Source organism: Cavia porcellus, unplaced genomic scaffold, assembly GCF_034190915.1.
Source record: "Cavia porcellus strain 051 isolate PalLab524CR breed Dunkin Hartley unplaced genomic scaffold, mCavPor4.1 scaffold_4, whole genome shotgun sequence".
Taxonomy (NCBI): domain Eukaryota; kingdom Metazoa; phylum Chordata; class Mammalia; order Rodentia; family Caviidae; genus Cavia; species Cavia porcellus.
In genome coordinates, this window is record NW_026947487.1 from 118108715 (window position 1) to 118245020 (window position 136306).

Genomic DNA, 136306 nt, shown 5'->3' on the forward strand with positions numbered 1-136306 from the left:
CATCTCCTCCTCCTCCATCTCCTCTTCTTCCATCTCCTCCTCCATCTCCTCCTCTCCATCTCCTCCTCCTCCATCTCCTCCTCCTCCATCTCCTCCATCTCCCCCTCCTCCATCTCCTCCTCCTCCATCTCCCCCTCCTCCACCTCCTCCTCCATCTCCTCCTCCTCCATCTCCTCCTCCATCTCCTCCTCCTCCATCTGCCCCTCCATCTCCTCCTCCACCATCTCCTCCTCTTCTATCTTCTCCTCCATCTCCCCCTTCTCCATCTCCCCCTCCTCCATCTCCTCCTCGTCCTCCTCCATCTCCTCCTCCATCTCCTCCTCTTCCATCTCCTCCTCCATCTCCTCCTCCTCCATCTCCTCCTCCTCCATCTCCTCCTCCATCTCCTCCTCCTCCATCTCCTCCTCCTCTATTTCGTCCTCCTCCATCTCCTCCATCTCTTCCTCCCCACTCCGGAACATGGAACCCAGAGCTCGACTCAGGGCTGAGCACCATCTCCACCATGGCTACACCCTCAGGCCTGCAGCAGGTGCTTCTTGACCCCACTACACCAGGGGCGACACAGGCCTGAGGGGGTGAGCTGCCAGCTGGGGCTGAGGACACTGGACACAGACAGCAGCCCTCCTGGGACCTGGGCACCTGGATCTGCCGAGGCCTGCAGTAGAGGCAGAGCAGGCTGCTGTCATCTGAAGGCAGCCTGTGACACTTGTGTCGCAGCACCACAGCAGCCCTGCCGCATGCAGAGAGAATCCCGGGGCTCCGGTCGGCCTGGGCCTCGACACCCCAGTGCCCTGCACGTGGCCCTGGAAGGCCTTTCTTTGGCAGGCACTGGTTTAATCAGTGTGTTTCATTAAGGTAGTTTCTAGAATCCACTGCCTCTGAGGGCAAACTCCAGGTGGACCAGGATCTATAAATAGCGGCTGGAACCCTGGACTGATTCCTTTACAACCTGGGTGCAGGGAAAGGTTACCCAACCAAGGTCACGATCCAGAAAAGTAACATAAAAGATCATTTTGTTTGTTTGCTTTAATCCTTTTAGGACAGGGTCCTGCTACGCAGTTCAGGATGGCCTTGAGCTCACTTTGTAGCCCAGGCTGGTCTTGAATCTGCAACGATCCTCCTGCCTCAGCCTCCGGAGTGCTGGGATTACAGGAGTGAGTCACCATGCCTGGCAAAATTCGTATATTTAAACACATAAAATAACAGTACAAATACCATCAACAAGTTCCAAAGGCAATGAGCAAATGGAAAAATCACTGATAAAGAGCTAATATCCCTAACGTAGGATGAACTCATTAGCATCGAGGGAAATAAAGACAAAAAAATCACCGACAGAAAGCAAGAGCAGGCCAAGGGGCACGTGCCTGCGATCCCTAGAAGCTGCGTCAGGAAGATGCCACGGTTGAAGCCAGCCTCAGCAATTTAGTGAGACAGTTGCAAAATAAAAATAAGAAAGAGAAATGGAGTTCGGAGCTGGAGGTCCAGCTTAGTGAGTGGCAGGGTGCTTGCCTGGCCTAGGTTCAAGCCTCATTCCCACCCCCACCCCCCACAAAAAAGCTACAACAAAAAACCAGGCAGCTTACAGAGAAAGACACAAAACTGCGCCCGCCCGTCTGCTTCCTCAGCCAGACTGACACCCTGTGACCGGGTAAGAACTCGGCGTCAGCTCAGTGCAGATGCCGCAGAATCTGTTGTTGGCAGCTTGCATGGTGGACACGGGTTCCTTCCGGATGCTGACCCCCCAGAAGCCTGCAGACTTCCCAGCCTGCGGGACACACACAGCCGGACCCTCAGCTGGTGCTCGGCTGGCTGTCTGGCAGCCATCAGGGTTTATTGCAGTGGTACCGGCTTCCGGGTGCTGGGCTCAGCTCCGCGGTGTTTGTTTAAAGCGAGACCTTCCGGATTCTGGGTTACCCTTCACCCCAACACCACGACCTGCCTCTGGCCCCCTCCTCGGGTCTGGGTGCGCCACTCGGGCGCAGCTTCCCACACTCGCCGGCCAGCGGCGGCCCGGGAGGCCGGCCAGCTCCTCCATCTTTCCGGGCTCTGAAACTCGATCCTTCTCCGAACCGCAGTAAGACCCAGAGGGGTGGATCCGGTCTCTGCGTGGCACACAGCGCAGGGCGACAGGACCGTCCTTCGGGAGAGTCCCAGGGCAGGGACGGTGTGCGTGTCCACCGCTGGGGACTGGGAAGTAGGTCTTGGCCAATGCCAGCCACCCTTGCCAACCGTGAAGGGAGCCACCGACACGGGATGACAGCCAGGGTGCCTGGGGAGATCCGAGTGGCAGCCGGAAGTGGTGGTGGCGTCTGTAATCCCGGCGCTTGGAGGCTGACTTCCAAGAGCAGAAGGCCAGCCTGGGTCACACCGTGAGTTCAAGACCAGCCTGAACCGCACGGAGAGCCCCTGTCTCCAGGAAAAGCACGGGCACAAAGAAGTGTCTGAAAAAAATGCATCTGAAGGGACAGTTCTGCGACACTTTATTTTCAGTGAAATACAATCTCTTCCCAGGTAGCACACATATCTGCAGTCAGAACTGCCCAGTAGTTTACACATGCGTGCCTGTTCATTTTCTTAATGTCCAACTTATTTAGTTGAAAACACTCCCCCCTCCACTCTCTGTATGTGTGTCTGCCATTGCTAAAGAGGATAAAATAGAAACAGGGAAAAGAAATGGCCAGATGTCATTTGCCAGGCACAGCAGGGCTAGGAGGCAGGAGCAGGGCACTGGACGACGAGCCCGAGGTTCAAGGCCAGCCTGGGCCACATAGCAAGACCCACTTCTGAAGCAGGTCACGGCTGCTGATGCCAGCCCATGAGGTGTCGGGCTGTACGAAGGATCAGGGTCCATGGCCTCTCCATGTGGGAGCAAAGCCTGGGGGTGTCCACTGGGAGGTGCTGCGTCTGTCCGATGCCTGCACCCCAGCAGCAGTCTGGGGGGATGAGACCGCTTGCCTGTGTGGGGACCAGAGCTGGGCATCCCTCAGGGCTGACTGCTTCTTTATGACCTTCGGTGGACTTTGTCAGGAGCAGGAAAAGCCAGCACCGAGAGTCACCTGTGGAGCAGCCGATAAACGATACGTCATGCTTGTGATTTCATCCTGGGAGGGGCAGAGTTGGGGGGCAATTGACTTAGGTCAAACTCCAGTTCCAAGAGAGCGGTGGGGTCACAAGGGCTGGGACAGGATGGGAGGCCCGTCCTGGGGTCCAGGGGTCCATCTGATGGACAGCCCTCGCATTAGAGGCTGGCACCAGGGAGGGAGCAGGGTCAGGCAGGGGGAGTCCCACCTGGAGACCACGCGCGCCCTGCAGCCCTGTGTCTGAGGATTCTCATGTTAACTGCTAAGGGATGTCCACACTCCTCCTCTTGGGCCGGGTTCTGAATGAGAACAAAGTGAGGTGCTGGTGTTGGTAGGGGGACAGGGGCTGGCCATCACCCCGTGACCCAGTGAGCAGGTCACTGATTCAGACACAGAACGCCCAGGCCTGTTCATATCTTTGTTGTGGAATCGACTGAGGGGTTTGTGGTAACCCACACTTTTTGAGAACAAAGATGCCCCGTGCGGCCCTACAGAAGGCACGTTGTCTGCACATCACACACCCCGGGTCCTTCTCACGGAAGCCACCCTCATCTGACCCAGCCTCCTCCTGCGGACCCCCAAGCCCTTCACAGCCAGGCAGGCCCCGTGCCTGGCACGGGGAGAGGGTTCACCCTGCTTGCGCCTCCCTCAGAGGCAAGGGGAGGTGGGGGTACCAGGTCCTCTCAGAGGACGCAGGGACTGGCTGGAGCAGCAACGTGTCCACCCTCCTCCTGAGGACAGACGGAGACAGAGCCGCAGCTGTCAGCTCCTTCCAGAGGGCCTGGGTCTTACGGGTCTGGTCAGGCAGGGATTTGCAATCTGTGAGAAGTCCGTCAAGCACAGCCTCGCTCTGAGGCAGGGAAAGCGACATTGCCTTGGTTTCCTGTGATTGCCCTGCCCGGTGACCGCAAAGGCAGTCCTCTCCTCTCCTGCAGGCCAAGCCCAACTGTGGTAGGCCAGGCTCCCGTGAAAGCCAAGGGGAGGGCCCTCCTGCCGCCCGGCTCTGCAGGGTCCCAGGCGCCCCTTGGCTCCACTCTCTGCCTCTGAATTCACAGGACCTTCTCCCCAGATCTCCGTGGGCTCTTTCTGTCTCATCGCGTGGGGTCTATCCTCATCAGATATGAGCTTATCTTGCTTCTTACCTATGGAGACCCTACTTCCCCAAAAGGCCATGTCCAGAGGCTCCAGTGAACACGAAATTTGAGGGGACACTCCATCCCCTGATGATCGATACTAAAGCAAGCCGTGGTAAGGGGGTCATGGGGAACCTGGGCCCTGACCCTTAGCTCTGTCTGCAGTGCAGACCTCTGTTGTCCCATATCGAGGGTGTCCAGGTAGCATCTCTGACCACCACCGTCAACTTGCAGTCTGGGCTCCTGGCTCCCTTTTACAGATTTGGAAACTGGGGGCCCCCCCGGGTTAAGCGAATGGCCCAGATGGGACAGCTGAAAGGATAGCCCAGAATCCAGACTTGCCAGTAGGCTCTAAGATCCTCCCACTCCTCGGACTGGAGCCGCTGTCAAACGGCAGAGGGCTTCAAAAAAAAAAAAGGCAGAGGGCTTCACCTTGTCACTGCGCTCCTGGGCGGCCTGGGAGCTCAGATTTTGGAGGGTGCCCCCTCCATTCTGGGATCACTCAAGGGAATGAGGGAGCCTCCAGGACTGATGCAAAACAGCCTGCACTGGGGGGTCAGGGCGGACACGGGCCCAGCAGCGACCTGACCTCTCCTGAGCTCCTGCTGCTCCTGAGGCGACCAAGAGCCCTGGGGGTCCTGGGGAAATGCGTCCCGCGGTGGAGGCAGGGCTGCCAGAACCTCTGCTGCCCAGAGCCTTGTGTCGTGGTGCCTGCTCCACGCGGGGTCCAGGGATTCCTGGACTGTCTCCTGGAGGACCCATGGCTCCTGACCCATCCCAGAGCCAGCGAGGGCGAGGCTCCCCGGGGAAGGCGGGGCTCAGGACCGGCTCATTTGGGCAGGCCAGGGAGACACAGGAGGTCTAGCCCCGGGACACCAAGTAACGCCTTCTGGGAAGAGAAGAGGCAAGTTGCTCGCCCCTGCGCCTCAGTTTCCCCACCTCTGAGCGGAGGGTCCGAGTGGTGGCATTTGGAGGTGCGCGGCTCCCTTCCCCCGCCCGCAGCCGGGCGCCAATGCCAGGCCCTCTGTGAGCTCACTTCTCGCAGCCCGGCGCTCATTATTACCCTCAGTTTCCCCAGGAGGAGCCCCTCCTCAGAGAGGCCAAGTGACTGGCCCAAGGTCACACAGCCCAGTGGGGCACGGAGCAAGGGCGAGGACCCGGGGCTGTGGAACCCCGCTCCGGCAGCTCTCCCCAGCCCGCCATCGCCCCTCTGGCAGCGCGCTGGGGCATAAAGCAGCGAGGCCGGGCCCCTAGCTTCGCCCTGAAAACAAGGATCCGTGTACATCTGCGGGAACAAAAGCGATCAGAAATCCGCCCCGGGTTTTCCGCCTCGCCGACCTGCGCCGACCAATCCGAGCGCGTCGGGCCCCGGGGGCTGGGACGGGGCGGGTCCCGCGTGATCGACAGTCCCCGGCGGAGGCGTGGCCGCGGCTCGGGCGAATCGGCTGGCGGGGTCCGAACAATCCCCGGCCGCCGACAGGGCGCCCGGCCAATCATCGCGGGGGGCGGGCCCGATCCGCCGGGGCTGTCGCGAGAGGCGGCCGCCCCGCCCACTTGTGCTGGCCGCGGCCACCCTTGCGCGCGGGGGAGCGATCAAGCTGCTCCTGGGCTCCGGACGCCGGCGTCGGCGCTCGGCCCGATCCGTCCGCGGCAGCGCCGGGGCGGGCGTCCGCTGGATCCTTCCGCCGCCCCGCGAGGCCCGAGCGGCGGGCGCCGCGCCCAGTGCTCCCGGCGGCTCCGCTGCGCCCCGCGGCCCGGGGCTAACGGCCGGCCTGGGCGCAGGCGCGGACGGCGCATGGCCGGCGCGGCCCCGGCGGGGGGCGGCCCGCAGTGACAGACCCTGCGGCGCGGGGGGAGATGGGGGCGGCCGCCTCCCGGGCGGAGACGACGACGACAAGGAGCGGCCGCCGCGCCACGGCCGCCGCTGGGCACGGGCACGGGCACGGGCGCGGGCCGGGAGCCTCCCGGTGAGCGGGGGCCCCGAGGCCGCTCGCCGCCGCCCCCGGCCGCCCCCGGCGCGCGCCCCCGCCCCGGCCCAGGCCCAGGCCCCGGCTCCGGCTCCGGCTCCGGCTCCGGCGCGCGCGTTCCCGGTCCCGGCCCGCGCGCCCCCGGTCTCGGCGCGCCCGGGCCGCGGCCCGCCGCGCCCCCCGGCCGCCCCCGCGCGGCCCCAGGCCCCGGGTCGCGGCGCGGCGCGGGCGGCAGCATGGTGGAGAAGCGCTGCCCGCTGCAGAGGGACAGCGTGTACCGCTGGTTTTCGGAGCTGCCGTCGCCGCAGCGTGTGGAGTTCCTGTGCGGCCTGCTGGACCTGTGCATCCCGCTGGAGCTGCGTTTCCTCGGCTCGTGCCTCGAGGACCTGGCGCGCAAGGACTATCACTCGCTGCGCGACTCGGAAATCAAGGCCAACAACCCCGCCGACCTGGGCAGCCTCACCAACCTGACGGACGAGGTGGTGCGCAGCAAGCTGCTAGTGTCGCTGGCACTGCTGGGCTCGGAGCAGCGCGAAGCGGCGGGCGTGCTCTACCGCACGCTCACGCACATCGACTCCATCATCCACAACTACGGGCTGCAGCTCAACGAGGGCCGCACGGGCGATGAGTTCCTGCTGCTCTTCACCATGGCCTCCAACCACCCGGCCTTCAGCTTCCACCAGAAGCAGGTGCTGCGCCAGGAGCTCACACAGATCCAGAGCAGCCTGAGCGGTGGTGGCGGGGGCCCCGGGGGCAAGGGCGCGCCTGGATCCACCTGCCCTGCCTGCCACAAGGTGGGTGCGCCTGTGTGTGCATGCCAGCAGCGTGAAGGAGGAGGGTGGGTGCCCGAGGATGCACCCCTCGCTCCAGTCCCCATCCCGTGTCCATACTCCAGCCTACACTCCAAGCCCATCCCTGGAAACTCCAAATCTGCACACCAGACCAGTGTCACACCCTTGTTTGCACCCCGGCTGCACCTGGAACCCACCAAGTCTGCACCTGCAGCCATGTGTACATCCCGAGCCTCCACTGCTCCCCAGACTCACACCTATAACACCTGTGTGTGCTCCAGACTGCACTGTGCCCCATTTCTGCAACTCAGATCTGCACCCATGACCTCAAGTCTGGTCCAGGCCACCAGTCTAAATCCATATCCCCAAGCCCCACCCCAAACACCCCCCCTCCTGCATCAGGAGCCCCAAAGCAGTCCCCTAATCCCCTACCTTGGATTTCCCTCCGAGGCCCGTGCCCCAAGACTACACACTGGCTCCTATCCCTAGTCCTAAACCATAGCAGGGTAAGGGCATCTGGGGTCAGAGGTTGGGGCTCCTTTGTTTCCTGTTTCTCCCGGGAAGATGATAAGACCTTTGTCCATGTCCTCATGCTCTGGGTGACAGATAACAGTTAAACGTTGTGTCCCCTTGGTTTCTGCAAATCTGGAGCTTATTACTCGGGCTCTGCAAGGTGGACCGGGGCGCTGGAGCTTGGGCCTCGGTAGCTGCCTGTGCAGGTATAGCCAGAGGGCCAGCGAGCGCGCGCATGCATGCTCAGAGTACGATGTGCACGCGGACGTGTGTGCGTGTGTGCGTACGTGTGTACACGGGAGCGCTGCGAATGTGTGTCCGATTGTCTTAGGAAGCCGGCGTCCGTGCCTGGCCAAGCAACAGTTAGTGCAGCTGCCCTGAGGATGGTGGTTCACTCTGGCAGCTCCATTTCACACATGGCCATGCGTTAGCCCCATCAGGATTCAGGCTTTGTCCAGAACCCGGGAGAACTGCGTCACTCAGAGTGACCACAGCCCAGTCGTGTAGTAGTGGAGCCGGCTAGTAAAATCCTGCAAGCTAAAGGGCTCCTCTGACCGGCCATGTGCACTGACGTAGGTCCCACTTGGGATTTCTTTGGAAAGTGGGGGCAGGCGGGGAGGCAGGGGGTCCCTCTGGCAAGGTCCTCTTTGCAGTGCCTTTGAGCTCTTTGAAGTTAAAATTCTTTAACGGACTTCACCTTGCCAGAGTGGCTGAGAAAGCTGTCTGCTTGGCTAGTGGTTGAGTCGTGTTTCTGTTTTAAAAATTTTTTTCCGGCTCTCTTTGAACCCCAGGCTGTGGCTTTTTCCTCCGTAGCGCCTCCCTCTAAGAAGTGGTTGTGGCATGCAGGTTGGTTATTGTTGATGCCTTATCTCTCTGGTGACATTTTCCTCTGTGGCCGGAGCTTTCTCTATGAGTTCTGTTCCCATCTGAGATTCCCTGTTGCATGTGTCCCTGCTCTAAGCAGAAGAGACAGGACCCAGGAAACGCCTTTACTGGCAGTCAATGGTGTTGGGCCATGTGCCGGGCACTGTCACCTGTCTGGGGCCTCGGGCTTGACGGCCAGCTCAGTCCCTGCGGTGGGTCCTGCCTCAGAGCTGCAGCCTGATCGTGCCCTGGCTGTGCACTGTGTCACTGTAAAGGGATGCTTGTGGGGTGTGCAGATGCCTTTCTATGCAGAAGGTGGTGGTTATCATTTTGGAAGGGAGTGAAGGAAATCTGGGGCAAAAGTATCTTTTACAAGAGAGCTATCTGTCAAACGGAAATCCCTTGATAAGGTAAAGGTGCTAATCTATGCCTCTTCCCCGCCTGGTGCCCTGCACTGAATTCACCAGCATGTGACCCTGGCCAGGCCGGTCCTGCTGCCCGCTGTCTCCCTGCTGCAAGGGACGGACGCTTTTCCTGAAGGTGAAAGTGGGGCCCGTGCTCCCTGAGCCCGGCTTCCTCCTCCCCGGCTGCCCTGGCGCTCACGGTTTGTTCTTACGAGGCGCGCGTTGTGTACACGTGCACTGTTGTGTGTGGCAGAGGGGTTTGTGCTTCCTGTGCTGGTTTTTGAGCTGCTGCCTGGGCCTGGCATGGTTTGGGAGCTTTGGAGACTCTGGGAGGCTCCATTAACCCTTCGTGCCGAGGGCTGTGGTAAGCGACCAGGGCCAGGTCCTCGGTGTCACAGTGCCAGGGTTTCATCAAACTCTGTTCCCACTGAGTATGTGTCACTCACAGTCCCAACGCCTTCCCAGCCTTGTGCTCAGGCCTGGCGCTGCTGAACCTCGGCTGGGGACCAGGGCGGGAGCTCGGGACCTCGGGACCTCGGGACCTCAGCCTTGCAGCCTGCTGTCGGGGCGACCCTGAGAAGCCCATCCCTTGGACGGCACGCGTGGCTTTGTCTTGAGCTCCCTGACCTCACTGACAGTTTTGTTTAGAGATAAAGGTGGGGGCTGCTTTTTAGATTCTTTGTCCCCAGTGAAGCTTTCAGTTTTTATTTAAACCTTTACCGTTCTGAGGACCCCAAGAAGTTTAAAAATGTGGGGTGTGATACACAGCATGTGATGGCAAGGCTGGTGACAGGCAGGGTCACCCGAGGTGCCCAATGCCCCGCAGAGTAGGGGCCCTGAGCCTCGGCCTGTGAGGGAGAAGCCGGCCCCCCCATGGCTCGGGTCAGCCTTTTCAGAGGTTTCGGGGCGTCGTTGGTAAGTGTCACCTTTGCTTCTTTTCATGTCACTGTCTCACCCCAAACCCCGTGTTCCTCGCTCGGCCTCCAGCCTGGCTTTCTGTCTCTGGGTTCTCTGCTGATCACCTCACAGGACTCTGCCCTGTGCGACCCAGGCTCCTGCCTGTCGCCTGCACCCTGCTGTGGTGGAGTGGCTGGACCGGGCATGGCGTGCCGGGGTGCAGCTGGTGGTTTCCAGTGCATGGTTCCGTCCTTCACCCCGAGCAGTCCACTGAGCATCCTTGCGGCTGTCCTGAGGGGGTGTCCTCTGGCCTGCCCTGGCCAGACGCAGCCCTCAGGCAGGTGTCAGGCAGCCTGGTGTGGGGAACAGTGGCTTGATTTTATCTTTTTGTTTTTTGTGGTCCTGAGGCTTGAGCCAGGGCCTCGTGCATGCTTTGCAAGCCCTTAGCACTGAGCTACATCCGTGGTCCATTTCACTTTGAGCCAGGGCCTCGCTGAGTTGCCCAGCCTGGCCCAGGTCCTCCGCCTTCTGCCTTGGCCTCCTAGTGGCTGGATGAAGGGCATGGGCCCGCACATCCAGGTTGAGTGTTTCTCAGAGTGCTGGCCGGGCTCACCAGTGCTGCTGAGGGCCGTGATGGGCGGTGGTCTTCCCGGGGGAGGAGTTCCTGCGCTGTCCTGGTGGCCTCTGGCATGGGGCATGCTGAGCATGGAGCTGCTGACTCCCACAGGTGCTAAGGAGGAGCCCGAGGCCTCTGTTACCTACACACACACACACACACACACACACACTCACACTCACACCCCTGGCCCCATGGCTGTGTTCAGAGTGACATGCGGCTGACCCGAGGCTATCACATGAGGGGCTCTGCCAGGCTCTGCCTGGTTTCTCCCTTAACCCTGCCCATGCCAGCTGACAGCCACCTGACCCAGCAGCATCCCTGGGGCAGACTTTGCCTGCCTGCTGTGGCTGCGGAGCGGGGGGACCCCACCAGAGGTATTGCTGATGCGTGCTGGATGGGGCAGCTTTGGGAGTCAGGATACCATTCCTGCAGCCCTGGTGAAGTCCCCAGCACAGGTCCCGGCATCCTCCGTGCAGCTGTGAGGGCTGGCAGAAGCCTCGTGAGGGCAGGACGGAGTGGCACTTCAGGTATCGTCTGCCCTCGTGTAGAAGACGGCCCACAGGGCGTCGTGTGCTCTGGAGACCTGGGGTCTGTGTCACATGGGGTGTGGCTGTCACGTGTGTGCATGGTCTGTGGCCTTGAGCACCCGCAGGAGCAGCCGAGCCGCAGCGTCAGCCCCTGGGTGTCGAGGCTTCGTCCTTCCCGCTTGCTCTGCCTGTGGACGGAGGGTGTTCTCGGGCAGCGGTTTTGTAGTGTGTCTCCATGAGCACCTTGGGCTGCGGAGGGAGCCTGCAGGGAGGTCTGTGCTGGTGCGTGGGTACGTGTGCAGAGCTGGCAGCTGTACCTCCTGAGAACCTGCGGAGCCCCCGAAACGAAAAATGACTCCCGCTTTCGTCCCGCTGCGGGTCAGGTCTTAGGAAAAGGCCCTCTCCGTGGGCTCCAGAATGGCCTGGCTTGGCTGCTTCTGACAGCCGGTCGCTTCCCTGGGCTGGGATGTGCCGATCGAGGTGCCAGCTTGGCACACAGGAAACATTGCCCAGCTGTAGTCGGGTTGATTGTGGACCGATCGAGCAGGAGAGCTCTGGACAGCTCTGCCCTGTGCTGGACTGGAAAGCCCGAAGTTAGCTAGAGGGAGGGAACCGTGCAGGAGAGACGGGCTCTGCCTGAGTCTGTGTCCTGGTGGCTGTGGGCAGGGTCTCTGACCAGCTGCGGGGCCGGGTCTTAAGCAGGTGCCCCACAGGCTCCCCGAAAACCCCCTCCCGCCCAGAGCGCCTTCCTGGGCCTGGATCCCATCCTTGACCTCTGTGCAGCTCCCTCAGAGCCGGGGTCAGGAGCCTGCCTGCCATTTCCTGTCTCTGTCCTCCCCCCCCTCGCCGACCTTTGACCACCACTGGTTTCCTGCTTGGCCTGGAGTTGGTGATTCTCGGACTGACTTTTTAAACAAAACAGAGCTTTCACTGCACTCTGCAGCTCCTCTTCCTCCTCTTCCTCTTATTTTTTTAGAATTTTGGTGCTGGATTTGGAACCCACAGGGGCCCTACCATTGCATTATACCCAGACACTGTTTCCTTCGTATTTTGAGACGGGATCTTGCAAAGTTTCCCGGCCTTTGCCTCCAAGTAGCTGGGACTGCAGGCTTGGGCCCTGGCCCTACCCCGGCGGCCAAGCTGCTCTTGTGCCCTGGGGACCTGAGGTCGCTGTGCCTCGCCTGGACATTTGGACACGGGGTGGGAATCCTGGTGTCAGTGCCTCTCGTTGCCTTCACGGTAGGAACGGCAAACCGGACCCCTCATGCGCCCTGGCTCGTGCCCTTCCCAGTGTTGGTGCCCGCTCCTGATTCTCCCCATCCCCTGCCCACCTCTTGTGTGCTATCTTTGGTCTCTAATCTTTGATTAAAATGCTTTTTATTAAAATGCAGTAACGTCTTAAGTCAAGAAAACCTCAAAGTAGGTAAGTGTAATCAGAGCCATGAGATTGAAGAGGTGACCCCAGAATAAAGCACCCCTGCCCTAAGGTCAGACGGGGAGGACTCAGGGTGCTGCGGGGCCAGGTGGCTGCTGTGATGTGCACTTAAAAGCCAAGGCCTTTGCCCTCTCACTAGCCAGCCGTTGAGGTCCTGTGTGTGTAACCGTGTGGAACGGTTCTTGGTAGAACTTTCCAGAGCCCTCATACTTGCAGATAGGAGACAGGGCCACCCCGCCTGTTGGGGTCCCGTGGGCTCCTGACCCAGCGTGGAGGATGCCCCTGCCCTGCACTCAGCTGCCTGTCCCGGGTGTGCGGTGGTCGGTCACATCAGTGACACCCTTCTTCCCTTTCCTGTTTTGTTGTTTTTTGGTCCCAGGGATGGAACTCAGGACCTCGCCCTTGCAAGGCGGGTGCTGTGTTGCTGAGCTGCGTCCCCAGCCACGGCTTCTTCCCGTTTCACAGTGGCTGTCGCTCACCTGTCACCAGCCTGTCCCCGACATGTTACAGATGGCGGGCGTGGCCTTTCCCCTTTGGCCAAACACCCGAGATATCTGCGGAACAGAAGTCAGGGTTGGCTTGGGTCACGCGGCCTGTGCTCTCATCCCGTTGCCTTGCTGTCCCTGCCACCCCCGCGTACCCGGGAGACCCCGCCTCAGTCCTGGGAGCAGTATCCCGCTTTCCCAGGGGACCCTTGCACCGGGCCTCGGGAGCTTTTACGTCACCTGCAGCCCTGCTGAGCCGCTCTCTCCTTCCCGTCTTGGGAGCTGTTTACGTTTCCAGGAATTTTCTCTTGCTGGAGACAGGAGCACTCGCTCCCCTGTGGTTAAAATCTTAGCTTTGGGTGGGCGATACAGTGATTCTTTTTAAAATCTGACATTCCTCAGTCTTCTTTTGGTGTGGCTTCTGGGTTTGGGCCTCAGCAGACGTTCATGGTACGCTGCGTGTGTCCCTATCACCCTCCAACGGCACGCGTGTGTGTTGCGTGTGTGTCCTGTGAGTGTCCTGTGTCTGCCGTGCAGCGTGCGCGCCGACGCACTCTGCAGTGTCCTCGGGCTGGCCTGAGCCATTTCCTGTTTTACGTTAACCGGATCATCTGGAACTGATTTGGAGCCAGGCACAAAGCTGGCTGGATGCTTCCCAGACCACAGTGCAGCCGTCCGTGCCATCTGCTGAGTGACCCGTCCCCCCAGCTCTGAGTCCCGTCTCTCCCTGTGTGTCTGGCCGAGCCGTCCTGGCCAGAGCGTTCTCCCTGGGCCGCCCTCCCCTGTGTGTCCCCGAGACCCCTGGGTTTGTCCTGCAGAGTGGAGCCCGCTGGCTCCTGGGCGGCGAGGGGTCCTGGAGCTGCCGGCCCCCCGGGGCCCGGCTCCCCGGACTTCTCTACGTGCCTGCTTTCATTCACGAGGTTTTCAGCCGCGTTTCTGCATCTCTCCGAAGTGCCCTCTCGTGTGCCCGGCCAGGCCTCAAGCCCAGGCGAGCTCCAGCTGTGTGGTGCATATGAGGGCAGTGTCTGGGCCCTGGGCCCCTGGATCAGGTGCGCACACACACACACACACACACACACACACACACACACGTGCGCGCGCGCGCACTGTACACATTGTGCACACGCGCACACTCACGACTCCCCGCGCCCAGGAGCCGACCTCACAGGGTGGTGCCCACTGACCCGAGCGCCCCGCCAGCGCTCCCACTACGCGTCCTCCCTGCCACAGGGACACTGTGGTCACCCCGGGCCGTGCTTCTCTGGAGACATTTAGCTTTGGAGTGATTCTCCAGGGGGTCAGGGCCCGGTCTGAGCCTCACAGCGAGCCCCTTCCCCGGGGGCCCCCAAGGCCAGTGGGCTCCCCCACTCTAGCCGAGCCCCGTCCCACCTTACAGCTTCTCCGCTGGTCTGAGCTGCGTCCTCGGCTCCTTCCTCCTTTTCGGTGGTGTCATTTTTAAAGAAGTTTTTTATTTTGAGACAGGGTCCCCCTAAGTCCAAGTCTCCCAGGCTGGACTCCAGTTGGGGATCCTCCTGCCTCAGCCCCGCAGTCACCCAGAAACCTCGCCGCATCCCTCGAGGTCCTTGGATGACAGGCCCACCACACTCCTGTGCTCCTGTCCCCCACTTGCCGGCCTGCTGACCCCTGGCCCCCTTGGCCCTGAGCCTTGCACACACTGTGCCCCCTGCTCATGCCCGCAGGTCTGTGGTATCTGCAGCCTGCACCTTGGGTGCTGGGTGCTCTGTGTCTGTGGCCCTGAGTTGGGGGAGCTCGGGGTACTCTTGATCCTGTCCAGTTCACTGGTGTGTATTTGTTTGATTTTGAGGCAGGGTCTCGAAACGCAGGCTTTGAGCTCGCTGTGGAGTCCAGGCTGGCCTTGAACTCACAGTGATCCTCCTGCCTCAGTCTCCTGAGTGCTGGGGTCACAGGGAGGCACCACCACGCCCAGCCTTAGCTTCCTCTATAAGAGCTGCCCTCACTGGCTAGGTGCGAGGAGCTGATGGGAGAGGTCCAGGGCCTGGGCCCAGGTCGAGCCACGTGGGCGTTGCTCAGGGGACCTGTTCCCGTCCTCCTCTCCCTGCTGCAGCTCAGCAGCGCCTTCCCCGGGTCTCCTAGGGCCCGGGCTGTGGCTGCATGTGTTGACCTGACAGTGCTGGTCGCCCTGGTGGCCGCAGCATGCTAGGCAGGCCATTGACAGGAGGAGCCCTGTGTCCTGGTCCCTGCAGTCCCCACAGGGCGACTCCCGATGGGCTCGGGGCTCGGTGCACCTCCTGCTCAGACCCGGTCTTGGCGCCACGTCCTGGTGTGGTGCGTCCTGGGGCTGGGCCACCCGAGGTGGCCGCTGGGAGAGGCCTCCTCCCCCTGCCGCAGTGTCCTGCATCTGCCTCCACCGAGATTCTGAGCATTCATCGATTTTTACTTTCTTTTTTCTTCTCTCCCTCTGATTTTTTAATGGGCAGAGCTGTAGGGTAAGGAATAATAAGAGGAATGTATTTATGTGGAAAATGTTTTTTTGGTTAGTGTTGGCTTTTGCTTGGTCTAAGTCAGCAAATAGCTTTCACTATTAAACTATCTATTTTCTTGTTCTGGTTTTTAGAGACGCATAATGACTGTTTTAGTAAAATGCTTGCAAATCAGTTTTCTTTTTTAATTTTACGGCTTCTTTCTATTTTTTTTAATGTGCTCTTAAATGTCTCTAGCAGATGCTGGCCCTTCCTGTCTGGAGTTGGGCGCTTGGAGGGCCGACAGAAGCGCGTGGCCACATGGTGGGTGGGGCTGTGTGGTAGGCACTGCCCAGGGGCCTGCCCGCCGGGTCCTCTGTCTCCGGGCTCTGTGTCCCTGTCCTTCCTGCCACGTGGCCCGGAGCCAGGGCCTAAGCGCTCCTGCTCCCCAAGGGCAGAGCCTGTAGATCGAGTAGGAGCCCGTCCCACCGCCCTGACCACTCGGGCACCTGTGGTGCGCAGAGGTGGAGACGTGCGAGGGGAGGGCTCTCAGGACCTTTCCTCGCTTGTACGAAGGCCTTCATGTTGAGACTTAATCTTTAGCTTGTTTTCTAATTATAAATGTACTGACTGTTCTCCATAGAAAAACCGGGAAACAAAGGTATAAAATAAGAGTTGCCCGGAGAGCCGGGCGTGGTGGTGCGGGCCTGCCACCCCAGCTCAGGAGGCTGAGGCAGGAGGGTCTCGGTGAGTTTGAGGCCAGCCGGCTGCATAGTCAGATGCTGTCTCAACCTCTTCTCCAAAAACGTCACCTGGAGATGAGTGCTGTCAGCTCGCTGCGGCGTGGCTGTGGTCTCTCTTGTCCCTCTGCGTGTCTGCTCGCACACACATAGCCGCTGTTCCTTCTCCTTCTTTGTGAATGTTCTGGGACCTTTCATTGTCTGACATTCCTTTGGAAGGCTTCGGAGCACTTACATGTTTGTAAATTTACACATTCAACTGTCAGTCTTTCTCCAGAAGTTTGTGTTTGTTTTCACCCCTGTGGAGGGAGGGCATGGGGCAGGAGCACAGCTGGGCGCCAGGCTCTCACCTAACTTGCAGGAGACTCTTGGTGGCAGGGGCAGCGGCCCAGAAGGGGGAGGAGGGGGGAGGGGAGGGCAGGGGAGTCGCTTGCTCACGCTCACAGCTGCACTGGGCTCTCCTGTGTTGAAGCCTGCAGGTGGTGCAGAGGGGCAGAGGTGTGTGAGCGTGAGCTCGGCGTGGCCTACGCTGCGGTTGGCCTTGACTGGCACCGAGCAGGCCGCTGTGTCGCTCCCTCCCGAGCGCCGGCTCCAGGGAGGGCTGTGGGTAGCCACAGTTCGGATCCTGCCGGTTCACCAAGCCGCCTCACACTGATCGCAGTAGGAGAGCTGGTGGCTTGTCATGTGGACTGTCTTCTGTCTTTCCGTTTATCCGAGAGCTGCATCTCCAGTACTCACTTGGTTTAAGTTTGAGTCAGGGCCTTACTGCGTGGCCCAGACGTGCCCTCCTGCCTCATGTGGCCGTGACCGCAGGTGCACCGTCAGGAGCCCGTGTTAAGTGCGGTCCTTTGCAAGAGGAGCGGGCTCCCTGCACCCCAGGGCGGGACCACAGGAGCCTGGCAGTGTTTGGAGCTCTGGCCATCCCCGCTGTGCCCGAGTGGGCAGGAGCTGCAGGGTCCTCCAGAGCCGGTCCCCAGAGCGCACTGAATTAACTGAGCCACCTGCCTGGCATGCTGGGAGCGGCATGCTGTTACCGATAGGCAGCAGCTCTCTAGGCACAGAGGTTTCTCCAGTTCTGCGGTACCGAGTGCATCCGGTTAACCCTGTTGAAAGCCCTGTGTGGCCGGGGCCCTCGCTTTCACCGGAGGTGAGGCGGGCTGCCCAAGCCTGGGGTCCCTGGGGTCTAGTCTGAGGGGACTCCCGCACCTATGGCCAGAGGAGGCTGGCTTCAGCTCCTTGGCTGTGCAGAGAGCATTTGGAGGGCTTTCGGTTCTTCATGTGGAGGTGACTTGATCTGTGTGTTGTGGACAGCGGGTGCTGCAAAGGTCACAGAGACCTATGCCCGCTGCACGTGCTGTTGACGGTGAGGACAGCCCAAGCGTGGTCCTGTGCTGGTCCCTCCCGCCCGCTCCTCCGGGGCTGCTTCCCCTGTGCCACTTGTCACAGGCTTTGGCTACACCTGGCTTTTTCCCTGGCTTTTTGACACAGGGTCTCCCTGTGCAATTCAGGCTGGCCTTGAGCTCACCTTGTAGCCCAGGCTGATCTTTGAATTTGCAATGATCCTCCTGCCTCAGCCTCCCAAGTGCCAGGATGACAGGTGTGTGGCACCATGCCCTGCTGTACGCTGACTTTTTAAGCGTGTACCTCGCAGTCGCTTAGCAGCGAAGCCTGGCTCTGGCCCTGCCCTGGTGCTGTGTGTGTGTGTTTGGTTCTGTTGGACCCGTCGCAGGCATTGTGCAGCTGTGGACAGTGTGGGCTGGCTGCCTTGTCCATAGCAGGCTGGGAGGGGCCTGATGTGTCCGAAGGTCGAATCTTTGGATGTGGTAGGCTGCTAGACTTCGGAAGCTTCCCCCTGGCTATCGGGAGCCTTGTGGTGGACACCGTGTCCGATTCCATTCCTTAGCTTCTGTCCAGGTGGCCCAGGTGCGCTGCAGCAGAGCCAGCCTTGGCCTGTGAAGAGTCTGACGGTGGCCTCCCTGGGCTGCGGTCACCACGAGACACCAGGAGACACCACGCTCCTGCTACTTGCTACCCCTGTCTGGGTGCTGTGCCATGCTGGGGCCGTGGGGCTCTCTGGGTGCGTTTGCGTGCAGGACCATCGGTGGGCTCGTCATGGCCTGGTGAGGGAGGCTCCAGGGGGTGCTTGTGCCCGCTGGTCACGGGCTGCAGGTGACAAGCAGAGGTCACCCTGCCCACATGGGAGGCATCATTGTCCCTGGCCTTGATGTGGGATGCCAGCAGGACCCTCACCCATTAGGATAAGTGCCATTAGGATAAGTGCCCTCCTGATACGGCCAGCAGGGAGCCCTCAGCAAACAAAACCTAGAGGTCCCTCGAGGTGACAGCTGTGGGCGGGGAGGGCAGCGGAGGCCTTCTGAGCAGGCACTGCCCCCTGCGAGCAGCAGGCGGGGCCGTGCTGCCAGGCTTGGACTCGGGAGGCGACATGACATGTGCAGTCCGGCTGCCCGCTGCGTCCGGCTACTGACTGGAGCCCCGCGGCTGTGTGAGTCAGGAGCGTCTGAGTTGAGCTGCCGAGGTCACATGAGCAAATTAACCTCACCAAAAATAACCCCAAAAACAACATTTCTGGGAAACAAAAGTGAAGGCAGCTTTCATTGTAAACAGAGGCGAAAGGAGACAGAGGGGGCTGGAAGAAGTGAGCAGCTGGGGACTGGGAAGAAGGTGCTCCGGGAAGGACACGGAGGGGGAACACTTCCCTGCAGCGCTGCGGTGCGAGGTGTTTCCTGCCCAGTCCTCACGGCCGCAGTGACGTGTGTGCACGTGTGTGTGCGTGTGTGCGTGTGTGCGTGTGTGTGTGTGTGCGCAGTCCTCGGTCCTCCTGTTGATCCACAGGAAATGCTTCCCTGGGAATGGGCAGTGGGACCCCGTTAGTGCCTGGGCAGCCTTGGGCCACCCTGTTACCATGGGCCTCACACACAGATCACAGACAGCGGGCATGGAGGGGCACGCCTGTAACCCCAGCAGTCCGGAGGCTGAGGCAGGAGGGTCACCATGAGTTCGAAGCTGGTCTGGGCTCCATAGTGAGACACTGATTTGTCTCAAAAATCAGTCAAACCACAACAAAAAAGCTCCTCCAGAGCTCCTGACCAAGTGTGCCTTTGGGGTCTGGGGACATCCTCTGTGCCCCAGGGCTGCAGCGTGCAGTGTGGCTAATGTCAGAGTCCCCTCTGCCCTGGCCCCACGGCCGCTGTTGGCCACTGGCCCTCGTGCATGGTGGCGGGGGGTGGCCCGGCACTTCCCGCTCACCTGCCTCCTCGTTCCAGGCCAGGATGGAGAACTCCAGTCCGCAGGGCCCGAAGGTCTGGGGTGGTGAGAGCGCCAGCTGGGCCCTGCGGCCACAGAGTCACCTCTGCAGCTGGGAGTGATCAGCTGCTTCTCCGAGGTCTTGCCTGGTGGGGGAGACGCACGCCAGGGAGCACCATGGCCGTGGGTCCCAGCCCTCGGGTTTGCCAGGCCTTTCAGGGCACAATCAGAGCCACAGACAAGACAGGAGGTGCAGTCAGTGCACGTAACCGGACTTCCTTTAAACACCACACCCCAGGGTTATATGGGAAAACTTGGTGTCTGATTTAAATACTCCCTGAGGGCACACGTGCGTGGATTGAATACTCAGGTGATACTCGCTGTGTTTCCCCCGAAGGCCAGCAGGGCTGATCACGTGGGTGAAGGGCTGTGTGTGGCGGGCACGGGGGCTGGGGACCAGTGACTGGGGACGGAGACCGGGGACCCCATCCACCCTGCGCCGGCCCCCCATGCGGTATCTGCTGCAGAACCAGCACCAGCACTGGTCCTGAGGGTGGCACTGCCACTGAGGCGGTCCTGCCGACAGCGTGGTCCTGTGGGGCCGCCTGGGGCCCAGGCTGGACACTCCTGCGTGGCCATTGAGTGATGAAAGCAGCTTTTGGAAATTAAAGGGAAATGGCTTATGGTTGAGTTACAGATGTTAAGCAGTCTAGGTGCTTTGCCTTTTCTCAGAATGGCTTGGTGGTCTTATTCCAGGGAGCGGCCTCCTGGAGGAGTCTGGAGTGGGCAGGTGCGTCTTCTCGGGTGCCCACCCTGTGATGGGCCTCGTGGGCCGTGGCTACCCAAGACCAATGGCTGCTCGCCTTGTAGCCCAGCGAGGCTTCCTGCTGGGGGGCTCTGGCAGGCGGGTGTGTCAGGTCCAGGCCCATCAGAGGCCCGTGGAGTGCGGTCGGCACCCTCCTCCTGTCCCTGCCCCTGCCTACCCCAAGCCAGCTCTGCTGGGCCAGCTCCCGCCTGCTGCCCAGCATGCACATGTCGGAACAGCTGCGCCCGAGGGGGACCAGCGTGGGCGCCTCGGCCTAAGCAGCTCCGCAGGGAACAGCAGTGTGGGGTGTCCCTGAGAGGTGACCGCTCTCGGCGTCTGTTAGAACGAGACTGTGCAGAGGGGAAGGCCCTGCTGGCTTTTACTCCGTGTCCAGAACTTCTGGGGCGGGAGTGATGCTGCCCCACGGAGCTGGGGTCCAGCTCTGCCCAGGGCCTGCGCTGCCTGTGAAGAGGCAGGCGGGGGTCCTGTGCTCGGGACTCGCCCCCACACATGGGGTGTGCTGGGGAGTGTCGTTCTTTGGAGCCTGTCCTTGCACCCCCAGGGGCGCCCCAGGCTGTATTATCAGGGTGCTCCGTACCCAGGACTGCGGTCCCCTCTGCCTGAGCGCCCTGGAAGTGGTGCTGGTGCCTGCTAGGGCTGTTCTGCCCTGTCACACTGCTGTCCCCGTGGTTTTTAGAGCATCCAGACGGGTTCACTAGGTGCACGAGGGTGGTGCTAAGTCCTGCTCTGTAACCTGTCTTTAGGGGAACGGACCCACTTGAAAAAGAAGGTCTTCTCAAGTCAGGTGTGCGAGTTGTGCCAAGGTGACCTCTGTCCAGGCACTGAGCGCCTGCCGCCAGGCGGGGTCTGCCTTTGGCTGACGTCACAGGGGCCCCCACTTCTCACTGCAGGAGCGGTTCCGAGGGTGGTGGCAGAGCAGTGCCAGCCTGCTCGAAAGCGTGAAGCAAACAGCGGCCCTCAGGACAGACAGACGCTTGTCACTGAGGAGCCAGCGCCGTCCTGTCCGCGCGACAGAGAGTGAGTCAGGTGTGTTTTGTCTCCCCAGATGGCCCCCCGGGCCGAGCCCCCCGTGAACAGCGTGGGGAACAACAGCCTGGAGAAGGCACTGCACACGTCCGCACATTCCACGGAGGAGCCCAGGAGGCCGCTGGGGAAGCTCGGCAAAGGTGGGTCACGGCCGCCCGGCGGTCGTGGAGCGGGAGCCGGCAGGGCAGACGCGTGCCCCCGGGGCTCTGTGGGGCTCTCGCTCTTCCGACCCTGCAGGTGCCGCCCGGGCGTGTTTGGCAGGAAGAACCACGTGCGGGGGTGTCACTAAGGGACGCAGTTGTCAAACACCCTGTGTTCCCCACACTAGAACACGGGCGTCCTCAGGCTGGATGCCACCTGGGCGGCCCCGTCCCTGAGCCCCTCACTGTGGCTCTGCAGGGCTCTGTCCACACAGCCCTGATGCCCCAGCCGTGAGCCCCCGAGGGCAGCTGTGCTCCCAAGGACCATGCACATGTGTGCTCCTGTGATCTGGGTCTGTGGCTGGCGCAGGGTGGCCGCCTTGGCTCGGAGGTTGGATCTGCACCGCTTGTCTGTCCTTTGTCCTCCTGTGTCCCCCGTATCTCCTGAGGGTGGTGAGTGCCGAGTCTCACCAGCAAAGTCCCACCTGACACGGCCACCGGAAACATTGGCCTCTGGCTGGGGCTGGGGCTCAGGACCCTCTGGCCTCTCCCTTTTTGCCACGTTTGAGTCACATGGGTGCATGGTAGCCTGAAAGTCCTGGTCCCTGCAGCCTTTCCAGGTGCTGGCCATGACCACCGTGGAGTCCTGCAAGGTCACACCTTCCCCTGAGGCCCCTTCCTCCCGGGGCCATGACCTGGTTTGAACGTCCCTTCTGCCCGGTCATCCTGGGGACGCAGAGAGTGGGCAGGACCCATGTCACCCAGTGCACTGCCTTTCCCTTTCGGCACGGTGTCTCCAGAGAGACGCCACTGGAGCCTGCGCCCTGCAGGCCAGGAGACCTGGAGACAAGCCCCGTTCTTGGTTTCTGCTGGGTGCCCGGGGGTCGCCCACCGTTATCTGGTCTGTGTACTTTGGTGCCCAGAGAGGCAGGTTGCCTGGTTCTGATGCTTGCTGAGGCAGGGTGCTTGGCTGTGAGTGTCCTGTGTCATCCACGGTGACCGTGTCCCTGTCACCCGCTGTGTCTTGTGCATGTGCAGGGATGAAAGCACATGGCGCAGGACGTCTATGTGCAATACCCAGCGGCCACCCCACGGAACCATGTGTGACTACAACTCCTTGCGTCCCTGGGGGATGTGGCCAGGGACAGTTGTGCAGGTGGGGCCCCTGGGCGGGAGCTCAGGAAGCAGGCTGGATGTGGGCTGGAGTGGTGGGGGAGACGGTTCTGGCACCCGGGTCTTTGGACCTCGGTACCCGTTGTGCCTTTGGCGGTGCTGAAAGCCAGCATCTCGGGGCCCTGCTGGCTTCTCCAAGACACGGATGACGAAGCCTCCACGTTGTGTGTGTGGCACCTGTGGGTATGCTGCGATTAATCTGCGCTTTGGGGCAGGGGAGGTCACTGCCGGGCTGCCAAGGGCTGCGTGTATCACGGCAGTGTGACAGCGCCCACAGGCCGGAGAGCGGGTTCCTGCAGGATGAGGCGGTGTCAGCCGCCCGGTGTCCCAGTGCGGTGTTCTCTGCTATCCCGTGCTCGATGGCAAGGACTTGGCACACAAACCCGGTGCGTTCCCACTGCGCGGCCCACTCGGGCACTTTGTTTGCCCTTCGGTCATTTTTGTTTTGTTTACTTCAGTGCCGGGGTCGGCCGGGCCTCACACCTGCTGCGTGTGCACATGTGTGTGTGCGCGTACACACGTGTCTTCCTCAGTCGTGGTCTCTGAGGAGGGGGCTGGAGCTGGGAGGAGGCCGCCGTCCCCAGGCCTCCCTCTGGGCAGGCGTGAGGCTCCTCCTGGGCCCGGTCAGCCCACTTGTGCAGCGCGGTTGAAGCAAAGCGTCTCGCACCGGAAGTGGCTGTGCCTGGGTCTCGAAGCCAGTGCCCTGGACACCCCGCATTGTTGGCGAGCTCCCCACCTTGTCCTGGGGTGTCACCGTGCCTTCTCCGTGTCAGGTTTGTGTGCGTGCTCACGCAGCATCAGGGCCCGGCCCTGGGCTCTGATCCCTGCGTGGACCACCTGGCGCCTTCGTCCTGGCCGTCCCCACACTCCTGCTGGCCTCTGGGGTGTCCTCGCATGCTTGGTGATGCACAGCTCCACTCGCTGGGTCTCCCCTCCATCCATGCATCTGAAGTGTTTCTTCCGAGCTCCACGGTGAGCCTGGTCTGGAGAGGTTTCCGGAGAGGTTTGTGTTTCCCTTTGGGCTCGGGCGGCAAATGGGAGCAGAGCCCGCAGCCCGGGGCCTCAGTGACGCCGCCGTGCGTAGAGCAGCTCCCGTCCTCTTCCTCGTCCTCACACACCTGGGCCGTGGAGATTGCTGTGCTGCCCACGAGGTGGAGCCCACACGGACGTGCCATTTGATTGAGGTTTCGTGGAGAGTCCTGTGTTGAGTGAATATTGTCAGGGTCCTGGCGTCCTCATGCTCTCTCCCAGATGTGTGGCACTCGAGTGGCACCAGGCTGTGCCGCTTCCCGATGAGTGACGTTGGGATTGAGGTCTGGATTTAAAACACCTTCTGTTCCTGCGCACGCGTGGACGGGAAATCAGAGTGGGTAGGACACGCGTTGGCACAGTCTGTCCCTGAGTGCCCTCCAGGCCGGGGGATGCGGGGACAGCATGGACACAGGCTTTGGCGTGGCCTGGGGTCCTCTGTGGAACAGCGGTGGGTACACGGCACTGGAAATCACTTTCCGAGGCTTCGGGACGTTGCCTGCAGGGTAAGGCGCAGACAGGGAACCTGGTGCTCTGCGGAGCCTGCGGCTCTGGGGTCCGCAGTGCTGGGGTTGTGGCGGGGTGTGGGCTTGCCCTCCTTTCCCGTCTCGGGAGGGCGTGGCCCTGCCATGCCTGCTGCCCTGTCCCTGCCCGTCTGTCCCCTGCTTGGACCTGGCTGTGTGTGACACCCATCTCTCCACCAGCTTCCCGGCCCTGGGTGCCAACTGCACAGCCCTGGCTCTCCTGCCAGGTGACAGGAACCCGGCCCCTGTGGCAGGCGCAAGCTTCCCGTTTCCTCCAGACAGTTGGGGTCACTGTGTCACAGTGTGGAGAGGACCCAGGCCATGCAGCCTGAGGACTGGAGGGGCAGTCGTGTGTCCAGGAGGAGGCCGCAGCTGAGCGCAGTGACAGCTGCGTGCACCTAGAAACACTCACTGGAAAACCATGACGTGGTGCAGAAATTTGTGGGGAAGCTCCCTGTGATTTCAGAGCTAGACTTCTCTGTTATTTGCAGTCATTTCTGTTTATTGTTTCTCATTTGCCTTTTTGTTTTCTTCTGAGACAGGGTCTCACTGTGCAGTTCGCGCTGGCCTTGAACTAACTAAGCGTCCCAGGCTGGCCTCGAGCTCCTGATCCTCCTGCCTCAGCCTCCTGAGTGCGGGCTTACAGATGTGAGCCACTACGCCCAGCTTTCGTTTGTCTTCTACACAGAATTACGTTCATGTCACTCCAATAATTTGTAATTTTTCAGTTACAATAACAAGCATTTCTTAGTATTGTTTTTATTTTTGTTACTGTGATGCTTTCCTGTGCGCTGGGCAAGGGCTCCACCCCAGCCACACCCCGACCCTACAATCAGGGTCTCTGCAGGCTCCAGAGTGGAGCCCATTCAGCAGGGCCCAGGGCCCTGCTCCCCCAGCATCCCTCCTGGCCCTGGACTGGGGCTGGGCAGGCGCAGAGCTGGGGGTGTACAGGGGGTCGGTCGTGGTCGGTCTGGCATCTGGAACTGGCTGAGGGACACTGCCTGCTTTTCTGTCTTCCGCCCGGCTCTGAGTCACTTCCCCTGGTCCAGGAGGTTTTCCTGTCCTTCCCCTTCGGCCTGCTGTTGTGTCGCCCGGGACCTGCGGGAGCAGGGCAGGCCCAGGGGCCTCCGTGGATACTCGGGCATTGAGCTTTTGTTGCTCCAGGAGGGAAGAGTTGTGGACCAAACGAGCCACCGGGCACGGTTTTAAACGGCACGGTTTTAAAAGCACCCTGCTGGGAAAACAGAAAAGCTGTTTATTTGCTGACAGTTGGACAGACGAGGTTGTTAAGAGTTTTCTGGTGCAGTAGAGAAGCAGAAGGAAAGAGAAAGTGAGGTGGCCTTTATTGAGGACACGGAGAGGAGCCCGTAACCTGGGGGTTTGGCTTCTCCTCCTGCCAGACCCAGGGGGCAGAGGGTTACCTGACCTCTGATCGGAAGTGGCCCGTGGGGCGGGCATTGATGGCATGCGAGGAACTGATTGGAATTCTCTTCCAGTGCAAATGGGAAAGGAAGTTGCAGTTAGGGCTGAGGGGGAGAAAGGAGGAAGTGGCCATGGGGTAAGCGTCCCCCCTGTGGCCTTCCGCCACGTTAGACCACGCCATGGTGTGCAGTAATCTGCACAGGGCAAGGACCTTGCAGTCCTGCCTCTGGTATGTTAGGAAAGGGTCAAATCCCCCTGACTCCGTCCAGCAGGACGGGGGCTGTGTGGGGTCTACGAGGGTTGACGGGACGAGGCTTGATGCCCACGGAGGAGCCGGTGCCAGGTGTTCCAGCCAGGACAAGGAGTTTTTTGTCGGTGAGTGCTTACATCCTGGATTGGAGAAATAAAAGACAGGGTGCCATGGGACTTAGGCCACCATCGTGATTAAAGGACCAGGAGAGGTAGAAGGCAAGGTGCCTTCTCCGAATGTGTCCATCCATCGGGGCCCTGGTGAGGAAGAATCTGGAAAACGAGCGTGGGCTTGGGAGGGCTGGGTTACGGAGGCCAGTGACCCCGGGCTGAAGGACAGGAGGAGGAGTGCAGTGGGCCTGTCCCTGGTCTGGGGGGCTGAGCTGGAGAGAACGGGACGCACGAGAAACTCAAGGCCTGGCGGATGAATGGTGTTTGGGGAGTCACCCGGGAAGGGAGGGAGGGCTGTGGCTGTGGCTGTGGCTGTGAGTGAGGGGCGCCCAGCCCCGGGGGGCTCCTGTTTAACTAAGCAGCTGAGGGCGGAGAGACCAGGGTGCTGTCAGGGAGAGGAGCTGGCGAGCGCTCTTGGTGTGCCCTGGGAGTGTCTAGGAGAGACGGCCCAGAATGCTGCCGTGAACAAGCAGGGGACTGTGAGGCTCAGGAACCAGATGGGGCCAGAGACACCGCTTGGTCTGACGGTGTAGCCGTGGGTCCTGGCTAAGACACAGATGGTGGGAGACAGGAGATGCGGTGACCGCTCAGGATGTGTAGGGTCAGGGGAGGGAGGGCGAGGGGGCCACCGCTTCGCTTGACTGAGGTGGAACCAGTGACCTTGGCTGCCATTGGAGACGGGAGGAGGACCGCGTGGGGGCCACTCTGCTTTGGTTGTGGGCTCAGAAGACTAAGATACATTAGGTCTCCTGGGGTATGGAGGATCTGGTTTGGTCCCATCAGGAGGTTGGGGAAGGCGAGATCAGCATGTTTTCATAGCAGGTGTGGAGGCAGGAGAGGACCGGGATGCAGGCAGCAGAGGAGGAGGCTTTGGGGGGCAGGAAGATTGGGGAGTAGGAAGGGTCAGCCACACATGAGTTCAAAGGGCTTAAAAATGCAGGAGCCCAGGGAAGTGCCCCGAGCTTGGCTAAGGCTAAGGGCAGGAGTGGAGGCCAGGATGGTGCAGCCCTAAAATGCGCTTTGAAGGTGTGTTTTTATGAGGCCATTTGCCTTTTCTACTTTCCCTGAGGATTGTGGATGGTATGGGATGTGAAGGCCCCGGGTGATGTGTAAGCTTGAGGATCCCTGTTGAGTGATCTGAGAAATAAAGGTGGGACCGATATCTGACTGAATGCCCTGAGGTAGAACAAACCTTGGGATGATTTCCTGTAACAGGACCTTAGTAACTATATCAGCGGTCTCCCTGGCTGTGGGGAAGGCTTCTGTCCATCCTAAAAAAATACAAACAAAGGTGAGAAGATATTTGAGAGCTTTGTGGTGGGGCATGTGTGTCAAATCTACCTGCCAGCCCCGACCAGGGGTGTGTCCTTGAAGCTGATGAGTAGGAAAGGAAGGGGGTCCGTGTGTCCCTGAGGAGAGGTCCTAGCACAGAGATGACGGTGAGAGTAACCTGAGGAATGATAGCTCTTAGAGAAGGGTGTGGGCTGCCGGGGCTAAGAGCGTATAGGGCCTGCGATCCTACAGGGAAACAGTTGTGTAAGTCAGGGATGCTGTCTAAGGCCTGCTGATCTGGGAGAACAAGTTTTGATCCCTGGAAAATCTGTCCCTGAGTGTTCTGTGTATAACCTGGTTTATGAAGTAGCTGTAGCTGCTTTGGTGAATAATTAGACTGAGGTAGACTGTTTGGGACTAACGGGAGAAGATGAGAAGGACAGGGCCTTTGTGGCTAAGGTGGCCTGTGAATCTGCAAAGGCATTGCCTTGAGCAATGGGATCTGCAGAAGTCTGGTGTCCCCTACAATGAGTAAGTGCTGCCTGCTTTGGGAGTAGCTGCCTCTAGGAGTTTAGAGGTGCATTAATGATGGGGGTTCCCTGAGAGTTGATATAACCACATTCTCGCCACATAGAGGCATGAGAGTATAAAATGCTAAATGTATATTTTGAATCAGTGTATATATTTCTGACTTTGTCCTTTGCTAGTGTAAGAGCCCTTGTAAGGGCAGTAAGTTCTGCCCTGGGGGAAGAGACCCCAGGTGGCAGTGGATTTGCCTCTGTAACTTCTAACTGGTTAACTATTGCGTATCCTGCCTTTTTTGGCTGTCTGTGTTTGTTGAACTGCCATCTATGAACCGTGTGTCAAAGGCTAGAGAGAGAGGTGTGTTACTGATGTGAGGGAAAGGGGTGGGAGTCATCTGTAAAATCTCCATACAGTCATGATGAGGATGGCCCTCTGAGGTGGGAAGCAAACCTGCCGCGTTACGAGGACCACTAGTTGCCATGGACACAAGGGTCCTGAGAGAGGACTAGGCGCACCCTTTGGAGGTCAGCAGGGGTCATCAGAGCAGGGAGCACCTTGTGTGAGATGAGCTCACGTAGGTGATGAGGTGAGTGCACTGGAATAGACTGCCCTAACGTGAACTCCTTAGCTTCCTGTGTCAGGAGGGCTGCAGCCGCAGGGGCTCAGACAAGGAGCCCATCCTCACGCTGTTGTCTAACTGCTTTGACAAGTAGGCTGCTGCTTGAAAAGACGGCCCCTTCTTGTGTCCTAGCACACCCACAGCGCTGTGGCCCTGAGAAGTCATGCACAGAGTGAAGGGTGAGGGCTGGGCCCTGAGGAGAGCCTCCTTCAGGTTATGGGAGGAGGCCTGTGTGGGCGTCTTGGGGCCTCGGGGTTCTGATAAGGGGCCCTTGGAAGCTCTGTAGAGGGTTTGGGCTGGAGCTGCAAAGTTAGGGATCCAGAGGCAAAAGAAGTTAGCTAAACCTGGAAAAGACAGACCCTGTTGTTTGGTTGTGGGCACCTGTGATCTGTGGTGATGGAACGAGTGATGGGGACCACAGACCAGATACGTGACCTTTGGGGAAGCTACTCGGGCTTTAGCAGGACAAACCCTGTGCCCACATTTAGAGCAAATTGAGGAGACTGCTGTGAGCTGTATGGCTGAAGTGTGGGATGGAGAATGCGGGGGAAGGTCATCAGCGTATTGAAGCAGGGTGCTGGGCTTGAGGTCAGGAGCTGTAAGGTCAGCAGCAAGAGCTTGGCTAAGGAAATGAGGGCCCTTCCCAAGCCCCTGGGGAAGCACTGCCCGGAAAGTTGTTGAAATCTGAGGGTGTCTGTGTCAGTCCACAAAAATGCAAATAAATCTTGACAGTAAGGGTGTAGGGGATGGCTGGTAAGGACAGTGTCTTTCAGGCCTAGGCCTGTAAGGTGTGGTGGAGGGAGGGATATGGAGAGCATGGTCTAGGGCCTGGTACCACTGGGTGAACTGGGGTCACGGCGTTGTTGATCACACTAAGGTCTTTTACCAGAAGATAGGACCCCGTAGGCGTGAGTACTGGGGGAACAGGAGTATTGTAGGGTGAATGGGTAGGTTTGAGAAAACCGTTGTCTAAAAGACACTTGATGATAGGTTTGAGCCCTCGTAGGTGTTTGGGAGCTAAAGGATATTGGGGAACGCGAGGAAAGATGGAAGGATCTCTGAGATGAATTAAAACAGACAGCATGGGTGACGCGGGTGGCGCTGGCAGTGTCCCAGACTATCAGATCAGCAAGGGAAGAAGGGAGAGGAGGGGACGGGCTTGCTGTGCACTGTGGGGTGTTTGGAGCATGGGAGCTGTGGGAGGGAGAAGGTAAGGGAGAAGTGAAGCTTTTGGGGGAGATCCCTGCCTAAAAGGGGTGTGGGGCAGGCTGATATTACCAGAAAGCCGTGGGGGCAGAGGAGAGTTTGGAGCCTGCATGGGATGGCCCTGTGTGAAGAGGCTGTGTGTGTTGGCCGTCAACACCCGGCACAGAGACTGAGGACTTAGTACAATGGCCTGAAAACTCAGGAAGAAGCCTATAGGATGCCCCATGTCTGTCAGAGTGATAGTGTTTTACCTGACACCTCCAGTGGGACCTGGGGCTCTGAGAAGGACACCTTAATGGGGGCCGTGGGCCCCGAGCCCCGTCAGTCTTCAGCAGCAGGTCCAAGCAGATCAGCCAGTGATGAATCTAGTGGTGACGAGCTCTCCTGGGCGGGCAGGGAGTTGGAGGATGGCTTACCCGCTCTCTGGCGGCCAGGACAGTCGCTCTTCCAGGGGGCAGAGGAACTTGGGGGTTGGGGCCTCCCCCGCCCGGTGTCACACCTGAAGCATGGTCCGGGAGGGGCTCCGGCAGCTCCACCTTGTTTTGTTTCCCTGAGTTGGGAGCCCCAAGCGCCACTGCTAAAAGATCAGATTGATGTTTAGCAAGTGTCTTTTTTGTGCCTCTTTTTCCTCCTTTTGAGTTTTATCTCTGTTGTTGAAAACATGAAAAGCCAAAGGTCTCCCCGAGGGGTTCACGTTTAGCTTTTTGTAGTTTTGCACGAATGTCAGGAGTAGACTGAGAAATAAAATAAGAGTTAATAACAGTTGTCTCTTCATGAGAGTCTGGGTTTACATTAATACACTTAATTAAGGTGTCCCCAAGTAAGAGGTGTCAGGAACGTAGCCGAGTTGTCATCAGCCTCTTGGACTTGGTCTAAAAGCGTGTTATGGTTAGTATAACTTGTGAGCTGTTTTATTAAGGCCCACCTTGTACATTCAGTCGTCTCATGTACTTTATAAGAACCTTCTCCACCTGGGTAATCCCAGCTCAGGTCCTGTTCAGCACCACCGCAGGCCCGGAGTCGTTCTCAGCAGTTATGTGCCTTATATCTAGATTGACTTCCTCTGGAGCTGCTGGCCCAGCTGAGCCTGCTCTCGTGAGCTGAGGGCGGTGTTCAGAGTCACATAAACATCCTTGAAATATAAGCCATAACAATTATAACAGTTATGAATTCAGGCTCTCTAATATAATTTTGAGGGTCAACCAACAAGGACCCTAATTCATGGTTGACCTGAGACAGGTCAGCGAGGGGAAGAGGACCGTGAATATGAACTTGTCCCTCAGGCCCGGCCGTTCCTGAAGGGGGAGAGGGACTGGGAAGACTGGAGTGGGAGGCGTAGATGGCCACCGAGCAGCTGACCACCCAGCAGGTGTCTGTGGGCAGTTACACATGTGGCAGGGACGCACGAGATGGCGACTGCTTACCATGAGACCCGCAGCAAGATGGCTGCTGCCAGTTACATGGCGAGAGAGCACAGGACGGCGCCTGGTCACCGTGTGACCTGCAACAAGATGGCAGCTGAGGACCGCGTGGTGTGAGACTGCAAGAGGGCAGCCAAGTACCGTGTGGTCTGCCAGGTGGCTGGCACAGGAGACGGAGTGTGGTGGGCCCGTGGGAGGATGGCACCCAGGAGTAGGGGCACAGAAGAAGGCGGCCGTCCAGTGGGACAGGTGGCTCAGGTGGAGGGGACTGAGGGTTAGGGACAGCTGGGTGAGGGCGGGCCGGGTGAAGCGGGGCTCAGAGCCCCGGCGAGAAGGCGCAGAGTTGGGTCTTGGGGAACAAAAACAAGAGGCCGTTGTCTGGGGGTCCTGGCGGAGCAGAGTGAGCCAGGGATGATACTGGGCTCTGCCCGGGACTGGACGAGAGAAGAGCGCGTCCCCAGAGTGGGAACGGCCAGGACGCAAGGGGTTCTGCCAGCTGGCCGCTGTGGTGACAAGAGTTACGCGTCCTGCAGGGCCGGGGGACAGACGTTCTCCCCTCGGGCCGCTGTGAGGCCGGTGGCTTGGCCAAGCCCCTTGAAAGATCAGTTTTGGGGTGTCTGTAGTCTTCTTTAGGCCAAGAGCACTAAGGCTGTGAACCAGGCACCCCAGAGGTGTTTTGGGGGACAGGAAGTGACACTCCCACAGTGACTAAAGTGGAGGTGAGCCCAGGGAACAGCTCTGCCTCCGGATGTAGGGGCTGTAGCTGCCGAGGAACCCGGAAGCTGTCCTGGGTCACACTCACCCAAAGAAGCCGTCACCTGTTTGCAGGTGTGACAGGGAAGGTCCCCAAGGACAGGAGGGACAGCTCTGCTCGGGCTGTCCCGCCCAGGGAGCGTGAGAACTGGCTCTGTCCAGGGACACAGCTTAGGAATTCCTAAGGCGCCTCGGTTGCCCCCGGAGTGTGAGAACCCCGGAGCGCGGTGGCTCTCCTGTGACAGTGAGGTGGCTCGGTGCTGGATGCAGGCTGGCAGCGGCAAGTAAGTGGGTCCTGGAGGAAGGAATAGTGGCCCATAGGCAGGGGAGCCCCAAACCGGGGTGACCCCCGCGGCCAGCACACTCTGCCGATTTCCTGGGTTTGGCACCAAAGTGTGAGCAGGGGGAAGGAGAAGATGGCTTCGCGGAAGATGCGGGGGGAACCTCTCCGAGGGCTTTGGCCTCCTCCTCCCCGGACACGGAGGGCCGAGGTTATGTGACCTCGGATCAGGAGGGGCGCCCGGGCAGGCGGTGCTGAAGTGCGGAGGAACTGATTGCAATTCTCTTCGTGCCCAAATGGGAAAGGAAGTTGTAATTGGGGCTGAAGGGGAGGGAGGAGGAAGTGGCCGTCGGGGCACGCGTCCCCCCTGTGGCCTTCGCCGTGTTAGACCACCGCCAGGGTGTGTAGTAACCTGTACAGGGCAGGAACCTTAGAGGTGACCCGAGCGGTGACCGGTGGCCGCTCCCGCACACCGCGTCCTTCCCGGTGTCAGAGGAAGGGAACGGTCCTCTCCTATGGGACTCCTTCCGGTCAGGCGTGTTTGAGGTCTTCGACTCCCAGTCTGGTGGGCCCTCGTCTGGTGCACCCCAGGGTGCACCCTCGGCCGCAGACTGTTCTCGGTCTGGGCCCCACTGGCGGGTGGGATGGCGAGGCACAGGCCACCTGCCTGGCTGCTGGCCAGTCCCGAGCGGTGCCCGGCGGTGTCTGAGCGAGCTCTGTGCTCTGTGGTGTGGTGGTGACCCGGGAAAGAGTTTCCAGCAGAACTGTCCTGGGCCGGAGACCAGGCCTGGGCCGTGGCTGCTGAGGATTTAGGCCGAGTTTAGCGCTGCCAAGGAAGGGCGCTTCACTGTTGGTGTGTGTAGCGGTGCGGGGGATCGAACCCAGGGCCTGTGCTTGCCGGCAGGAGCTCTACCACTGAGCTGCATCCCCAGCCCCGTGTTAGTCAGTTTGAGCTTAGAGGCTTGCGTGTGGCCGTGGCTGCCTGCCACTGGGCCGGCAGCCCACGGGACAGTGTGGCCCCCAGGCACAGTCGCAGATGTTGTTTGAACTCTAACACCTGTCAGGCAGGACTTCACAGGGCTGCACAGGTTTCTGGGAGCCCCCACATCTTTGGTCCCCGCAGCTTCTGGGGAGCCCTGCATCCATCTCCCAGACACAGCCTCCAGCTGCAGAAGAAGGTGTCCTGGGGGCCAGTCATGCTGGAGCCACGTCCACTGCCGCACGAGGGCAAAGGCTTCGGGCAGGGAGGGAGGTGGCGCGTCCCCCTGACGGTGTCACTCTGTGGGGGGATGGACACACAGCCGGGACGTGCAGGAGGCCGGGGGCTGGAGGGTGGCTGCGGGCCAACCCAGGGAGAGCGGGAGCCCTCCGACTCCTGGTCACCCCGAGAGGCTGCGTGGAGGCCTGCTCCTGTCAGGGTCTCAGGTCAAGTGGGCCCTCCTCTCCCCGTCCCCTGATGTCTTCTGTGGGTGCCTGGGCAGGGTCCCTGGCCGGCCGGCCCAGGTATTGAGGGCCTCGCTGTGGAATCACTGAGCCCCTACGCCGAGTTCCCAGGAATGAACCGACACCTCACCTCGTGGTGTAATCTTGTTCTTGTTTTTGTTTACTGACAGTGAGCGTTGAAAAGATAGACCTGAAGGGACTGTCACACACAAAAAGCGACAGGAACGTCGAGTGCGCCTTCGAGGTAAGACGCTGCTGTCCCTCTGCCGCAGCTGCTGTTCCCTGAGCGGGGTGGACACAGTGTCCAGTCCCTGCTGGCGCAGGGCCGAGACCACTCCTGGGAGGGCCGGTCAGGTGCATCTCTGTCGCGTGTCCCCAGGACGGTGGCTGAAGCCAAGGGTCCTGGGTGGGGAGGACGTTCTCAGCACACCTGGGGGTCTGGGGAGTGTTGATTCACTCTGTGCCCTGTGCGTGGCAGTTCCAGGGACCAAAGGTGCCCGTGAGGACCAGCAGTGGGCACGGAAGAGGTCTCCAAGGGGACCTGCACCCCGGGTAGGCGGTCCCCGTGTTGCCCCAGTGGAACCGTTCCCTAGAAATCAGATGTACCAATGTGGGATAGGAGTCCACATCCACGCTGGTGTGGGGTGTCGGTGCCCATCCGAGCTCACGTCCTGGCTCAGTCCCAGTTCTGCGTGGACCTTGACCTTGCTCAGTCTCGTGGTCCCAGAGCGGGGCCAGCGCCTCTTCCTCCTGGGCAGCAAGATGTCCGGGAGAAAAGACCATTCCCGAAGCCTCCATGTGTGTTCTGTCCCCGTAGCTCAGTCGAGGCAGGGAGCTGTGCTTGGCTCGCCGTGTCCCTCCACAGTCTGGCTGTCACCTGCCCGCGCGCAGTGTCCGGGCTCCGGTGACTGTGTGCGTCTCTGGCCGCTGACTGGTCGTGATGTGTGCCCAGTAGCAAAGGCATCTGGGAAGTGCCCTGCGTGCCCGCCTTGAGCAGGGGCCAGGCTCCCGTGGGCTGTGGCAGCAGGCTGCTCCTGCTCCAGGATGGTCCTGTGTGACCGGGGAGGTGCTGATCACGAAGAGTGGTGACGAACCGTCACGTGTGGGGCTCACGGGAGAGGAGGCCGCTGGAGCCTTGGCACAGTAGGGTCCCTAGGTGCCAGCGTCCCCAGAGCATAGGAGTGGCAGGCTGCACGGGGTCAGGGGGTTTCCTGGTGGCCTCTGTGTTCCCTGGGCTCCTGGATGTACGCTGTTGGTGCCCGTGGACCTGGCTGCTCTTCACACCTTCCCCTGCCTCTGCATCCTGCCCTCCTGCCTCCCTGAGAGGGATGTTGCTGTCACCGTCAGCCTCAGCGGGGCCGCATTGCAGGAGTGTGCTGTGCAGGAAGTCACCTCACAGTGGATCCTGCTTCCGCTGGGTCACAGTGGGCCTCAGCTTCCCGTCCCTGGGATGACCGGGCTGTGTCCACAGCACTTGCCGAGATGACGTCACAGCCAGGGCGGCTGCAGCCTGTTGTAAGGTGTGAGCTTCTGAGGGCAGACCTGGTACACAGAGCTCTAACCAGGACAGGGAGAAGCCACTGGCGCTGTCACCAAAGGACTCGGACGCAAGCAGGTGTGAGGAGCTGCTTCGAGGCCAGGTTGCTGGAGAGTGGGAGCCCATTCCTGAGAGGTGCCGGGGCCCAGGCAGGCTGTGTCTGCCCCTGTGGTGCCATTGTGTGCAGGTTTGCGCTGTGCCTTCTCTCTGTGAGTGGCCGGCTGGAGGGCATTGATGGTGTTGCTGTGTATGTGTCGGTCACATGCCACATGGCAGCTGTGCCTCTGCCGCATCTCCCTGAGCCTGGGGCTGCTCATTGGAGACCACAGGAAGGGTGCGCAGTGCACCCTCGGTGTCCTGACTCTGGCCAGTGCCCCAGGCCCCAGTTACACTGCTTCAGCCCACACCGGGCCAGTGGCCAGCAGCCAGAGAGCCCTGGCGCCCGTGTCCTGCATTCTGGCTTCTTGGAGTCCCCAGAGAGAAGAGGAATTGTCCTGGGCCACGTGTGAAGTACACAGTGTAGTGGACACGTAGAAACGGTAAGACTCCTTTAGCTTTTAAATGTTTTGACATCACACTGAAAAGAAGGCCGTGGAAACTGGGCTAGCGGGGCCTGCGAGCTGGTTCTGGGAAGCCGATGGGCCGGTGTCTAGCTTCCTAAGTGTGGCCACGATTCCCAGTGAGGTCTTGGGTGCTGTCCAGCCCACTGCCCCCTGCCCACACCCCACAGTGTTCTGCCATCGCCTGCAATGTGTGGGGCTGCGGGTGTAGGCACTGTCCCCGGGGAAAGGTGCCCTCCATGCCACAGTGAGGGAGCCCTTCACACCTGCTGGGTGTGCCAGCCCCCAGCTGCAGCACACCTCCCGCTGGTAGAGTGTGGCACAGTGGAGAAGTTACGACAGCGCTCTGGGGTGACCGGCAGGTCCACTCTCTGCACGAGCTGCACAGAACATTCGCCACAGCCTTCTGTCCCCAGAGGATGGAGGCACAGCAGCTCCCAGGGGTAGGAAGGAGTGGGCAGTGGCCCGTGCTGGACCTGGTTCCTAAAGGTGCTGGCTGTCCGAGTCCTCTGACGTCGGTGGGCGTGGATCCCTAGTGTATGGGCTACTTTCCTCCCATTGCTGAGGCAAAATACCCAACACTAAAAAAAGTAAGACAAGGTTTATTCAGTTCAGTTTGTGGAGTTTAGTCAGCTGACTCCAAGGCAGGGTGGTGTGGCGCAGGATTGCGTTCAAGGTGCTAGAGGGCAGCAGGAGCAACCAGAGCCGCAGCAGGCAAGCAGGCCCTGCCCCTTACAGCGTGCCCAGGCCCCCCAGGGGCACGGCGCTCCCTCCCTCCGTCCCTCCCTGGGGATCTAGCTCAGTGGTGTAAGCGCCTGCCTGGCAAGTGCAAGGCTATGAGTTCAATTCCCAGTAACCCAAAAAGAAATGCTCACCACCAGCATTGTCTATCAACATGAGAACCATAACATTTCCTCCACTGGCCCCAGAAGAGCCACACACAGCCCTTTATGCAAAAGGCATTTAGTCCATTTGTGGGAGTTGCCGAAGCCCGAACAGTGTCAGCACTGCTGAAAAGTCCAAGTCCCAGGTCTCCCCTGAGATGGAAGGCAAACTGGTCGCTACAGCCCCCTGTACAAATGAAAAGTTAGACACTTCCAGTGTTCCATGGCATACGATAAAAACATTTTCATTCCAGAGTTACAGATGGGGATACAAAGGATTGAAACCCATCAATTCCCAAGTCCAGTGGAGCACACATGAAGTCCTGTGCTTCCACGTTCAGTGTCTGAAGCAGTCTGTGGCGGAGGCTGGAGAGACTCTGCCCTCATGGCATCCTGGGGGTTGCAGGCCCACAGCTTTCTCTGAGGCCCGCTCTGCTCTCGGGCGCTCCCTGTTCCTGGAGTTTCCAGACTCCTGGGGTCTCCACTGCACCTTCACCCTCACCCTCCCCGCTTCACACACTGCCCCTCGGCACACTGCCGGGCCTCCCGGGCCTTCTGAAATCAGGGTGCAGAAGCCTTCTTAGCCCCACAGCTCTTGCATTCTACATGCATCTGACCTCAGCATCACACGAATTCCGCCAGGCTCTGCCGCCAGCTGGGGCAGGACCCAGGCTCTCCCTCCTTGGCTGTAGGTGTCCGGGGCCTGGCCGCTGAGCACTCGGAACAGACGGTGCTGCTGCCGCTCTGGAGCCTGGTGCTCTGCAGCTCTCCTCAAAGCAAAGGCTTTCGCTTTTGCAGTTTTGAGGTTGGAGAATTGCTGCTCTCTGTGATGCTCTCGGCTGTCTTTATATTTTCCTGTTTCTTTGTAGCAACCAAGATCTCCTCAGCTCTATCTTTGCAGGCCATGGTTTTTTTGTTTTTAATTTTTAAAAAATTATTTTAGGGCTGGAGATTTAGTTCAGCAGCGTACAAGGTGCCTTGCAAGCGTGCCGTCGTGAGTTCGATCCCTGTTACCGAAAAAGAAATTATTTTAAAGAGAATAAAATCAAACAAAATTAGAACAGTGAAAGTGGTACAGGACCTCAAAACAAGATAATAGGAAATCAACAATAGCTACCATAATGCCTCTTATTATCTGCAAAATAGTTATCCATACCATCAGACACAATAAAATCAAACAAAACAGAACGAATAAAACCAATCAAAACAATGAAAGTGATACTACTTCAAAAGATAATAGGAAATCAACTGGCTACCATAGTGTGTCTTGTTATCTACAAAATAGCTGCCTTTCCCATTAGATATAATAAAGTCAAAACAAAATAGAATAAAACCAAACCAAACAAAACAGTGAAAATGATGCAGGGCTTTAATAATAGAGGATTAACAATGGCTACCCCCTTCAGAAGGAGACAGATCGCCTATTGTTATCCCCTAAATAGATGCTCAGGCTACCGGCTTTAGGTCTGCAGTCAAGCCCTACCAGCATCGAGCTGTCCTTGGATTCCGCAGCTGCCGTCTCAGTCTGTGCTCCTCTGAGGCAGCCGGGCAGTAGCGCTGCTTGTCTCCCCGCCCACCCCTGGCCGGCTCACAGGAAGGCATTAGCCTCTGTTTGGTTCTCTTCCTGGCTCACCTGGCTGCTGCCGGCTTACAGTGAGCTGTGCAGTGACGGGACGCCAGCCCTGGGTCTCCTGGGAGAGGGATGGGGAGGGCGATGTGTTTATGCTGAAGAGGGGTGGCTTTGTTGAACCGTGGTGGAGGGCTACACACCACGCGTGTGTGTGGTTTGTGGTCAGCGTGACTTGGAGCTCTTTAAAAGTTATTTGAAGATGCCAGGTGCAGTAGGGCGTTTTTGTAGTCACAGCTACTCAGGAGGCTGAGGCAGGAGGATAGCAAGTTCGAAGTCACTTAGTAAAACCCTGTTTTATACTTCAAAAGGGCAGTGGGTGTAGCTCTGGTGGAGCCTCAGCAGGCCTGAGGCTTTGCCTTCAGTCTGCAGTACCAGGAAAGGGAAAAACAGAACCCCAGAAAACCTTCCTTTAGCCTCCTGAACTGGGAAACTGAGGTAAAGGTCCTTTCAGTCAGCGACACAGACAGCGAGGCTGCGCTCCCGGAGACACAGCTGGCAGAAGCGTGTCTCTCGGGGACCAGGAGCTCGGTCCCCAGGCTGGCCCCGGCCACAGGGCTTCGCGGGAGAAACTTCCCGCGGGAGCCGGGTTTCCTCTCTCCTCCAGGAGTCGGCTTGGTTTTCGCTGAAATCGTAATTGCCGGTTACCAGTTACTGAGGAAGCCAAATGAGTGTGGGAAGCAAATGATAGAATATTTTTGAGTGTAAGATTAGTGTGCATGCATGTGAGGTGTCAGTATTGTATCAGCTTTTCCACTTGCTGGAAAGCAGGACTGAAAGAACTAAATGTTTCCAAAGAAATTTCCTTGTGACACGTGATGAACAGGAAATGAATCACACAAAAGATCCCCAACTTCCTCTGAGGACTGCAGAGTCGTCGTAACTCGGCAGCCAGCCAGTGGGTTGCCAGGGCAGTCGGGTATCGCAGGACATTAGGTTGCTAAAGTGCATAAATAAACACCCCTGCCATGGAGGGCCGGTTCCTTTCCTCCCATCAAAAAAAAAATAAAGCTGGTCTGGTCCATCTCAGAGCAGAGTTAGCCGCGCTGGGTGTTGGGTTCTGCTGGCCAGGATGAGTCTCAGGAACCGCAGAGGTGAGTTTTCACTGCTGTCAATTTGAACGTGCGTCATCAGAGAGCCCAGGGACCCTACAAGATGTGACCAGGAGTCACAGGGGCCCCAGGTGTCTGGGGCTCCCCCCTCGATGTGCTGGGGCCCTCAGGTCACCTGAGTCATGTGGCCGTTTGCTGCTGGGCTTCGGGTCTCCGTGGGGCTGTGTGAACTGCGGGCTGGAGAGGCGTGCGAGGTGTGTGGGTGCTGTGCAGGACGCGCTGTGCTTTGGGGGCGAGGCTGCTGCTGTGCCTGGAGCCGGAGCCTTCGGGCTCAGAACGGGCTTGTGGTGTCTGCTCAGCAGGGGACAGAATGCCGTGAGGGCGCGCGCCTGCCGCAGCAGAGGGGTACGGGGTGCAGGTGTGGGGAGTTCAGCACGGAGGTGCCTCCGTGTTACCTGGACTTGGAGAGCTTGGTGAACAGTGGACCTGGCACCTGTCGAGGGGACAGCTGGCCACAGCAGTGTGTGCTGCCAGGCAGCGGGGGTGGCTCTGGGTCTCAGCTCCTGTGCCCTAAGCCAGGCTTCGGGTGAGGAAACACTCGGGGCCTCGAAACCTCTGGCAGCTCCTGGCTTTTAGGTCGAGTTAGCATTTCACGCTTCTCAGCCAGCCCCTTCCTGTCCCTGGGGCCACCCACCCTGGCATCGCATCTGTGCACAGGAGCTGCCCCACACGTGCAGGGCCCATGCTCAGGCTTGGTGGCATCTCTGCATCTCCATGGGATCTGAGGTGACCACACGGGGTGGAGATGGCAGAGACGCAGCTGTGCCTGGGCCCTGCGAAATATTCTGCAGCCCCTCTGTCTGAGGCCCCCCGGGCTCACTGCTGGCTGGTGTCTTGCCTCCTCGGAGGCCTGCTTCCCTCTGGGGCTGTCCCTGTGGTCCTCAGGGCAGGTCCCAGGGCAGAGGCGCCCCCTGGGGTGCTCCTGACTGCCCCCTGGGTCGCATGGTCGTGGTCAGGAGGAGGTTTGCTGGAGGAAGCAGGCCTGTGCACACGTCAGGGTGTTGTGAGGTTCTAGAAGTTGCAGGAGTAAGCTTTGCACCCCACGCTCTGTTAACTTGAACAGTGGCAAGTTGGGCTTTAATGGACCCGAGTTCTGTGACTTCCCTTGGGAACAAGTCCCAGGGTCACTGCGTGCCCCGTGCCCACAGGTCCTGCCCTGCAGTCCAGCCTGGCCACGGTGCTGAGGCTCAGGGTCAGGGTCTGAGTCCCAGACTCGCTTGTTTCTTCCCAAGGTGCTGTGGTCTGATTCATCAGTGACGTCTGTGACCAAGTCGTCCTCAGAAGTGACCGAGTTCATCTCCAAGGTAAGGCCGGGTGCTCACGCTGGCTAATGTTTACCCTGCTGGCCCTTGGCCTTCTTGGGCCTCCCGTTCGCCTTCCCCGTTCTGGAGAGTTCTCGGGCGGGGTCTCCCTGAGTCTCCCTTCCCCTGGCCCCGGCTCTCGGAGGCCCCCGGCCCCGGCCGTTGGGCAGCCACTCGCACCCTCCGTGGCGGCTGCTGCGCCTCCCGCTCTGCCCAGAGGCTCCCCTGGTGTCTGGCTCTGCCCTGATGTTCTGCTCCCGCTTCCCCATTTCACGTCTCACAGTGAAAGCCTGTCACGCCGAGACTCCCCCATCCCTCTGCCCCTGTGTCCCTTGCTGGGCCTTCGGCTCAGTCCCTGCGTGAGGTTCCAGCGGCTGGCTGACTCCTGAGTCTCCTAATTGACGATCCTTCCAGCCTCTCTTACTTTCTGCTCATCTCACAAAGTTTGGTTGGCTGTCAGGTGTCACGTCAGTAAGACGGGGACGGAGGAAGGAAGCAGCACTTACACTCCCAAGGAGCGCACTGTCCTGGACAGGGCCTCGGCGGGGTCTCAGGTTGTCCCAGCAGGAGTGGCCGGCGGGGCCCCTGTTGCCCCTGTCCGCCTCGGGGTGGAAGGGGACCGCAGCCTGGGTCTTGTTCTCCCGGGGTGCGGAAGGCTCCTCCCCTGCCCCATGCCCAGGGGCGCTGTGGTGCTGAGCCTGGGGGGAGAGGAGCCTGCACTCCGCCCGCCCAGCCTCCTGCCAGGCGCAGGGCCTGTGTCGCTGCCCTGGCCCCTCCCCGCAGCATCTGCCCTCCACTCTGGGCCTGGGCGGGGCCTGGGGCCTGGGCATCTGTGCCTCTCCTTTGGAGTCTTCGCTGTGGTCTGCTGGCCCAGGCACGGAGCTGCTGCCCTCCACTCCAGGGCCAGAAACAGTTCTGGGCCTCTACCCTGCGCCCCAAGGGCTTTGGCCTTGATGGAAGGGGCGGGGCCTGAGGAAGAGTGGGCACTGTGGTTTGTGCCTGTCCCCCTGGGGTGCGCTCCTGTGCAGCTGCGGCACGCTATGGGCATCGCCCATTCCACCCGTCCCTGGCGACCACTGGCCTGTGGTCGCAGGTGACGTAGTGTGTTGGTCCCCTTGACATGCAGCTCCCCAGGTGGCCTGCAGCTGAGCCTCCGATGGACCGACCGGTGAAGCTGGGGCTGGGCGGTCCCTGAGCGCACCTTGCTGCAGTGGGACTAAGCGGACGGGAGCCAAGCGTAGCGAGGGTGGACAGCTGATGGCCTGGCCGGTCCCCACGGCCTCGCAGCGCCGAGGGCTCGCTCAGTGCCCGCCCTCGAGAGCTTCCTGACTCGTCTGCTCTTTCAGTTGTCCCAGCTCTGCCCCGAAGAGAACCTGGACAAGCTCATTCCTTGCCTGGCCGGCCCAGACCCCTTCTACGTGGAGCGGAGCCACGTGGACCTGGAGGCCGGCCTGAGGTGGGCAGGGCCTCCGGCTGCGGGTCTCCGTCCTCCGAGTGCCGGGGGACGGCGTTGGGGGAACCGGAAGTGCTGAGGCCGCAGCGGGGCTGGCCCAGGGTGGGGTGGCCCTGCCAGCAGCCCTCAGGCCACGCTGCTGTCGGTGCCCTGTGACGCCGTGGCCACGAATCACCTTCAGGAGCTGCACGTTTGTGGCACTAGTGGCCACAGCATAAGGGGAGGAAGGCGGTGAGACGGTGGGCGCTAAATCAAAGCAGGGGCCCAGGCCTTGTGCTGCCCACCCGCGCTCCGGGAGGCTGAGGCGGGAAGGTTGCGAGCTGCAGCCCCGCCCAGGCGACCTAGTGGCTTTCCCAGGCTTGTCTCAAGATTAAAAAATTACAGTCAGTAAACATGGGCTGGGGAACGTAGCTCGATACGCAGGGGCCTGGGCTTCTTTCAATACTACAAAAATATTAAAGCCGGCACTTTAATGAAGCGAATGGTTCTTGTAGCTATTTTTCCCTAATAATCTTTTTCTCTTAATTAAAAACTAAAATTCCTCCCCTAATTGGTTTCATTAGTGCCTGGTTCATGCTGACAGAACTTTAATTTTCAGGTATTTGGCTTCATTGCCATCTCATGTCTTGAAAAACGACCACGTGAAGAAGTTTTTCAGCACCTCGTGTCCCCCACAGCAGCTGCAAAGCCCAGGTGCGTCTGTCCCCCACCTCGCAGGCAGCATGACTCTGGCCTACCCGGGCTGCCACACGCTGTGTTTTCTGACTTCTAGGTCCTGGCAACCCTCCCCTGCCCAAGGTGGGCACCGTGATGGGCACGTCTGGAAGGTGAGCCCGCAGCCGCCGTTTCCAGTGAACCCAGCTGTGGTGGCGCTCAGGGGACTTGGGCAGCTCCGGCCCAGCTTGAGGCGTCCCTGGCGTCCGAGCCGTGGGTTTTGCTTTTTGACTCTTCTGAATCGCCGTGTTATGTAGCAATAACACAAGCATCTCAGTCTGGTGGTGACAGACACCTGCCCGTGTGCACAGGGATGCTCACACGCATGCGCTGTGCCTGCCCGCAGCTGCCATGGGCGGGGCTTGGGGTGAATATGGGCGGGGCTTGGGTGGGATGGAGGGTGTGGGAGGGGCCTGGTGTTCCTGAGCTGGTGGTGGGCTGGGTGCCCAGTGCCCTGCAGGAAGCGGAGCTACCTGAGCACCCTTCGGCGCAGGCATTGCCTGAATTTGGTCCCCTTGCCCGCCTGTCTGGTCCCGCAGGCCCGTGTGCGGCGTGGCCGGTATCCCCTCCTCCCAGAGCAGTACCCAGCACCACCTGCCCCACGTGGCCGGCCCAGGCTCAGCGCTGGCCTACCGCGCCCAGGTGGACCCGGCGCCCGCCATCCTCATGCCCCCCGGCCTGCAGGCCCCTCAGCCACAGGAGCAGAACGGCATCTTGGACTGGCTGCGGAAGCTGCGGCTGCACAAGTACTACCCGGTCTTCAAGCAGCTCACCATGGAGAAGGTATGCGGCCGAGGCCTGTGCCAGCCTCCTCCCTGGGCAAAGATCCCGACCCGGTGTGGGGCGCTCCAGGGGCCTGGGCCGGGCGCGCCCTGCAGCCGGCTGCCCAGGAAGGCGTTTTTACAGTGAAGATCTGACCGCTGTTTTGGTGTTGCTGCTGGTGCTGTTGCTGTTGGGAAAACCCGAAGCAGCCTTCAGTCTTGGAGTCAAACACCCTGCTGGGCAAGACGGCTGGGGGCTGTTAGCAGTGAAATCCTCGTGTGTGCAAAACTCTGTTGAGCCTAGAAGTGAAGCTTTTAAGAATATTTATAATGACCTCAGTCTGGGTTGTTTGTTTGTTTTGATCCAGGCTGTTGCAGTATCGCAGTCAGGCTGGCCTTGAACTCACTGTGTATCAGCCTGGCTTCAAACTCATGGCCATCTTCCTGCCTCAGCCTCCCAACTTGGGTCAGCCTGGGCTGCCTAGTGAGTTCAAGGCCAGCCTGAGCCATACAGACCTATTTCAACTAAATAAAAGGAGGAAAAGACTTATAAATCTTAAAAACAAGGTTTAGCTAGCTGTGGCAGTGGACACCTGTAATCCCATCTACCGGGGAGCCAGAAGCCAGAGGATGGGGAGTTTGAGGCCAGTCTGGGGGACTTACCAAGACCCTGTCTCAAAAGTAAAATGGACTGGCAGGGTAGCTCAGTGGGAGAGCACTTGCCTGGCATGGCTGAGGTCCCTGGTTCCTACTACTCACTCACTCACACACACACACACACACACACACACACACACACACACACACACGGAAACAAAGGAGCTCAGTACTCGTGGTCATAATCAGTGGATGTGCTCTGATTGAATGTACCAGAGGAGGTGGCTAAATTGCAAAGCCCGTCCTGGAGGATGTGACCCCGGTCAGACTGGAGGGTAGCGGTGTTCCACCTGGACACAGGCTTTGTCCTGGGCGGTTTGCTCCCTGCTCATGTGGCTGCGTGTTCGGAAGGAAGGGTGACTGGCTGGCACCCCCAGCAGGGTCTCTTTTGCATGGGGCCCCCCTAGGGATGGCGGGGCTGCTGCCACCTGAGCATCTCTGGGCGGTTGGAACTGTGACTTCTCGAGTCACCTGTGCACGGAGCGCATCCCGGCAGGTGGCCAGCCTGCGTGGAGCAGAGGGCTGCCCAGTGCTGGCCCCGTGGCACCTGTGCATGCATCATGCCCCCATGGCGTGGGGCGTTGAGACGGTGCTGCGTTCCGTGTGTGCCACCTGGTTGGGCTTGCCCTGCTGCTGAGTCGCAGAGGCAGAGGCGGCACCTCCCGGCGGCGCTGAGCTCTGTCCCCAAGGCCGTGTGGAGTGGTGGTAGCTTTGCCATTTGTTTTTCTCTGCAAGTTTTTGAGCCTTACCGAGGAAGATCTGAACAAGTTTGAGTCCCTCACCATGGGAGCCAAGAAGAAACTCAAGACGCAGCTGGAGCTGGAGAAGTAAGTGTGCTGCCTCCGGGGGGCGCAGGAGACCCCGTGTCTGGGCGTCTTTCTGGCCTCCTGCCTCCCCGGGGCTGGAACTTGTGCGCAGGTGTGGCTGGCTGGGCAAGCGTAGGCCGAGGCAGGCTCCTCAAACGGGAAGTGCTGCCCGACCCCTTGCTCTCGGTTCTCGCAGGGAGAAGTCCGAGAGACGGTGCCTGAACTCCACAGCCCCGTCCTTGGTCACCAGCAGTGGAGTGGCCCGAGTCCCCCCCACCAGCCATGTGGGGCCCGTGCAGGCTGGACGCAGCAGCCATGCGGCAGGTGCGTGGGGCCCGGTGAAACACGCAGCCCGGTGGTCCTCGGGGAGAGCTGGGTCTCCGGTCCCTGGGTGCCGTTTGCGTGTCCCAGTCACCGTGCTTGTCTTCATTCTAACTGTGGAGTTGCTGGTGCAGGAGGGGGCGGGACAGTGGGACAGGAGAGGACCCTGGCGACTTAGCGGCACTCGAGTGGAGAAAGTGTTAGGTGCAGAGCCAGCCTGCTGAGCTTGAGCGGTTGGAAGTGACAGGGCTGGGGACCCAGGCTCCTGTCCAAGGAGTCCAGAGGCCCTGGGTCTTGCTTCGCGCTGGTGGCCAGTACAGCTCACTCTCAGCCTCCTGTTCTGAGTCCCGAAGCCACGTGACTCAGTTTCTCAGCTACCGTCCGGCCCCCTCTTGGGAGGTGGGGGCACTTTGCAATAGTCACTTGTTTCTGGATGGAGTGGACCCAGCAGGAGCGATGTGGTATAGACCAGGAGGACACCAGTGGCTGTCTGTCCTGGGAGGTTATTGAGCTCTCAGGATCTCATGTCGCCGGCGCAGATGGCTGTGTGTGCGAGTGACCGTGAGGACTTCAGGGATGACAGTGTGGCGCATCCTGGGAATCGGTGCTGCTGGGGAGGTGGGGTGGGGGCTCCTGCAGTGGAGCAGAACCGCTGGACTCCGAGCTCCTCATGCAGCCTGGGGCTGTGCTGCTGTGCGGACGCTGACTGCACCTTCTCCACAGAGCTGCGGGTGGAGGTGGAGCAGCCCCCTCACCAGGTGCCCCGGGAAGGCGGCAGCTCCTCTGAGTACTCCAGCTCCTCCTCCAGCCCCATGGGCGTGCAGGCGCGCGAGGAGAGCTCAGACAGCGCCGAGGAGAGCGACAGACGTAAGCCCCCCGCTCCTGCCACGCTGGCCCGGCCCGGGCGGGTGAGGCACTGACCAGTCTTCTCTGTCCCCAGGCGTGGATGTGCACCTGGAAGGTGCTGACAAGGAGAAGCCTGTGATGCTGCTCAGCCACTTCCCCTCGAGCTCTGCCAGACCCACGGCCCAGGTCCTGCCCGTGCAGAACGAGGCTGGCTCCAGCCCAGCCAGCCACCACCCCCTGGCCCCGCAGCTGCTGCCCGCCACTCCACACCTGGCCCCCATGCGGATGCTGAGCTCCGTGCACAAAGGGGAACGTGCGAGTTCGGACGTGAAGCTCCTCTCCTCATCTGTGCACTCGATCCTGTCTCTGGAGGAGAGGGGCAAAGGGCCTGCGGCCAGGAGCGGTGTGAAGGTGGACAAGGGCTTCGGCAGCGCCGTGCTGGACTCGCTCCCCGCAGCGGTGCCACACCCACCCGTGCAGGTCCTCTCGGGACTTTCTGAGAGCAGCGCTGTGTCCCCTGCGGTCTCCTTCGGTCCCCGGGCCAAGGTAGTGCACGCGGCCACACTGGACAGGGTGCTGAAGACCGCGCAGCAGCCGGCCCTGGCGGTGGAGTCCAGCACGGCGGCCGCAGGGACACCAAGCACTGTGCTGCATGTGGCCAGGCCGCCCATCAAGCTGCTCCTGTCCGCCTCTGTACCCGCTGACGCTGCCAGCTCTGGGCAGACCACCTGCCCCAACAGCGTGCAGATCAGCGTGGCGCCTGCAATAATCAACCCCCGGACCGCTCTGTACACAGCCAACACCAAAGTTGCCTTCTCCGCCGTGAGCAGCGTGCCCGTGGGGCCCCTGCAGGGCAGCTTCTGCGCCAACAGCAACACTGCCTCCTCCAGCAGCCACCCCGCGCCCTCCTTCGCCAGCATGGCCACGCCGCCCAGCTACCCGGCCCCCAGCTCCAGCCCCGCGCTCTCCTCCATCCCCGAAAGCAGCTTCTACAGCGGCAGCGGTGGCGGCGGCTCCGCCGGGAACCTGCCCGCCCAGAGCCAGGGCCACCACCACCACCACCACCATCAGCAGCCCCCGGCGCCCCCGCAGCCCGCGCCACCGCCGCCCGGCTGCATTGTGTGCACCTCGTGCGGGTGCAGCGGCAGCTGCGGCTCGGGCGGCCTGACCGTGAGCTACACCAACTACTTCCAGCACCCGTTCTCGGGGCCGTCGGTGTTCACCTTCCCCTTCCTGCCCTTCAGCCCCGTGTGCAGCAACGGCTACGTGAGCGCGCAGCAGTACGGCGGCGGCTCCGCCTTCCCCGTGGTGCACGCGCCCTACAGCGGCAGCGTCACCCCCGACCCGGTCCTGGGCGGCCAGTCTTCCTTCGCCGTGCCACCCATGCAGAACTTCGTGGCCGGGACGGCGGGCGTGTACCAGACCCAGGGGCTGGTGGGCAGCAGCAACGGTTCTAGTCACAAAAAGAGCGGGAACCTGTCCTGTTACAACTGCGGGGCCACCGGGCACCGCGCCCAGGACTGCAAGCAGCCGTCCATGGACTTCAACCGGCAAGGTAAACGCTGGGTGCGGCCGCCGGCCAGCCCGGGGCGTGTGGACGCGGTGGTCCCTGCTCTTGTTTTTCAAGCTCTCTGAAACACACGGAATCTCGGTCACCTGTGAAGCCCCTGGAAGGCTCACTGCGGGTCCGGGACTGATCGCGGGGTTTGTCACTGGGAGCCGCCTGGGGCTGGGCAGGGGCCCCGGGCGCTGAGTCTCCCCAGGTAGGAGGGGGGGTGCTGCCCCCTGGTGGATACCGGAGAGCGCCGTGGAGCAGGGGAGCCGCCGCCACCTGGGGTGCAGCCTGCGGGGTCGGCTCCTGCCCCCTGGTCCCACTTTCCCGCTCCCCCTTAGCCACAGTCAGGAGTGTGGGACGAAGACTCGCACCAGGTTTATTCTGATTGTCTAGGGAAAGTCACCCGGGTAGGGAGAGGCTCGGCCAGGCCAGCCCTGGACCCCGGCGCCCTCCGAGAGCTTGGACGCAGAGCTGCCTGTCCACCTCGGCACTCGCGGAGCCTTTAGAAGCAGCACCTGCCGCTCGGTCGGTCCGGTGCGGGCCAGCCAGTGGCCGGAGGCTCTGCGTGGGCCCCGGGGTGCCTCCCTTCTCGAGGCCCTGTCCCGACCCTGCCGGGGGCCGCCTTGTGCAGTCCACTTCCAGGGTGGGGGTGCTCTTTGCGAGGAGGGCTGGGAGAGTTGTGCCCAGCGCCAGCCGGGCCGGGCAGGCCGCTGGCCTGTCCTGTGCGGTGACTCACTTGCCTCTTTCCCCTCCAGGTACTTTTAGGTTGAAATACGCCCCTCCAGCCGAAAGTCTGGACTCCACAGACTGACGTTTTTCTCTGGCAGCAGAAATGATTAAGCCATGGAGACATAAGGAAATTAAACGCAGAACTGCAGCGGTAGTTGCTGTTGAGCTTAGTATTTTTAATCCAAAGGTGCTTTACTTTATTAGACTGGATAGAATCTCTAGCGTAGACATGCATCAAACTCCGTTTTATTGCCAAAACCCTAGGTTGGAGCTTGAAGCCAGGACCTGCCGATGGGCCTCCCGCGGTGGGTGACATGGTCACCTGCACCCCGGCGGCAGTGATGAAACTGTTCCCCAGGAGCGTCGCTCGCTGGTCCTCCAGGCTCACACACAATTCCAGGGCAGCTACGCACGGTCTGACCGGCCTGACGGTCGCGTTCTCCCGAGGAGCCGCTGCGTGGACTCTGCACAGCCTGGGTCAGGGAGAATGCCAGCGTCCTCACCTCCTCTCCTGTTTCCCTCAAGTGACTGGGCACTCACCGCCGGGATCTCTAAGCGCCACGGCAGAATGTAACCCCACGTAGGTCTCTGGTGTGGGCCACAGAGTCCTCCGACCCAGCCAGTGCAGGAGGCCGCTCGCGTGGAGTGGGCACCAGCAGGCGACAGCTTCCTCCGTGACAGAGATTTCAGTGCGTCCTTCCCTCCCTCCGACACTTGTAGCACTTCCAGGTTTTTTAAGATTTTTCCTGCAGATAAATGTAGACTCCATTAATAAACAGAAGTAGCTCATCCTCGACAACTTCATTTCTAAGGGTCCAAGTCCCAGGAAATCGAGTCCCCGAAGCTCGAGCCCGTCCTGGCCCGCTCTCGGCACCTCAGCAGACTCCTGCGGGACACAGATGGCCTGGTGGACGCCCTGCCCTCGGGGAAGCTGGCAGGTGTCTCTTCTGTGGGCTCCCTGGGATCCCAGCCGAAGGGCTGACGATGCCGGAGTCACGCCCGGATGACTGCTCCTTCCGGAACACAGCCCTGCAGCGTGGACACGAGCGATCAGGAACTTGTAAAGGAGGCTGTGTTCTGACCACCAATTCCGTTAAAAACCGCCTGGAGGACTTAGCAGGGCGCCAGTCTGAGACCGCTTGGCAGGCACAGCCAGGAGGCACATTGCTAAGCAGGAGGCGGGCGGAGTCTGCTCGGCTGGATTGCCACAGGTCAGCCCGCAGGAGATCGTGTTTGGTCTGACGCTTCGGGACTTCAGTCTTCAAGGTTAAAGGGAATTCTCTCCAAAAAGCAACATTTAAAATGCTAAGCCTTCAATATTAAAATATTGATCGGTAGAGTCTTGCCAGGGGTTTTCCAGTTGAATATTTGTTAACAAGAAAATCACAGTATTTAGACCATTCTTAAAACGGGACAATCAGCCTCATGCAAAATTGTTGTAAATCACACACACACACAAAAGGAACCCTAGAATTTGAGGTGTTGCAATACGAGGCTTTGCATTTTGAGATCAGTTTCCTGACTTCGTGGAAACTAAAGCAGAAAGTTGTTACATTTTTTTATGAAAGGCTTTTAGTAGAGTTTTGTAGTATTATTTTAGTAGGGTTTTATTTCTATGCAATGCAGAATTGACAGACCTCTGTACTCCATCCGTGGTACACAGTGTTACACACGGTTCTGAAGTCATGGCCAGGCTCATCACAGCAGCTGTGGGAGGAGGTTACGCTGATCTCTTAAACACTACAAGATGTCACATAATGAGAACTGATACAACTTTGCCTTAAAGAGTCCCTGACTGGAATTTGTCACATTGTGTTAAAGGAAGACTTGGCGTGTTCATTGATGTTTACGATTTTAATATTTATGAAGGCCGTTACATGGCCTGGATATGTGCTGAAAGCCAAACTTTTAAATTTTTTGGTTTTTTTAAACAAAGAAATATTTTAAATAAATCCTATTTCAACACAGTGAAATTGTTGAAAACTGTCTCATAGCAAAAAGAAAAATAAAACATTTCAGTTTTTTTGTTTTAGTGGTCAGTATAGGAGAATGAAAGTTGTCTGTTACCCTTACAGCTATTTTGATAAGTATTAGCAGTTTAACCTGAAATACCACAAAAATCGGGAGCGGAATCTTCCATCTGAACTGTGACACTCAGAGCTGAGGGCAGAAGTTCTGACACTGTCACGCCGTGTCCCGGTCGCCCGAGGTCCTGAGCAAACCTCCGGCTGGCTTGGAAAGCGGAGCCGGGAGACCGCGGCGCGGTGCGAGGGCAGATGGGCACATCCCCGACGGATTTCTCTGCCGGAGCAGCAGCCCGGCGCCCTGACCCCTCGGGCCGGGAAGGTCTGGGGAGCCGCCTGCCCCTGCGGTCCGCCCCAGCTTGTCTCTAACTGCAGGGCCGGCTCCAGGCAGGGGACGGTGGCGTGTACAGCTCAATACTGGTGAAACACTATTTAGCCTTCTGTTTATTAAGCAAGATATTCCCGTTTTCCACCTTACCCCAGTTTTATTCCGTGGTAATGTCAAAGGCTGGAAAGATGTCTGATGCCAGAGCTCCTGGCTGCTGAGCAGCGCTGAGGAATGGGAGGTGGCGCTTGGCTTCCCCGAGCATACGCGCGGGCTCTGAAGCAGCCTGCACCTGTCCTCCAGGACGGCGGTCAGCTGGGCGGTGCAGTGGTCAGCAGGGTCTGCATTGCAGCTCGCTAGTCAGAGGTCTTGGCCCTTTAGTGCAGACCCACCTCGTTCCCACCATCGCCAGCCCAGGGCAGCACCTTGCCCGACGGTCACCCACTCCGCTTCGAGGGGTGCTGGGGCCGCTGGTGGGAGTGGGGTCACACCCTCCTGCGTCCTCCCGTCCCTTCCTGCCTGCGGGTGACTCTTCCCATGCCTCGCTAGTTCATGTCCGAAGTCTTACAGTCGTAAGGGAAACAGCTGTCTCCTTGCTGGACCTTGTCCCCAGGATGGACTGAGCAGAGTGGGCCATGCCCCTCCCCAGGCCTCAGGGGCCGGACTGTGGCGCGCGGTCCCGAGCGCCTGGCTGCACTGGCGGGGCCGAGCGTCCCGTCCCTCCAGCCTTGGCCGCGGGCACACCCAGGCCGCAGCCCTCTCGGCTTCTGTCGGACATACTTTGTTTTTAGGAATGAAGGAAAATTCTCCCATTTTTTGAGCCATTCTTTTGTCAATTCTACAAAATTGCATGTAACTTTATAAATATTTTTAAAAGATATAGTTTTGTAAATATTTAATATTCTGCTAATTTGATTTTGAATTGTAAATGTCAAGTATTCTGTTTTTGGGGTTTTTATGTTTTATTATACTTTGTTAAAAAGGAAAAATTGTACATTTTTAGAATGTTTTTATGAGTAAATTTAATGTACTGAAAATAAAAAGTTTAAAAAAGCCTCTGTCCCCCAGTCCATCGCAGCTCTTGGTCTCTGGGTGTGGGGTGCAGGAGGCAGCCTCCTGCATGGAGGTCGCCCCCTTCCTGCCAGGATCACCAGGATGCAGTCCCCTGCTTTGGGTGAGGCGCTGGGCGTGGCAGCCAGCATGGGGACAGTGCCAGCCTGGGGCCTCTGGGCAAGGCCTGGCTCCCCCAGGCCTCGTCCCCTTCCTGTGTCCACGCTGGGCCCCACTGAAGTGCATGCTGGCCGCACAGCAAGCCCAGGCTGGCCTCAGCCTCCGGGGGCTGGGATCACAGGTGCAGCCGCCTTGCCTGACCCAGGGTTTTTAAAACACTGGCTGGTGCCGGGTGCCCGGTGTGCGTGCCAGTCACCTTCAGCGCCCGTGGGTGCCACCAATGACACATTCCCAGGGCACCTGGGTCCCGCGTCCTTTTGCCACAGCCTCAGCCAAGGCTCGAGGTGCTGTGGAGGCGAGGCCCGCACGCTGCCCACCCGCAGCCACCACCCAGAGCAGCCCTCAGGCACACAGTCGGCGCACAGTAGGGGATCCCAGACAGGTTCAGCCAATCTTTATTCTTGGTGCGTTAGAAGCATCTGCTTTTAAACGTCCTACAAACGAACATGGCCTCAGCGTGGTACTTGCGTTTTAGAAAGCAGTGTTGCAGGCGTCTACTGCTACAGTGGTTACAAGGATCTCAGTAGTGGTACGCACAGTCCAGAGGAGACAGGCTGAGAATGGACATCACGTGGAATCACACAGGTTAACATTACCGCTGGGCGGCATGCAGGGTGGGGTGGGGGCATCTGGGGACGGAGCCGGGGTCCTGGCGCGGCCTCCAAACTTCTCCCTCTGTGACAGCAAATGGCTCTCCTGTCATCACTGCAGACAGCAAACGAGGCCAAGCATGGCCTGCTCTGGTGGTGGTGTGACTGTGACCCTTCCGTGGCTCTGCCACATGGGTTCCTGCGTAGGTGCCCTGGGTGCACAGTGGGGCAGCCAGCGCCATGAGAACCTGTCCCTAATGCCCTGAGGACCCACTAAAGGAAAAGCACCACCTAGGACCACAGGCAAAGGGCGCTCACTTCCACCACTACCACGACCCCAGGACAGCACTGGACACTGCTGCTGCGCAGGGGCCCGCTGGAGGCCTCAGCCCAGAGATGCCAGCAGAAGACACCCCGCCGCTCCCTGCTGCTTTTAAGGAAGCCACAGGTTACTCGGCTCAAGCGCACCGCTTCCCACCGAGCGGAGCCACTGCAGCAGCTGCGCAGGAGGTGGTGGCAGGCCGGACTCGGGGTGCGGGGCCGCGTGCAGAGGGCGCTGGGGCCTCGGGGGCCCAGTGCCTGAAGTCACCGCTGCTCCAGTGGCCAGTTCCTACCAGGGGGAAGAGCGTTCAAATAACTGACGGGCTGTTCTACTGGCGATTTAGGATGCAAAGTATTTTATTTTTAAACTTCTAAACTTTGAAAACAAGGTAGCTGAGGTTAAATAATAGAGCTTTCCAAAGCTGAATGTGCTCACGGGAACTCAGTTTTTCTGCATGAAATACAAAAACAACTTCCTGAAACTCCTAGGTGGGAACGAGACTGTTCTGACACGCTGTAACTGGACGAGCTGAGCCATCTCAGCTGGTGACATCCCTTTTTCTCCTTGGCAAGGGCCTGCAGGCTCCGCGCTGTTCTAGGCGTGCGCCGACAGCCCCCCGAAGGTCTCCTGGGAGGCGTACACCATGTACAGGAAGCCGTCCTCGTCCTTCTCACTCTCATACACCTCGGAGATGGGCGTGGACACGCTCACCATGCTGTGGCCGTTCACCAGCAGGAAGAAAGCCTGGTTGGCGTTGAGCTGCAGGCGCCGCCTGTGGAAGGGAGTAATGCAAAGAGAAAGGCGCAGACGGGCACCCGGTTCAGAGACGCCTGTGGCCGCCCGCCCCCCGCCCCCCCAGCTGGCACGGGGCTGAGCCGCTTCTAGCAGCACCCCGGGGGAGCCCCCACTCCTCTGCTAAAGTCCCAGGCTTGCTTCCTTGACTGCGCTCCTCCCTGGCAGTGTCAGCAGTGGTTCTGGACCCGCTGCCCAGCCTAAGGCCGTCCCGGGACCGCAGCCGCAGTTGCTCCATTTCAGAGAGCAACATCTACACTAGGTACCGGCCTGCGAGGTCGGGGAAGTGGGAACTGGGAACTGCCATCCTCCCCAGGCTGGGGGAGCTGCCAGCAAGACCACAGGTGGGGAGCAGGGGAGGGGAGAGGCGGCCGAGACCTGATGATCTTGATGAGCTCGCTCATGTTCACGTGGTCAGGGACGAGGAACTTGGTTTTATCCAGGACAGGCAGCTGCTTCTCACCCTTGTATCGTTCTATGATCACCTAGGGAAGCCAGAGTGACTCAGAAACACATGGTGGCACACACCTGCCATCCCAGCACTCTCAGAGGCTGAGGCAGGAGGATCACAAGTTCAGGCCCAGCCTGGGCAACTCAGGGAGTCAGGGAGAGCTTGTCTCAAGACATAAGGAGCTGGGGATGTAGCTCGGCCTGAAGGCCCTGGGCGCAATCTCCAAAACTTCAAAACAAAACAAAACAAAACAGCTCATGTGCCTCCCATGTGGAGCCAATACCTGCCACAGCGGGGCTTAGCGCGCACAGCCCCCGGTTTGCTGGCAGCTTTCCTGTGGTCACTGAGCAGCGGGAGGCCTATTCCTGACAAAATGGAGCAGGTGGGGAAACACTTCACTCTGTGTCATTTCATTCTGTTTGAATCTGGCATCATGACAAATGACTGAGAGGACCCCGAGCCTCACGGGACGGCACTCCGAGCTCCAGCAGTCCTGTGTCACCTCCAGACCACTGTCCATGTCTTGCTTCTAGGGAGAGTCCGAGTTCCTCCTCCTCGGGGTAACAGGCTCTGTTTTTCCACACTAGAGACATTCCCTACGCAGCATGAGGAAAACCCCAAGTAGTCTTTCCAAGACCAGAAGACACCATATTCACTGGTTCTGAAGACCCACTTAATGCAGAGGGACTGTACAGCCCTTGGTTTTTTGAGGTCCTGGGGACTGAACCAGGGCCTGCTCAATGAGCTACACCCCCAGCTTCTTCCTAATGGAGCTCCAGTACTCTCCTGTCAACACAGGGTGACTACCAGGTGCCCTAAATCATGCAAATGTGCACTGACCACTTGCCATCTGACAACTCCTTCCTGCCTGACAGACAAGGATACCAGAACTCCTGGAATTTTAGTGACTAGTCCAACATCACTTAACAACCCTGAAGTTAGGATTGAACGCAGTCTGGTGGAATACAGCGAGGTCCTTGTGTGTATTCTGCTGTAAGAGCCCTGTAAGTGCCCCAGGCACTGGGCAGGTGAGCAGGCAGCTGGGGTCAGCGAGACACTCGGTGAGGGATGAGACAGCCATGTTTTAAGCCGGGAATGGTGGTGCACACCTGTAACACCAGCCCTCCAGAAGCCTGAGGCAGGAGGCTCACAAGCTGCAGCCAGGCTTGAGGATCTCAGCAAGACCCTGCCTCAAAATGAAAACTGAAAAGCACTGGGGACATAGCTCATTGGATGGGATGGGCCTGGACCAATCCCCACTACCACACAAAAAACAAACAAAAAAACCAGGAAGGAAGGAAGGAAGGAAAGAAGCCAGAAAGTCTCGGGGGCACAGTTAAACCCCAGGGCTGCGGAACCCCACAGCAATCACTACCGCTGTGTCCCTCTGAGAGACACTGATTACTTCTTTCCGTAGTGAGAGGGTGAGCTGGGTGGAGCGCACAGTAGAGCACCAGAACCAACCAAGCAGCAGGAGAGACCCCGCCTCACCTCCCTTTCTCCTTAAACAATGACACTTGGCTTGCAAATGCACAACACATGGGCAGCAAATTCAGCTTAGAAGAACGTGGCCAGATGAAACCGTGAGCACGTGACTCTGAGCTGTGACACTGACAGCCAGGCGCCTGCCGGACCTACCGGGATTTTGGTGGGGTGCTGCTCTCGGATGAGCCGCACATCTTCTACTCTTTGTTCTGCAAGGAGAGGAGAGACACAAGTGTCACTGGGACCAGACGGCAGCTTCCCGCGCTTCTGCAGCAGCCGTCCCCTCAGCTGAGGCCCTCTCCTGGGACTCAGAAGACTGAGCACGGTTACCTGGGCCAGAGGCAGCCGCACAGCTCTGCCAGGCAGGATGGGCCGCCAGGCGTGGGGAGCACCAGGCCACGGCTGAGCTCCAGGTGTGGGACAGACGCACTGAGCAGGGGCAGAGGGGGGCCCTGCCACCCAGGATGCCATTGTGCCCCATATGGGGCTCCACCCAGGACACGGGTTTTTGGTGTAATTTTCTCTGGTCACTGCCAACCCCGGCATGTGATGCCGAAGAAGAAATGCGCAGATGAACACGGTGCTGTGTCACACTGCGCCCCATGCCGGAGAAACCAAAGCTTGAATCTCAGAGTTGGCCGCTCAGTACCTCACTGAGACTCTGCTTTCCTTTTCCCTCTAATCCCTGGCCTTCAACAGCTTTGCCTGGCTTCCTGCACAACACAAGAAAAAGAGAAGCCATGTCCCAGTCTCAGGAGCCTGACTCAATGACCGAAGACGCAGTCACTTGTTGAGTGACACGGAGCACAGAACTGACAGTGGTGTTACTAAAAACCTCGGGCTAAGGAACAAAAACCACCCCAGTTTAGATAAATATTCAGCGTCGCAATCTTCCTTTGTTTCATCCAGGGAAAAGGTCACATTCACCTATTACAAACACTATGGAAATAATCTCTGTTCAAGTACAGCCACACAAACTCTATTTCTGTCTTCCCACAGAACATCTTATTTTGCTGCCTCTCAGTTTCTTTCTCAGGGTTTTGTTTTTGAGACAGGGTCTCACTGCATACCCCAGCCTGGCCTCAAACTCACAGGACTTTCCTGCCTCAGCCTGCAGTGCCGGGATTATGGTCTTGTGCTACCACATCTGGCTAATCCCAGTTTCTCTTTAGTTGCAAATTAAAATCCTTCTTGCACTGCATTCATTACTGTTTTATTAGTCAGCTGTTTTATTAGTATGCATTTGCAGTACATGATGACCACACTCCTTGTCCTGCACATTTTAAAATTAAGATGGTGGTGAACCTAACATGGGTTATTGTATTTTTCTTTGAAGGCAAACGATGTTAATACAAAGTTGTGTTTCATTTTGTTTTTATGGTTTTCTGAGACAGGGTCTCACTGTGTAGTCCAGGCAGAGATCCTCCTGCTTCAGCCTGAGTACTGGGATCACAGGCACGTGCTACCGTGCTTGGTTAAGAGCTTTTTTCCCTATACTAACCCCTCTGTGTTCAGGCTTAATTGCAGTGTTGACACTCCACAGTAAGTGGGTTGCAGTTTGGCCCTGGGTCTCTAAAAGGCTCACCATGACGGCTGTGAAACAAATGACTAAACACAAACACTGGTGCTGTAAGCAAAGAGCAGGGTAGGACCCCTGCATCTCTCCAGTGCACGTTGTAAGTCCCCGGCTTACAAACCAGTGAGCCCCACAAAATGTCCTGCACACATGTGACACAAATTTACCTTGTAAAGCACAAAAAAATCCAAACACACAAAAATACAGCAAATCCTGACCGTAGTGCTGTCCACTGTCACACCGTGCAGTGAGCACACAGCAGCACAACTGTGACAATGTCCAGCAGACACCGAGCTCCTCCCTGACCTGTTCACATGACACATGTTCCTCAGTGAGCCCAATGTTTTCTAGTATCTGTGAAAGTTCACAACTCTAGTGTTGTAAATTAGGGACTCACTGGATTCCTATTGAAAAATGTAAGGATAAAGTATATCTAGCACTGTTAACAGTAAACTGGCTGGTGTAGTGGCACACATCTGAAATCCCAGCAATTGTTTGTAATCCCAGCACCAGGGAGGCTGAGGCAGGAGGATCACCAATGCCAGCCTGGACTACCTCAAAAAACAAACAGTAAACTGGCCCCAGCAGCTCTCCACCTCCTGTGGCTTCTGCCCTCCTCCTGCCCATCTCTGAGCTCGCCTAGCCAGAACTGTGCTGTACCATCTAGACTGGCTTCTGTCTCTTTCCCAAAGATGCCCCTATCTTGTCAGTGTGGATCATTTCAGGGGGGAAGGGAAGTTACGATTTCATTAATTTGCTCTAACAAATAAATAGCTCTTTACACACCCTCAAATGTGCTTCACATTTAGAAGCTTATCCTAGGGCCAGGGATACAGCTCCGTGACATAACACATCCCTGGGAAGTGCAAGGTCTTGGGTTCAGTTCCCGGCACCGAAATAAATAAATAAATAAAAGCTTATCCTAGTTGAGTGTGGTGGTCCACAGCTGTAATCCCAGCACTCTGGTGCTGAGACAGGTCTGCCCTGGCCTGCACAAAAAACAAAACCGAACAGACAGCTTACTTTAGTAAATCTAAAAGTAGCAAGTAAATGGAAAGAGATTTTCTGTCACAAAATACATTTATCAGGTTAACTGGAGAAGTAAAAACCAAAGCAAGTTCTAGATGGAAGGCTTCCGAGTCCGAAGCCAGTGAGGAGAAGGATGAAGAGGCAGCATGGAAGGCCCACAGGGCTGCTCACTGCCCGGCCAGCTGCACAGTAGGGACTTCTGGGGGACCTGCAGCTGCGCCCCTGGCTTTCTCTGCAGACAGATGCTGCAGGGCTACCAACCACACGCCAGGGTGCTCAGGCCTCCTTCGCTCCCACCTTTCCCAATGCTGCAGTAACACTCATTTGTTGTCTGCCTCCAGCCCCAGGCCATCAGGGCCCTAGCCCTGTCCCTAAGAGAAGATGGTAGATAGCAGGAGGAGAGCAAAAGGAACTGCCCTCGGGGCTCCTTACTTCTGCCTTCTAAAAATCCTTAGAAAGCTGGGAGTGGTGGTATACTCAGGAGACTGTAGCAAGAGGATCACCAGAGCCTGGCCTACAACAAGACCCGACAGCAAAACAAAAAATCTTTAGGAGCCTCCCAAGCAGACACTCTAAGCTGTGTGTCTCGTTTTGCTAAAGCGTCATCTGCAAAACCACTGGGGTTGGCCTAGGACACTGAAAGTAGGCTCCTGTTTACACACCTCTCCTAGGATTTGCTTCACCGAGTGACTAGGAAGCATTATAAATACACCCGGTCTGTACCTCCTACCTCTACGCTGTAAAGGGACACCCAGCCGTCACCCAGTGACAAGGCTGGAGCTGGTGGAGCGCTGCCCGGGCTTCCTCGGGAGCCTGCTCGCCGGCCCACCCAGGACAGCTGCGGCGCTGTGTGCCCCGGAGTGACACAGATGTCCCCGCGGGGCACGCCCGCGCTCCCTCGGCAGCTGGCGACCCACGCCGGCCGCCTCTGTCAAAGCCCAGGCGGGACACAGATCGCCGACCCCCCCTTCGCCCCAGTAGATGCTCTGGGGCCACCGGCAGAAGCTGCGCCTACAATTACTCGCTCGACTGAAGTTTAGTTTGTAGTATTTTCAATCGCGCCCCAAGCAGCCGCGTCAGTCTCGGCCCACTTCACGCACTGGCGCTGACAGGCGGCCCAGGGGACGCCCGGCCACCCGCCGGCCCCGCCCGCCTCCACATGGGACCTGCCGGCCGGAGCTGCGGACCTCGGCCAGGCCCCCGCACGCTCGCTCGGGGCAGGAAAGACCGCCGGGCCGCGGCTCTCCCCGAGGAGCGTGGCGCCCGGGACCCGAGCTCCCCACCCAGCTGCCATCGCGAGGCCTCACGGCCACCGAGGAGGGGACTAAGGGGACCCGGGGGCGCGCGGAGCAGGCCTTCCCTGCCCGACGGCCCCGGACCGCCGACCCCGAGGCAGGCACGGCCTCCCGCCCGTCCGGCCCGGCCCCGCGCAGTGCCGCCCCTCAGGGCCTGGGGCCGGACTGTCCACAGCGCCCAGGCTCCGCGCCCCGCCAGGCCAGCCCGCCCGGGCCTCGGGGTCCGCGCAGGGGGCACGAGGAGGCTGGAGCGCCGTGACAGAGCTCGCGCGGACTCAGGCCCGGCTCCGCCGCCGAGGGTCCGTCCGCGACGCAGGGACGGCGGCGCCCACCGCCCCACACCCGCCCGCCCGGGCCTCCCCGACTCGGCGCCTCCTCCCACCGAAGGTGCGGCGCTGCTTGAAGGTCTTTTCCGACGGCATTGTGCTGAGCTCCCGGGGGCGGCGGCGGCTCCGAATTCGGCGACGGCGACTTCCCTTGTGTCTCCTCACCCCGCAGCCGGGTCAGGTGACCCACGCCGCGTCACGGGGCGGGGCCAGAGCCGGCCGAGGCGGCGGCCACCATGACGGGCGTGGCGGAACCCCCGTGCCGTGCGCAACGCCAGAGGGCGGGGCCGATCCTGCGCGTGCGCAGCAAGAAGGTGCCTGCCGCGCATGCGCAGAGAGGGCAGCGGCATCTCCGGGCGGTGAGGTTTGCGTGGGTCCTGCTTCCTCTGGCGGGGGGCTGCGATTTGCTGTCGCGCGCCCCTGACACCCGCGCTGGGGGCGATCTGGTTCCCACACGGCAGCGGGGCCGGCCCGGGAGCACGTGAGGAGGCGGCGCTGACCCTCGGGCAGGTCCTCTGCTGCAGTCAGCCTGGTGGCCCGGCGGAGGCAGAGGCAGGTGGATCCTTACGATTTTGAGGGCCGCCTTGGTTACCTAGTGAGGTGGTGTCTTAAAAAAAAAAAAAGGTTGAAAGAAAAACTTAAACGTGGTTCAATGGATCACGTGTTGTGTTTTGTGACTGACATGTCTGATTCCAGAATCAGTAAAAAGCCAGTTGCCAGCTTAGACTCATGATGACTTTGTCCACTGGCCTGCGTAGCTGACATTTCTCTCCTGCCATGCCTGGTACCTCACAGGTCCGTGAGTGACTGTGGGTTGATTCCTAGCCCTGGAGGATGACGAAGCCGCAGCCCCACACCCTTCCCAGCCCGTGTTTGATTCCCTCCATTCTTTACCTTGAAAATACGCAGCAGTAACGATCTAGTATGAGTGAGTTTCTATAAGGTCCGTCTGGTTTCCCAAGACCAGAGAGACCGTTTATAAACTCCTAGTGAACCGACGTGTATTCGGATGGAGTTCTCCCGAAGGTGTATATGGCTTGGTTGTTTTGTATTTATTCCACGAAAACTGAAATGGGAAAAATCCAACTCCGTGCAGTGAGGCACATCTGTAATCCCAGAGGCCGAGGCAGAAGGATCTTAAATTCAAAATAGCCTAGAACCTAGCCAGGCTGCGTCTGAAGATATAAGTTGGAAAGGGCTGGGAGTGGGGCAGCGTGCGCAGCCCCACTGGCTTAGCAGGCGCAATGAACGCTCTGGGTTCTGTCTCCGACACCCGAGAGGAAGCAAACAGTCCGCTAAGCATTTCTATGTCCTTCACGTCTGGGCAGACACGGAGCTGGTGCTGCTCTTTTGAGAGACTGTGGCCTGCAAGCTTCTCCCTTTTCCGGATTGCATGATAAATATTGACTGGTGAGTGCTTTCTTGGCTGAAGCGTTACCTGGTAGGAGGTCAGCTTTTTTTCTTCCGCAGCATGATGTTCCAAAGGCAAGAAGAGGGCAGACGTCGATATCCGGCTCATTTTACTCCCGTGGGGCTTTGTCAAATCACCCCAGACCTGCATTCATTGTTACAAGATTGTGGCAGTGTGGGGCCGGGCTCCTGTGTGCCTGTCTCTGTTCTGGGTTATGGTCTCACTAGGTAGCCCAGGCTGGCCTCGAACTCACAGATATCTTCCTGTCTTGACCTCCCAAGTGCTGATATTACAAGTATGCACCACCATGCCCAGCTCTTCTCTGTGTTTTGAAATACTGCAGATGTTTTATTTCTGCCCCAAACTTCTCATCACCACCTGAATCAAAAGCCACATGGTGGTGACACCTGTGATCTCAACAGTCTGGAAGGCTGAGGCAGGAAGACTGCAAATGCAAGGCCCAGACTAGCATCTAGCAAGGAGACTGTTGCATTATAAAAAAGGGCTGGGGATGTAGCTCAGAGCAAAGGCCTTGCGTCCAATCCCCAGTTCTTCAGAAAACGAAACACCAGACCACAACAGCCCCCTGGCAGCAGCTGCAGTCTCCGATGGCGAGGTGCCACTTCTGCATTAAGAGCTGCCCATTTACATCAGGGACACGTGGGTTATATTTTGTTTATTTTGGTTTATATACAAATATAAATTAGGCCTTCGTGGACACAGCCAACAGAATCTCACGGAGGAGGTGTGAACCATCCCACGTGGGCACAAGGGGACTGCTGAGTGCAAGCCAAGCGTGGTGGCTGCTGTGACCCAGGTGAGTGAGCAGTGCTCCTGAGGTATGGCACACCATCGTCCGCGTGTGCAACCAGTGAGCCCGGCCGCACGAGAAAGGCAAAAACCCATCCCCCCACCCCGCGTTGGCAGCACCTGTCTTGCTGAGGCAGGGGGATCTCGTAGTTCAAAGCCAACCTGGGCTACAGAGTGAAACTGTCTCTGAAACAAAACCACGAAACGGCTTTCACGTAAACATATGCGATGTTTTCCTTAGGAACTTCCTGTATCGCAAGTTCCCACGAAACCCTCCACCCTGTGGGCAGCGGGTGGGGCCCTGGAGACGCCCCATCCCCCACAGGATTCTGCCACACTCAAGATGGAGGGCTGCGGTTTGGCTGTACGCCGCGGGGCTGCCGGCTCGGCCCGCCCCTGCCTCTCTGTGATTGGCTAGGCTTTGTTGTCGGGGCGGCTATTGGTCTGCAGCCCAGTCAGTTGCGGTACCAGCCCTGCTCGCCTGAAGAAGTAAACAAACACTGATTGCTCAAGAGCCGCGGCAGGCTGTTTTCGGAAGGACGCGGCCCGTGGGTGACAGCGGCTCACGTGGCCTCGCGGGCAGCCGGCGCGGCTGTGGACCGCGGCGCCCTCCCGGCGTTAGGGCGCCGCGCCGCGGAGCAGCGTGGGCTTCTCCCAAGCCTCGGGTGCGAGCCCCTTGCCAGCCGGGAAATCACTTCTGCGCCCTGGCGCAGTCGGGGACCAAGCCGCTGATGTCCAAGTCCAGGAAATGCCCTTGCAGTGACTTTTTTTTTCTGGCAAACAATTGAAAAAATGTACCGTGTCGTACATGGTATTGATTTCCTTATAAGTGATCATTTCTAGGAGTTAACTTTTGCAGCCAGGTGCGGGGGGGGGGTGCACTGCTGAACGTCCAGCACCCTGGGAGGCTGAGGCAGTAGGATCCTGAGTGTACCCTGCCTATTCGTTGCTTGTAAAGGTGTAGTTCCTTTTTAGGGGACGCATCTGAAGAGGGCTCCGTTTATAACAGCTGCGTGCTGGCGCCAGCAAAGGCTTCTCCAGCGTCTTTCCTTCCACATGATGCCCACCTTTCCCCCACTCGTCTTCGGGCCATTCACACGTGTACGCCTTTCCACGCCGTCACTACCAGTTTCTGTCCAAATAAATCCTGTACTTGTTAAGGTATTTAAAAATGGTTTTATTAAAGAAAAATCTTTAAAAATAAAACAGATGATGCAAAAGCGATGTTGTCAGCGCAGTAATGCCTGGGAGGTTACATACCTGACGGGCTGCTTGCAATTTCACCTCTGAACAGACAGCAGAGGGCCTGGGCCACATCCAATCAGCTGCCTGCGGTACGTCTACACCCCAAGCTGCCCAGGGAGCTGAGCTGGCTTCCCGGCAGCTGCTTCGGGCTCCGCCAAGTCATCCCTGGCCCTGCCTCGCTGGCCTGGTCCCAGGAGTTTTCAATCTGCTGGTCTCCTCCTTCTCCCCCAAGCTGGCGCCCTCCTGCAGTGCCTCCTGGGCTTTGTCTTGCCTTGTATGCTGGTTTAGCTGGGAAGGAGCAGCAGCCCTTTGGGTTGTCCTCCAAGAACCCTTGCTCTGGCAGCTGGCTTCTTAACGTGCCCTGTGCTGTGTGTGTGCATCTGTGTGACACCGGAGTGGAACTCAGGGCCTCAGGAAGTAAGTCTAGTTTCACCTCAGAGTGGACACATGCAGGTACACTTCAGTCCAGGCATTGTGGCTGGACACTGCAGAATTACACAGCTCACGTGATGACTGTATTATAATAGGATCAGCCTCCTAAAGAGAAAACCTTAGCTAAACTGTCTCACCCGTAATGTACTCTAAGCTCCGCTAGGGAAAATTATGTTTTATCCCCAGCTCGTAATGTGGGGCCTTCTGCAGGTGGGTGGGCTTTCTGTTTGTTTTAATCAGCTGGAATGCATGGCAGGAGGTCATACTTTGTAATTTAGGAATATGGAACATAGCACACAGGCCAGTCATTCCATACACATCTAGACCTGCTCCTGGGCATGGTGCTGCATGTCTGGGATCCCAACACTCGGGAGGCTGAGGCAGAAGAATCCTGTGAGCTGGAGGCCAGCCCGGGCTACATAGTGAGTTCAAGGCCATCGTGGACTACATAGCAAGACCCTGTCTCAGCTAACTAATAACTAACAGACTAATCATGCAGCTCCGTATCTGGCTTCTCTATGGTCACAACCCCACATGCTGCATGTGAGTGGTTCGGGAACCTCGTTTCCAGGCCTTTTAACCTGTTAGTTTAGCCTGCTCTTCTTCATTTAACATTCAGTCAATAAACATTTGTTGGTGACATTGTCTGGGAAGTAAGTCTAGGAAGTCTGCTGGCACACGGGCGGCAGGGATGTGTCCAGAGAGGCTGCTGACAAGCAAGTGCATATAAAAGAGGGGTCCACTGGAGGGACCATTGTCCCCAGTAGATATCCTGGGAGCTCTCTAGAAGGGGCACCTTCCGACGTCCAGGACGCAGTGGTGCCTATGTTAGGATGTTCCTGCCTAGGTGTGGGGACACGCTGGGCACGGCCACTCCTTGAGGAGCCGTGTGACTGGGGGGACTCGCGTGGGCCATGCGAGTGCTTGGTGCTGTTATTTCACAGTGGGTGGACAGTGGCGCCTTGGGCAGGCTCGGCAGGGCTAGTGTCCCCACCGCTGCCCCAGGCACAGGCCAGGCAGAACTAGGCCACCTCGGCAGGGTGGGAAAGGCCCAGCTACAGTCTTCGTTTACAGTCTTCATTTTCTTACAATAAGCAATATGTCCACCCGGAACTGACAGGGGGAAGGGCGCTGGAGAAGCTGGGAACGCCATTCCTGCCTCACCTTCTGAGCCGGGACAGCAGGAGAGCAGGCAGACAGAGCAGGCAGACAGGTGAGCATGTGCGCACGTAAACAAACAGGCTAGTGAGAGCTGTAGGCAAGAGCTCCGCGTCGCGCAAGCCCCAGCGCGCAGGGTGACCGAGGCGGCAGAGCAAGCCCGGGCAGAAGCGCAGCGCCACCCGCCGGCCGCAGTCTGGCTCGACTCTGCAAAGGCCTGGGCGCCACAACACTACCAGGGGCCTCGTTAGCGCAGTAGGTAGCGCGTCAGTCTCATAATCTGAAGGTCGTGAGTTCGATCCTCACACGGGGCATCCGCATTCCTTTTGCACCTGGCGGCGCGACTTTTTTCCCAGGCTGCAGAGTTCTTGAGGGCGTTGACAGAGGTTCGCCGAGGCCGAGGCCTGAGAAGCCAGGGACCCCGAGACCCTGAAACCCCGCAGGCTTTGCTCGCGCGGGCGTGGCCGGGGGCGTGGCTGGACGTGGGGCGGGGCTCTGCGCGCGCGTGCGCAGAGCGGCGCGGGGACGTGCGTGCGCCGGCCTCCCGGCGGGCATGGCGGTGTGCGCTCGGCTCTGCGGCGTGGGCCCGGCGCGCGGGTGTCGGCGACGCCAGCAACGCGGGGGCCCTGCCGAGACGGCGGCGGCCGACAGCGAGCCGGACACGGACCCGGAGGAGGAGCGCATCGAGGCGGGGCCCTCGCCGCCGCCGCCGCGCTGCTCGCTGCTGGACCTGCCGCCCGAGCTGCTGGTGGAGATCTTCGGCTCACTGCCCGGCACCGACCTGCCCAGCCTGGCGCAGGTCTGCAGCAAGTTCCGCCGCGTGCTGCACACCGACACCATCTGGCGGCGGCGCTGCCGCGAGGGTGAGCGGAGCCCAGTCGGGTGGGGGTGTGTCGGGCCCGGGGCGGCTTCGCGGCGAGGGATGGGGCGCCCGGGCTGCGGGCCAGTCCGCGCACCCAGGTGGGCGCCGGCGCGCCGGGCTCGGGTGCCGGCGAACCAGGCCCTCGGGGTTCCGAGGAACCGAGCTGCCCCCGCTCCCACCCGTCTTTGGGTCCCGGACCTGGGAGCTCGAGAGCCGAGAAGCGCCCGAGAAAGAGGGGTCCAGCTCCTGGTGAGCTGCATTTGCAGCGGGGTTGGGACGCGCCCTCGGGAAGGTCGAGTGGTTTTTCTCGGGGTTTAGGAGCGGGAGTGAGGGCAGGGAGCAGCTGCTCCAGGTGACCCAGGGTCCACGGTTCTCAGTAACTGCTGTGCGTCTACGTCGTATTTCGGTAAAAAGGATAGGTAAACAACTCCCGAACAAAGGAAGAAAGTGTGGCTCGGTAGAGACCGTGCAACCGGAGATAAAGCACTGCGAACCTTTCTGGGGACCCCTCTCTTCCCGTGCACGCTCCCCGGTGCCGTCACGCTGCGTGTCCACCTGCGGAGCGGGCGCACCAAGCTTCGCGCGTTGCGCGGCCTGCAGACCGCGCACACTCAGCCCTGGCCGGCTTTGAAGCTTCCCCGTCACTCCTCGCACACGCAGTGCTTTCCAGGCTGCTGTGCGCGTCGTGCAGAATACCGGCGGGGTGGGGGGTGACCTGTATGCTTTAGGACGCGGAAGATTGCCTTAGGGCACACTTCTCACGGCTGGGTCGGGGGCTGGCGCTGAGGAAGCTCTGCCAGCAATCGTCCAGCTGTTGAGCTCACACCCCAGGAAGGCCGCACCGCAGGCCTCTTTCCACAAGTCCTCCGGGGCTCATTGCATTGCCTTTGTGGCCAAGGCCCAGAGTGGCAAGTGCTGCTCCCGTGGGTGGCTTTAGTGGTAAGTGAGATGAAGCCTGAAGCCGTGGAGCCCACACCCTGAAGCCGTGGTGGTTTGATGATTCTGCTGCTCGGCTGGTTTTATTGCACCTTTTAAAATCTGCTTTGTTGTTTGACTTGTTTCCTCTTAGAGCATCTGTCTTTGTGTTACGGATTTGTGAGGACATTTCATATTAATCCTTCCTACTGGGTGGGCCGATTGGCTTTTATATTTTAAAATCAGGACAAAGAAAAATTCAACTTTCTTTTACCCTGTGATCTGTACCTTTTCGTTTTCCAATTCATACACCTGTCACACTCAGAGCTGTCTCAGGGTCCTCTGGGGTCCTTGTCCTTCAGGAACTGTGAGGAGTGTCCTGCTGAGCTTAAGAGTAGGATAATGGATTTTTATGTGTGTGTGATCAAAATTCAGAGGTTTGCCACAGAGTCCCTTTAACTGACTTGTAACTCAGGATAAAGTCTAAGAATTCAGGAGGAGATAACTATAGGAGGTCCTATCAGGATGCAGAAAGACGTTGGGGACCTGGTGGGGGGACTCTTCCTGCGCCCTTCTCTCTGTAGCCCCCAGTGGCTTTCCTGGGACTCCAGAGGCCCTGATCCGAGAGTTAGTATCTCATTTACTGAGGTGACCTGGTGACACTAGAGTTCGAGAATTACAGAAACAATAAAGCTACCTCCCTCCTGTGTGGAACCTTTAACTCTTCGTTATTTGGCTGATCTACTTTTTTTTTTCAGTGCGTTTTATCTGAGCCACAGCAGCCCCCCTGCCTCAAGCTCTTTTTAGTTTTATAGTATGTGACAGGGTCTTGTTAACTCGCCCAGGCTGCCTTCTGCCTCAGCCTCCCAAGTATCTGGGATTACAGGTGTGCATTACCGCACCTGGCGCCTCTACATTTTAAAAAAATCATCTCTGCTAATGTTGAGGACACTTTTGATCGCCTTCTCTTTCCCATTCAAGCAGCTTCTCTTCATAGTGTGCATTTTCCAGGCTTTTAAAAACTACCTGTCTGTGTGTTTACTGGTTTAATGGCCAATCTGACATCCCCGGGGGAGAGGGGGTCTCAGTGTTTAGAGCTCACACTGTGTCTTTTGGAGAACGGGACTCCTGTGTTGCCAGGGGTGGCCTCAGACTCCTGGGCCTAAGTGGTCCTTCTGCCTCTGCCTCCGGAGTCCCTGGCGCACAGCACTGCTCTTGGCTGGGGTTAGGTTAGCTCAGTGCTTTTAAACGTCGTGTGGTGGTTCAGAGCTGGGCGCCCACTTTCTTTCTTTTCCTGTTCTCATCATGCCCCAGCGGACAGCCTCTTGTATCTTTGGTTGTGTGCACGGTTCAGGATTCCTCTGAGGAATACTGCTAAGTGGTGCGGTGGGGCCCTGGGCCTGGCTGTGGTTGTTTCCGGGCGGTTTCTCCTGTCTCCAAAAGTGGGCTGCAAGTGACAAGGAGCACCGTAGCAAGGAGCACAGTACAGCAGGTGCCCTCCTGGTGCTCCACGACTTGCAAGCTTTCCCATGTGATGCAGCCTTCCCGGCTTGCTCTAGCTTGAATGATCACCTTTATAAGCCAGTGCCAGTCTAGGTGAAAACCAGCACCTCGTTTTCCTTCACCTGGTGGCTCGTGTGTGCGCACATCTCACCACTGGACTGTCATTTCAGAGTCTCCTGTCTGGTTCTACTTAAGCTCTGTCTTGTTTTCTGTTATTTTTCTTCATTTTATGGTCTTTATTCAGTGTAATCCACGTAGATTTCTGCTTAATAGATGGCAAAGTGTTTTTCTTCATGTAGTCCTTTTGTGGTAAGCATTTGGTCTTTACATCATCCACAGTGACTTGTGAAATTCTCAGGAGTCAAACGGAGTCAGAGTTACGGATTTTAAACTTTGCACTGAGGCAATGGTTTTTGATCCCGAGGTTTGGAACACAGCCCACTGCTGAGTTTTCAGAGTTGTTCTCCTTGTCCGGGAGGGGGGCCCATGTGCTACCTCATCTTTGATGGACTTGACACTGGGGACTGTGGTGTGAGTAGGTGGGAACTGTCCTGGTCCCAGCTGCCGGTGTCCTTCCCAGCTCTCTTGGGAAGGACAGGGAAGCTGGTGTGGGAGTCCCATAGACAGTTGGGACCAGTACAGTGAGCAGCTCGGCACCAGGCACCTGAGTGTCCCATGAAGGACAGTAACTCGCCCCACCCTGTGAGGCCCTTGAGTGCTGGGTGACCCAGGGCAGCTGGGAGCAGCCCACCTGAGTGCTTCTGGAGGACTCTTCCCAGGCAGGTGGAAGCGAGTTCCGGCTGTGAAGCCCGGCCTGCCCTGGCCTGACCCTGGGCCAAGGATCTGACAGGCTGGGGACATTGCCCTGTGACTAAGCAAATCAGGTGGCCTGCAGCCAGGGTGTAAACAGCCCTGACGCACTGTGGCCTGGCCTTGGCCCCTGCAGCTGCATGCACAGAGGGCTGTAAATAAGTCATCGCCTCCCCGGGCCAGGGCGGCAGCCCAGCAGGTACCCGCTGTGCCCTGCCAGGTGTCCAGGTGGTGCAGGCGCTGCCCTCCATGGGCTCCCACATGGGAGCTGATGCTAACACATTCTCTAGGGCTTCCATAAGGTCTGCCTAAGGCTAATGAGCTTTGGACATTCAGGCCCTGATCCTACCTCAAAATATTCAGATAATTGCCAGGGATAGAGTCCAAAAAGAGGAAGTACTCATATGTTAACTTCCCCTCCAGGTGGGCGGGACCTGACTATTTGCTATCACTCAGCTTCCAGCTGTGTGGTTGAGGGCTTCTAATTTCCTACTTGCCTGTTTCTTTCCCTGATAATAAATACTTTAATGTCAGCCTGGGGTAAAATTTGTACTACGTCTTGATTAGCTGTAAGTCAAAAGTGGGTGTGACATTCCTCCTAGGTAGAGATACCTTTTTTCTTTAATACTGGGTCTTTTGAGCCAACAGTCGCGGGGGCGTGGGGGTATCGCTCAGTGGCACAGTACCTGCCCAGCGAGCACAAGGTCCTGAGTTTGATTTCTGGTACACATCAGCCACCCGCCAAAAAAAAGATCTTTCCAAAAACCAGTAATGTTACTGGATGCAGCAGAAAGTGCTATTTCTGTTCTTTCTGACTCCCTGATGTGAACTTCAAGCTGTGGCCTTTGCTACGTGGCTGGGGTTGGAGGGATCCTCTTGGGAGGAGGCTTCAGCCCTGCTCTCGGTGGACACTTGTGGAGTCCAGTGTGCCGGCCTGGGAGTCCGGAGCCCTGGGAATAGTGCCGGCTTTTTCTTGTGCTTTGCTCCTTGGAGAAGGAGTACAGAGCTTGGTATTTTTGCAAGTTGAATCTCAGACTTTACTTAATGGGGAAACGCAGTCCTTACTCAGCAAAGTAGCGGTTGGGAGTGGGGGGGGGGTGTTGTGCTGCTCGGGGGAGTTTTTTAAAGCAGCTGTAGGAGGCCAAGGGTATAGCTCAGCAGCACAAGCACCTGCCTGGCAAATGCAAGGTCCTGAGTTCAATCCCCAGTGCAAAAAACAAGAGGATTAGGCAGAATTTTGAAAGTGCACACATAAATAACATGCAGGGCCTCGAGAGACAGGCATGCCAGGCTAGCTGGGTCAGTCTTGTAACCCCAGCTTTTGGGAGGCAGAGGCAGGAGGACTGCCATGAATTCAAGGCCAGCCTTGGCTACTGTGCACAGCAAGACCCTGTCTCAAAACTCAACAAAATTAAACAAGAAAGAAAAAAGGGGGTGGGAGGCTACAGGTTACATTTCTGGGGCTGAAAATGATTATGTGTTGACCTGGCCTAGCCAGGGATCACAGGCGTCACCCTTGTGACCTGAAGATGTGGAAGACGTGTTCTGTTGTGTGATGAAACATCACCCTTGGGAAGGGTGAAAGAGGCCCGGACATTAGTAAGTCCCTAAACTTTATCTTATAATCACGTTAAACAAGAGGGCCCAGAAATGAAAACAGAATCTTGGTGAACAGTGGCTCACAAAGTTACAAGGAGCCAGACAACATTGGGTGGTGTTTGGCTTACGCTTTTTCCTTCTGTTTTCCGAGACGGTGTCTCCCTGCATAGGTCGGGCTGGCCTTGAACTCAGCGATTCCCCCGCCTCGCCTTTGCGAGTGCTGGGAGTACAGGCGTGCACCACTGTAGTTGGCTTCTTTCTTGCTTTCTCTTGACTTGAGTCTCACTATGTTCAGGTTTAATCACACTCTTAGTGGTCTCAACCTTAGTTTTTTTGTCTTTTTCCTTTTTATCGGTACCAGGGATCGAACTCACGACTGCCTGCTGCAAGGCAGGCACTTATGCCACTGAGCTAAATCCCCAGCCCCCAATTTATTTATTTTTATTGGTACTGGGGATCGAACTCACGACCACGCGCTTGCAAGGCAGGCGCTTATGCCACTGAGCTAAATCCCCAGCTCCCCAACCTTAGTTTTAGTGGGTGGAAAAAAATGGCCCACCCCAGTAAGATAATGGGGAAGCCCTAAGGGGTGATACCAAAAATCTCAGGTCGGCTCCCGTTTATCCCTGAGGGACCAGTGTCAGTCTGACCGCTGTGATTCTAACTTCTGTCGGCTGTACCTCCAGCCACAGTCTCTGTTCATTCCTGGCTTTTGTGCTGACTTCCTGGAGGGCCCATCCCTGTCTGACTGCCTACAGCATTTCCCCTTAATAGTTGTACCCTCCTCGTGATTTGCTATGCAAACTTTCTCCCAGAAGTGGGCCCATTGGCAGTCCATTCAGGATCCTGCCTGTGTCCCAGGAGCTATTCCTATTTCCTGATAAATTTTCCTGCTCTTACCTCCATTGTTTCTTAGAATTCATTCTTTGATTTCCGGGAACATGAAATCATCAGTGTGTCTTGGCATCTAACAAGTTCAGAATTACCTTTTTGTCCTGTATCATTTTGGAGGTCCCACCAAGATAATTGCAAGGGGGTGAGTCTGCTTTGTTTCGTGGATTCTGAACTGTGACTGATCTACATAACCAGACACTGACGTTCTTGTAGACCAGCGGTTTATGCTTTGCTTTTCGTCAAGTGATGATAAATTTGAGATCATAGGAAGGTTGTGATGTTTCTTTGCTGGTTTTGTTTTATTTTTAATATATTAAAATTTTTCCCCAGTCAGATTTGATTTGTACATTTTGGATACACGTAATGATCCCATTTATCATAGAGAGTTTGTGTGCCTCTATAGGATATAACTTGTTTTATTTCTTTTTATCTGTTCCCCTCCCTCCCTTCAGTCTCTCCTCCCCTTCCTGTGTACAGAGCTTTGTTTTGATTTTTTCCTTCTTTTGGGACATTTTTAGTTTTGTAGGCAGAGTCCTGTATTTCTGGTTTCTGTGTGGACTTACTGCTTCCTGAATGTGCTGGTTTTCCTTGCTTGCCTGGTTGAGTCTGTTCTACCTCAGTTTCCTTTCCAGTCTGATCTTCTGCATTGAGGAGGTGGTCTTAGTGCTTGAGACCTCCCAGTCTCCCCTTTCCAGGCTGAGCGTGAGACTCAGGCAGCCTGTCTCAGCTACTCACTCTGAGTGTGAGAACACTTTCTTTTCTCTGATCTCCTTTCTGACCATTTTCTGTTACTTTGTACTTTTCCTTTTTTATTTTTATTTTTGGAGGCATTATTTCTTCTAAACAAGAGAGAGAATCAGAGAGACTTTGAAAAGGTTTAGACCCAACCTGACAGCCTCTCTTTCCCATCTAACAACCAAGAACTTTCAGGTTGTGCCCATAAACTGAGAATTCGTTAATGTTAAAGATGGGAAAGTCGTCTTAGACAGGGGACATGTCCCTCATCTCTGGGTCAGATGAGTTTTGCCATCCAGGGGAACACACCTGAGGGTGATGTCCCTGCCTAGTGTTGTGGTCACCGTTTCCTGTCCACCAGGTATGGGGAAGCGAAGCCTGAGACCCAGTGGAAAGAACCAACTTCTGGGTACACCTGAGATTATGTGTACAGGACCAGATCGCATTCAGTGCAGGAGGGAATTGCTAAACTACTCTGAGCTCATTTGTACTCTCAAAAAGGTTCCCATCTCCTGGCTGTGTCCTCGCCAAAGCCTGGGTCCCCTCATTTATGAACGTAAGGGGCAGGAAGTTCATTTGCTGATGTGTTAAGTTCTGGCTGCTGGACAGTGAGTGCAGATTTTAGCCTTCCGGATTCATGAGTTTCAGGAATAGAGAGATAGAAATCTGTAGGGTGGGTTTTGAGTAAAACATAACCTTGTCTTGCTGCTGAGGGAGATTGTCTGGGTGATTAGGTAGACAGCACAAATGTCTCAGTGACTTCCTGGCCTGAGGGCCCAGGGCAGGATTTTTCTGAGCCATTACTTGCCTCTATCTCTGGAGTTAATCTCTTGTAATCTAGGAAGTGCTTCAGCCACTTCCAATCTGCCTTTTCCTTCCCTTTCACTCTCTTTCAAAGGATTGGCCGTCAGGCGTTCAGGTCTCTTGATCATGGGTTTAATTTTGCTATCAATTCTTCCTTTAAACATGGCTGTTATACAGGGAATTGGTTGTAGCTGGTGTTTTTGGAAATACACTTTGAGTTAGGAATTTGAGTTTTTGGAGAAGATATGGGTATTTATCAGTGCAGGTGGGTAGTCCAGCCTGACCTATACTGTGGTCACTCTCCAGCTAGCAGTCCCCTGCCCTGGAACCTTGAGGGCACGTGAGAACAAAGTAGGGATTACAAGGAATGTCTGTTTTTCTCCTTGTTGGTTTTGGGAAACTCACTGTCAAATTCTCTCTCTCCCTTGGAATGTGTACTTTTTTTTTTTTTTCTTCTTTTTCCTTTTTATTGGTACCGAGAAGGATAGAGCTCACGACTGCCTACTTGCAAGGCAGGCACTTATGCCCCTGAGCTAAATCCCCAGCCCCAGGAATGTACTCTTAAGCACAAGAATCAGTTCGACCCTCATGTGTTGAGGAAGTGGATTAGCATACCTTGGACCCACGCTTGACCTGCCTATCCCTAGCAATGAAACAATGCAGAGGGAGCATGGATCGTACTTCCGCTTTGCAACCAGGGTTGTACTGTAAGAGGGGTGGGAAACGGTCAGAATGGCCTTCTGTTCAGACTTTCTCTGGATTAAGAGACAGTCCCCAACTTTTGGACAAGTCCTCTCCCGTGTTTTGGCCATTTTACATTTTCCCAAGTCACAGTCCCGCGATAGGTCGATACTGTACTGTTCCCTCACCATTTTCTCTTCCATGGAGAAAGAGAAAGAGAGCTTGCTATAAGGTGCCACCTCACTGGCTGAGTTTCGGACTCCTCAGAGCTAACAGATAGGTCCCCTCAGTCCCCAGGGGCTGCTCTGTCTTGTCATGATTCGGTCCAGCACGTGGAGATGGTAGAGCAGGGAGGGAGGGAGGGAGAGGAGACAGAGCTCTTCCTTGCCGTGTCCAGCACAGCTCTTAAAACTCTTGGCAGGAGGATGAAGAAATGGCGATGAGAAAGAAAATGCCAAAAGCTGAGGTCCGGTGAGCCCGCTCTTCTATTGGGAGAGAGGAACCACCCAGCCACTGCAGTGTGTCTATTTATACAATAAGCGAGAGGTTGGTAGCAGGTGAAACCCCTCTCCTAATGGGAGGAAGGGCCTGCTGACAACTTGTCTGGTTTGCCTCAGTCTTTGTGTTCTCGGGACTGGCCTTGCTCTACTCCCCGGGTGCGATCGATCTCCAGCACAGCCCTTGTATGGTGACCCTTGCATTGCATCCAGATGACCCACGCTAGAGCATGTGTAACACTCATACCGTTAATCCCAGCATTGGACCTTGAATCAATCACAAATTCTAGAGTCACCCACTTTCAAAAAAACCCTAAGACTACATGAGACTGTGGGGGGATATTTAGGCACAAACCATATGTTCTGTCTCTGACCCCCTCCAAGACATACGTATATTTCTTTATGGAAAAGGTGTTTGGTCCATCTCTAAGAGTTGCCAAAGTTCTAAGTTTCAGCATTGCTGAAAAGTCAAAGTCTCAAGCCTCCTGTGAGATATAAGGCAAACGCTTAGCTGTGAGTTCCTGTACAACTGGAAAGAAAGTTAGACTTCCAGCATTCAGTGGCACAAGATAGACATTTGCATTCCAAAAGTCACCAGTGGGGATACCAAGGAATGGGGGGAAAATGGGACCAAAGCAAGTCCAAAATCCAGCAGGACAAACATTAAGACTTGTAGTTCCGTGTGCAGCATCCCAGGCAATCTGTGGCAAGATGTGAGCTCCAGAGGGCTTGCGTGGCTCCACCTCTGTCGCAGTTCCCGTGGCTGTAGCTCCCGTGGCTTCTCTCTTGCTCTGCTCCCTTCTTGCAGTTTTCCTCAGATGATCCATGTTCCTGGCGTCTCCGCACTTCTGGGTCTCCCCTGCACCTCCGGCTTCACACCGCTTCACACACTGCCCTCAGGGAGATACTCCCTGGGCTCCCAGGCCTTCTGAAATCTGGGTGGAAACCTTCCTGACCCCACAGCTCTTACATTCTGCATGCGTCTAAAACCAGCGCCCTGTGGATGATGCCAGGGTCTGCTGTCGGCTGGAGCCGCAGCCAGGCTTTCCTCTCCCTTGGCTGTAGGGGTCCAGTGCCTGGATTGCTGAGCACTTGAATTCAGTTATGAGGAACAGATACTGTGTGCTGCTGCCAGTCTGGAACATGGTGCGCTGCAGCTTTCCCCTCAAACCCGCCTTTCACTTTTCAGTTTTAAGGCTGCAAAGGGTGGCGACTTGCTGCTTCATCTGATGCTCTCGGGCCATCTTTTCTGTTCTTGTTTTCCTTCTTAGCAGTCAAGCTCTCTGCTCGATCTTTGCAGTCCGCAGCTTTTTTTTTTTTTTTTTTTTTCTTTTTTTGTCTTTTTCATTTTTATCGGTACCAGGGATCGAACTCACGACTGCCTGCTTGCAACGCAGGCGCTTAGGCCGCTGAGCTAAATCCCCAGCCCCCTGCAGTCCGCAGCTTTACTAGAGCTTCCTTTCTGGTCAAGCTCACAACATTTTAAATCATTCTGGAGGGCTCTCTGCTCTTTGACTCTCAACATAGATCTGGCTAAAAGCCCCCAGCAGCAGTGGTGCTTCTGCCTCAACATTGAACTGCCTTGAAATTTCTTTTGCCAGATTAATTAGTCCACCGTCCTTAATCTCAGCCTCAGGCAAAGTCTCTGGATGCAAGCAAAATGCAGACAAACTGTCTACCAAGGCGTAACACACATCATCTGGACTCCAGCACCACTGCAGTGGTTCCCAAACCAGGCCTTTACTGACAGAATCTCCCACACAGAGCAGCCTAAGACATTCCAGCTCTGCTCTTTCTGGCAGCATCTCTGAAGCTTTCCAAACTCTGCCCCAGCCGTTCCCAAGGCTCCTGGACCACGTGGTCAGGTGCAGTCACAACAGCGGCCCTGCTGGTGTCAGACTCTGTCTTGGATACTTTTCTCATTGCTGAGGCAAAATGCCTGACCCCAGAGGTAAGAGAGGGAAGGTGTATTTCACACACAGTTCGTGGAGGTCCTTTTAAATATCCTGCCTCGCCCCTTCCTGGTGCGTGGTGGGCTTGCTCTCTGCCCCTGAGCGGCTCCTCAGCCAGCACCTCTTTGCTCTTGTGTCTTCTTAGGGGTTGCAGTTCTGGTTCTGGGTCACCCCTCGTGTCCTCAGGGCCCAGCCATGTGTAGCCCACCACAGTCTCCTTCCTCTTCAAGGTGGAGTGACAGGGTTTCGCTTCTGTGCTTCAATCCTCCATCCGTCCTCTGTCCATCTGTCCATCTGTCTGTGTTTACCGTGTTGCTGTGGCCACCCCTTAGCCCCCCAGCTCCAGGCCCCAGCTCAGAGGCAGCATGGTGAGCGCCTGAGTCCACCTGGTGACCTCTCAGGTCTGGGTGTCCCCGGTCCTGCACGTCACTGCTCTCCTGCTTAGCTTTCGTGACTCCGCTGCCCTGTCTGGAGCGGGCACTTCCTGGAGAGAATTCCATCGCCCTCTGAGTCGCAGCCTTTTGAATTGGTGGCCTGGGACACTGCAGCCACTGCTCATAAAGCAGCGTTGTCCATGCCCAGCACCTGGTGAGGTGGCGCCCGGTGTGGCTCTGGAGGGGACGGTGCTGTGTGCCCTGGTGGGGACGGTGCTGGGTGTTTCCGGGTGCCTGGTCTGAAACCCTTCGAGGGCTGTTTCCCTGACGGTAGATGGGAAGGTTCGTGGAGCAGTGAGTGGCTGTAGACCCACGTTGTATGCTGCGTACTGAACGCTCCTTGGAGGAGCATTTGGTCAGAACGACATCACACTTCGAGGAGAGTTTATAGTCACCTTGGGAATTGTAGGAAAAATCCGTCAAGGATTGTTTGTACCCCTGGGCCTTTTTATTGTATTTTTTTACTTTGAGACAGTGTCTCACAGTCCTCTTCCTAAGCCTCTGGGGCAGCTGGGATGCAGGCACGTGCCACCTGCAGCGGTGGCCACCATAAACGTGGGCATGGGTGTGAGTACAGGTCTGTGCCCAGAGTCTGAGCAGGCACCTGGCATCCAGAAGTGGCACGTTGGCCTGCAGCAAGCATCGTGTTCCGGTGGCCTTATGGGAGAGCAGGACAGTGTGATTGGGGGACAGAGTAGCGGTGGCTCACAGGGGTCTTCAGAGACCCCTGTCTATGACACCTCAACCGGAAGGTGGCTGAGTGATTTGGTGGGGCCGTTTTGGGGGGTAGGCCGGCCCTTTCCCTCTTGCACCTGGTCAGCCCTCGGGTGGTCTGCATATGAGTGTGTTACACATGTGCCAGCCACCTCGCCAGGTACCATCATGGGCATAACCCCAGCATGGCGCCACCTCCATCTTGGCAGGAGGGAGGGACCTGAATCTTGTTGGGGATCGTCAAGGCGGTGGCTTTGGGTGCTCACTGGTGTCCACACGATCTTCCCTCTCAGCAGCGGAGTGTGCTGGGTGCTCTCCTCCCCGGACCGAGCTTTGGTTGCAGCTGTGAGTGTGGCGAGCGGAAGGGAGAGGCCGAGGGGCTCCCAAGCCCCTGCCCTGGGCTGGGGTGGGCTCCACAGCCTCTGACCCTGCCCACACTGCTGGTCAGGGTCTACTCAGGCCACTGGAGAAGCTGTGCCAGGCGGGCATCCCCACAGAGTTGCCATGTGACACCCTCACGGCCCTGCTGCGACAGTGGAAGCAAACACCTCCATCAGGGTTCTCGGTGCGTTGGAGTTGGTGCCCACTCTGCACTGTGCGATAAAACTGTGCCAGTGCAAATCAGGGTGCAGGCCTTGTGCTTCTGCGAGGGGAGGCTCGAGTCTGGCAGAACCACTTGCGACCACAGGGCACCACGCCTGACTTCCCTGTGTCTTCTCCATGACCACCCAGCGCCACTCCCTGGGGGCAGGTGGGTTAAGGGGCACCAGAGCCCAAGGGCACCCCAGGCCCCACCGTGGCCCCTGATGACGATGATGATGGGGTGTGTGGAGGCCTCTGAGCTGCTGTCCCGGCCCAGTACAGCCTGGGGAGATGAGTATGCTGGGTCCTGGACACAAAGGGAGGCCTGTCCACCCGAGAGGCACGCCGACGTCTCATCCCATCCTGAGCAGGGAGCAGCGGCGCCCCAGGGGCTCAGGGCTCCGACTCCTGCGTGTGTGTGTGTGTGTGTGTGTGTGTGTGTGTGTGTGGTCGTCTCTGTGGAGACGCACCCCTGGGGTCTGGTGCCAGCAGCGGCGTCCCCGTCCAGGCCCCCAGGGGCCTCGCAACCCCAGAGCAGAGCCACGAGCCAGAACAAAGCTTGCTTCTTTATAACTTGCCCAGGCTGTGATCCTGCGTGACTGGCACCAGGACATGAACTAAGACAAAAGGAACACAACAGCACCTTCTGCCTGGGGTCCCAGCACTGTGGTCTAACAAGGGAACTGCAGGTTCCTGCCAGCCTGGGAAATTTAGCAACTCGGTGAGACCCTGTCTCAAAATAAAAAGGCCGGGCACGCAGCTCAGTACAGAGGCCCTGGTTCAGTTCCCAGGACTGCAAAGGGAAATAAAGTAAAAGAAAACCACTAACTCATAAATACAGCATGATTGAAAAGTCCAGTGAATGTGGGCTTATAGATTTATACTTCTGTGGGCATGTATATTTATACAGATAAGACGTCCTTTTTTTTAATTAAAAGCTTTTTCCCACCATCTCACTATGTAGCCCTTGAGCTTCTGTCCTTGAACTGGCAGGCTCTGCCTCTGCCTCCAGAGTGCGGGGCTCACAGGTGTGTGCCACCACGCCTGGCTGTTTTTCTGGTGCTGGGGTTAGAACCTAGGCAGCCTCTACTGTCCAGCCTCTCCCTCAGGCCCCCCGTCCAGTTTTGCCAGGTGACTTGGGGCTCCCGGGGCATCTGAATTAGGTCTGAGATGCGCATTACTTCTGCGGTGAGCTCTGGTCTAGACCTAGGCTCCCTGGTGCCCTCTGCAGGCCCGGGTCTGTCCCTCCACACCCGGGTGTCTGCCAGGGGCTCAGGTGTGCCACTGCCTGGCAGCCCTCTCCGAGCTTCCTGGTCAAGGATGTGCCGCCCAGCTGGGACACTGGCCCAGGGCTGGTGTCTACGAGGCCAGTGGCCGTGTGGGGGACTCAGGATGCTGAGGGCCCCAGGGGGCTTTGTTCAGGAGCAGCCCCTCGTCAGCAGCCTCTGCCCATCTGAGTTCTGCGGATCTTCTGTGCCCAGAGCCTCAGGGCTGTCGGCTTCCACCCAGGCCAGGCTTCTGGGCGGGACTTGGGGTGACACACGAGGGGTGGTGTCTGACTGCACCTTGGGGATGGAGTCCTGGCCGTAGGAGTCACTGTCAGGATTTGCCAGCTGTGCCCTGGTGCCCTGGCCTGGTGCTGCACCTGGTCACCCAGGAGGGGCCACGGGCCCTTTTCCCGTCCCTCGTGCACTCACTGCCCAGGATATGTTGTGACCTGGCTTCCGTTTTGGGTCCTTGGCCAGCTGCCCCCCATGGCCCTCTGTGGGCGTCACCCTCCATCCGCTCTGCTCCTGCCCCGCAGTGTAAGATGTGCTGTCTTCTGGGCCCGTAGCAGTGCAAAGGGGAGCGGTTCCCTGCACCAGGGGTGCTGGTGGTGGCAGTAGGTGGCCAGCAGTGCACACTGTGGGCTGGGATGTCGGGCTTTCTGTCCCCAGCCGAGGTGAGACCTGAGCCAGAGTCAGGGCTTAGTCGGACGTGTGGATGGTGGCTGGGGCTGAGGCAGCGGCGAAGGATCCGTAGAGGCCGCGGCAGGCTGTGCTGCCATGCGCATGGCCAGGTTGGCCCTGGGGCCAGCTGGCCCCCGGTGCTGGCCCGGTTTCCATGGGAACAAGGCACCATCTCCAATCAGCTGAATTTCTGCCCCTCATTCTCAACCCGGGACCGCCAGGTTCCGTGTGTGCAGCGAGGCTGAGGTCAGTGTGGGTCACTGGCTCGGGGAGGGCGGCGCTGCTGGACACGGAGGAGCGGCCGCCTTGCGGCTGTGTGAGGAGCCGTGGGGGAAGCCAGGACCGACCGCCAGTGTCCGGGGCTTGTGTGTGTGTCGCCCTCCCGCTGCCTGTGCCTCCGGCCTCTGTCCCGCCCCTGTGTGATTCTTGACTCTCACACCTGTCTCTGTTGCAGAGTACGGCGTTTGTGAGAACCTGCGGAAGCTGGAGATCACCGGTGTGTCCTGCCGGGACGTCTATGCCAAGCGTGAGTTCCTCTCTGTTGGCTTTGTCTCGGGAGTACGGAGCCTTGTGACGCGTAGGGAGGGCACTGTCACATGTGCTCAGAAGTGCGGGGCCACCCGGGCAGCCCTCACGGGAGGAAGAGCTGTGATCTCCGTCGTGGCTAAACCCGGCCCTGTCTCCGTGTATCCAAATGCACAGAGCTGCCTAGGACTTTTCCGTAGCCTCTCAATTGGCTTTAAGCAATCTAACTCGGTCTGGCCTGGGCTGAAGTGTGGTCTTTGGAGCCCAGGACAGTCAGTGCTGCCCCATCTGCAGCTCCCAAAAACATGTGTGAGTGGGCGGGAGGGCGAGCCAGGCTCCACGCTGTCCACTGGGATTGGCCTTGGGGTGAGTGCTGTGGCTTCCCAGGCATAAAAGAGCGCACCTCAGAGCTGAAGCACCGACCCCAGGACATTGGATGCTGCTGTGAACTGCACCCCTCCTCTCTGCACTGCAGAGGGGCTCTAGGGCCTCCCCCCCAGCCCAGCTCACCATGCTCATGGCCTCCACTGTTACAGTTGCTCACCCCGAGTCACCCCCTCGTGGAGAATTAGTAAGACCTGGGCTCGGCCCTGGGCCGGGGCCTGTGTTCCGGTTAGCCTTCAGCCTCGCTGGACCTGGGACCCCCTTGGCTCCCCACCATCTTGGATGTATATTTGTGTCTTTCTTTATCTGTGGGTTGTGCTGGAAGCGGTAGGGTGGAGTTACCTCGCTAGCGTCCAGGAACCTTCCTTTGGGGTTGCAAACACAGACTTCCCGGGCTGCGGCAGCCACAGGTTGCGGAGGGCCGTCCATGGTCCATGCTGGGGCCGCAGGGCTGCAGGCGAGTGCGGCTCTGCTCTGCCTAACAGCCTCGTTTTCAGCCTGCTTTGCTAAAGGCATTTTTTGTGTGTGGCATCAGGAACCTGCATTTCTATTTATTGAATATTTATACTTAGTTTGTGAAGGTGCTGGGGACCCAGCCCAGGACCTCGTGCTTGCTGGACAAGCACTGACCACTGGTCTACACTTCCAGCCTTTACATTCTGTGTTTTTTGTTTTGTTTTGAGCCAGTTTTGCTCTGCAGTTCATGCTGGCCTTGAACTTGCAGGAACCCTCCTACCTCAGCCTCCCAATTCCTGGACGGCGGGCAGGAGTCACCATGCCCAGTTCACATTCTGTTTTTAACTCACTCATAATAGTCGGGTGTGTGTATGAGGCACACTGTGACCTTTCTGTGCACACCTGCCCTGTGTACCCGGCACCCCGGGCGTTTGGGAGTCTCAAAGCCCTCTCTACTGTTTGGAGACACAGTTACTCGCAGTCAGTTTATTCTCTGGGGCCGCAGCACCCTGGGAGTTGTTAGTGCTGTCCAGCTGCTGCCTGTCCTCACCTTCAAGGGCCTTAGGTCCCAGCCTCTGGGGTGGTGTGGGAGCCCGTGCTGACCATTCTGGAGCCAGCTGTGGACAACTGGCCGAGGAAACCCAGTGCCACCACGGCCTCCCTCAGCCTTCAGAGAGGCGGCCCTGTGCTGTGCCCCACTTCTTCCTGGAGCTCTGTTCCCCCCCCCCCCGTGGTTTCCTTAATCAGGCTGAGCCCCACGCCCCTGCTTCTTGATTCCCCAGTCCCCGGCGTGCACACGCTCAGGCCTCAGGCCACCTCGGCCCCACCGCCCTCCTGGTTGGCCTCCACCGAAGGCCGCTTCTCTCTCCGTGTGGCCTTTGGTCTTCCTCCTCCGGCTCTTCTCGGGGTTGGTTAGGGTTGGTTAGGCGTCTGCTCCGCGTCCCTGTGGGGCGGCACGGGACAGGTCTGAGTTCTGAGCACCACAGTCACTTCCTGGCAGGGACAGCTGGGTGTGCTGGGGTTTGCAGGTCCAGCAGGGAGTGGCGTCATGAGGTGGGTACAGCCTTGTGGAGAGAAAGAGATGCCGTCCTGAGCCCTTCCCACTGTGTCTGTTCAGGTATAAACCCGCGCGTGAAGTCGGGGCGCTTCCTGAGAATCCTCCCTGACTACGAGCACATGGAGTACAGGGACGTGTACACCTGCCGTACGTACCCGCTGCTTTGGCTCCGGGTGGCACGGCTGCGGGTGCATGGGGGCCTGGGCCTCGCTCACTGACTGACGCTTCCACGCCACGGCAGCTGGCCTCGGGGCCCTTGCTGCCCTTCCTGTGCTGCAGTGTGGCTTGCCGTGTGTGGTGACAGTGACTGCCCCGAGGGCAGCCCCGGCAGCCAGCCGGGCAGGCCGGGTTTCCACAGCAGCTCTGAGGTCTTGGGCAGCACTAGTGGTGGCCACGCCCCTGTCCCTTACCGAGGATGTTCCTGGGGAAGGTCAGCAGGCTGGAGAGCAGAGGATGGGAGCCTGAACCCTTTCTGCTGCACACTGGAAGGTGAACTTCTGAGCACATGGGTTTACAGAGAGGTCCTGTCCGTGACTGGCCCTGAGACCGCAGTCCTCTTCTGGTTGAGCTGTAGTATAGGAAATTAGGGTCCTCTCCACCGCTCGTTAGTTCAGTTAGGGGATGGAGAGGTGAGCTGTGGGTGTCGAGGAGGACACGGACAATGCCCAGCTTGCATGAATAGCTGATCGTGGTTTCCATCAGCACACGTGCCTGCCTGCTGGACCCTGCCCACCTAGTGCCCACCATTGGCCATGTTGTCTGGAGCAGGTGCCCTGCTGAGCTTTGGAGACGCCCAGTTTCCTAGCTGGCCATGGCGGCCCACACTTGGAATCTGAGGAGGCTGAGGCAGGAGGGTGGCAGGTTTGACAGGCTGTGGGCAGTTTGAAGGTTGATTGCTACTTTACACACCTGGGAGGAAATAATTTGTCCAGAACTTTCTGGCCCAGCCCACCTGGCCCTCCCTGCTCAGTGCTAAGCCGCTTCCCCCAGTCCTGTGGAAGAGGCCAGGTTGGTGTGAGGGGACCTGAGAGCTGATTGATCCTGCTGTGCTGTGGGCAATGGCCTGGCCTGGGCCGAGAGGTCCAGACAGACAAGCAGTGACCCACCTTCTGTGTGCCCCCTCTGCCTCCAGATGGATGGACGGTTGCTGGTTCCCTTGCGCCCCGCCTCTGTGGAGCTGAAGCGGAATTTTAGCCCATCGCTGGGAGGCCTGGCCACCAGCACCAGGAAGCCCCTGAGTTTGCTGGGCGCATTCTTGTCGCCAAGAATAAGGGACGGGTGGCCGGGCCTTGATGCAGTGCACGAGGGGCTGCCTGCCTGTGGGCTCTCATTGCATTAGCCCCTGGGCATCATATACATGACACGCTGGCTGCCTGGAGACCTGCCGGGACCCGTGGCTCTGGTGCATTATCAGAACACAGTGCAGGACACTTGGGAGAAGGTCTCAGGAATCCCCGGGGGGCTCCATTTCTCTGGACGTAACCAGCTGGGACTGGCCTCCTAGAATATCAGGACCATCTTTGTGGTGTGAGAAAGAGCAGGGCAGCCCCACTGAGACCCAGCTTGCTCCCCGGGACAGTGCCCCTCCGGCCAAGCGTGAGTGTCCCACCTCTGTGAGCAGGGCCGGGAGCCCGGGTCGCCCACCGCTCTCGTGTCTCCCGTGGCTGAGCTGGTGGCTGTTGTCCTGGTGATGGCTTTGATAGGGTGAGGGAGCTCCATGGAGAAGTGGGCTGTCCATGCAGTGACCATCTTATGTGTGTGTACAGTGTCTGCAAAAGCCCAAACTTGGAAATCCCTGGTCTTATGGATGGCACCAGTCTCGAGGGCCCCACCACGGGCTCCATGCCTGGGGTGAGGAGCGGCGGGTCGGGGAGCACAGACAGAGGCTCCTGAGCGGGTGCTCCTGAGCGGGTGCTGGGGTGGGCAGGGCCTCCGCTGGGTCCTGGGGTATCTAAGGTTTCACATCATGTGCCGAGTCACTGGTGGACACCCCGTTCCTTGCAGTCCCACTTGAGCAAAGTGGGAGCCACCCATGGGTGACCTTGGTTGTTGACTGTCGTGGACACACAGACTGGGTTCCACCCAGTGAATGCTTTTGCCAACCTGCTGAAGCGTCTTACAGGCTTACCCAGGTACTGTGTCAGACAGGAGCGAGTGGCAGCCTGGGGCCAGTGTCCTGCTGGCTCTGGTTGGGAGTCCCTGGGGCTGGTTTAAAGGTGGTGCCATCTCGGGAGCCGGGATGGTTTTCCGAACACAGCCCTGCAGTCGTGGTGGTGAGCTAGGTGCCTGCAGGCCAGCTGTTGGGACTGCTCATTGCCACCTTTGGGAACAGTGCCAGGCACCTTGGGAGGCAGCACGCGGGTCCCCTCTGTAGGTGTGCGGCGGGGCTGCAGGGTCCCCCTTCTCGGCTCACTCTTCCTCTCCGAGTGGAGGGGAAGGAGGCAGGTGTCCTGCAGTTTAGTGTCCCCGTGTTTCATTGGTAAATGGCTACAGAGTGCTGCTGTGGTCTTCTTTGTCCTCAGCCACAAACTCCTCTCCCTGCGGTAGTGGGGGGAAGTCTGCCCTCTGGGGAGCCCGCCTGTGGGACCCGGGACATCGGTCCAGCCAGATTCCTGGATTCGGATTGGGACAGCGTTGGCTTCCGAGGGCTCCTTCCTGCTATGCCCGATATTCCTAAAGCAGGCTTCGCACCGGGCACCGTGCGGGCCGGGCAGCTGGGCCCCGGGGTCAGCGTGCTCCCCGCCTCCAGCACTGCACTGTCTGGGTCCTGCCAGCGGCCTGGGGAGGGGCCCGATTCTCAGCGCCTGTGTGGCCGCGACCGGCCTGGCAGCCAGGTGTCTTGGGGCTTGTTCTGAGGCTGAGGTTTTAGTTTTCATGCTGCTTTCCAGCTGAACAGGGACTCTGGTTTTGGGATCAGCAGGAGGGACTGCTGCACCCTTTTCGCCGGCTTCCTAGCGGCCTGACGTCACGATGAGTTCTGCGAAGAACCAGGCGTTGGCGGCCGTGAGGTTGAGAGGCTGGAGGCGGAGGAGAGCCGCGCGGTCTGGTGTTGCTTAGTGTTCGGTGTTGTGTGAAGCCGTACAGGGAAGCTGGAGGAATCTCGCTGTGAACACCCGCTTCCCCGGGTTCTACTGCGGGCACTCTGCCGCACTTCTTGTCATGTGGACGTCTGTCTGTCCGTCTGTCCCACTGCCCGCTGTCCATCCCTCTGTTGACTCAGTTCTGGTGTGTTTCACCCTGGCCGCTTCTGCGAGCACTTCACTGACTCGGTTCGGCGCTGGTGTCTGGCTCGGGAGCCTGCATGCCCGCTCGGCACAGCTGCACACCCCTCGGGCTGGGAGGGAAGGCGACCGCCTTCGCCTTTCATAAATGGATCTCAGGGGTAACCCCGCCCCGTGTGCATTGAGTGGAACCCTCCTGAGTGATGGCGCTGGGCTGGGCCTGGGGATGGTGGGGCCTCTCCCCCAGTTGAGTGCACCCCCAAAGGCTGGGCTCTTTCCCTTCCCACCCCCAGCCAAGGCAGTGACCTTCTGGCTCCTGCCTGTCCTGGGCCCTTCTTGGCCTGCCAAGCGGCCCTCCCCTCCTGCCCTCTGTTGCAGCCAGTGTCTGAAAGCACCTGTGGCTTCAAAGTTTATGGAGACCTCAGCCCTGCAGCCCTGCAGCCCTGCAGCGAGCAGTCAAGCTCCCGGCGAGCACTGTCCCCTGGGGCTGTGGCCTTGCGCCCGCTCACTCCTGCACTCATCCCAGGGTTCACGGGCAGGACACCCAGCACCCTGCAGGGTGATTCACATCACCTTCCCTTCCCCGCAGCAGTGCTCTTGGGGTTAGGGTTCGGGCCGAAGCCGGCACCTGCCTCTCTCGCGGGCTCCTCCCGTGCCCTCGATGGGTCTAAGGAGGTGCTTGGCCCATCTCCCCACAGTGCTTCACCGATACCGACACATCTTGGGATTGTGGCAGCCAGACATCGGGCCGTACGGAGGGCTCCTGAACGTGGTGGTGAGTCGGGGGACCTCCCTGCCCTGCGCTCGTTACGCAGGGCACAACTCTCGATTCCTGCGTGACAGCAGAGAGTTCAGGTGACTTTCCAGTGGCCAGGCTTGGTTTGTACACTCCTCCTCAGCCCTCACCCTGTGTCCCCAGGCCCTGTGAGGCAGGAACAGGCAGTTTGGGGGCCTCACACCTGGCCTCCCTGGGACTCCAGCCGTCACATTCACGCCCGTGGGACCTGTGCTCCAGCTGCTGTCGGCTGTGGCTCTAGCTTGGGGTCAGCGAGCTGAGGGAGGTGGGCGGAGGGTGACGTGTGGCCTTTGCTGTGCTCCCACAGGTAGATGGCCTGTTCATCATTGGCTGGATGTACCTGCCACCCCACGACCCTCACGTGGATGACCCCATGCGATTCAAGCCTTTGTTTCGAATCCACCTGATGGAGAGGAAGTCGGCCACCGTGGAGTGCATGTACGGCCACAAGGGGCCCCACAATGGCCACATCCAGGTGGGTCCCGAGACACCAACCGGGTGTGCAGGGGAGGGGTGGCTCCTGGCCGCCACAGTCCCTTGCTGTCCCGGGCAGGGCTTGTGCAGCTGCTGGGAGGTGTGTGGGCTGTCCGCGGATGCCTGGGGGCGGTTCTGCGCACCCCACAGAGACAGACGGGGACAGATGGGGAGGGACCACGACTAACCTGCTGCTCCTCCTCGGCCTTTTCCTCCCACGGTGACACCGAAGATAGTGAAGAAGGACGAGTTCTCCACCAAATGCAACCAGACCGACCACCACAGGATGTCAGGCGGGCGGCAGGAGGTGAGGCCCCGGTGGGGAGGGCGCAGGGTGGATGCGGGAGGGGGGCGCGGAGGTCCCCACCGCCACCGTGTGACCAGCAAGCACCACTCCTGCATTGTGCAGCCCAGTTCATCCTGTCTCTGCAGATGACACACCCCACAGACCTGCAGACCCGCGTCCTGGGGGACATGCACTCCGGGAGGTCTCTCTGTTTACCCAGCTCTGCTCTGTCCCCATGTGTGGGGTGCATCCGTCCCCCAGGGGCAGCGCTGGCTGCTTCCAAGTGAGGTGTAGGGAGGCCGAGTCCAGGGTCCCCTGTTCTCCCCGCCTCAGTGGACCTTGTGGTCCAGGTTTCTAGGTTGCAGCCGTGCAGTGGAAGCCCAGGTGCTGAGCTTCCTGCAGTGGAAGGAACACTAGGCTGCTTTGTGTTTCAGAATTTAGAGGCTGTGAGTCAGCCTGCCTTTCCCAGCTGTTCAGGGAAAACCCGAACTTGGTGGGTAGAGGCTCACGGTAGCCTGCCTTTCTCACGCTTCTTAGCCAGTAGCTGGGGCTTCTCCTTCAGCCACAGAGCTCAGCGGGAGCTGAGATAAACAGTAGCAGTGCGTGTGCTTCATGGGGTCCTTTGAAGCTAAATGCAGCCCCGGTTTCCTGAGTAGATGGCAGGTGAAGGTGGTCAGGAGCGGGGGTGGTTTCATTGGTAACGTTGTGAGTTTAACTGTGGCTTTATATAGCCGTGTGTAACAGCATATCCATAATTGATGAAATTCACATTTAAATATAAAATGTAAACAAGAAACTCCTCAGCTGTTGAGACGTAAGCTATTTTGTGTTTCTGGTAATGTTGACTGTAGGGTGGGAACAAGTTTTTGTAGGCCAGGCGTGGTAGTAAAGGCTGGCGATCCCAGCTACCCGGGAGCCTGAGGCAGGAGGATCACAAGTTAGAGCCCAGCTTGGGCAACTTTGTGGGACCTTACCTCGAAAAGACAAAATAGAACCCCGCTACAGACGCCGCCTAGCTTTTTGTTCATGGGTGCCCTCGAAGGCAGAGCCGTCATCTTCTGCCCTGGGCCCTGCCCGAGCAGCCCCTTGGGCAGACTGAGCCTTTGGAGGGCCGGGACCTGCAGGGAAGGGCAGACGGGGAGGCTCAGTCACTGTCCCTGCTGAGACGCAGTGCCCAGCACCCGTGATTTAGAGGAGGAGGGTTCGTTTTGGGTCTGTCTGTAGAGATTTTAGTCCATAGTGAGCTGGCTGCGTGGCAGAGGGGCCTGGTGGAGGGAGAGTGCTCACATCATGGTGGGCAGGAAGTGGAGGGCCAAGAGGAGCCAGAGAGGGAGAGAAACACTTTCGGGTCTCGTGACCTCGTGACCACCTCTTCTGACCAGAGCTCACTTTGTGAGGGCAGTAGCACCCCAGGTGCTATAGCACCCCACGATCCAGTCACCTTCCGAGGACCCTCTGTGAGCACATGAGGCTCGGGGTAGTCTGCTCCTGAGCCTAAGGTGGGGGCGGAAGGAGAGGGCAGGGGCCAGGTGCCCCCCACCTCACCGTCTCCTGGGGCCCTGGGAAGAGGAGGTGAGGTGAGGTGAGGGTCACTGAGTGCTGCACAGGGGGCGGCCCTGCGCGCGTGAGAATTACCCCTGCCGAAGGGGCGGGCACGTGTCCTCCCAGCACTCGAGGGCTGAGGCAGAAGGCTGACACGTTTAATTCCAGCCCGGGCAGTTTAGCAACTTAGTGGGTCCTTGTCGCAAAGAGTGAGAAAAGCGGGCTGAGATAGAGCTCAGTGGCACAGCGCTGCCTGGCAAGTGTGCGGTTGTGAGTTCGATCCTGGGTGAAGACCCTGGCTTCGGTCACTAGTGGAGAAGTAAAGTTACTCTGCCCTGTGCGTCCAGGCTCTAGATGTCTCCTCCCCACCTTTCATGAGACTGGGTCTCTCTGTGTATCCCAGCTGGGCTCCAGCTCACAGCCGTCCTCCTGCCTCAGCCTCTTGAGTGCTGGGATCACAGGCACTGAAGGGAAGATTGGACCCCGATGGTCTGCTTGGCCACCCCTGTTGGCCTGTGGTGGTTTTCTGTGCTCTGGAAGGTTCTGCCCCAGTTGGCTGGGGGGTCTCCCCTGGAAGCAGAGGCTGGCGGCCTCCCAGACCTGCTGTCTTGGTCTGCTTGGGGTGAGGGCAGGAGTCTCGGGCAGCGTCCTCCTCTCATGTGGCGCCTGGTTGGCTGAGCGTCGCTGGTGAAGACTTTGCCAGCCTCCCGGATGCCGTGAGTGCAGTAGCTGCCCTCGGCCACACCCTTCCTCCGTGATGCTCCAGCCTGGAGTCTGCTGACCATGGCCTGAAGCCTTTGAAACCACAAGCCGGGTCCCCCTCTTCCTTCAGTCCTGTGTGCCCGTCCCTTTGTCCCAGTGACAGAAAGCAGACCGACACAGCAATCGGGCGGCGGTGAGGTCTCTGCCTGTCCTTCTTCCATGACATCACTGCTCATCAGTGATGAGCATGCGGGAGAGGGAAGTGCTCGCACCGGGCAGCCAGCGGGCCCTAGGCCCTGAGGCCTGGCCCTGTCCTTTGGCCCCGGAGCCGCCCCCCCTGCCTGCGGCACTGCCCTGCGACTGTCAGAGCAGAAGTCCTGCTGTTCAGCACACTCTATGTCTCTTGTTGCCTAAGCCTTTGGGATGCAGTAAAGAGCATCTTTAAAGATTCCATCTCCCCGGTTTGTGCTGCCGGTGCGTGATGCCTGCCCTGTGGCCCCGGAGACCTCTGCTGTCTCCTGAGTGGGGCGGCAATGCTTTGAATGGCCAGCAGCGTGGTTTGGTTCTTTCTCCTTGTAAACAGATTTGGCCTCCATTTGCAGAGCTCGTGCCGGAGAGTCAGAACCATCACACCGCGTCAGGCACACAGAGGTTCAGACAGACAGGGTGCATCCTGCAGAGCCAAGTCACTGGACACCAGGCTTGCTGACCACACATGCACTGCAGCCCTGGGGCCCAGGAGAGCAGGCCATGAGGCTGCAGAGCACCTGGCAGCAGCAGGCCACGGCCTCTGCAGACTGGCAGGCAGGGCTTCCTGGCGGTTGGCACCATGCAGGGGGTCCCCTGGTGACTGTGCCCACTTCTCTCTGCAGGAGTTCCGGACGTGGCTGAGGGAGGAGTGGGGCCGCACGCTGGAGGACATTTTCCACGAGCACATGCAGGAGCTCATCCTGATGAAGTTCATCTACACCAGTCAGTACGAGTGAGTGCGGGCACCTGCCGCCCTGTCCTCCCCTGTGCCCCTCCATAGGGCCATAGCCAGTGGGATGTTTCCTTCCCCACTGCTGGTGGGGCGGCCTCCTCCAGCAATGCAGGGTGCTGGGGCAGAGGGCTGAGTGTCCAGGCAGGCACCCCCACCCCCAGGACCCTGGATGCCTGCTGGGCCGAGTTGAGCCTCATGCCTTCTGCCTGCTCCCCGCAGCAACTGTCTGACCTACCGCCGGATCTACCTCCCGCCTAGCCACCCCGACGACCTCATCAAGCCTGGCCTCTTCAAGGGCACCTATGGCAGCCACGGCCTGGAGATCGTGATGCTCAGCTTCCACGGCCACCATGCCAGGGGCACCAAGATCACGGTGAGCCCTCCCGTGGTGGCTGCCATCTTGGGCGCCGTGCATGCAGCCTCTGACTGGGCCGTCACTGGACTTGGCACTGAGGGGTCACTGTGGCCCACAGCTCTGCCAGGGAGCTTGGAAATTTTGGCTGCCACACACCCTACAGCCCTGGTGGCCCAGAACCTGCCCTCCACACAGTTTGTCAGTCTGGCCACCCTGCAGGGCCCACGGTCAGCTGTGGACATGTGGGTGTCCCCACCCAAGCTCCTCCCCTCGGATGCCTGGAGCACAGTCTTCTGTCAGCCTGGGAGTGGTTCCAGGTGACATGTGTGCACGTGTGGTGGCTGTGTGCTGGCAGACAGCCTGCCGCTGTGGTGGCTGTGGCAGCTGGAGAGAAGCTGTCTGCACTGGCTGAGCTGTGAGCTCAGAGGTCGCCTGCTCACCTGGCCCCAGGAGGCCGCTCTGCATGGCCGATCACTGGGGTGTGGTCACGCCACGCTGGCTGTGACCTCATAGTTGCTAGGCTGGTTTCTGGCAGGCAGTGTCCCCGTGTCCTGGGGGAGCGCCTGGTGCAGCGGTGGGAACAGCATAGGCTGTTCTATCATGCAAAGCTGAGAGGTTTGTCGTTGCCATCCAGGTGGAACGGGCTGGAGCCGGGCCGTGCTCCCGCCCAGCCATCCGGGTTGGCTTCCTGTCCCCATGGAGCTGCAGGACCTGGGTACCCAGGGTTAATACAGGAGCTGCACTTTCCAAGCACGCAGTCCTGGTGCCCTGTGGTCTGCCACCCTGCTGCCGGGCCTCAGAGGTCCCCGCCTCACAGACAGGCCTGCTTCCGCCTGAGGGTTTGAGCACAGGTGGGCACAGCTGTGGCTGTGTGTGTCGCACCTGCGTGCCCAGCAGGCTGCCCGGTCACTGTTGGTGTCACTCACTGGTGCTGCCGTTTCATCTCCCCAGACCCAGATGGGCCCCCTCTGGGTGCAATGTGAGGGCGTCTGAAGCCTGAATGTGGGCACTGGTGCATGTCAGTGGCGGAGCCAGAGGTGCCCATGGGCCCGGGGCTCCTTCGGCCTGGAGGCTGTGTAGTATTTCTGGAGGTCTGAATGCCGCTGATGGTTGCCCTGCTGCTCTGCAGGGTGACCCCAACATCCCCGCCGGGCAGCAGACGGTGGAGATTGACCTGAGGTACCGCATCCAGCTGCCTGACGTCGAGAATCTCCGCAACTTTAACGAGCTGTCGAGGATTGTCCTGGAGGTCGGCGAGCAGGTGCGGCAGGAGCAGCAGCAGGAGGCCGGCGAGGGCCCTTCCCAGGCCCAGGACCCGCCACCCAGGGAGGCCGACACGGTGCCCGCCGAGGGCAGCGGGAAACCTGCAGACGGAGAGGCTGCAGCTGAGCAGCCGGCCCAGTCTGGCAAGGGGCAGCCGTTCGTGCTGCCCATGGGCGTGAGCTCCAGGAACGAGGACTATCCCCGCACCTGCCGGCTGTGGTGAGCACCAGGGGTGGGGCTTCAGCCATGTGGCCCGAGCGCCCAGCCCGAGAGGGGCTCCGCTCCCTGGCGTCCGTCACAGCTGGCTCATAGCAGGGCTCCTCCAGGTGCCTCCCGGAGCATGAGCAGGGTCACTCCACTGATGGCTTCTGGGGGACTCGGTGGCCTAGGACAGGCGAGCTCAAGTGTCCCCAGCGTAGGTGAGGGACAGGTCTCTCCCCAGGGAGCCCTGCCTGCAGCTTGCCCGGGAGCTCTTTGAGGCTGCTGTCTGCTACTGCTCATGCAGCCCAGTCGTGGCCGTGGCGCCCCCGTGGCCTCTCCTCTCTTCCACCCATTCTGCTCTCCTTCCCTGCCCCCGCAGGTGCTCTGGCCCTCCCTGCAGGCCCAGGCGGGGTTGATGACCTGGCAGAGTCCGTGAGGTCCCGGCTCCCCTCCCTCGACTTGGCTCTTCTGCCTCGGGCCCTGCACTCTGGGGCTGTTTTAAAGTTAACGCAGGGCTGGGGCTGGAGCTCAGCAACACGGCGCCTGCCTTGCAAGCACGAGCCCCGGGGCTCAATTCTTACTGCCAAAAAACTCCAACAAATAGGGCCAGGAATTTAGCTCCTGCCTGGCAGGTGTGAGGTCGTGAGTTCAGTTCCTGGTAACCACCCCCCCCCCAAAAAAAAAAACACCAACAAATACAGTAAGAGAGCTACAGTTAACAGAAGTGGGGTGGAACGGGAAATCCAGCTCCTCGGTGCTGCTGCCCACGCCTCAGTGCTGACCGGCTGCCCCGTCTGGTGCTGCCGTATTGGACAGTGTGCACCACAGCACTGGGCGCCATGGGCCCTGTCCGTCTCCTGCTGTCACAGGTACCTGGCCTCCGCCTTTGTCAGCTGTCACTTTCCCTTGGCTTCTGGACGGCTGCTGTCTCAGGCCAGCAGCAGTCGGCGGGGCATTTCCCAGGAAAGCCACTGTTCAGGGTGACCTTTTCCCATGTGGAGCTCCCAGCGGGGATCTGGGCAACTGGATAGGGCTTCGTTGAGGGAAAATCGCTTTCTGTGTGCTGTGCAAGCAGGACAGGGCTGACCTGGGTTGCTGTAGAGGGAGGCCCATAAACTTTAGCGTTGAGTGCGGTTCGATGGTTGAAAACTCTTGTTCGACTGTTAAGGAAAAGGGCTCTGTTATTTCTGTAAACATCTCACAGCTCCCAGGACCCCGCGGCCAGCAGAGCTCACTGCGGGCCCTACGCATGCTGTGGCCGCCTGGGTGCGCCGCCTCTCTGTTGGAGTACAGGACGCTCTCCAGCCTGTGAGATGCACCTGGTCCCTTTGGCTGCTCTGCAACCTTGCGGGGATACTGCTGGCCTCTTCTGTGTGCCAGTGGCCACTGCTTCTCCCCCAGCTAAGAAGCCTCTGAACCGCAGGGCTGCATGCCCGTCCCCTTCCCTGTGGAGCCTCCATGGGCACCATTGGGCCAACACTGACCTCTCTGTGGCCAGAGCTTCGAGGTTTTTGCAAGCTGTATTTTATTCTATTATTATTAGTTTTTTTGGTCTTTTGTTTTTTTATTGGTACCAGGGATCGAACTCACGAGCACACACTTGCAAGGCAGGCGCTTATGCCACTGAGCTAAATCCCCAGCTCCGCAAGCTGTATTTTAAACTAACACTGGTCTCAGAGCCATCAGTGTCTGTACGTGGCCGCTGCATGTGCTGTCTCTCATGTATCTTTGTTAGTGCGGGATATAACGATTCCCGAAACTTTAAGATGAGAGTTTCCATGGCCTGGTGTGTTCCTGTCATGGAATTTCTGTGTGTCCACCCAGGGCTCCTACTGCAGCCAGGGAAGGTGGGGGACGTGGTGGTCAGCAAGGGCCCAGATCTGGGCAAACCCTGGGCTCCAGACCACGAGCTCCAGCCCTAAGCAGCCCAAGCATCCAGTGCACTGGCTATGCTGGCCCTCGGCGATGGACACGCAGGCCTCCAGCTGCCCCCGCAGAGACAGGCCTCTTGACGCCGCTGGCCTGCGCCTGGCGCACTGCTAGGGCCCACCTGGCGAGGAGGGTGTGCTGGCACGCTCTGAGGGCCCTGCCCGTGCCCGGGGCCCCCTCCCTCACGCTGTGGCTCTTGCCTCCGCAGCTTCTACGGCACAGGCCTCATTGCTGGCCACGGCTTCACCAGCCCCGAGCGCACCCCTGGCGTCTTCGTCCTGTTCGACGAGGACCGCTTTGGCTTCATCTGGCTGGAGCTGAAGTCCTTCAGCCTGTACAGCCGCGTCCGGGCCGCCTTCCGGAACGCCGATGCGCCCTCGCCCCAGGCCTTCGAGGAGATGCTCAAGAACATCCAGTCCCTCACGTCCTGACCGCCCTGCCCCTGCGGGCCGGCCTGGTGCGCCCCGCGTCGTGCCGGAAGCAGCATGCACTTGGACACGCGGCCTTTCACCAGGACGTGCGCTTTCTCGTTGGACTCCGGCCGGCCCGAGACACTTTATGTATAGCGTGTAACATATCCTGTACATTGTTGGTAGTCGTGAAGGGGACGCTGAGCATGTGAGGACAGAGAAGGGAAGAGTGAGCGAGCAGAGTGAGCCTGACCCCGAGGAGTGGCTGTGGCACGCAGGGACAGACTGGGGGCCAGGTCCCTGGCGAGTGTCTTCGAGGCAAAACAGGACCCCCCTTTGGGGTTACGGCGCAGCAGCCGGGCATGTTCCCCTGAGCAGATGCAGTGCAGGGTCCGGGAGGTGGCGAGGAGACATCCCGCTGGCACCCACATGGGTGAGGGGAGGACGGTGTGCCTGGAGCCACCCGGGTTGGGGCCAGGCCTCAGGTAGGGTTCCCAGTCTCTGCTGGCCCGCCAGGCGTTAGGGCCCAGGCATTTCACTCCGGTCCTTTCCCCGTTGGTGAAATTGGGCTAGCCCTGCAGGTCCCGGGACCGTCAGTGTAGACATCCGCAGCATCTGTACCATTCCCTGGCAGCCGTGTCTACACTGCTTCTGCATCTGCTTCCGAGGCTCCTCTGACGCCCGGCTGTCCCGGCTCCAGGCTGGGTGTTGTTCTGCGCCCATGCCCCACGCTCCCCCTTCTGCGCCCGCTCTGCACCCAGTGGCCTGGCACTTGCGGGTGTCCAGTCTGCAGGGCACAGGGCTGTCCCCACGCTTTGCTGTCATTGCGTGGCACACACAGGCTGAACAGGTGCACTTCAGAGCCATTTGCAGGTGGGAGCGTGGCCTTCCAGCCCTTCTGGAGGCCGGGACCCTGCGGCACGGAGGCCTGAGAGCCACTGTGGCCCTGCTTGTTGGCGCCTGCATTTGTAGACCCCCATCCACGGCCTGGCTGACACTGGTGTCTCTGGAAGGACAGGGCCCCTTGGACTCTGTCACACTTCCTGCCCTGTGGCTCGTGCAGCCCTGGGTGGGCTCCCGGTGTGCACCTTCCCTCTCATGGCTGGCCCCTCATGGCTGCTCTGAACCGTCCTCCAGGCGCTCAGGACTTACTCTGCTGCTGAGAGATACCCTGGCAGTCATGTGGTGCCTTTGCCTAGAGATCCACCGGGGACACCCCATGAAACATTTTCCTAATTAATTTTTCCCCAACTGGCCTTAAACTTCCACGGTCCTACCTTCCACTCACCGGCAGCACCTCACTTTGCTCCCGAGTGCAGAGCTGAGCAGCTCTTGCGAGGTCCCCATGTGACGCTGCCCCTGGAGGATCTGACGGGATGCAGGTCGAGAGGCCGAGAGGCAGGCAGAGCAGGCAGGCGTCCTCCTGGGCAGGGCAGCGCCCCTGACCTGTGAAGTGAGACACCCCGGGTGCTTCTGCCCCAGTCTAGCGTTTTTTGCAGGACTGAGCCTGACGTCTGTGTCACTTCCTTGCCAGAAGAGGCAGCCCAAGAACGGAGGACAGTGGAGACCAAGGACGGTTGGGTGCCCTGTAAGTTTCACCACTGTTGATAGGAACCCTAGAGAAAGCATTTTTTACTCAGAGCCGCGGCTTGCTCTGAGGGACCCTTCTGCTCGGAGGAATCCCTTTAGCGCTGTAAAGAGCACAGTGATTGAAGAGACGTAATTATTAAAAAAAAGCCTCAAATCTAAACGGTGTAGCCTGCTTCTAGTTTATTTAAATGGTTTCTACTGATAGTTTCCAAAGTAACCAAGGCTCTGAGGAGCCCATGGCAGGGTGGGTCGTCCCACCATTTGTGAGACCTGGATACTGCATGTGGGGCCTGCAGCCTGGAAGGAGAGGTCTGGTTGGCCTGCTGGCCACCAGGATGCTACAGTCGCTCGGAGAACGTGGCTGGTTTTTTCCCATTCTTATGTGTCCCATGTCACATCCTTAAGTTACACAGGGGACAGATTGCACGTGTACTAGCAGCTCCCAGCTCCATTCACTGCAAGTGAGGCTCCAGCATGGTAGATGAAACCGGGCATGGTGGTTCACATCTGTAATTCCAGCACTGTGGGAAACTGAGACAGGAGGATTGCAAATTTGGAGCCCAGCCCATGCGGCTTAGTGACTTAGCCTGACCCTGTCTCAAAAAATGAGAACTGGGATGGAGCTCAGTGTGAAGGCCTGGACTCTGTCTCCGTAATGAAAAATAAAACAGATGGCTGATGCACTGTTGGGTCTCGGGTCCCCCGAGGAGCCTGGCTGTGCAGTTTGGGACCCTGGGGCCCACATGGTGCCTGCCTGGGAAGGTGGCGGGCAGATGCAGGACAGTGCCAGGGCTTTTCCTGTCGCTCGGTGGCAGGTCTGCCCCGGGTTCTGGGCCTTTCTGTAGGGCTCAGGGTGGGCTTTGGGATGCGCATGCTGGCCTAATGACCCCTGACTCGAGCCAGCTGACTGTGCAGCTGGGAACAACTGGAGGCTGACAGGCAGGCTGGGCCGTCACCCGCTGAGTCAGATGACTGGCTGTCATCAGCCAGGAGTGCAGGGCAGCTGTGCTGTGTCCCCACATCCGCTCAGCTGGGCGGGCGGCAGGTGGCCTCATTCCTGGGCGCTGTCCAAAGCCAGTGCCCTCGCCTCTGAGCCAGGCTTCTTTTTCTTTTTTTTTCCGTCTTTTTCCTTTTTATCTGTACCAGGGATCGAACTCACGACTGCCTGCTTGTGAGGCAGGCGCTTATGTTGCTGAGCTAAACCCCCAGCCCCCAGGCTTCTTTTTCATCTCCTGCGTGTCTGTGATGGGGACCACAGCCAAGGCAGTGTGGGGTGCCCGGGGCCGTGCATCCAACCCCCCGAGAGCAGAGGGGCGCTGAGCTGGGGTAATGGCCGGTCACCTGTCACATGCTACCTGGCTGCTCTACCTGGGGTGGTGCAGCTCCCTGTCCCCGAAGGCCCGGATGATTCTGCCAGGTCTGACTCCAGAGTTGCGCACCCCCAGCCTTCCCTTTGTCTCCGCTCCCTGAAGTCTCTTTGTAGTGCGACCTCTAGTGGGGATGCAGGGTCTCTGCACCGGATGTGATCCCAGCCAGCAGTGGGAAAAGGGAGCTGCTGCCCCAGGGCACCTGCTCTGCCCCTCGGTGAGGAGCGATGACTACAAAGTTTGCAGGCTTCACCTTGACCTGGTCTGAAGGTGCAACCTGCACCGAGCATGTCACCCACTGGTCCTAAGGCAGTGTGTCACCTCCAGGCCTCCTGGCAGCCGTGGCCTGGAAGAGCCCCCAGGTCCCAGGCGGTGTCCCAGCTCTCCATCCGGGCCAGGCACCACCAGGGCAGCGTTCGAGTGTTGTCCTCCTGTGACAGCTTGGGAGGTGCAGGTTGGTTAGGATCAGCCCCCTTTTCGGGGGAGGGGGCTCAGAGAGGTTGAGTAAGATAACCCGAGGTCTTGCAGCCAGGAGTTTTGAGGGAGCACTGCTCGGTTCTGATGGAAAATCCATAACCAGGGAAACTGTCCTGGACGTTGTTCCCAGAGTTGATGCAGTGCACACAGAGCCGGCACACAGAGCAGACGCGGAACACCCCACACCCCCAGCTCCACCCCCACCCCCACCTCGGAGCTTCCCTCTTGCAAAGACAGTGGGCTCTGCTGCATGGATTCTCGCAGCCACACTTTCTCAGCGTTGTTTCCAAGAATATCCTTCCCGATGAAGCCCCCTGCCCCTACACTGTGAAGTTTTGGCACCATGGACACACGGTTCACTTCCTGTCTGTACACCTGTGCTTTGTGCTGCAAAACAGCAGGCTTTGTGTTACCCCCCCCCACGAGGCAGCGCTTGCCCCATGGTGTGGGGGTCCCTCACGCATGGGCCGAGGGCCTTCCCTCCGCCGCTGGCCGGTCCTCCACAGTGTGCACCACCAGTTTGCTTATCCATCTCTCGGCAGTGGGCACCAGCTTCTTCTGTGGGATGTTTTACGGGCCAAGTCCCTGTCAATCTGTGCTCGTTAGTTTCCTCTCACTGCTGAGACAGAACACCCAACACCCGAGGTAAAGGGGCAAAGGGGTATTTGGCTCACAGTTTGTGGAGGTTTCGGTCCACAGTCGGCCAGCTGCGAGGCAGGGTGACTTGGCAGAGGGACACTGCAGAGAACGGTTCATGGTGATCACAAGGATGCAAAAGCAACAAGTGAGACAGACGAGACTCCGTGCTCCTTCTGCTGTATGCAGGCTGCCTGCCCTGGCATGAGAGCAGGACTCGCACCCTTAACCTTGGGCAAATACCTGACCAGTCAGCAGACTGACCTGCTCACCACACAACCTTAATCCCAGCGTCAAACACTTCGGTGTGGCCACCTCTGAAAAGCCCACCCTGGGACGTGTGAGGCATTGAGGGGACATCTAGACACAGTGTTGACGACACCCACAGGTGGTCTCTGCAGGACTGTGTGGTGAGTGCACGCGCAGGCCCAGCAGAGACTTCTGTGCCAGGGCCCCGTGTCCCCAGTAGCAGTAGAGGAGAATTCCCGCTCCCTCGGTCCTCACCAGCCGTGCTGTCAGCCCCTCGTGTGTGGCAGGGACACACTGGGGGTGACCGCACCTCCTTCCAGGTGCCCACTGCCACTGTGAGTGGCAGTGCGTCTGTCCCTGGTCCCGCCCGCCTGTGGCTCTGCCCTGGAGCCCACCCCGTGGAGTCATCGTGACATCAGTGCTGAGACCCGAGCTCAGGGTCAATGCACCCTGCGGTGGATGACCCTCCTGAAGCCACTGCTGTGCATGACTTGGGTCCCGGGGGCCTGGCACAGAACTAGACCTAATTTCTATCCTCTGCTCAGGCTTCTGGGTCTCTGCTCCCCTTCGAGACTTGGGGGCCTGAGGCGGGGAGGCGGCCTGATTGTCATGGAACTTCTCTCCTCTGTCAGCAGAGTTCCACAGTTCCATGGGCGGCAAGCTCTCCGAGGGCGCCATGGGGACAGGACACACTGTGGGCGGGTGGCTGGGCAGCCTCTTCTCTCAGAGTGCGTCTCAGTGAGTTCAGAGGAAGCGGGTCCTCGGGCTGTCAGTGGGGTGGGGACCCGCAGGCTCTGGAGGTAGCACGCTGTCCTACACCCGGTGGGCTGGTAGCCTGCGCACTTTCCTTAATGCTGTGAGCTCGGAGGAGGTACTGTGTCCCCGGGCAGGCTGCAGGAGGCCAAAGTGAAGGCAGACCAGGGCGGACGTGGGTGTCCTGTGACCATAAGAAGAGAATAAAATGTCACCATCGGCGAGACGGAGAATAAAAGTGAAGATGACATCAGAGACTCCAAGAAGGAAGGGTAAGGGTTTGAGCTGCTGTTGGGGGGACTGGTGGGGGACGCAGCTGACATGGACATGAACCCCCACAGCTCGGGGACACCTGGGATCCCAACTCAGAATGCTCAGAATCCCACGCGGTGAAACCCAAAAACTCTCCACGGGGGGAAATGACATTTAGAAGGTTAGAGTTGCTTAGACCTCATCAACCTGAGTTTTAACTCATCCGTCACCGTCTGTTTCTAGACTCACCATCTTTCCTCATCAGGGTCACGTTAGGCCAGTCTGTCCTGGAGTCATAAACCACAGAGGTCCAGTTCTTCTCTGGCTTAGCCATGTGGGTGTCTGTGTGATGTTTCCGAAGCTGGCCCCGTGCAGACACGTGGGTTTGGCGGGCGGGCTCTGGGCACGGGGCCACATGTGCTCCAGCTGCCTCTGCCTCAGTCCCCCGCTCTGTGCAAGTGGAAGGGTCATTCCGGGTGGCCACTGCGGGCCACCCTGCGGACAGTGTCCTTCCAGAGGGTGGGTCTCTTCCCTGTGCTTGTCTACCCACAGGGCTTTGCGACTGAGCTGGGACCCTGTTTTGGTGCCTGGCACCATGGAGTTGACCCTCTACCCTGCCAGTGTACCCCAACCCAGCAGAGAGGGTCCCCCGCAGCCCTGCCTTGGGGCAGTCTGCACTTGCATTGGGAGGCGGTCTCTTCTGGGGAGCGTCAGATGCTTCCAAAGTCCCAGTCTGAAGCCGGGTGGGGGAGGCGTGTTCTCTTGGCTTTCTCTTTAGCAAAGCTGTTGCCCGCTTCCGTCTCCTTTCCCTGCATCTGTTCAGCTCTTTCCAGAACAGTGAGTTAGCAGTCGCTTTAGCCCTGACTCAGGAGTTGCCAGGTCTCCAGAGGACACTGCTCTTGCCTCTGGGGAACGAGAGCCCCAGCTCTGGGCTCCAGCACCAGCCTGCAGCACACACGGAGGTGCCACAAGGTCTTTTTTTTTTTTTTTTTTTGGTACCAGGGATTGAACTCACAAGCTTGCACTTGCCAGGCAGGTGCTTATGCCACTGAGCTAAATCCCCAGCCCTGACACAAGGTCTTTTAAAAATCTGAATGAGGCTACAGCTCCGCGCAGTAAGAGTGACTTGTCAGACAGGTAGTAGGAGGGGGTCGTCTGGGCTCAGGCTCCTTAGAGCAGACCTCAAGATGAAGATGTGCAAGTAGTTTATTGGACAGGAGCCCTGGAAGACAGGCAAGATGAGGACGGCAGCGGCCAGCACAGAGGTGTCAGGAAGGGCAGCAGTGTGGGCAGCTGGAGTTCAGCCTATGTGGGACACCAGGAGGTACAGGATGCGCCCTGGAGTTACCCTCGGTGGTGCAGACACACCGGAACACTTCTCCACCTTGCCTGTCACTGCCGAGGGCTTCTTCCATCTGCAGTGGGCCAGGTGGCACTGGGCTCTGGGAGCAGCCGTGGGGCAGGGCAGGTGCCCGCCGCCTTGGGTGTGCGGCAGTGCGTGCTAATGGGCCGGGCAGCTCCACAGCGCAGGGTCAGCTTTCGTGCAGGACAGCCAGTAGCCCAAGGGGCTTCTGTGCAGACTCAGGACAGAGTTCCCCTGGGAGGCCAGAGGTGTGTCGTGGCAAGCTGAGCGTAAGGCACAGGCGGGCTCCTCTCACGCTCACAGCCAGGGGCCCTCGGCTGGCGAACAAACTGCACCACTGAGCCCAGCTCCCCTGCCAGGGTGAGAGCACAGCCGTCTGGGGGACAGGGGATACCTGTGACTGTTTCTCTCTGTTCAGAGGCTTGGATCCTGGTGACTCTTGGACTCACACAGCTCTCTGCTCTTCACTGCCCTTACCTGGGGGTTTTAGAAACAGAATACCTGGAAGAGGCATACTTCCTAGCCACAGGCTTCTCTGGGCCTGCTTCTGTCTTCTGAAGCAGTGAGTCGCCCTCATGCTAGATGCAGGGAGCTGAGAGAGAACCAGGACCACCATGCCACTTGCAGGACAGACCGACCCTGCTGCGTCCTCACCTGTCCTGGCTGTCTTAAGCAGTGTCCATGCTGTCTCCTCTGAGCATCTCAAGCTCCCTCGGGGTCTGGGTCTCCAGAGGACACTGCTCCTGCCTCTGGGAGAACAAGAGCCCCTGGGATGTAGAACTGTGGCGGGCACCAGCCCAGCAGGGGTAAGCCTGTGGGTTCTAGACTCAGTGCACAAACCAAAACCAAAACCAAAACCAAAAAATGACCCTGGGATTAGTTCGAGATTGTCACTATTTTACAGACAAATCTGAGGCTCTGAAATCAGGCAGCTGGGCAACCATGAGGCAAGGACGACAGAGTGTCCTTCAGAGCACAGCCCATGGCGCGTGGATTCCCTGTCCGTTTTCAGGGACCGAATACGCGCTCGGGGCCTGGCATCCTTGCTGTACGCTTCATCCATGTTGCCGTGGGCTGCAGCTACACCCTTCCCCAGCAGCGTGCTCCTCTCTGACTATGCCATCCTTTCTTTCTAATCCTTTCTTCAAAGGGTAGACATCTAAGTCATTTCATTTCTAGCTTGGGACTTGTGAAAGTACTCGATATTTTTGTTCATGTGCTAGTGGATTTACACTTTTGTCTTTCGTGAAGCCAGGTGGTTACAGGATTTTCCTATGTTTAGGTTTTGTAAACACTGCCTTTATTAATTTACTGAGCAGTGTACAAGCATTCCAGCTGCCATATCCTTAACAGACTTGGTATTCTCTGTCTTTTAACTTCAGCTATTTTTTTTTTTGAGACAGGGTCTCGCTATGCAGTTTAGGCTGGACTTGAACTCACTTTGTAGCCCAGGTTGGTCTTGAACTCCCAACAATCCTCCTGCCCGTCTCCTAAATGCTGGAATTACAGGTGTGCGCCACCATATCTGGCCTTGACTTTAGCCATTCTTGGATGGGTGGGGATAGTGAGAAAGTGGTCTTTACATCAAACAAGAAGGTGTCTCGGTGGTGAGGACCAGAGCCTCTAGGGACACACGAGTCTGTGTTCTGTGCCCTGCAGTGACGCTGCAGTGGCCTCAGGAGGAAGACGGAGACACAGAGATGCCACATGTACATCCTGACACAGGTGACAGCCTGGACATCAGCAGAAGGGCAGGGGTGCCTCGCACTCAGTGAGCAGGGCAGGAAGCCTGGTTCCCACAGATCCTGACCTCTAGCATTTAAATAAGAGCCAAGAATCATCCAAGTGGTACCCGGACACATCCTCTTGGCTTTCTGACCCGAATACAGTGCACGGAGAGGCTACCCATTGGGTTTAGTTGCTCAACCATTTCCAAGAAGTTCAAGCCGCAATTTGAGATAATTTCCGGAACAAAACCAGGAGCAGCAAGCTCTGAGTTTTGTGTATCACGTCTCCATCCTACGGCTGCCCAAACACACACAGGGGGAGCATGAGACACTAAGGGGCAAAGGAAAAACAGGCTGGAGGCCTCTGGCTTCAGAGAGCACCCAGATTACACAACGCTGAGTCCCACCACCGTTAAACCAGGTTGTTCAAGAAATTACACATTTCCCTGAAGGTCACAAAGCCCTTTACTAGGGGGTGTCAGATTTAGCGCATGAAAATCAATTTCACATATAGAGGCTGACCGAATATAAGCATTTCTGAGATAGCTTAAGGGTTGTTCTTACACTAGGAAACTTGTCAGGCTCTGTAGAGCTTGGTGGCATGTCCGTGTAGTGCCAGCACCCTAGGAGGCTGAGACAGGATGATCCTGAGTTGGAGCCCCGCCTGGGCTCCCAGAGAATAGATTCTGTCTCAAGATAATTTAAAAAAAATTTTTAAGGGGCTGGGAATGTACCTCAATGCAAAAATCTTGGATTTCCCAGTACGAGGGAAAAAAAGACAAGAAAAACTGGTCCACCTGAATGAACTGAGATACCCTCCCTCTCCCAATCCTCCCCTGCCGGGACGGGGCTGCTTCCACGTTTTTCTCTCCTTGCAGGGGACCAACAATCCGGCAGGAACGCCCCGCCGGGGCACAGGCCCGGCAGTCGGAAGTGGTAAGTGAGTCAGGTCCAGGGCGGTGGGCTTCCAGAGCTGACGTCCAGCCCGCAGGTTAGAGAAAGGCCGCTGCGGCACAAGCTGAGCGCTCACCCGCGCGGCTCCTCCACTCACCGCCGAGCCCTACTGCGAGGGACCAATCAGCTGCCAGCTAAGTGCACGTCCATACAAAGCATCACCTGAATGGCTGAGCGCCGGCCAATCAGTGGGACGCACAGGGGCACGCATGAGGCCGAGGTGCAAGCCGGGAAGGCGACTGAAGCCTAGTTTGAGGGTCGCTGCCAGCCTTGGGCGATGGCGCGCGTGCGGGCTCGGCTCCGTTTTCACTGTGGCCCTCGTGATGCAGTTTGCGATGCCCTGAGCCCTTGCGGAGGCGCTCCTGCCGCGTAGCATCGGCTCACACCAAGGCGCTTCGTGACGCGGGGGGCCGCCCCAAGCCTGCGCGGGATGACCCGGGCGCGGAGGGGCCCGGAGTCGCCGGCCCAGCGGCCGCTGAGCCCGCGGAAGCGAGGCTGCTTTTCGTTCTGGGCGCCTGCGGCTGTCAGGAGGCGACCTTCGGGCGGGGATGTGTCGAGGTGCCTAGGGACTCTCCGGTTTCCCGCGTCCTTTCCTTTGTGTTGTCTCTAGTGAGGCAGCGTCGCCATGGTGCCTTGCGGTTTCCTTGACTGTGAAATGAGTCGACTGACTTAACAAAGGACAAGAGTGTCTTCTCCCCGTAACTCAACGGCAGAGTCCCACGGTGGTCTCACGGGCTGGCTTGGGTCACGCCACAGTACTGACACCGTCTCTGAGACCAGCTGGACCTCCTCTTTCCGTCTGGGGGTAGTGGGCTGAGATGAGTGTGGTCCTCTCCCAGAACACAGCAGAGCTGGAGGGTGCTGTACAGGACGACTGCTCCCCATGCCCACCCCAGTCATTCCAGCATCAGCTCAAGGGCAAGGGATGGAGCTCAGTGGCAGAGCACTTGCCTGCCGTACATGAAGCTTTGGGTTCTGTCCCCAGCACTGGGGGAAAAGTCGAAGCTGTTACTTTAAATAAAACTGTAATGAATGCTATACAACGAAACACAAATACCCACACAATACCGTCCTGTTCTGTAGTTTCCAGGCTCCATGTTACAAAGCACTTGGCCTGCTCACCTTAAGAAGCTCAGCTTTACTTTGTGTGGTATTCCTGCTGGGGTTCTGTGGCCAACAGTGTAGCAGTTTGTTGGGAATGGGCATGCCTGACCCAGGCTATGTAGCTCCAAATGCTTTGTTATCCTGGAGACAAAGCACCCAGGTATTTGCACTGGAAGTTTTATTCTGTGGAGTTTGACTACATCCAGTACTTGAGTAAGCTTGGAGGTGTTGGATCAAGTGTCCTTGGTGGGCAGTTGGCAGCTCCACGTCTTGGAAAGTCCTCACCAGATTAGAACTCTCAGGTCTTTCTTGATGGGCCAGGCCCAAGTTTAGCTGGAGTGTGTTGGAGGTAATTGGCTGGGCAATTAGGAGTCTGTAGCAGCCGGTACCTGGGAGCCCAGCTGGGAGCTCCTCAGTGAGCCCTCCTCAGGCTTGTCACCCTCCTCGGACTTGTCACCCTTGGCTCCTCTGGGCCTCAGAGGGATGGCCCTGCCTTTCAGGATTTTGTGCCAGGAGTCAGGTCTAGCAAGGCAGACCCAGCACTCTCCCAGCAGGCTGCCCCCAATATACGCAAACCTCGGAGTGTTTGTAAGTCTCCTGTTCTTTTCTAGGAAGAATACAAGTCAGACCTTCAAGAAAGAAGTGTGCCTCCAAGATCGTCCAGTAAGGAAACGTTCACTTCTTTGTCCCAACTCTTCGGGGCTGGAGTAGTGGAGGCTGTGGGGCCAGAGGTTGTGTCTCATGAAAGGCTCACCAGATACGGAAATGTATGATTGTAGGGGCATCACTGATCCCCCAAAATCTCTATGTAGGGTCAGCTTCTTCCCCTCTGTGCTTAGTGGTACATAGACAAAGGAGAAAAGAGGCCTTCAGTGCAGCACAGGAGGGCTGCAGAAATGCAGGTACCCTCAATGAGACCAAAGAAGTGGGGCTCCTTGAATCAGGTCTGGCTGGGGGAGGAGTTTGAGAGGGGGGCAAAATGACAGCTGATTGGAAGGAGCATCTGCCTGTGCAAAACAGGAGACAGAAAGACTTACTGGGGGCAGTAAAATCTAGAAGTTCTTCTTGGAGAGATAAGTTGCTTCTCTGGGCCCGGTACCAAGTTGGGCGGACGTCATGGTAGACACAGGTAAGCCCCGGGCTGGCACAATCTGTCGCTTAGAACTCCTGAGCCCCGTGGAGTCCCTCTGCGTAGCCCCAGGCATCAGCATCTTCGTCTACCCCTAGAGGGGGTGGCATCCTCAGCAGCAGGAAGCGCGGTGTGAGGAATGAGGAGCCCAGAGCAGTCAGTCCCCCACTTGCCTCCAGAGGCTTCTGACCTCGGCTCTTGGCAAAACGGGAGCTGGGGCTCGTTCCCAGAGGGCAGCAGCACGTGGTCGAGAATCCCAGCACGCCCAGGCTTCGTGGGCCTTGCTGCCGGCCGCATAGTGTGCCTGTGTCTGAGCTGCGGCAGGAGTCGGGCACCTGTTCCTTCTCCTGGACATTCTCCCTCTGGCCACCGACTTAGGATTCTAGATAGTTCCTTGGCTGAGGTCAGAAGTGCCGCAGAATACTTAACCCCGTCTTTTCTGGATCTTGCTTAGTGTTCCAGGTTGGGTCGCTCCCGAGAGCACGTCTGCTGTAAGTGCCGTGCCAGGTTCAGGGGCCGCCTACCTGTGCCCAGGGCTGAGGCAGCACTGCCCTACTGGGTCCCGCTGTCCTTGAGGCCGCGGAAACAGGTAAGTGTCTTGCCAGGGGCCATGAAGGTGGACATCAGAATTATGCCCTATATCAAGGAGAGTTTAGAATTTCTGAGAGACACTGTGTTTTTAAACAGATTCAGAAATATATTTACGGAAGTGGGATTGACGTTGGTAAGCTGTCCGTATGGAAGGGTGGCAGACATTCCTGGGGAAGCCACGGCCCGCCCACCTGATGAGCCTGGGCCCAGCTCTTACTGGTTCTTTGTGCCAGTTTACACTCCCCTGAGCATCTGTTCTCACAGTCCCAGGCAGCACCTTGGCATCCTGAGGAAACCTGCTTTCTGCCACGCGGCTTAGCTAGTGTTTTCAGCATCTTTTGTACAGGGTCGTAGTCTCTCTGTCTGGCTCCTTTCCCTGAGCAGTTATTCTGAGAGTTACCCTGCGGCTGTGTGGCTCACCAGGTCCCTGTTAGTGTCCTGCGACGTGAGCACATGGATGTCTGTCTGTCAGTCCCGAACTCCTGTTTCCCATTTTCATCTGCAGCAGATAAAGCTGCTAGGAACATTTTTGTACCAGTCTTGAAAGGGTGTCTGCCTTTGTTTTCCTCGGGTGATTACCTAGGAGTGGGATTCCCAGTGTGTGTTACCTGTTTGATTTTTTTTGTGTGTGTGTTTTTCGTTTTTAGCGGTACCAGGAATCGAACTCATGACCGCACACTTGCAAGGCAGGCGCTTATGCCGCTGAGCTAAATCCCCAGCCCCTCCTGTTTGATTTTTAAGACACTTCCACTGTTTTCCGAAGTGGTCGCTCCCATCAGTAGTGTGCAAAGGCCCACTTCCTTCACAGCTTCCCCGAGGCTTGCTTTAGTCAGTCTTCTGCGTAATGAAACCCTACTAAAAAAAAACCCCCCAAAACAAGCTTGTTTCACTGGGAGTGGTGGTGCACGGCTGTATCCCAGCAGTCAGGAGGCTGAGGCGGGAGGATTGTCAGGAGCTCGAGCCCAGTCTGCACTACATAGCGAGACCCTTTCTCCAGAACCAAAGTGAATACCGTGGAATTTATCCGCCCTCATGAGTGTGCATCTGTCCCCTGTGGCTTTCATTTGCAGGTCTGGGATAGCCGATGGACCGCAGGTCTCACCACACATTTGTCATCGCGATTTACTTCACGTAGTGGCTGTTCAAACATGTGCTCACTGCACGTCTGGGGTGTTTACTGCGAGACTTTAGAGGTCTTTGTGGGTCTGGGTCAGTTCCCTTGTCAGATGTGCAGATCAGTGCTTTTCAGAGAGAGCTTTCCAATCCCAGAGATGCTGACTCTGTCAGCGTGATCTCTCCCATCTCTTGCGGAGCTGTGCCATCCTGCTCACTGGATCAGGGCGCTTTGCCCATGGTGAAACTGAGTTCTTTTTGAGAGGATGGGAGGAAGAAGTGCTTGCTGAGTGGGTGACGCACTGTCCGTCCTCAGTGACATCAGTGCTGGTGTCCACAGCCTGGGGGTTTCCCCCGGGCGTGTGCTGTCCTCCTGGCCTCTTCCGTGTCCTCAGATCTGGCTCAGTGTCCTCTGCCGGACACAATGGGCAGTGCCTTCCCATGGGCAGACAGCATCTTGTTTGCTCCTAGTGCGGCAGCGGCTGGGAGAGTGGGCCTCTTGAGTGCTGGTGATGAGGCTGACCAAGCTGTCCATATCCTGTCAGGGCCAAAGGAGCCCCAGCGGGCACACCCGGCCCCGTGGTGGAAGGGGCACAGAGGGAAGTCATTTTTTGTTGCTTGTGATGGGCACCCAGGCTCCGCGGGCACCGTTGACAGTGGCAACCATGTCATGCCCACTACAGATAAAGAAGTATCTTGGTCTTGGTTACTTTTCTCTCATTGGCTGAGACAATAATCCAACACCCGGAAGGAAGGAAGGAAGGAAGGAAGGAAGGAAGGAAGGAGTTCTATTTAGCTCACAGTTTGTGGAGGTTTCTGTCCATAATGGGCTGCTCCAAGGCAGGGTGGTGGTGGCACGGGGCAGCAGTTCACGGTGGCCGAAAACAGTAAAACAAGAGTGAAAGGGGGGAGGAGCAAGCCTCAGTGCCACACTGGTGTCCCTGCAGATGCTGGGCCAGTGCACCCTGAGGTCTGTGTCGCCCACCTCTGGGACTCATAATAGGGAGACCTTGTTTCTTCAGCTGGGCCTGGGGAGGGGCCCGAGGGGAGCCCTCTGCACATCCTGCTGCCCTCGATGTCCAGACCGGGCCCTGCTCCTGGGAACCTTCTCCTCCCTTCCTCTGGTAGATCCTGAAGACGGTCCAGTCTCCCGTGTCCACGCCCACCATGGCCTGCCTCTGCCTGTGCCATCGCTTTGGGGGCCTGCTCCCGGTGCCCAGGGAACAGGCTGTGATGCCCTACTGGGTGCCCCGGGGCCTGCGGTCGCAGCAGCAGGTAAGGAGGAGGCTGGAAGGACACAGCGTCCTCCCCGAGGTGGGATTCCCCACGGAGGAGGCGGCGGCGGCAGGGTCAAGGGCTGTGGGCGAGCGAAGGCCGGGTGTGCAGCAGAGACCGCCCAGGTCCCCGGGGCTGCCAGGAAGCCCGGGGTGCCCGCTGGGGTGGGGCAGCCGTGCTGGCGCCGCCTGCTGCCGTCTTCCCCTCCTCTTCTGCTCTTTCCTCCCCGCTCCTCCCCTGTCCTGGCCGCCTTCTGCCAGCTCCTCCCTCCCCTGGCCCTGCCCCACCTCCATCTCTTTCTGCACCGCTCCATCTGCACAGGTGACAGAGGGGGTGCCTGGCAGTGGAGGGGAGGGGAGGGGAGGTCAGACTCCCCGCAGCTTCCCGGGGCTCAGCAGGTGTACTCACGGGGTGGTGTTTGCACTGCTGACACGGGACGCGTGGACCTCACATCTTGTGGCTGCCCCGCTCCGGTGGTTGCTGCTTTGTGTGTGTCATGGGTGGAGGCACCGTGTGCTGGTCCTCGTGCCCGCTCTGGCCTCCGCGATGGCACCTGTGAGTGACTGTCACTCGTGGGGCTGGTGTTCGCGGAAGGCGGGGCCTGCAGCAGGACTCAGGCACAGGGCGAGGGTGCTTGGGAGCCACCTCTCCTGGGTACCAGTGAGCCCTGTCCCAGCCATGGAGGTGGCGCCATCAGGTCACAGGAGCCCAGGCCATCATGGCCTTTGGGTGGGGCGCTCACTGCCAGGGCTGTCCCGGCCCTGTCCTCTGATGACCCCAGTGTGGTGGGCTCGAGGCTTGGATCGTGAGCTCAGTGAATGGCCTCAACGATGAGGAGGGGTGAGGAGGGTGAACGTGAACCCCGTGCTCGGAAGCAGGCCAGCTGGCGCACACCCTCTTGCGCTCTGAGGGACAGACCGAGAAGCCGCCCACAAAGCCCTCCCAGTGCCCATTCCACCTTAGTGGGCCGAGTGAGAGTCCCACCCTCTCCCCAGTCCCTGCTTCTGGGGCCCTGTCCTCACACCGCCCCCCTGCCCCCAGGACCCCCTTGGACTCTCAGTCCCGGCGCAACTGCTGGTGGATCCACAAGGTGTACCATCTGCTCACGAGGCAGCTGCTGGCCCTTCACCAGGACAAGCTGCGAGCCCCAGGGAGGGCAGCCTCTCCTGGCCCCCAGCCTCAGCCTTGTGACCCTCCTGCCGGCCTTCCCGGTGCCCTCGTGGTCATTTGGTGTGCAGGTGGGAAGTGGGGCCATGGGTGGTCCTAGGCCCATCGCTCACACCTAGGCATTTTGATCCCAAGGAAATGGGGGGAGTAGGGGGCCCTCCGGGTCCTGGTCCCTAGAGACTGCTGCTCCTCTTGTCTGGATGGACCTGGCAGGCCCATGACTCAGAGCCCACACAGCGGTCCTCTCCCACATGCTCAGCTAGAGATGCTGGCGCCATCCAGGCTGGGATGGGGGGCCCCTGTTCATCTCAGGGTGGACTGCAGTGTCCCCCGTCCTGCCCTGGGGGAACGCTGAGCTCCGGGCCCTGCTGTCCAGTTCTGCCCAGCAGGGATTTGCATCCCTCTGCAGAGGAGGGAGTGGCTGTCAGGCTGAGAGGGTGCTCAGGGTCCCCACCGGGCCGCTCCTGGTGCCCCATTCCAGCCCAGAGCTCCTCATCCCCTAGTGGGGAACCTCACACCTGAGGGGTGCCCTGTCTTCCCTGCCCAGGGTGCACCCAGGTGGGTTCCAGCCCAGGGACCCTCTCCACCCCTGCCTTTCGCTCTGCTCTCCGGCCAGGTGTTTCTGGTTTGACCTTCTAATCTGCCCCACAGCAGAGCGTCAGTGAAAATCTGAGGCGCAGAGCGGATCCCCAGCCAGAGGCTGCGGCGGGAGGCGCCAGTGAGGTCCACTGCCCCCCTGCGGTGGACTCTCTCCTGGGGTTCGGCCTCCGCACTGCTGCCCGGCTGCACCTGTGTCGGCGTGGACATGGGCGAGGTCTGTTGTGAGTGCGGAGAATAAATGTCCCCTGGGAACCGAAAGCAGCGTGGCCCGCAGTTCTCCTTTGGTGGGGTTCCCGCTTCAGCCCTGTGCCCAGGCGGAGGGCATTTCTGTGTGTCCCTCCTCTGCCAGGCGACACCGTTCACTGGGTGAGGCTCTGGGGATCATTTTATTTTTATTTGTTTTTATTTGTTTATGTTTTTAAACAAGCATAAAGCAAAGCAACAAAATGAAACAAAACACAGGATGACATTGGCCCTCAGTGACGGGGCAGCAGGACATCAGCCCTGGTTGCTGGAATGCACACTGCTGAGACCTCATACAAGGCCGGCAGGACCGTCGGCCGGCAGGCACAGCACCAGGCCTGTCTTCCCGTCAGACCCGTCACTGCAGAAACCTTCGGGGCGGCTGCTCGTCCCTGTCATGCTCCTTGGTCCCGACATTTTCCTGTCGTGTCAGCTGGGTGCCGAGTCCTGGGTGCTGCCTGCACTGGCCGCCCTTCCCTGGTGCGGGGACCGGGCTGGGACCAGGGCCCCTATGATCTGAGGCTCCCAGGGTGGTGGAGAGGCGGGGGCAGCGGCCCACTGATGCTCCCCTAATGGTGTTGGGGCCCTGGGTGTGGCTGCTTCTCTTTGGGGCCCGTGGTAGTGGGCCCACCGGGGCACATGGCCGCCACCTCTCCAGGGCTCGCTGGGGCGGCGTGGCTCTCCCCTCCCCGGCCACTGGGTGTGTGGCCTCTTCTCTGGGCCAGCAGTGGTGGGCACAGGGGGAGCCTGGCCCTGATAGTGGCAGGGTGTCTGGGTGAGGGGCTGTTGCTCTGCTGCTTATCTTTCCAGAAGTCCTCTGGGAACCACTTGAGTGTGTTTCAAGTGTGTCTCACTTTATTTTTGGTACCAGGAATTGAACTCAGGACCTCATGCTTGCCAGGCATGTGCTGCACCACTGAGCTATATCCTAGGCCCGGGATCTCAAAGAGTGAGATGAGATCTTGCTACATAGTCCAGGCTGGGCTGGAACTCACTGTGGGATTATTGGGAACCCTCCTGCCTCAGCCTACTGAGTGCTGGAATTATATGTATGCCACCGCACCCAGGCAAGGGGCTCACCGTAAACAGCATAAAATCACCAGTCGAAATTTTAAAGAACAGGTAACATTTACATGTCATAAAATTCACGCCTTTAAAGTACACTGGGCATGGTGGACACACCTGTACTGCCAGTACTTGGGAGGCTGAGGCAGGAGGATCACTGTGAGTTTGTGGCCAGCTGGGGCTACACAGTGAGTTCAGGGCTGGCTGAACTGCGTAGTGAAATCCTGCCTCAAAAAGACAAAACGAAAGCACGCGGCTCAGTGGCTTTTAACGCATTTACGTCTGGAGTGGCCGTCACCACCATCTGCCCCTGTGCACTTCGTGCCCCAAAAGGAGACCTTGTCTGTGGAGTGGTCGTCCCCGCTCTGCTCCCAGCTCCTGGAAGGAAGGGACCGTGCTGTGACAGAGCTGGCATCTGTGAGTGCACCGTGGTTATAAGCCTGGTCCTCGTGGCGGTTGCGCCCGACGCCTGTCCTCTGTGGCCAGCTGTGTCCTCTTCGGCATTGGCAGTGACGTACCTGGGGGGCCGCACTGTGGCGTCCCCGCTGTATGTAGAGCGTGCGGCCCTGTCATTTGAGATCTGTCCGGTGTGTCCCTGGGAGTGACACTCCGGGCTGTGCCTTGGTTAACGCAGTGGTGATGTCATAGTCCAAGGTGGGCTGCCTACCCGCTGACTATCGTGTCCTATGGGGGCTGGGCATGAGGCGCCCCAAGAGGGCGCTGTCCGAAGCCATCGGAGCCGGGGTATGACCTGGCTGCTCCCGAGGGCTGGGAAAGGCATTCCTGTCCTCGCAGAGGTCTCGAGCTCAAGGAGCACAAAAAATTCTGACCTCCTTCGGGCTCGAGGTTGTGAGTTCCATCCCTGTACCAAAAACAACAAATTCTGACTAGCCATTTCGTGTGCCTCTTTCCTATCATCCTGACCATTTAGTGGATGCTGCACGTAGCTTATCCCCGTCCGTGATTCCTCTGTGATCACAGCCACCTGTGGCCGAAGAGGAGCACAGCCAGGAAGGCTAAAGGACTTGCCTGGGATCACAGGGCTCGTGTACAGCCGAGATGGCATCGGAACCCAGGCCCTGTGGCCCAGAGTCCGTGGCGCTCACGTGGCTCTCTACACTGGGCCTCAGGCCTGGGCGAGTGGGGGACACTCAGTGCCAGCAGCGGAGCAGGAGGGTCCGTGTCCCGGGTCCTGACTCCTCAGCCATACCAGGCTGGGGGCTGAGGTCCGTGGGCATCGTCTAGGTCCTGGGAGAGGCAGCCACAGCGCCAGGAATCCAGGGTGCACCCCGAGTGGGGTGCCTGGCCCCTTGTCACCGTGCTTCCTGGGTCTCTGCTCCTGTCCTCTGATCTCGGAGGCTCTGACCTGGGCCTCGGAGCCACGCATACCGGGACACCTGCTCCTCCCACCCCGCCCAGCCGCTTCCTCACTCGGGGGCACCTCCATGCTATCGGGCCACCATGTGGGGTGCTCCACCTTCCCTCTGTGCAGGGCTCCCTGTCCTGGGGCTCCCACCTGCCGCCTGCAGGGCCCAGGACTGAAGGTTGCGGAGGAGCTCATGCCCTCAGTGAATCTTACTTCTCTAGGTTGGCCCTTTCCCGCAGTGAAGAGCGGCTGCCCGCCTGCCCACACTTGCTGTGACCCCGTGTCCTGGTAACCATGAGTCTGTTACTTACGGCACGAGTGGTTCACACACTTTCACCCCTATAAACGGTCACTGGGTTTTAGTCGCCAACCTGGGTCTTCCCCTGGTCAGAGGGAGGCCCAGCAGCCCAGGGTGCAGCCCAGACAGAGTTCTTCCCACTGTGGGTCTTGGGGCCTCTGTGCTGCGCCCTGGGCACCTCCATTCAGTACAGGGCGGCCCAGGGGGTGGGGGGAACCGTGCTGTGTGGGTGAGGGGCATGGCTTCCAGAGCCTGACTCTGCTGTGCACCCCTGGGTGCCCAGGGGCGGCTCCTGTGCCCTTGGTGGGGGCCGAGGCAGCCCACGAGGCCAGTGGGGCCCCTACAGGACACCTGCAGCCCCAGCCCCTGCCCAGCCCAGCCCTCAAGCTGCTCCGACTGCTCTCACTGCCTGGCCCCTCTGAGCTCACCAGATACCTGTGTGCTGAGGCTTGGGGTCTGGGAGGGCCTGTGGGGACCCAGGCCCAGCCACCACATTCACAGATGGGGATGCTGAGGCCCAGAGAGCGCAGCACCACATCCCAAGCTGCGTAGCACGACTCACTCAGGGGCGTCCTGCACCCCACCCAGGGCGCCTCATGCTTGACCCCCTATTCCACGGCTTCCAGCTGCCTCCTCCCCTCCTCCACACATCTCCCTGCTAGAGGGAGGCAGGTGGGTTTATTCTGGGGGAGTCAGCTGTGCCCACTCCCACCGAGGCCCCTGGGGGAAAGCTCTGTGATCAGCTAATGATGTCTGCCGCGGCCAGGGCTGGGCTGGTTGCAGGCTTTCATCACTGCCCGGTGACTCTCCCCGAGCTTGGCACTGGGTGATCTGGGTGTCCACTGTTTCCTGGGTTGGGGGCATCTCACTGAGGGGTTGGAGAGCCCACCAGAACAACTAGAAACTCCCTGTCCTCTGTTTCGCCGTTTCCAAGGAGCCTGCCCACTGGAGGGCACCGTTTTCTTGTTAAAGCAACAAAGCAGGCCGATGCAGAGCTGGGAAGATGCTGGCGGCAGGAGGCGGCCCAGCCTGGCATCTGGAGCAGGGAGGAGTCTGTGGTCTCGGCTCCTGCCACGCAAGCGTGTCCTCAGTCATCCCGCACTGTGGGGACACAGCCACCACTGCAGCCTGAGCTGCTGTGTGCCCCCACCAGGTCGTCTCCAGCATGGGCTGGGGCGCCTGGCCAGGTCAGCCAGGATCGTCTGAGAAATGATGTCACGAGGGGTCTCTCACCTGAGTGTATGGGGCCAGCACCCCCAGTGTCCCACATGTGAGTCAGCGGTCCCAGCTCTGGATCACTGTGAGACACGGAGAGGCACAGAGGTGGTCGGATGGCCGTGTCCTGGTTGGGAGGACTGGACAGGGCACGTGTGGGTGTGGCAAATGCTCCCCGGGCTGGCTCTGTGTCTGTCCACTTCGGATGTGGACTGGAGCCGAACGATCGAGTTCAAGTCTTGGCTACGCTGTTCATGTTCTCTGTGCCTCCGTTTCCCCTTCTGTAACTGGGGGATAGCCACAGCTCCCCGCTCCCAGACTGCTGAGCTGATGACAAATTAATCAGCACCAGGGAGGTGTTTGCTAAATAACAGAGAGCCCAATGGCTGGTGTTTATTGGCGGTTCAGACGGTTTGCTCTGAGTCCTGGATGGTCCTGGGTTCTGAGGCTGAGGTCACATCGCATGTGGCCTGGGCCCCTCGGCAGAGCCTGCTAATCTGACCCCGCGATGTGTTTTATGGGGTGCCTACTTGGAGCTGGTGCACGGCCGGCCCCTCGTGGGCTGCTGACGGCCCGCGTGAGAGCTAGTAATTGTTTCAAGCGTAGCTGCAGCCTTCCTGCGCTGGTTAACGACCCGCCGTAACGAGCTCGCTCCCCTGCGTGTTTGTCCAGTGCCTCATTCACGAGCACAGAATGGTGGTGGCGTTAATTTCAGGGGGACTTTAACCGATGGTGTGTGTTTGCAGAAGTTCCCCGCAGCCGACCTTTAGGTGCTAGGTCTGTTTGGGGCCATGTGAAATGTTTGGCGTCACCTGCAAGAAAGGAAAAGGCAGTGCTGTTTCCCTCGGGAAGAGAAGAGGCTTTCAGCCAAACATCGCTCTGCCGGGAAGCGTCCACTGAACTGCTGGGGGCTACCGTGGAAGTTTCCAGCACTGCCCTTAGCAGAAGGACTCCGGTTGCCACAACCAGGACAAACATCCTATCCCTTCATTTCCTGATCTGTTTACCACTCCACCAACCAACCAACAACCACTCTTCCATTCATCCACCCGCCATGCTTCCATCCGCCCACCCATCCGTCTACTAACCTACTACACACCCAGCCATCCAGGCACCCATCCACGCACTCACTTACCCATCCATCCATCCCATCCACCCACCCGTCCGCCCACTTACCCACCCATGCACGAGTCCCTGTGGTTACCTTTCTCGCCTGCTCAGTCCATGTCCGCAGCCATCAGTGCATCCACCCGCCACCTGGCATCACTGTCACTGCTCGCCACCATGTTGGCTGCCATAGACCGTGGTGAGCCTCACTCAGTGCCCGGGTCCCTTTCTTGCCTGTCACACACCTGCAGTTTCTGGGGGCTGCAGCGTCAGTGGGGGGCGCTGCGGGACACTGTGGATGTGAAGTGTGCGGGAGTGGGGCAGAGCCTCCCCTTTGCTGCGGGGTCTCGGTGACTTCAAGTGTCTGGGGCTCTGGGGGGCCCGGTTCCATGTTTGCTGGGAAGGAAGCCAGAAGCTAATTCTGCACCTCTGGAAACAGTGCAAAGATCGAAATCAAGATCACTTCGTCTTTTGTTTTCTTCTTGGAATAGTTCCGCTTCTTCCCACGGTTTTCAAACATCCCTTTCACATGGGGTCTCCCGCTCCCCGCCCCCTTCTCTCCCCTCAAGTAGGAGAGAAGCTGATTATGACCAGGTCAGGCACAGAAAGCCCCTGTTGGGGCGATCCCACATTCTTCCTCTTTAAATAAAATTTAAGAGCATCTAAAACCACTTGCCAGGGTGACCTCTGGCCTTTGGTTCTCTGTGGAGGTTTTGCACAGCCCGCTGGCCCAGCCTGCCCTCACCGGGAGGTGTTAACGGCAGCTTCGGTCCTGGAGCCATGAGAAACCTCTCCGGTCTGCCATCTGTCCCTCTCCCATCTGACGTCTGACGTCTGTCCTTGGTCCTGAGCGATGGCACCACATGAAGATGCGCCCGAGGGAGACAGGGTTTCCTGTCTGAGCTTCCAGCCGGGGTGCTGTCCTTGGAGCAGGTCCCAGAAGCTCGCATCAGCAGCCCGGAGAAGGTGCAGTGACCCCTCTGAGTCCAGCGCTCCCTCTTTGGTCTACGTTGGTTGGTCACGATGTGAAGTCCTTTGAAGATTAGGTCATCAGGGGCACCGTGCCTCTTGCCTCACTCTGTCTCTATCTCTCTCACTTTTCTCTCCTGTCTTTTGGGTCCAGTCCTTTGCTCGAGGAAGCCAGTGCTCATCAGAGCTGCAGCTTTAGGGACTGCAGCCTCCGCAGCCTCGGGGTGAGCCTGCAGGGACCCCGGACGCAGCCATGGGTCAGAGCGCATGGTGTTCCCTGACGGGCGAGGGGAGCGGCACGGGGCGGGTAGTGTCTCAATGCCAATAGGAACGGTTACTGTTGGCTCTGTCCTGCCGGCCGGCCGCTGCCCAGATGTCCACGTGCCTTGCCTTCATCTGCCCTGGTGGCAGCAGAGGGTGGTACAGTGACTGGCCTTGGTCACACAGCCAGGCTGGGAGTTAGTGTGGCCTCAGCCCTGGGGCCCGCCTCACAGGGTCCCCTGGCAAAGGGCTGACCAGGGGATGGAGCAGACCCGAGGGGACAGATCTGAGAGCTCGGGGACACTGAGCCCCTGCAGACTGTACCATTTATGTTCCCGAGAAGGATAAACAGACATGTTTTCCAGATGATGTACATATATATATGTCTTTTTGAGACAGGATCTCACTATGCAGTTCAAGCTGGCCTTGAGCTCACTTTGTAGCCCAGGCTTCTCTCAAATTCACGATGATCCTCCTGCCTCAGTCTCCCGAGTGCTGAGATTACAGGCATGCACCACCACGCCCAGCAAGCTTATGTACATATATCAAAACAAAACAAAACAAAAACCCTAAACCCCAGAGATGTGGCTCTACCACTGCAGGGCACTTCTGTGACACGGAGCCCTGGGTTCGAGCCCCAAAACCGGAAAAAGGTATTCAGATGAAATTACACTGGGTCCTGCATTTAGGAGATGCCACTTGGGAACAAGACAATGGCAAAGGGAAGCCAGACACTGTGCAGAGGGATCTGTTGTCGGTGTCGTGTCTGATCGTGGAAGTTAGGACGATCCTGGTGAAGTGGCCCTGTGTGGTTGTCATGGCTACCTGGCCCAGCTGAGCTCAGGAACCGATGTTCTGGGCACTGCTCCATCGGGGCAGCTGTGGCCTGGCCTGGCCTGGGCTGGGCTGGCTGGTAAACTGAGGGCTGGGTCTAGCAGCTGACCCCTCCTGAGCCAGCCAGAAGAGCTCCTAGAAGAGAGTCTTTATTTTGCACTATATTTCGATCGTGGAAGAGTTGTGTAGATACAGAGACCCCAGGGCCCGGCACCTGCTTTCCCCTAATGTACCTTAGAGAGTCCTGGCGTCTGTGGAAGAGGGAGAGTATTTCCCCACCAATCCCTTCTTCTGCTTCAGGACCCCTGGTGCACTCAGCGTGTCCCCCGTTTCCTCCATCGATGTGGGTCTTGGGGGGGAAGGCAGGTACATCTTCCCGGCCAGCTCTGACTTCCTGATGTGCCAGTGTGGAACGTGGGTCAGGAACGAGCAGGAGCCCACATCTGAGCTCACTGAGCAGCTAGCCGAGTCTGTGCCAGACCTGGAGCAGGAAGGGTGGGGCGCGCCAGCCGGTTCCTCTGTTCCCCTGCAGGATGGCATCCACGCTTGGTGAGCGATGGTGAAGGGGGTGCTCCCACCCCAGTAGCCACACTGAGTCTAAGGGGGCAGCTGTGACAACGATGACTCAGAAGAGCTGAGTCTTATGTGTGGGTCCCCTCATGCGTCCCAGGTTCCCTGTGCCCTGAGAATCAATTCTACCCAGTGGCCTGCGAAGTGGGTGCCCCTGGGGTCCCCTTCCATATCCCTGAGACTGGGACTCAGGTGAGTCGAAGATTCTGGTGCCCAGAGCTGATTGGTGCCTTGCAGAGGGTCCATCAGTGTCCAGCTAGGGCGGGGTCACTGAGCTCTGGGGGCTCCCAGGGCTCTACCAGTGTGAGATCTGCCACGCCCTCTCCTCTAGTGACAGATCAAGGCCCAGTGAGGTCACCACACTGTTGCTCAGTCAGAGGCTGAAGGAGGACCGGGCAGCTGCAGGCCTTGGAGAGCTTCTGCAGGCAGTGCCAGTGACGCAAATGAGAATTCAGGGTTTCAAGAAAAATTCCCACCCACTAAGGGGGCATCTTCAGTGACCACAAGAACAGAGTTTTCCTTTTGGTGTCTAAAGCTGGCTGTTAAATCCATGGTGGCACACACCTGTAATCCCAGCCCTCGGGAGGCTGAGGCAGGAGGATCACCGTATGAGGCCAGCCTGGGCTACATAACAAGACCCTCTCTCAATAAACAAAACGAAACAAAAGAACAACAGAAAAAGCCGTCCCTTATCTGAGCCCCCTCTGACCTTGACACCTTCCTGCCTTACCGGCCCGACTCCCACCTGCTCCCTTCCTGTCCTGGTCTTGCCCACTCTGCCCAGCGAGCCTCTGTCCTGCTTCCAGCAGCATCCAGCAAGGTCCTCTCTGTGGCTGGGGCTCTTGGTTCTGGCTCCTCGCTGTGGTCAGAAGGCTGTGGAGGGCAGCGCTCTCCCCTGTCCTCGGCACTCAGACCAGCACTGGGGCAGAGACGCCGTCTTGGAAATGGAACAGACCTGCAGCCAAGGGGGACCGTGACCACCCCCGGCAACTTCCGTAGAGGGACAGGGCCCTCAGGGACACTGGGGGCCCAGTACTAACCTCCCGGGCACAGAGGGCACCGAGTGGTAAACACAGGGCCTTTGTTCCCCATCACGGCCACCCCCGGGCAGCGGCATGCCTGTTTCCAGAGGAGGTCGTGCAAGCATAAGATACTCATTCTGCACTGGATGTGGTCAGGAATCGGAGCTGATGAGACCCAGCATCGCCGCAGGGCTGGACTTCCGGTGTCCCCGGCACTGTCCTCAGGGCTGAGGCTGGGGGGTGGGTGAAGCTGGGACAGGCAGCCGCGCCACCCTGGGAGCGGGACAGGCAGCCACGCAGCACGCTGGCCACGACATGTGAGCTCTTCTGTTCTGCTGTGGCCGCTGCTCCTTCCGCCTGCCCTGCTGGGGGCTGTTCTCCTCTGTGTCGCCCCTCTGCCTCGGAACCAGCCCACTGTGGGCTGAAACTTCCAGAATCTCTCTGACACAGACCTAAACTTTGGGTGGCGGGTATTTTGTCTCAGTGACGAGAAGAGTAAGTTAAGACATAAAGCTTTGCAGAAATCTCCCAAACCTGTTAGAACCATCTCATCTAATGTAAAGCCCACCTCCGAGGGGTAACCCTGACGCTGAATCCCAATGGCTTTACCCCCAACCCCAGGGCCGGGAGCAGCTGCGAGTCCACAGGAACACACTGAGCGGGTGTGGACAGGTGGCCTCATGCGTGTTCTGCTTTGCACCGGGGAGATGTGGCCCGGTGCAGCAGGAAGCGGCAGCCAGGCTGGCCTTCAAGGCGGCATGTCGGGTGTTCTGCACCCCTCACTCCACCCACGGCTCTGCTCCCAACTTCCTCACCAGGCTGCTCTGAGCATCTTGCTTTCTGCCAGTTTCTGTGCCGTGGCCTCGAGGGAGGCCTGTGGGCACCCATAGCAAGAGTGGCTGCTTCTGTCCGCAGAAGACGACCCCAGGTACGTTTAGACACAACTTCCGAAGTCCCAACAGAACCGGACGCCAGGCCCCCACTGCGGGGACCACAGCAGCCCTGACTGAAGTCCCCTCACCTCAGGTCCCCTCAAAGGGTCATTGTGTCGGAGTAGAAAGTTGCAGTGTTAACCCAAATTTTTTTTTAAATTTTATTTAAGGAGAAAAAAGAAAAAAAAAAAAAAACAGAAAAAGGGTACAAGTTGTACAGAATTTCAGAAAAAATAAACAGTAGGAAATCACTAGTTAATTACGTATTGTCATCTTAGAAATAGTTGTTGAAGTTACAAAATTAAAGCATGTAGAGGGGACTTTCAAACAGTGAGACTGCGAACAGTGTTGTTCAATGATCCAACAAAACTCAGTAATACAATTATATCTTATACACTTAAATATACATGAAGTTATATTCTTTAGAGCACTTTCTTTTCCTTTCTTTTGTACAATGACAATTACACATTTTGGGTTTTATTACTCCCACAGTTCTTATTACTTTGTTTTTTTGAAGAAAGTAAACCAAATGTGACATATCAGGACAGAATCAGTCAAATCAAAAGGATGGACATAATACATAATGTAAAAACAAAATACAAGGTGATCAACAATGGTTACCATAATGCCTCTTGTTATCTTAAAAAGAATTGCCTATATCATCAGTTATAATAAAATTGAACAAAACAGTAAAGAATAAGACCAATAAAACCAAAACATTGGAGACATTAGAGGACTTCAAAAGAAGATAATAGTCAACCAGAATGGGCATCATAGTTGGAATGGGCATAATGTCTTCATAGTTGTTGCCTAGACTTTTGAACTTGGTACTATCAAGCATAACAGAATAGAGGAAAATCAGTCAAAACAAGATGGTGAGAGCAATACAGAGTTTCAAATCAAGTTAATAGGAAATCAAAGTGGATTACTATAATATATCCTGCTATTTTTTATTTATTTTTCCCTTAATTAAAAGGATAAAAATGAAAAAAAATAGATAATAAAAAGGAGATTGAGATAAAAACGGGGGCATAACAACAAAACAGTGCGAGTCAAAACATAGCCATTTAAGCAAAATAGTGTTTCACCACAAGATAATCTCGACATAATGTCTCTTCCCTTAAAATCTTTGGGTATAACTTCGTATACTGTAGCATCAAACATATCAAGACAATGTAAAACCATTCAAGAGAATGACAGTATTACAGGGTATTTAGAATCAACTAACAGAAAATGAACAAGGGTTTCTGTATAATCTTTTTGTCTATAAAAGTTTTTATTTATATTATCACATATAATAAAATCCAATAAGATACAACAGGTTAAAACCGATGGAGACAGAAGAACAAAAGCTTGATGAGACTTCAAAACAAGAGGATATTAAATCAGCACTACCTATTATGATGTCTTGTTTTCTCCAAAATGGCTGTTCCTACCATCCAGCCTTCTCTGCCTCATTTCTGTTGAGCTTTTTTTCTGTCACTAGTTGTCAGTTTGTCTTCTTCATTTCGCTTTCTGCTCCATTCATTGTGGCCTCTCTGCCACTGTTTCTGGAATCTTGGTATTTTTCATTTTTAGAATATCCTGCAATAATCTCTGTAGAGTGGAATTGGTGGTTGCAAATTCCCCTAGTTCCTCTTTATCCTGGAAGCACCTTGTTTTTCCATCAATTTCTAGGGACAGTTGTGCAGGATATATCAATCTTGGCTGGAGGTTATTATCTTTCAAAGCTTGAATTATTTCCCCCCACACTCTTCGTGATTTGATGGTTTGTGCCGGGAAGTCTGCTGTAATTCTGATGGGTGTTCTCTTGTAAGTGATGTTTCTTGTCTCTGACGGCTTTTAATATTCTGTTCTTATATTGGATTTCTGGAATTTTGATTATTATATGCCTGGGTGTTGCTCTGTTTGGGTTGTAGGTGGCTGGGGTCCTGTATGCCTCATATATATGAGTATCTTTACCTTTTGCTAAATTAGGGAAATTCTCCTGGATTATTTCTGTGAATAGCTTTTGTAGTTCATTTGTTTGAGTCCCTACTTCTTCTTTTATGTTCTTAATTCTTAAGTTATAGATCCTCTTGTCATCTTCTAGGCTTTGTATTATTGCTGTTTGTTTTCTTGTTATTTTTAAGAAGTTTTTCATTTCATGCTCCCATATTACAAATCTGTCCTCCAGTTCTGATAATCTGTCCTTAGTTTCTTTCAAGCTGTTATGCCAGCTTTCAATAGAGTTTTTAGTTTCCTGGTAATCTCTGTGAACCTGCTTCACGTATTCTATGTTTTCTCTATTTTCTCCATCAAACAATTCTCCCCTTTTTTCTGTTCTTCCATTCCACCATCTGTTTTTTCTTGGGCGGTGCTTAGCATTTCTCTAACTATTCTACTTATTTCTTGCTTTATTTCATTAAATACTTCATTTTTGAACTCGTCTATGAGGCTCCGGTGATACCGTTTTATATCTATAGGCGCTGTGTCTGATATTGCATGTTTTCTGTCTTCATTCTCTTTTGTTTTTACCTTTCCTGGATCAGTGTTCTCAGGATTGGGGACTGAGGACCCTTTCTTGTTGCTCCCTTTTCCCATACTTTTTGTTCCTTCCATACAAGCGTATGTAGGAGGCTTAGTTTTTTTTTTCTCTTTGTCTGTTATAGTTTGTTTGAATCCACCAGCTAGGTGTTCCCGCCCACTGCAGTGTACTAGGAAGACACAGACGTGGGCAGCCTCTGCTGAGCCCGCCCCTCCAGGTCAACCTACAGAATGTTTCACTGCTAGGGTGCACCGCCAGGCGCAGGGACCTGATTTGGGCTAGCCTACAGGATCTTAGTCCACAGTGTCACCAGGCTAAACGCTCCCCACCACTCCCGCTTAAGAGGGGAATATGCCACTAAAGTCACTGCAGGGCTGTGTTCCGGCTAGTCTGCTCGTTCCCAGAATGTCCTCTGTTGGAGCCTCCTAGTCTATGAAAGGGTCCCCATTTCTCTCACTCACTGCTGGTTGATGCAGGGCTCCCTGCCAGTCCCGCTCTCAACGCAGTTTGGTTTGCCGATTCCAGCTCTCAGAGCTTTCGCACATCTCTCCCTGCCGTGCCGATTGGGACGTAGTATTGGCAGCAGGAAATTCAAATCGTGGCTTCCAATGGCGCAGGCTCCAGCTTCCGCACTGAGATTTTATCTGTTCCTGTTATAGCATCAGGATTGCATTTCCAGTTGGTTTCTCTCAGCTTACTTTGTTCCTGGGTCGGCAAGGTACATCACCCCTCACGTAGGACTCCTCACACGGCACCGCTCCTGGATTCTAAGCTGGTAATCTCAGAGAGCCTCCGTGGCTGCTATTATTTGTCTACCATGTTCTCCCGGAAGTCTAACCCAAATTTTAACACCTTACTAAAAGCGTGTTTATTTTAGCCTGTGACATGTGTAATTTACATTAGATGAGATGGTTCTGAGATCTCGCTGGGAGCCACAGTAACCTCTTTACTCTGTAAACTAACTGCCAGAGTGTCCCGCACAGGCTCTAAGGCAGCTGGTCACCTGCTGACGAGCTCTGTGCCTTCAGGTCCTGGTCTTCGAAGCAGCCCGGTGGGATCCAGTCCCGCCCAAGCCTCGGTTTTCAGTGAGGCCGACGGTGAATTAGTAAAGGGATTCAGGAAAAACCAACTCGCCTCGGATGAGAGCACAGTGAGCGTCACACACAGCTCACGCTGAGAAAAACCACTTCCACCTGCCCCCATCTGCAGGGCACTCTCTCCCTGCGGTGCCCATTTGCCCGTCTGGGTCTGAGCTCTGGGAGCCCCTCTGGACCAGCCTGGTGCAGATTCTGCCAACTGAACTGGACAAGGAGTCAGTTGACAAACGCTCCCCAGAGTAAAAAGGTTACTGTGGCTCCCAGGGAGATCTCAGCTCTACCCAGCAGACCCAACCTAAGCTCTGCTGGCTCCAGGCGGAAGGAGCAGCGGCCACAGCTGAACAGAAGAGCTCACATGTCATGGCCAGCATGCCGCACGGCTGCCTGTCCCGCTCCCAGGGTGGCGCGGCGGCCTGTCCCGGGGGCCTAGGGTACCGACACAGCACACAACCAACTTTACCGTGGACGTCTTCGTCACAGGCGCGGGGACCGCCTATCATCAGCACGGGGCTCCCTTCCGTTCTTCCACCCTGGTCCTAGGAAGGGCTCGCCTGCTCTCTGTCTCTGGAGCTGCCATCCTGGACCTCCAGTGACCTGTGTGTCTGGCTTCCGTCCCTGGGCGTCTGGGTCCGAGGTCCCCGCACACAATGGCACGGCCTGTGCTCCGCTCCTCCCGTGGCTGAGCAGTGCTCCGCGGCACGGCTGGGCTTGCATGGTGCAGGCGTCTCTGTGCAGGCCTCCGAGGGTGGAGATGGGGTCGCTTTCCCTGGGGCTCCAGTGAGTGGCCCCCACGTTGTCCTGTGCAGGTTTGCGTGTGCCCTTCTCTTTGGTGCAGCTAAAAAGCCCAGGATGCCGGAAGTGAGAGGAGGCTCAGTGGGGACGTGGAGGGGGTGCTGGGACGGGCACAGCAACATCCGCGGTGCCTCCGTGCCACAGGTGTGTAAGATCACCGCGCCGGCTTACTGACGAGTCCCACCCACAGTGCAGTCTCTCTGGATCCTCCAGCGACATCTGAGGCGCCACCAGACTGTCCCCAGGGACAGCACTGCTTTCCCCCCCACCAGCACCGGGTGACAGTCCCGACCCTGCGCGTCCCTGGGAGTCCTGGCCATTGTCTGGCTTCTGGAGCGAGCGGCTTCTCGCTCTGGTTTCCATTTGTTCCCTGGTGCTGAGTGCTGAGCAGGCTTGCAGGCGCCCCTGGGTCCTTGCACGGAGGTGCGCACTGCTCTGTCCAGTCGCTCGCTCTTTGTTCTCCCTTGTGCTGGGGTCAGCCCGGGTCTCCAGTGTGTGGGGCCAGTGCTCTCCCTGAGCCTCGGGCAGATGACTCGATCTGGAGCTGTTGGGCGCGTCCAGGATTCTATTGGATCCGAGCTGTGGGCCCCCCGCACCCGCTCTGGGCTGTCTCTTCACGTTCTGACCCTGTCGTTTGAGACTCTTTAGGTTTGCTCAAGCCCGACACAACGTGTCTATTTTTCCTTGGGTCCCACATCCCGGAACCTGTGAGATTCCCAGGCAGTGAAGATGCATCCTGACCCTGCAGGATCGTGAAGCTCTAGCTTTGCATTCAGGGCTGGTTCTCTTCGAGTTGATTTTTTGTGGTGTAACTTCACTCTTCTGTGAACGGTTTTGATTCCTCTTTTCACGCTTTGCCCTGACTGCTGCACGGAGACGGCTTCCGGACTGAGAAGGGGGCAGGAAGACAGCGTCACGCTCGTGAAGCCAGAGAAAGCCAATGGAAAACCCCGTGGCAGGGTCACGGTGATGACCGTGTTGGCTGGGAATTAGCAGCAGGTGGTGAAGCTGGTGGCTAAAAACTCCAGGAATACTAGGACACGCCATTATTTTTATTTGTTGTGGTAGTGAGGACTGAGCCCAGGACTTTGGCACTGAGCTATGTCCAGACTTTTTAAAATGCTGAGACGGGGCCTTGCTGCGTCGCCCAGCTGCTGGGGTGGGATGGCAGGCTTGTGCTTTGTCGCGTGCTGCTGTGACAGGGTATTAACATGACCTCACAGAGTCTCCCTACGAGATCTGGAGCGCATAGGCCTTCCAAGGACGAAGCCCGCAGGGCTCTGCTGGACTGCACAGTGATGTCGCCACAGTGGACACAGGAACCCCAAGGTCTCCTGAGAGTTCCTGAGACAGTAGACCTATCCACACTGGAGGACATGCCACAAAGCAGCTGGCCCAGGAAGGCCAGGAAGCCTGGGCGGGTTCTGGATGAAGGAGACCAAAGGCGTGGCAGTTAGACGTGGAGTGTGGTGTGGGGTTTCTTGGTAGAGGTGAATTTTGGGGGATACTCGGTGCCATCTGAGTGAGGCGGGTAGATTAGGCAGCAGCATCATGTCAGCATGGGCAGCTGGTTTTGGAGGGCGTGCAGAGGCTACAGCGGTCTCTAAGGAAACCCACCCTGAAGACTCAGGGGAGCAGGGCACTGTCCTCGGTGCCGTGCCATCCCAGTGTCCACCTCCACTCGCCCCCTGCCTCTGTTACAGGGGAGCCCCGGAGGAAGCAGGTCCATCTGGCAGTCGCCCACCCTGCCCCGCTCGTCTGGAGCCAGGCGCTCTGTGACCACCACTGCATCTGGCATTCTGGTGGAGCCCCTCATGTGACCCCGGGCTTGGGGCCCACCTGGCCTGCCGTTCCAGGTCTGCTGCTGTGGAGCTGTGTGATCTGTGGGTCATGCAGGAGCCTCTCTGAGATGCCACTTCCCTCTCTGTAAGATGCAGATTCTGACTCTGGCCTCTGGGTCATGGTGAAGGTTGCTTTGGACACTGTGCTGATGAAGTGTGGTGACTGTCCCTGGGGCAGCACGGAGACGCAGTTCCTGTTTCCTGAGTCAGGGAATGAATGTGCGCTCCCAGGGGGTTCTGCCTTGGGGAGGCGACTCCTGTCCTGTAGCAGGCTGTGGGGAGCTCAGGAGGGACTTAGCAGGAGCTTTGCGCTGACCTCAACACGTCCCGTGTCACTGCTGTGCTGCCTGCCCCGACTCTCCTGCCGTGTCACGCAGCTGGCGTGAGGCAGTGCAGCTTGGTCTCTGCTGCAGGACGTGGTCTGGTCCATGCTGGACACCCGGCATTTGCCCCACCAAGCTTCCCTGCCCCTGGCTCTCACCTGCTCAGGATTGGGGCTCCTCTGACCAGTAGCCTCCTCCTGGAAGCTCCCCGTGGTGCGGGCTGTCTCCTGGTCCCTAGTGCCTGCCCTTGGAAACCCGAGGCCCTGACCATCTGAGCCCCTGTCGCAAGACAGGCCGGGGGGCTAAGCACCCTACGCCTGCCCGCTGCCCGCTGCCCTCCTGTCCTGTTCCCTGCCTGTCCGGAACCAGGAAGGTCAACCGGCTCAGGAGGTGAGGACACACCACTGTCCTCTGCCTCCTGGGCAGCAGGTGGCGCTGTTCCTCGTTCAATGGCCCTGGGTGAAGACAGAGGAGAGACCAGGTTTACACCAAACTGCTGCTTTCAGGTCAGAGGGAAACGGGGCTGCTGGACCTGTAACCTGGAAGGGGACGGGATGGAGGAGGGAGAAGCGAATTCTGGCTCCACGCAGCTCTGCCGTGTGGTGTCCCCTCCCCTGGCCTGGATGACTGCAGGACCCAGGGGAGGGGACTCCAGGCCTGGGCTCCGTGTCCCAGCCAAGTGACAGCTCTCTGGGCCTCAGTGTCCTCTGGAGAGGCCGAGGTAGGAGTCGATTCATGGAGGATTCTGGGAGTGTGGCTGTCTGCCCTGCGGCTGAGGCTTCATCTGGAGGCTGCAGACCTCTGGGTGGCTCTGGGCTGCCACCGCACTGAAAGGGCCCACACAGAAGGGACACAGCCCTCCCGTTGTCTTGGGACCCTGTTGCTTGCATTTTTAAAAATTAAAAAAAGAAGTAGTTTTTTAGACAGGGTCTCGCTATGCAGCTCACGCTGGCCTGGAACTCATTAACTAGTCCAGATTGGCCTCAAAGTCACGGCAATCTTCCTGCCTCAGCCTCCCGAGGTGCTAGGATGAGCAGTGGCAGCAGTTAGAGCCTGGCTGCTGTGTCCGGGGCACCAGAGATGTGTTCACTTGCACACGAAGTGCACCCGATGGGCCTGTGGGCAGGATGGGCCCCTGGGGGACACAGGGCATGGGCTGTGCAGTCTGGGTGCTGGCGGAGATGGCCGTGGGCTGCACATGTGTGGGAAGGGAACACAGAGCCCGAGGAACAGCCTGGCAGAGGTGGCGGCACAGGGCCTCGGCGGGGAGGTCGGCTCTGGGCTGTTCCGTCCATGAGACTCCAGGCACAGGACACCACCAGCGGAGACTTCGGATGCAGAGAAGCGGGGCATGCAGAGGCGTCCAGCTTCCTGCCCCTCTCGGCCGGCCCCCTCTCCTGACTTGGTTTCCCCTCACTGCAGGCCGAGTTGGTCCAGTCCCCGCATTGCTCCCTGGGCCCTGCTCTTTCTGCCATGAGTGAGGCCAGGTCTGCGAAGACTCCTGTGAGCTCCAGGGCTCTGGCTCGATCACCAGAAGCTGTCACTGAGCCTGAGGTCCCCGTGACACCTGCTGTCCGCGGCTGCCCTTCCGGGGTCGCATGAGCCCAGCACTGACCCTCGAGCTGCTCCTGCACCCACACGGTCCCCTCCTGCGGGGCTTTCGGACACTTGCCTAGGGCTCTCTGCACTTAGGGCAGTGGTCAGGGGCAGCGCCTGTCCCCGGGCAGTCGGCGGGAGGGTCCCAGAGCGCAGCCCAGTCCTGAAAGCAGGGAACTCGGGGTGCCTCGCAGAGCAACATCCAGGCTGCCACGTTCGGGGCTGGAAAGTCATTAAAGTGAAAGGGGACCCACGGCTTCCCCTCGCAGGCACGCGCCGCCCGCACTGCACACTGCGGCTTTTGTTCGGGGCTCCCGAGTGTAACGTTGGCGTGGCACATCGCCGGAGCCCCGCATTTAGAGTTTCCTGGCTCTCATCAGCTGTGCCACTCAAAGGACAATATTTAATCCCACACGGCTCCGTCCCTGGGCCGCGCCTCCCGCCTCCTATCGAGACCCTGCAGCTTCACAGAGCCGCCTTCTGCACCGGCAGCCTGGAGAGCGCGTGCACCGTCCTCTCCTGCGTGTCCCAGGCCATGCGGACCCCGGGTGTGGGAAGGGCCCCTCCTGAGGGGCTCCGCTTCTTGGCTTCAGTTCAGCGTGAAGCTCTCCCTCCTAATTTCTCACTGCCACCCTGGACCACCGCACGGTCACCCGTCAAGCTGAGGGGCCGGGTCTTTTGTCCTTCAGGGGTGTCCCATTGTCCTCCATCTATTTATCACCCTGGAAGGGCATGTGAGCCGTCTGAGATGGAAAGCTTGACCTTTTGTTTCATAACTTGGTGACTTTGTTGCCTGGATCGCTTAGCAAGATAGTGGCTGGGGGACAGCACAGCCAGAAGGCCGCTGTCTCACCTGTGACCTCCTGGTGGCCAGTCCTGAGTGGCGCTGACCCCCAGGGGAATGCCTGGCCAAGACAGTGGTACCTGTGCCACGTAGCCCGTCTGGGGTACTGGGGAGCTGACCTCACCTGGGTGTTGCTGGGAGGGAGTTGGTGGGCCACGGTGTATGCACGTTGGTTGCTGCGGGACACACATCTGGGCATGGGAGCCCCTCCAGCAGGTGGGCCCTGCAGTGGACATTGTGGCTGCTCCCCCCCCAGAGCACTGCCAGAGGGGCGTGGGGACGGGGTCTCTGCGGTGGGCTTCTGGGTGCTGCTGGTGCTGGCACTGCCTTGGAAGGGTCCTCGGTCTCACGGTCTCACTTGAGCTAGGAACAGGGACATTGTGTGGTGCTACCACGGGCAATGCCTGTCTGGAAGACCAGACCTCTGCCCGTTCCTGTGCGGTGAGCTGCTGGGGGGCTGGGCGACACCCTGGCTTCAGTGTGCCATGGGAAATGACGGGGACTGGCCTCTGCGCCGCAGGAGTAGATGAGGAACTTGGTGGAGCCCCTGAGAGTTGCAGCTTTGTGACACTACACAAGGGCCTACACATCCCTTCTTGAGGTCCCTGGGCTGGTCTCCTGGGTCAGAGTCCACACAGGCCTCATCTGCAGGTGGGGAGGAGGCTGCTTGTGCCATCTGGCACACAGTCTAAGGGACTCCTGCTCCGGTGTGGTCCTGCACTGCGTCCCTGAGACACAGTGCCCCCTTCAGCTTGCACCTGGGCGCCTCCCTGGTCACCCTAGCCCTGGCCAGCTCTGCTGTGTACAGAGGCCATCAGCAGCCAGGCATGCGGGTGCACACTGTTCATCCCAGTCCTCTGGGAGGCTGAGGCAGGAGCATCTCGAGTTCAAGTGCATCCTGGATGACTCAGTGACTCAGGCAGATAAAATGAAAAACAAAAAGTCAGGGGCTGTAGCCAGTGCCAAGGCGCTGGGTTCAATCCCAGCACTCAACAGAAGAGAAAGAGGAAGGGGAGAAGAAGAAGATGGAGGAGACGGCAGCTTTGCAAGGTCAGGGGTGTCCCCATCACGCTGTTAGAACAGGGGCTCAGAGAGACCTCGAGACCTGCCTCCGGGGGTGTGCTAAGCACCACCGATTTGTGCTTTAAAGTAGTTAAAACAGTGCGTTTTCTATGAGTCATTCAACACAGTATAGAAAACTGGATTCAGTAGGACCCTGTGGCTGTCAGGGACGGGAACAAATTTCAGGCAGAGGCAGGGAACCGGGTGGCCACACAGGGTTCCTCCCCGATCTTTCATTCTCTGTCTCTTCAAGTTCCTCTGCTGATGGCAGACCAGGCGCCTGGCACCTAGATGCCAGGGAGGGGGTCCCACCACAGGCAAGGAGGTGTGTGGGGTTCACAGCGCCAGCCCCAAAATGGCGTCATGCGCTGGACTGCGGGGCCCACACTGCAGGGCGGGGGACGGCGCCAGGTCTCCACTGTCCTCCAGGAATAAACACTTCTCACCACCGCCCCGGCTTTCCATGGAATTCTCCATCTGCGCCTTCTTCGGGCTCATTTAGGGCAACTCTCATTTCCTCCCCCGGCCCCCCAGTTTCCTACAAAGTCTCCGAGCAGGTGTTGGGGGCTGGCTCTGGGAGGGAGGCAGATAAGGATCCATTGGTGCACCTGGCAGCGGGGTCCTGGGGGGCCGGGTTTGGCCGGGCAGAGGGGAAGGTGGATCTAAGACCAGCTGGCATTCATGCCGGGGCAAGACAATGGACTGGAACCATCCCTGTAATCAAGAGGGCTCCCAGGGAGGCGTGGGCAATTAACAGCTATCCTGCGGCCTCGGGGACCTGCAGCTGGCATCTCTGAGCCAACAAGATGCTGCAAGGCGGGGTAGGAGTGTGGGGCTATCCGCAGGGCCGGGGCGGAGGTCTACAGGCACCTCCCAGATCAGTGGTGGCTGGCGGGTGGCACGCATGCCGCAGCGGGCACGCGGAGCCCTCCTGTCTGCACTCAAGCTGAGTCGCTCCAGCAGCCGAGTGTCGGATGGCCGTAGTTTTTTCTAAACTCAAACCTCAATATTCAGGTTTAATTGCAGAGTAGGCGCTTTGTGGATAAGCGAATGGGTTTTAGGTTGCAGCTTGGCCACTCGGTCTCCAACAGGTTCGCCACCCCTGCTGAGCTAACGGGCTGGGTGGCCGGGTGCTGGTCGCCAGGAGATCTGCTGAGCTGTTGCCTGATCCTGGAGAGCTTTCACCCGCTGGCCAGGAAGGGGCTTGTAAGGGTGCTAAGACAAATAAACAGAGAGCCAACATCAAACGTGTCCTGCGGGACAGTTCCTTCCAGCCCTGAGTTTGGATTAAGCTGTTGGAGACGTTCCTTGGCAGTCGTGTGTGTAAGGAAAGAAACAAAGAAAGAAAGAGACATGTCACCTCCTTATAACGTCTTTATAGGCGGGATTTTCCTGGTGTCCAGGGCCCCTTTGGCTTGGGTAGAGAGTGGGGAGATGCTGTCTGTCACAGCTCAATAGCTTCATTTTGTTGACAGCGGGTGTCTGAAGCCTGAGGGGAGACCTGGGCCGCCCCAGCCTGGTTCTGGAGGAGCTGCGTGGTGAAGGGGGTGCTATGCAGTGTCACCCCCGGCCTCTGAGAGTTTACTGTGAAGTGAGGGTTCACCAGTGACTGCCAGGGATCCCTGAATTTCTGCGATTCAGTGAGGGTCACGTGGCTTTCTTTTGTGGGGAGCGATTTACAGATTACTTAGAGATGTGGCAATCATGTATCATCAAGGTTAAAAAGATTCAAGAAACTCCGAGTTTCAGGGAGAGGGTGCTGCCCTCCCCAGTGCAGGAAACTTCGGGGCTCCCCGGGGCGCAGAGGATGGGCTGTGCTTCTTTGGCTCTGCTCCCTGGATGCGGAAGCTCCCAGAAGATTCTTTAGCTCCACGAGCGCCCTGAGCACCTGCTCAGAAGCACCTGTGCCCGGCGTGGTGTCGGAGCTCCAGACTCAGCAGTGGGCACGCACAGCCCGACACTCGGGGCTCGCAGCCTGCGGGGATTCGGTGCTGGGCTGTTTCCCCTCCTGATTACTGTGTTATCTGGGGATCCCTGGGACCTTTCCCCTGCCTCCGCCCTTGCTCTTTAATGTCCAGAAGTAGGACTAGTCTTGCTGGACAGCACACTGGTTTCTAACTGATTCACATCACCCACACCCGGGACAGAGGATGTCGGTGATCTCTCGAGGACAGGGTGACAGTGAGCTGAAGCGGGAGGGTGGCCAGCATGTGGGCTCACTAGCAACCCAGCTGGCCGTGCACGGGGTAACACGAGTGACTCCAGGGCTGGGGCACTGGGCTGTTGGTGGGGGTGGTGGGACCGATGCCCAGGGCACAGGTGCTGATGGGAGGTGGGCACGGCCGGTGGCTCAGGAAGGAAACATCTGGCTTCTAGCCAGCGCCTCCACCCAGGCCAGCACAGCATTCCCCAGAGGACACTGTCGTGCCTGCCACACCGTCACCCAGCCCAGGGCAGGGGCTTGCTGTGTAGCTCTCAGAGCCTGGTGTCCTTCCCCCAGTGGGTCCTTTCTGCAACAGTCACTGAGTGACACGGGGCGCCTCAGACGATCACAAGGCATGATCACAAGGCCTGGAGGAACCCTTGACTGTCCCCACCTGAAGACAGACACTGTCTCCTGGGCGGGGAGAGCAGCAGCACACACCATGTCACGGTTCCCGCGTGCGGTCTCCCCGAATCTCCCCTGCGGACCTGTGAGCTGGGAGGACACAGAGCCTCAGAGAGGCCGGGAGCCGGCCCGGGCCACACGGCGCGGAAACGGCAGAACAGAGCCTCAAAGTGGGGCTTTTAGTGTTTGGTCCTTGAAGCTCCCATTTTGGCCGCTTTGGGTTTCCGGCCGCTGCTCTGAGCCTGGCCTCTGCTCATGCAGTGTCTCTGGGTCTTGCAGGTCCTGTCTGACCTTCTGCAGGGGGCACCCTCCCTGGAACAAAGGCTTCCCCTATTCCACGCCGCTCTGCCTCGTGGACCAATGCCTCCTCCCGCCCGGGAGTGGGAGGGGGTGTCCCAGAAGGGGTGCACCCCTCCAGTCCTGTTGCTGGGCACAGCACTGGCCAGGGTTATTTTTCTTGACGATGGACACTTTCCAACAGAGCCCAGCGGGCTCTGTGTCTTCTGAGAGCCTGGGACATATCGCTGTTTTAGAAATCAAGTCTACGTGCGGATGGACACGGCCTTTGGGTTTTAAATTTAAAGTTTAAAAATGCTTTCACGCGGCCGTCCCAGGGGAGGAAAGGCTGTTTGCTCCATCCCTCAGCCTCCAGGAATCTGGCCGGGACCACCTACGGGAAATTCTCTCCAGATCTCAGCTCTGCGGGGAGGTGACAGGGCCCCTTCTTTGCGCCTGTGGCCCGAAGTTCCCGCCACATAATCTAATCTTTCAAGCTATTTTTCTCTGGAGAGGCAGGGATCTGAGTAACTAAACAGACACAAAACTGCTAATCCCTTCCCTGAGGCAGGGGCCAACTCCTGGCCTTCTGCTCCCACACAGAGCAGTGGGGGTGCCGGGGTGGGCATCCGAGCTCTGAAAGAGCTCTGGCTTGGCGTAACCGGTGCTCACCCTGCTGTGCCCAACCGACTTTGTGCGGGGCACAGCCTTGCGTGCTCTGTGCCCTGCGTGGTGGCACCATCTCCAAGCACAGAGGGATCGAGTGACTGATGCCCAGGAATTGGCGGTGACGATGAGTTCAAACCTGCCCCTCGGTTCCTTACTAGACAGGAAGGGCTCGGGTGATGCCAGTCTTTCTGTCCCCTAGTTGTCATTGCCTGGCTCTCCCTGTCTGCTGAGCCCCATGTGTGAGTGCTGGCTGCTTTAGAGGAGACCCTGGGTGTCTTCCAGAGCAAAGTGTCAGGGTGGAGATGTCGCAGGGGGGGAGGCGGCCGCAGCTGCTCAGGCGTGGAGAGAGCTGGGGGCGAGGGGAGCGCTGGACACAGAGCAGAGGATCAGGCTGTTGCCAGGAGGGTTGGGATGCTGGGGCACCACCCGCACAGTGCATTCTGGGAAACTCCTGGGGCTGGCTGCACCTTCCCCTTCAGAGGTGTGGTCATCAGGGAGGACCATAAGAGGAAGCAGAGCAGAGGGGAAGAGGCTTGGGCAGCGTCCTTGTGGGACTGGCGAGTCACCCTTCTGACCTCGGAGTGGGTGGCACGCAGCTGAGGTCTCCGGCCAGGCTGTGGTCAGACTGGTTCCTGCAGGTGGTGTGCGATGCTGAACCCGCCACTCCCACCTCTGCTGAGAAAGGCGGCAGTGTGGGCTTGGAGTTGTGCCTGGCTTCTCCCTCCTTGGGGAGGACTCAGGCTGTCAGTACAGCCACACCCCAGGACTCAGGCCAGGGAAGTTTTTGGCTTCATCTGTCACGGTGTGACTGCCGCGGGGGCAGGATGTGAGCGGTTCCATCTCAGGGGCGGCAGACAAACCATCCTTGCCTTCTTGCTCCGTGGTGCTGGCTGGGGGCAGCTCACGGAGGGACCCCATGGGACGGTGCTCACCAGCCCCGGCCGGGATGTCCTCCCGTGTGGCCTGGGCGGCTGATGCTGAAAGCCCCTCTCAGCAGCCAATTCAGGGGCCTGCAGTGCTGCGCTGGGAACGCAAGGGCAAATTGCTGTCTGCTGTTTTGAAAAGTGCAAAATGTTTAAATAATTACTTCTGAGCATGGAGACCGCGACCCCACACCGGCTCTGTCCACGTCTGCTGGCCTGGACCAGGTCGCCCTTCCTGCTCTCGCCCTGCCCCAGAGCCCCTTCCCGCTCCTCCTGCTTCCCCTCGGGTCTCTCCTCTGGGTGGGAGCAAGTTCTGAGGCCGCCTCCTTAGCCACTCGGATTTCTTCCGCAGTCTCTTCAGGGTAAACGTGTCTCCTCACTGACCACAGCGAGGGCCACATGCTCTTCCTGCCTCAGTCTCCCTGTCTCAGTTCTTTACCAGGTGGAGGTGCAAGAGCCCCGGGTCCCGCCGGATGAGGGAGCGGGAGGGGAAGGCGCAGGCCCCTGGAGCAGGCGCGTCCCGTAGCACCCCGTTTCCAGGCAGTGGTGCAAATAGCAGCAGCCCCCATTTGAACATGGAGAGCGGGGCCCTGACGTGCCGTCCTCGGGGCCCCAGGGACACTGCGCAAGGGTGCAAACCCACAGCCCATCCAAGCCAGTGTCATTGTCTAGGAGAAACCGTGCAAGCTGCATGAGTAAGCGAAAACTTTCCAGCAGCCTTGCTGGAAAGCAAATTTAAGGTCAGTTGTTTGTTTTATTGAGGTGGATATAGCACATACTCAACGTTAAAAATATCAGCGAGATGCTTCCTCCTCCTCCTCCTCCTCCTCCTCCTCCGACCTCTGCACATCTGTGCCAGGCATCCCCCTTCTTTACAGATGAGGAAACTGAGGCAGAGTGCCCGGTTGCCTGGGGCCGCACAGTGCGTGTGGAGGCTGGTGATGCTGAAGCCCTTCCATGGGGCCGGGGCTCCCTCCCCTCCCCATCACGCAGGGAGCAGTGCTCAGGCCCCAGAAGCTTCACAGCCCTCCGGGGTGTCTGGGCTCCCTGGTTCAGGGGCATCGGCTGGCCTCTGTGGGGGCCCCGGGCCGTCCCTTATGGGGTATGAACAGGGGTCACAGCAGCAGCTGTCAGGTCTCAGAAGGGAATCTTCACAGGGCTCCTTGTGCTTGGACAGGTGGGTCCAGGGACATGGGCGCTCAGAGCCGGTGCCCGGTCCTGCCTTCCACGTGTGATGGGACCTGCCTTCCTGACCACGCAGATGGCGGCCGGGCTTCACAGAGCGGGCACCAGGGTCTCGCTTCTGTGGACGCAGAGCCGAAGGCCCAGGACAGGTTCAAGTCACGTTAAAGCCCTCAGAGACTCCGGTGTATTTTTTTAATCAAGGAGGTAAAATTAATTT

The 136306-nt window shown here is 58.2% G+C and overlaps 4 protein-coding genes, 1 long non-coding RNA gene and 1 other non-coding gene across 11 annotated transcripts; 5 read left to right on the top strand and 1 right to left on the bottom strand.

Moving 5' to 3' along the window:
• The first annotated feature begins 6349 nt into the window (after positions 1–6349).
• Zcchc14 (zinc finger CCHC-type containing 14) lies at positions 6350–50075 on the top strand. 3 transcript variants are annotated; one of them, XM_063247750.1, is made up of 13 exons: positions 6351–6974; positions 21032–21152; positions 33410–33483; positions 40192–40263; positions 41607–41716; positions 42312–42406; positions 42486–42540; positions 42967–43210; positions 44581–44672; positions 44848–44975; positions 45696–45839; positions 45913–47373; positions 48129–50075. In XM_063247750.1, exons 1-13 carry the CDS (start codon positions 6417–6419, stop codon positions 48182–48184), a joined length of 3210 nt encoding a protein of 1069 aa, XP_063103820.1. In that variant the 5' UTR covers positions 6351–6416; the 3' UTR covers positions 48185–50075. The 3 variants fall into 3 exon arrangements, with proteins under 3 accessions (XP_063103819.1, XP_063103821.1, XP_063103820.1); XM_063247749.1 differs by lacking the exon at positions 48129–50075 and having other exon boundaries at positions 6350–6974; positions 45913–48122; XM_063247751.1 differs by lacking the exons at positions 45696–45839; positions 48129–50075 and having other exon boundaries at positions 6350–6974; positions 45913–48122.
• Positions 50076–52060: 1985 nt separating this feature from the next.
• Positions 52061–59799, bottom strand: Map1lc3b (microtubule associated protein 1 light chain 3 beta). The gene is made up of 4 exons (XM_003460789.5): positions 59604–59799; positions 55475–55530; positions 53764–53870; positions 52061–53365 (listed from the first exon to the last, which is right to left on the bottom strand). The coding sequence occupies exons 1-4, from the start codon at positions 59641–59643 to the stop codon at positions 53188–53190; spliced, it is 381 nt and encodes a 126-aa protein (XP_003460837.1). The 5' UTR covers positions 59644–59799; the 3' UTR covers positions 52061–53187.
• A 58-nt stretch (positions 59800–59857) lies between these two features.
• LOC134475822 (uncharacterized) lies at positions 59858–62988 on the top strand. Its single transcript, XR_010047088.1, has 2 exons — positions 59858–61775; positions 62010–62988. It is a non-coding gene; the product is annotated as an uncharacterized LOC134475822 (long non-coding RNA).
• A 1856-nt stretch (positions 62989–64844) lies between these two features.
• On the top strand, positions 64845–64917 carry Trnam-cau (transfer RNA methionine (anticodon CAU)). The gene has a single exon. It is a non-coding gene; the product is annotated as a tRNA-Met (tRNA).
• Positions 64918–65113: 196 nt separating this feature from the next.
• On the top strand, positions 65114–95867 carry Fbxo31 (F-box protein 31). 2 transcript variants are annotated; one of them, XM_013144379.3, is made up of 10 exons: positions 65114–65466; positions 79989–80060; positions 82017–82103; positions 85876–85952; positions 86281–86448; positions 86680–86754; positions 89850–89959; positions 90179–90332; positions 91444–91796; positions 93916–95867. In XM_013144379.3, the coding sequence occupies exons 1-10, from the start codon at positions 65157–65159 to the stop codon at positions 94136–94138; spliced, it is 1629 nt and encodes a 542-aa protein (XP_012999833.1). In that variant the 5' UTR covers positions 65114–65156; the 3' UTR covers positions 94139–95867. The 2 variants fall into 2 exon arrangements, with proteins under 2 accessions (XP_012999833.1, XP_003460836.1); XM_003460788.5 differs by lacking the exon at positions 82017–82103 and having other exon boundaries at positions 65115–65466.
• A 3067-nt stretch (positions 95868–98934) lies between these two features.
• CUNH16orf95 (chromosome unknown C16orf95 homolog) lies at positions 98935–110722 on the top strand. 3 transcript variants are annotated; one of them, XM_063247757.1, is made up of 7 exons: positions 98935–99461; positions 103410–103467; positions 105201–105252; positions 106173–106307; positions 108551–108697; positions 109739–109935; positions 110516–110722. In XM_063247757.1, exons 1-6 carry the CDS (start codon positions 99398–99400, stop codon positions 109886–109888), a joined length of 606 nt encoding a protein of 201 aa, XP_063103827.1. In that variant the 5' UTR covers positions 98935–99397; the 3' UTR covers positions 109889–109935; positions 110516–110722. The 3 variants fall into 3 exon arrangements, with proteins under 3 accessions (XP_063103827.1, XP_004999228.1, XP_012999826.1); XM_004999171.4 differs by lacking the exons at positions 98935–99461; positions 103410–103467 and adding an exon at positions 103684–104043; XM_013144372.3 differs by lacking the exons at positions 98935–99461; positions 103410–103467 and adding an exon at positions 103684–104043 and having other exon boundaries at positions 110519–110722.
• The last annotated feature ends 25584 nt before the right edge of the window (positions 110723–136306 follow it).

What these genes read in the sequence shown, in the direction of transcription:
- Zcchc14 (XM_063247749.1), top strand. Translation starts at nt 6,417, where the DNA reads ATGGTGGAGAAGCGCTGCCCGCTGCAGAGGGACAGCGTGTACCGCTGG. An exon ending in TGACCGAGTTCATCTCCAAG is followed by an intron (nt 40,264 to 41,606) that starts GTAAGGCCGGGT and finishes CTGCTCTTTCAG; the next exon opens with TTGTCCCAGCTCTGCCCCGA. An exon ending in ACGCAGCTGGAGCTGGAGAA is followed by an intron (nt 44,673 to 44,847) that starts GTAAGTGTGCTG and finishes CGGTTCTCGCAG; the next exon opens with GGAGAAGTCCGAGAGACGGT.
- Map1lc3b (XM_003460789.5), bottom strand. Translation starts at nt 59,643, where the DNA reads ATGCCGTCGGAAAAGACCTTCAAGCAGCGCCGCACCTTCG. An exon ending in AGCACCCCACCAAAATCCCG is followed by an intron (nt 53,871 to 55,474) that starts GTAGGTCCGGCA and finishes TGGCTTCCCTAG; the next exon opens with GTGATCATAGAACGATACAA. An exon ending in GAGCTCATCAAGATCATCAG is followed by an intron (nt 53,366 to 53,763) that starts GTCTCGGCCGCC and finishes TCCCTTCCACAG; the next exon opens with GCGGCGCCTGCAGCTCAACG.
- Fbxo31 (XM_013144379.3), top strand. Translation starts at nt 65,157, where the DNA reads ATGGCGGTGTGCGCTCGGCTCTGCGGCGTGGGCCCGGCGCGCGGGTGT. An exon ending in CAGGGACGTGTACACCTGCC is followed by an intron (nt 82,104 to 85,875) that starts GTACGTACCCGC and finishes ATCTCCCCACAG; the next exon opens with TGCTTCACCGATACCGACAC. An exon ending in CCCACAATGGCCACATCCAG is followed by an intron (nt 86,449 to 86,679) that starts GTGGGTCCCGAG and finishes GTGACACCGAAG; the next exon opens with ATAGTGAAGAAGGACGAGTT.
- CUNH16orf95 (XM_004999171.4), top strand. Translation starts at nt 103,916, where the DNA reads ATGACCCGGGCGCGGAGGGGCCCGGAGTCGCCGGCCCAGCGGCCGCTG. An exon ending in TCGGGCGGGGATGTGTCGAG is followed by an intron (nt 104,044 to 105,200) that starts GTGCCTAGGGAC and finishes GTTCTTTTCTAG; the next exon opens with GAAGAATACAAGTCAGACCT. An exon ending in GCCTGCGGTCGCAGCAGCAG is followed by an intron (nt 108,698 to 109,738) that starts GTAAGGAGGAGG and finishes CCCTGCCCCCAG; the next exon opens with GACCCCCTTGGACTCTCAGT.